This window comes from Tamandua tetradactyla, chromosome 14, assembly GCF_023851605.1.
Source record: "Tamandua tetradactyla isolate mTamTet1 chromosome 14, mTamTet1.pri, whole genome shotgun sequence".
Taxonomy (NCBI): Eukaryota; Metazoa; Chordata; class Mammalia; order Pilosa; family Myrmecophagidae; genus Tamandua; species Tamandua tetradactyla.
Genome location: NC_135340.1, coordinates 31,116,698 through 31,258,599, shown reverse-complemented (window position 1 = coordinate 31,258,599; position 141,902 = coordinate 31,116,698). Strand labels below are relative to the sequence as shown.

The 141,902-nt window shown below is 45.7% G+C and overlaps 4 protein-coding genes and 1 pseudogene across 15 annotated transcripts; 2 read left to right on the top strand and 3 right to left on the bottom strand.

Moving 5' to 3' along the window:
- Positions 1-34,247: 34,247 nt before the first annotated feature.
- ZFHX2 (zinc finger homeobox 2) lies at positions 34,248-64,680 on the bottom strand. Of its 11 annotated transcripts, none has more exons than XM_077127150.1 (11): positions 61,409-62,262; positions 52,023-52,190; positions 47,924-50,019; positions 47,195-47,712; positions 46,426-46,666; positions 44,994-45,065; positions 44,492-44,562; positions 42,663-42,863; positions 41,877-42,003; positions 38,239-41,703; positions 34,248-37,978 (listed from the first exon to the last, which is right to left on the bottom strand). In XM_077127150.1, the coding sequence occupies exons 3-11, from the start codon at positions 49,968-49,970 to the stop codon at positions 36,999-37,001; spliced, it is 7,722 nt and encodes a 2,573-aa protein (XP_076983265.1). In that variant the 5' UTR covers positions 49,971-50,019; positions 52,023-52,190; positions 61,409-62,262; the 3' UTR covers positions 34,248-36,998. The 11 variants fall into 11 exon arrangements, with proteins under 11 accessions (XP_076983265.1, XP_076983274.1, XP_076983269.1 ...); XM_077127159.1 differs by lacking the exon at positions 52,023-52,190 and having other exon boundaries at positions 47,924-48,673; positions 48,863-50,019; XM_077127154.1 differs by having other exon boundaries at positions 61,534-62,262.
- A 2,778-nt stretch (positions 64,681-67,458) lies between these two features.
- THTPA (thiamine triphosphatase) lies at positions 67,459-76,693 on the top strand. 2 transcript variants are annotated; one of them, XM_077127162.1, is made up of 3 exons: positions 67,459-67,836; positions 68,260-68,808; positions 69,907-76,693. In XM_077127162.1, the coding sequence occupies exons 2-3, from the start codon at positions 68,265-68,267 to the stop codon at positions 70,050-70,052; spliced, it is 690 nt and encodes a 229-aa protein (XP_076983277.1). In that variant the 5' UTR covers positions 67,459-67,836; positions 68,260-68,264; the 3' UTR covers positions 70,053-76,693. The 2 variants fall into 2 exon arrangements, with proteins under 2 accessions (XP_076983277.1, XP_076983278.1); XM_077127163.1 differs by having other exon boundaries at positions 67,459-67,898.
- On the bottom strand, positions 70,825-79,463 carry AP1G2 (adaptor related protein complex 1 subunit gamma 2). The gene is given in 30 exon segments (XM_077127164.1): positions 70,825-70,986; positions 71,074-71,184; positions 71,372-71,413; positions 71,416-71,515; positions 71,517-71,533; positions 73,709-73,844; positions 73,928-74,071; positions 74,236-74,298; positions 74,300-74,357; positions 74,615-74,718; positions 74,720-74,743; positions 74,835-74,924; positions 75,593-75,657; positions 75,660-75,714; positions 75,804-75,841; positions 75,844-75,857; positions 75,942-76,005; positions 76,008-76,081; positions 76,256-76,316; positions 76,319-76,362; positions 76,528-76,583; positions 76,762-76,797; positions 76,799-76,861; positions 77,179-77,259; positions 77,665-77,760; positions 77,882-78,228; positions 78,339-78,396; positions 78,494-78,637; positions 78,639-78,698; positions 79,098-79,463. Coding segments are annotated over 30 exon segments (2,541 nt in total). The 5' UTR covers positions 79,302-79,463; the 3' UTR covers positions 70,825-70,894.
- A 634-nt stretch (positions 79,464-80,097) lies between these two features.
- JPH4 (junctophilin 4) lies at positions 80,098-88,909 on the bottom strand. Its single transcript, XM_077127161.1, has 5 exons — positions 88,531-88,909; positions 86,922-87,693; positions 83,560-83,678; positions 82,698-83,230; positions 80,098-81,715 (listed from the first exon to the last, which is right to left on the bottom strand). The coding sequence occupies exons 1-5, from the start codon at positions 88,907-88,909 to the stop codon at positions 81,632-81,634; spliced, it is 1,887 nt and encodes a 628-aa protein (XP_076983276.1). The 3' UTR covers positions 80,098-81,631.
- Positions 88,910-90,421: 1,512 nt separating this feature from the next.
- LOC143655743 (COP9 signalosome complex subunit 7b pseudogene) lies at positions 90,422-98,176 on the top strand (annotated as a pseudogene).
- The last annotated feature ends 43,726 nt before the right edge of the window (positions 98,177-141,902 follow it).

The window sequence follows — 141,902 nt, the reverse complement described above, 5'->3', positions numbered from 1 at the left end:
GGGCTTGGCCAAGGCCTGTAAAGCTTTGCTTTGTTTTGAAGCCTTGGGAAATGTCTGTCAGGATTTATAACAATCTTTATGGATACCTCATAAGGTAAATATTTTTTGTTTATGAGGATGACCTGGTTCTACCAGAATTCAGCACCACGGAGAGTTCAGTTTCCCATCTCATTCCTTGCCTGGGGTTAGAAGATACTTGATTAAACCAGTCCATATTGCTGCATGGTGTAGATCTGCTCTTTTACAGAGCCCAATTTAATCTGTCCAGATCTCCAGTTCTATAGATATGGATTGAGTGAAAGTTGGCAGTAGTCCTGAGAGTCCCCTTCCTCCCTGGGATTATTAGGTCTGTAAACTAAGATTCATGTTTAGACTTACCCAGGGTGTGATGAACTTGAAGGAGGCATATGAGTGAAAAACTGCCTTCTGCTCTGTTAGTAACATCATTCATATTGCAATGCACAGGGCTTTTTTTTCTTGGGGAAAAACTGTCATCTACCATCTTTGCTTACAGACCTCTTAAGGGGACTTAAAATTGCCTTTTTGTTCCTTGGGCACAGTTTCTTTTTCTGCTTCTGCATGGAGAAAGGCATCAATTGCTCTGGCACTCTGCCCAGTCTTGCTTTTGTATTTCTTTGATCTCATTGTTCAGAGGGTCTCCAGGAAGCCCCAAGAGCCATGCCCTTGCATGTTTAAGCTATTGAGGCTTTTGAAATAACAGCGCGTCACTGTAAAAAGTGTGTTAAAGGTCTATCCTGAACAAATTTGGGTCAGTAGGTGGCAGTAGTCACCTAGTCCCAACACCCTGGCACCCCGCAACATAAGCACATTTGATGACTGTTATGTTTTGGGTAGTAAGAAAGGAGGGCACATTGAAATAAAAATAAGGAGAAAGCAATTTCTTTTGGTAGAATCTAGGAAATGCCAAAATGTTCTGGGAGTGTTGTATAGGGGGAGATTGTTGTTGTCTAGTAAAAGGCATCAGTAGGAAAAAGTGAGGTTTCAGCATTGGAGGAGCATGAGAGGACTAGATCTGAGATATGGGTACTAGAGCTTCTGTGGTCTGAAGTAAGGCTGTATTAAATGAAGACCAGAGCCTAGGTTCTGAAGAGGAGAGAGAAGTGGGGAGGGAAGGGCCGGGCTGTGTGAATGGACTGTGGAATGATGGGTTATGCAGGGGAGGACGGTGGTTAGAGAGGGAGGGATAGGCTGCTGTAATACAAGGCCTGACTAATGGGGGAGGGGATGGGGAGGTATTGGGCTGTGCTACAGCTGCATTGGCTCCCCTCCCCCCACATCCCAAGGAACCAGAGCAGTGCTGGCAAATCTGTCTTCATGTATTTATTATTATTAAAAATGTGATGGATCCTTCCTCCCTGGAAGCACAACAAATACCACTCCTGTGGTATCTCCACTCCTGTGGAGCTTTTGCATTCTCTCTTTCATTCTCTCTACTCTATTCCACCCTGCCTCTTGGTCTGTTTGACTGATGGGGGGACCCTTCCCTTCCTTTCCTTCTTGGGGGCTCCCTGGGGGTTTCTAATGATGATTGGGAGTTTTGAGGCAGTGCTGGGAGGAAGTCGATGAGGGGGCATCCACTGCCTCAGGGAGGGAGCTATGCTCTGACATCCAGTGGGGAAAGGAAATGGCATGGAAATAAAGATAAAATCCTTTCTCCAGCTAATGAGAGGAAAAACAGCTCTCACACTGTTTTCAGTACCTGGTGTTCCTCCCTTTCATACCTTCTTTTTCCTACTGTCTGAGTTCTAAGAAGAAACCCCCTTGGAATGGAAAAAACTAGTAGTTTCTCTGCCCTCTCTCCCTTACCTTGTTAAGTCCCCTTCTTCCCAGGAGAGTCATAGAATTTATTCTTCTAGCCTGCATTTTGTATTACTGTAAGGTTTGAAGGGCAGAAGCCCTACCTGTACCCCAAGACTTCAGTGCCCAGGCCCAGGGCCTTTTGTTGCTGTCTGTAACCCTTCCCTGTACCCATAGGTGGCACTGCTGTTGTTCCACATCAAGGCCCGCCTCCCCGGCACCATTCCCCCCCATCCTTGGCAACCTCCCCCTCTCCCCGGCCCTCAACTGCCTGATTGTTATTCCGCCAACGTCTCCTCTACTGTTCCCTTCCTCAAATTAATTTTGTGGTGTTCTTTTTTTCCCCCATAGTGCCATCTTCCTCCCCTCCCCCCTGCTCCAGCTTTCTTGCTTTCTCTGTCTATATTTCTCTTTTTCTTTCTCTCTGCAGGATCTCCATTTTCCCTATCCAAAATCACTTTTTCTTAGCCCTTTCCTTTACCTTCTTTTTCTTTCTCTCCTACTGTAGGCATCCCACATATGACTCTTCTAATGAAAGGGGACTGCAGATGAGAGTGGTTTAGAGCAGAACAGAGTCAGGGAATTAAAGGGTCAATGTTGAAGACTAGGTCAAGAGAAGGATAAAGCTTTGTAAGGGAAACGTGTGGCGAAGGAAAAGGAAAGATCTCCCTTGCTGTCCAAATCTATTTATTTCCTGGGTTTGGATAGTGAGCATTCAGCGATACTGTGTTACCTGAATCTGCAGTATTTGGTTCCACAAGCTGGGAAAATGTGAGATACTGCAAGTAGCAAGAATTCAGATAATAAGGGCTTCATCTAAAAACTTTTTATTTAGATTGCTGAGGATAGTTGTACTTTTGATATCTGATATTTTGAACATTCTAGAGGAAAACCATGCTATGAAACTGGTTCTGTGATCCGTCGTAAGATGTCCTGTCATTGATTTTGAGTCCTTAGAAGGTCCTTGCCAGGGCAGCTGTGATACCTGTTTGGGGGTGTCTGGTGATTGCCAAGCATGATATCAGTTCACTCTTCTAGCCTGCTTCCTCCTTCTGTCATACCATGTCTCTCCTTTATCTCAGCTGATTGTACATGGTTGCCCACCTCAGCCCACAGCTTCCTATATTGTCTAATCTTTCCAGAATACAACCTAGACTCAGACCAGCTCTTGTCTCATCTTACCTCTTTCTTTTATCTGAAGACCTCTCATTGTGTGACCAGTACCCCAGACCCTTCAGCTAATACTCATCAGAGTTGATCGTGAAATTATCCTGTTTCTAGGATGGCCAGTTTTCCTTCTACTTAATTATTCTTTGTGAATTAATAGCATCCTAGTAGTTCTCTGGGCAGTAGTACTGGTTCTTTGCATATGCCCTAAAAATTGTCCACAATGTGGTCTCTTTCCTTCTCTCCCTGGTTGTGTGTTAGGAGGGAAGTCGAGGGAAGGAGATCTTCCTTAGCTTAAGTGGCAGCCCCAGAATGGCTGGTTTCCATTTCCTTAGCATGTGTGAATTAAGGCTGACTCCTGGACTATGGAGAGAGGCAGAATTTGCCTGCCCCACAGCAGAGCCCTGGAAAGAACCACTGAAAAATGGGGCCAGGACACCATACTCTTTATTTTATATGAACACTGGAGGTAGTTATGGAAACCTGTCTCTTTTGACAACTCTGAGACGTCTCTTGTCCAATTCAGGGAATATATCCTCATGTGCTGTAGATTATAATCCCTGTTAAGGTCTTCCTCCTAAAAGCAATGCTCAATAAACATTTATTACATGAATGTAGAGACTTCAGCTCTGGAATTTTCTAGACGAAGAATAAGTTAAGTTTAACTCCTTCTTTGATATGTGCTTAAAATACTGCAACTAAAATTGGTTGATTTTTTTCTTCCATTCATGTGTTCTATATGGGAAAGTAGTTTGTCCAAGACAGTACAAATAAATCATTAGCGAAGTTGGTATTATAACCTAAATCTCCTGACATCTAAGTCTGACTTATCATTTACTATCCTTTGGAAACCAATGTTTCTATTTCATCCCCAGAGTCACTGACAGCCTCAAAGCTAGCAGCATGATCAACCAGTTATGGTTGACCTGCTGTGGAAACACAGGAGCAGTTGAGAGCTAGGGTTTGTATACCATATAAGGTGTCTGACTCCCTGGGAAGGCCCCACATTCTCTTCAGGTATTACACAGTCCAGCCTATCGTAGAGTCTTTGATAGTGCCAAGGTAGGGTATTTCCAAAGCCCTGGCTTTTGTTTCCAGAATGAATTTGACCTTACTGCTGAATAATATAGCCCTTCCCTGTACCCTCTTCCCCTTCAAAATTACCATGTAGCTGTATGGCATTTGGTGGTAAATGCTGGAACTCTGGAGTCATGTTCTTATCTCTCCTTGTGACTTATTTGCAGTAAACTGTTCAGTCCCAGGAACACTTAAATAAAAGGCTCTGTAGACCACCTCTTTTTTCCTAGTAATGCTGAAAACTTAATCTTACAGTATTTCTCTCTAGCATAAAACTCTCATTGTGGCTAAGCTAACATATTTTTAAATTTTTATTGTTAATTAAAACCTAGTACAGAAAGTTTGCTTAGAAAGCATTTACACATCTCCACTTTGACTAAACCTATAGCAACTATGAGAACTGCTTTGTTTCATCTACCAGTCTTGGGTTTAGCCCCTAGGGTGGGTTCTGGAGAAGAGAAAGCCCCTGAATTTCTACTTTGTCTCTCCTAATTTTGATTCACTTACTGCTGACTCTTGCAGTAAGTCCTAGGTGGTAACGAGATCAAATCAGAATTCCTAGCCAGGAAAACCTTGTCTATAGCTGCAGTGACCCTTCTCTGCCATTACATTCAGCTCTGTGGCAGTTAACACCAGAAAACCTTCATCTGGCTTCAAACCCTCCTTCTCAGTTTCCTTTAGTCAGTTCTTATGTATTCTTTCAATGATAGCAGAACTCCTTGTCATCTTTTATTCCCTCCCAAGATTTTAAGCCCCAAAGTTTCCTAGGTGTCTCCCACTAAAGGGGTGCTTTCTGAGACCCAGCCTTTCCTCTCTCATCCCTTGGATCGGTACCCTGACAGAATTTATTTCCCCTTAGAATATCAGATGACACCCCCAGAGAGCCAGCTGGGTGCTGCTAAAAATCCCATTCCTCACCCATCTCCCTGCTGGAGCTCCTGGAATCAGGTTCTGCAGCCTCCTGTCATCCTAGCCTCCTTTTCTGTTCATTTGGAAGCTTTTCTCCATTGCCTTTGAAACTTCCTGATTTGGCAGAAATATCCAGTATGTAGGAAGATCCTGTAGGATGGGTTCCCTGTCTCTGGCACCTTAGTTGGCTCTCTGCTCTGCTCTGGCCCTGTGCCTGCAATGCTGCCATTCTCCCTCTGCTTGATCTAAGATGGGCAGTATCAATACGTGGAGGTCCTCTGCACACACATTCCATCTCTATTCATTTTGGCAAACAAAGCATGGCTCTGCCCTGACTTCTTCCTTTTCCTTCTCTGTTACTTATTTTCCTTTGCCTCCCCGTATCCCTTTCTTCCTTTTCATGTATAACCTTCATTCTTTTTCCTTTAAATCCCCTTCCTTTCCATTTGTCACCCATCCATGCCTCCCTTTTCCCCCATCTTTCACATTCAGTAGTTCTCTTCATCATTGCATGCTCATGCTGAGTAGCATGGTATGGGAAGAATGGCAGCAGAAGGGTCCTTGGTTACCAAAGTAAGCTATCTCTTTTACTCCAGAGGATCTGTGGCTGTATTTTCCATATTGTCTTCACTGGTCCTTAAGAGATGAAAAGCCCAAGACGCTGGTTTTTTCTTGAGGTGAACAAGTGCTCTCTTGGCTTGTTCCATTACTGAAGAGTGGAGTCATCATTTAGTTTGGATGCTTCCTTTTCTTTTCTCTGCGTGCGAGTCTGTCTCCCTCCCTTTCTCTTTTCTCCCTCTGTGTGTCTCTCCCCAGCACAAAGCAGCAGCAGAACTGAATGAGTCAGTCTAGAAGCTCTGCCAGCCTATGCCCCTCACTTTTGCCCCTCCTCCCTCTCTGTGCGTGCTGTTGCAGGGGGATTGGAGGGCGGTGGCATGGTGCCAGCCAACCCCAAACCATCTGCAGTGCCTTCTGCACCGAAGTGATGTTCCTTTCTCCTGCCCTCCTTTCTCACTCTTCTTCCCCCATTTTTAATTAGCTGTTGAGTTAATTAAATCCATATGCTAATTAACATTCCTACAGGGCAAAATGCCAGGTCAGAAAAGTGGGGGATGGGGTGCTAGTAAAGCAGGTTTCTGTCCATTTAGGATAGGAAATTAGGGGATGGGAAGGTGGGGGTAAGGGAAATAAAGAGGTTGATGAGGAGAGAACAATTTTAAGAGTGGAGGGAAACCTGAGGTCTTAAGAGGCAGAAGAGAAATAATGAAAAGTAGAACTATTGAAAAGGAAAATCATTAGAATTATTAACATTGGAGAAATAAAGGTGTTTGGGAGCCTCTAAAGGTTAGGAGGTAGAGCTGTGGGTCTCAAACATTAGCATGCATGAATAACCTGAGAAATAATAACTCAAAGTTTGCTAATTTGTTGCCTTGAATGCCTTGTAAAGAAAGAAATTTCAGTTTTAATAGGAGTGTTGTAGGTTAGAAATGAAGGAGGACTTCCTCCTTGCAAGGCTGTATGATGCTCTGCTGAAGGAGTCCTTTGGTAGGTAAATTCATATCTGTCCAGAAAGGTTAAAGTTTGCTCAAAACCAAAGGAGGTAGTGAACTTGAAGGCTTTTTTCTTAGATAGATAAGTAGTAATCCTGAGGGCCAAGACAATCCAGGATGGAAAAATTTAGGTTCAATCTCAGTTCAGTTCCCTATCCTCATTGCATCCCAGGGTGAACTTTGATATGTCCCCTGTGGTCCTATCAACTTTTAGGGATGAGCCTTCTCTTCAAATCAGATAATTGCTTCTCTGAGAGGTTTAAAGCAGATTTCTGGATAGGACTTGAGAAAGATAACTAGTAGATAGCATGGATTCTACCCTTGACTGAGGGAGGGAGAATGGCTGATGTTTTATATGGCGCTAGTAGAGTAGGCTGAGATGTGGATTAACAAGGGATGGCTGGCATGGAGGATTCCACTAAGGTCACTACTCTGGCCAAACTGGAAAAAAGAAAGGACAGCTTGCTTGTCATTGCTTTTCCCTTCTGAAAAGTAAACTATGCTCAGTCCAGATCTAACCCTTCCCTACCTGTTTTTCCTTTCACTCCCTCCCAGAACTGAAATCTAGGAGAATCCAGTGGGTTGACAGGATATCCTGACAGCAGCTTCCCCAGTGTTTCCCAACCTTTTTAAAAAAATTTTTTTATATTTAGTTTTTATTTTTATAAAAATGTATTCAGATGTAGATGAAATATCTTAGATGCTTAATTGGTCAGTAAATTGCTCCAAAATTTACTATTAGAATCTTTTTTTAAATATTCATTATCATGATCATTTCTTAGAACACTTGCATCAATTCAGAAAAAGAAATAAAAAGAAAACAAAAAAATTCATACATACCATACCCCTTACCCCTCCCTTTCATTGATCACTAGCATTTCAATCTACTAAATTTATTTTAACATTTGTTCCCCCTATTATTTATTTATTTTTAATCCATATATTTTACTTGTCTGTAGATAAGGTAGACAAAAGGAGCATCAGATACAAGGTTTTCACAATCGCATAGTCATACTGTGAAAGCTGTAACATACAATCATCTTCAAGAAACATGGCTACTGAAATACAGCTCTACATTTTCAGGCAGTTCCCTCCAGCCTGTCCATTACACCTTAACTAAAAAAGTGATATCTGTATTATGCGTAAGAATAGCCTCCAGGATAACCTCTCAACTCTGTTTGTAATCTCTCAGCCATTGACACTTTATTTTGTCTCATTTTGTTCTTCCCCCTTTTGGTTGAGAAAGTTTTCTCAATCTCTTGATGCTGAGTCTCGGCTCATTCCAGGATTTCTGTCCCATGTTGCCGGGAAAGTCTACACCCTGGTAATCATGTCCCACATAGAGAGGGGGAGGGCAATGAGTTTGCTTGTCCTGTTAACTGAGAGAGAGAGGCCACATCTGAACTACAGAAGAGGTTCTCTTCGGGGTGACTCTTAGGCCTAATTTTAAGTAGGCTTAGCCTATCCTTTGCGGGGTTAAGTTTCATATAAACAAACTCCAAAACTGGGGGCTCAGCCTGTTGCTGTGGTTTTCCCCACTGCTTGTGAGAATATCAATAATTCCCTACTTGTGGAAGTTGAATTTTCTCCCTTTCTCACCATTCCCCCAAGAGGACATTGCAAATACTTTTTTATTCACTGTTCATATCACTCTGGGATTTATCAGGGCATCACTCTAGACAAACCTACAAAATCTCATGCCCTATTCAAGTTTCCTTGTACTGTGGTGTTCAGTTAAGCTGTCCATACAAGTTATATTAGGAAATGCACTAGTCAAGATATAAATTTTGTACCAAATAAACATTTTTTGCTTTATTGTCACACATGTTAAAGTTTTAATGTATTAATTACCCTCTATTTTCAACACCCTGCAGTATTGACATTCCTTTGTTCTTCCTCATGCAAAAACATGTTTCAATTTGTACATTTAGTCACTATCATTATGCACTGTAGGCATTCCTAGATTATACCATCTCAGTCTTTATTGTCTGTCTTTCCTTCTGATTTCATTTATGCCCCAAGGCTGCCCTCCTCTGTTATTCTCACATTCAGCTTCATTCAGTGTTCTAACATTATTGTACTACAGTTAGGTGGTATTATGCTATCCATTTCTGAATTTTTACAATCAGTCCTGTTGCACAGTCTGTATCCCTTCAGCTTCAATTACCCAATATCTACCCTAGTTTTATCATCTGATGGTCTCTGTTACCAACTCAAGTTTTCCAAGTTCATTCACTAATGTCAGTTCATATCAGTGAGACCATACAGTATTTGTCATCTTGTTTCTGGCTAATCTCACTCAGCATAATGTCCTCAAGGTCCATCCATGTTAACATCATAACTTTATTCTGTCTTACAGCTGCATAATATTCCATTGTATGAATATACCACAGCTTGTTTAGCCACTCCTCTGTTGATGGACACTTAGGCTGTTTTCATCTCTTGGCAATTGTAAATAATGCTGCTATAAACATTGGTGTGCAAATGGCCGTTTGTGTCCTTGCCCTCATGTCCTCTGAGTAGATACCTAGCAATGGTATTGCCGGATCATATGGCAATTCTCTACTTAGCTTCCTGAGGAACCGCCAAACTGCCTTCACAGCGGTTGTACCATTTGACATTCCCACCAACAGCGGATGAGTGTGCCTCTTTCTCCATATCCTCTCCAGCACTTGTTTTCTGTTTTATTGATAATGGCCATTCCGGTGGGTGTGAGATGATATTTCATTGTGGTTTTGATTTGCATTTCCCTAACAGCCGGGGAAGTTGAGCATCTTTTCATGTGCCTGTGGCTATTTGTATTTCTTCTGAGAAGTATCTGTTCATGTCTTTTGTCCATTTTGTAATTGGGTTGTCTGTCTTTTTGTTGTTGAGTTGAACAATCTCTTTATATATTCTGTATACTAGACCTTTATTTGATCTATCATTTCCAAATATTATCTCCTATTGTGTAGGCTGTCTTTTTATTTTCTTGAATTTCTTTGATGCACAAAAGTGTTTAATTTTGAGGAGTTTCCATTTCTTTCTTTCTTTCTTCAATGCTAGTGCTTTTGGCATAAGGTAAACCTGGATGTAGGAAACTGCCTCCTATTATAAGATTTATAGGATATTTCCCTACATTTTCTTCTAAAAGTTTTATGGTCTTAGGAGTAATGTTTAGGTCTTTGATCCATTTTGAGTTAATTTTTGTATAGGATGTGAGATATGGATCCTCTTTCATTCTTTTGCATGTGTATATCTAGTTCTCTAGGCACCATTTATGGAAGAGACTGTTCTGTCCCAGGTGTGTTGGCTTGACTGCCTTATCAAAGATCAATTGTCCATAGATGAGAGGGTCTATATCTGAACACTCTATTCGATTCCATTGGTCAGTATATCTATCTTTATGCCATGCTGTTTTGACCACTGTAGCTTCATGTCAGGTAGCGTGAGACCTCTGACTTCATTTTTCTTTCTTGGGATACTTTTAGCTATTCAGGGCACCCTGCCCTTCCAGATAAATTTGGTTATTGGTTTTTCTGTTTCTGAGAATTTTAATTGGTATTGCATTGAATCTGTAAATCAGTTTAGGTAGAATTGACATCTTAACTATAGTCTTTCAATCCATGAACACGATATGCCCTTCCATTTGTTTAGGTCTTCTGTTATTTCTTTTAACAATTTCTTGTGGTTTTCTTGTAGTATAGGTCTTTTGTATCTTTAGTTAAATTTATTCTTAAATATTTTATTCTTTTGGTTGTAATTGTAAGTGGAATTTTTTTTTTTTTAACATGGGCAGGCACTTAGAATCGAACCCGGGTCCTCTGGCATGGCAGGCAAGCATTCTTGCCTGCTGAGCCACTGTGGCCCGCCCTGGAATTTTTTTCTTGATTCCCCCCTCAGACACTACAGATTTTTGAATGTTGATCTTGTAACCTGCTACTTTGCTGTACTCGTTTATTAGTTCTGGTAGTTTTGCTGTGGATTTTTAGGGGTTTTCAGCATATAGTATCATATCATCTGCAAACAGTGATAATTTTACTTCTTCCTTTCCAATTTTGATGCCTTGTATTTCTTTTTCTTTTCTAATTGCCCTGGCTAGAACTTTCAACACAATGTTGAATAACAATTCATGCCCGAGACCTGGGTTCAATTCCCGGTGCCTGCTCATGTAAAAAAAAGAAAAAAAAAAAAGAGTTGAGAGGCTACTCTGGAGATCACTCTTATGCTAGACATTGCTACCTATCACAGCTTGCCAAACTCCAACCAAAACCATTTCTGCCAATTCTATAAAACACCTAGGGCTTTACTTCTTCCTTTCCAATTTTAATGCCGTGTATTTCTTTTTCTTGTCTAATTGCTCTGGCTAGAACTTCCAACACAGTGTTGAATAACAATGGTGGTAGTGGACATCCTTGTCTTGTTTCTGATCTTAGGGGAAAAGTTTTCAGTTTTTCCCCATTGAGGAAGATGTTAGCTATGGGTTTTTCATATATTCCCTTTATCGTGTTGAGGAAGTTCCCTTCTATTCCTATCCTTTGAAGTGTTTCAACAGGAAAAGATTTTTGAATTTTGTCTAATGCCTTTCTGCATCAATCGAGATGATCATGTGGTTTTTCTGCTTTGATTTGTTGATATGATGTATTACGTTAATTGATTTTCTTATGTTGAACCATCCTTGCATACCTGGGATGAATCCTACTTGGTCATGGTGTATAATTCTTTTAATGTGCTGCTGGATTCGATCTGCAAGAATTTTGTTGAGAATTTTTGCATCTGTATTCATTAGAGAGATTGCTGTAGTTTTCTTTTCTTGTGATGTCTTTGTGTGGCTTTGGTATGTATGAAGGTGATGTTGGCTTCATAGAATGAATTGTTTCCCAGCTTTTTAAAGTCTGAAACACACCAAGGACAAGTACTCTCCTATGCACTTCCCTAGCACCATTCACTTACTTAGATGGCCTTCCCATCATTATTCTTACTGTAATAATTTACTTACTCCAAAAATCTTGGCATATTAACTATGCAGAGCATAAAGTATCATTAGTTTAAGAAACATTTATTAAGTACCTACTATCTGCCAGACACACTAGGCAGTTAGGGGTTAGATTAAAAAAATGAGATTGGAACTACTGCATCTGAGGGCTTTATATTTTGGTTCAGGGGAAAAAAAAGATATACACAATAGAATGCAGTAATTCACTCCTATATATTTAACTCCTGTATATTTAACTCCTATAGCACGTGTTTCCTTTCCTGCTTTTGTGCCATCTTGTATCACATATTCTCTCTTATGTATATCTATGTGGTCTTTATCTATCCATGGGGACGGGTAGCTTCTTGAGAGCAGAAGCCCTTGTCTTTGGAGTGAGGTACAAATAGCACTTAGTCTAAACCTTATACGTAGCATCTATTCAATAAATCTTGATTGACATACAGCCGTATATTAAGGTGTAACAACAGTTGCTTTAGATTCTGTGATAATTCCTAGTTGTGGCAAATTGTTATCTTCTAAAGGAGGATTGTAGTTTAAAAATTACAAAGAGCAGTAAGTAACATTTTGAATGTGTTTAGTAAGGTAAGTAATTAGATGGGATAATATTGCCTTTGTTTCTAAATGGGATTTGAAGACAGTTCCTAAAGAGGGGCAGGGCTGAGGAGAAGAAGCCAAGTGTAGAGGAAAGGGCACAGGCTGTACTTATATGTACTGTATTTCCCTTCAATTTTTTTATAGACATTTCCCATCATCTTCCCACTCCAAAATTGTGATTAGATCATTTGTACACAATTATGTTTACTTAGCATTGTGCCATATTTTCTTATGTTATTAAAAAGTCAGGTTTAAAAAAATACTTAATGAACATGTAATAATCCATTGTAGATACACCATGGTTCATAAAGCCATTTCTTACTGCTAGACATTTAGAGTGTTTCCAGAGTTTTGTGTTTGTTTGTTTGTTTCTCCCTCTGATAGACACCTGCATCTTTTATACATAAATCTTCGCAATTTTCTGAAGTGAAATTTCTGAGGTAAAGGACAAGAACCCCTATTCTGATCTGTGGATTAATTACATTAGATTCACATCGGGATGTTTGTTACTGTTTAATTGTTAAAAGGGATTTATTTTTTAATAGGTAAAGGAAATACAATAAAATTGCCTTCCATCCTTGCCCCGCATTTCTCCTCCCTAGGGTGGTCTGTGCAGGTAGAAGCTCATACATAGAGAAGGCTTTTAAAAACAGGTATCATTTGATACTAGCTTATAGAAATTTGAATCCAGTCTGAAGTGGATGCAGTCTTGGAATATATTCTTTTTTTTCCTAAAGCTTTCTAACACTAGGTTTGATGAACTCTTAGGATCCCTTCCAGCTCTAAAATTTAATGACTGAAATTTACCAAATTGGCAATCTAAAAAATAATAATGATTAATACAAAGACTAGCAATCATAATCACGTATCATAAGGATTCTCTTTGAAATGATCTCAGAGGTCCAGCTTTTAATACTGAATATGTCATTGTTATTCTTACTAATACACATAATGGCTACCATTTATTGAGTGATTATCGGTGCTAGGCTCTGTAGAAAGTACTTTATACATTCTCACTTAAACCCTATAGGCCCCCATGAGCTAGGTAATTCTTAAACCAAGTGTCTAGAAAGATTATGCAGCCTACCCGCAATCATGTGACCAGTAAATGGCAGAGCAAAGATTTGAACATATCTTTTAGTCCAGGTTAATATTCATTCTACCCTCCCCGCCCACCCCTTGCCATGAGATTGTGCTATGCCTGGTGTTTAGCAACTTGCCTTTTTCATTTTAAAAATATTTTGAATAATTTCATACATAAAGGTAGCCCTTTATTTTAGTTCATTTTTCAATTTATTTGTAAATTTCTATTACACACTAATACGTTTCTAAAACAAATTTCAAAAAATACAGTTAAAATCCTAGAATGAGCTGAGACTCAGCATCAAGGGATTGAGAAAACCTTCTCTGCCAAAAGGGGGAAGAGTGAAATGAGACAAAGTGTCAATGGCTGAGAGATTCCAAACAGAGTCAAGAGGTTATCCTGGAGGTTACGCATTAAGTAGATTTCACTTTGTTATTCAAGATGTAATGGAGAGGCTGGAGGGAACTGCCTGAAAATGGAGAGCTGTGTTCCAGTAGCCATGTTTCTTGAGGATGACTGAATAATGATGTAGTTTTCACAGTGTGACTGTGTGATTGTGAAAACCTTGTGTCTGATTCTCCTTTTATCTACCTTGTCAACAGATGAGTAAAATATATGGAATAAAAATAAATAATAGGGGGAACAAATGTTAAAATAAATTTAGTTTGAAATGCTAGTGATCAGTGAAAGCAAGCGGTAAGGGTTATGGTATGTATAATCTTTTTTTTTCTGTTTTTATTTTATTTCTTTTTCTGTTGTCTTTTTATTTCTTTTTCTGAATTGATGCAAATGTTCTAAGAAATGATGAATATGCAACTATGTGATGATATTGTGAATTACTGATTATATGTGTAGAACAGAATGATCATATGTTAATGTTTTTGTTTGTTAGATTTTTTTTTAATTAATAAATAAATTAAAAAAAAAATACAGTTAAGGGAAGTCTCCCTTGATCTTTGCTCCCCAAATTTTTGCAACTGCTGTTATCGGATTGGTATGTATCTTTTTTGGATTCTTTCCCATGCATCTATATGTGCAATAATATATGGTTTTGTGAGTATTTTGTAGTTATTTTATTTTTACATAAGTGGGAGCTTCTATACATAGGTTTTATAACTTGCTTTTTTCTCTTAATAATGTATCCTGAAAATCTTCCCATATTTCTGCTTAAGACCTTCCTCAATATTTTAACTACTACTTAGTGTCTGTAGTTTATTTAACTATTTACCTAATGATGGTAATTACTATAAACGATGTTCAATTATTTCAACATCTGTTATAGTAGTATTTCAACATAATAAATGCCTACAAGTGGAGTTGCTGAATGGAAGTTTTAAATGTTGATGAGACTAAAGTTGCCCTCCAAAAAAAAGCTAAACCAGCTTAAATTTGTACTAGCAACAGTGTGTGAAAGTGCCAGTTCCCTTGCCAATGTGGGACAAACTGTGGCTCTTCACCTGAATTTGCTCTATGTTAATTGCTTCCTCTGGATGGTCTCTTGCAGAACAAGCCAAATATTGACAGATCTCTTTTGATTAAGCTCTGGGGTAACTTTTCGCCTATTATTTCTGACCCCTGTCCTGGGCCTATTCTCTGATATACATCAGCTTTTTTTAGACACTCTGCATCCAGTTCTTGTTTTATATCTGTTTTGGGACATCCTCACACCTGTCTGCATCTCCCTTTTGCCACTGCTCTGATGCCTAGGATAGTTTAGACATAACTGCTTAGAGTCAGGAGAATGACTTCTCTCATTACCTGTTGATCCAGGGAGAGGCAAGTTGGAGAATTCATAACACTTCTTTATAACAAACTGCATACATTCTAACACTTTCTTTGTTTTGTAACTGTTATTGTGGCCTATTTAGAATGCTTGAGTCAGGTTGTGTTGAAGTAGAAACAACTAAAGGGTAGAATCTGTATGTATTTGTGTATCAGCTTGTCAAGAGGCCTGTCGATTATAGGGCAGCATTTACTAGCACAATTAAAACAGGCCTGTCCCAACGATAAAGGGGTGCAGACAACTTTGAGCCCTACAGACTCGTGGATCATACACACAAAGAAAAACAAACAAATAATACTAAAAATGAATGAGAAGAAATAAACATTGTTTTCTAGGTTAGCAAGCTCAGATGCCTTAATAATTATTATTAAAAAAATAAGGGAGGTTAGTGCATTCAGGAAGCCTTCTATTCCTTAAGGCCTTGCTTCATTTTTCACCTGTGTGAGTTAGTGGAAAAGTAAGTATACGGGACCCATGTAATCCCAGGGATCTTGGGTCCTTGAGTAATTTGGATTGTTTATGTTTGTGGTCATAGAAAGTACAAGTTGGGCAATTCATTTTCCAGATCTTGAAACTATGAAGTGATCACTGAAGGAAAACTGAGTGAGGGATCGTGCAAGAAATTCCCTGACTGTTAGAGCTGAAAGGTTATTTAACAGTGGTTTATAGCTTAATGGGTTTTAGGATCCGAAAAAAGTGAACTTGAAACTTAGCCACTGCCTAGCTGCATAGCTTTTGCAAAGTCATCTATCCTCTGAGCTTCAGTTTCTTCACTTGCAAGTGTAAACAGTACCTATTCTGTAGGAATTTTAGGAGAAATAGAAATAAGTGAAAAGCTTTTCTTGTAATGTCTAGCACATGGAGGGTACTTAGTACATGGTGGCTGTCGTAACGGCTGATACTTTTGTTAGGCGGAGAAGCTGGTTCAGAGTGGGAAGGTTACAGAGCTTGTGAGGTGCAGGGCCAAGTCTGGGATCTGGATTTCTTGACTTTCAGTCCACTTTCATTTCTACTAGCCTGCAACACAGGCTTCTTTCATTTTTTTTTTTTTAAGGAAAGAAAATATGCTATACTTTCTTCCTTCTACACATGAACCACACATAAACATTCTTCTTTATATACAGGGAGATAGTTGGGGCAGGAACCCCACAGAAGGAGATATAGAGGATAAGAAGAGGTATTCATTTGGGAGACTTAATTGACCAGCTTATCAAAACGTCTTGCCAAACTGGCAGTAAACCAGTGATCCTGAATCCAGCTCTGACCATAGACAGTGAGAAATGTTTCCTGAGCTCCTTCACTCCCTCCACCTTACTTCCTACTATACTCATAAGCACTAGTTGGTCAGGACTTCCAAATGGATAAGGCTGATTTGAGCTAGTATCCTATTGGCCAACTCTTTTCACCTAACCAAGAGTTGCTAATGCTCAGACAGGAAAATGTCTGTCTGGTAGACCTTTAAGAATATTTTTGCAATTTGAAGAGTGAAAAATGGAGAGGGAGGTGAAACTGGAAGGTCCGAGGCTGAGAGGATGGCCTCAGCAAGGGGATGATAGTACCTTTGGATGTTCTTGGCCCTGTTGTTGCTTAATTCTGTGCAGAGATTGTCCTATATGGATGAAGTTAGCAACACTCATGCATTCTCCTTCCAGAGCTTCCTTCAGGGAGCATTGTGTCCTGTGCTGACCAGCACAGCTGCCAGATCCCTCTTCATAGTGGCACACTGTCCTCTGGACCTTTACCTGCCTTTATCATATTTTGTCTTTTCCTACTGTCAGTTCCAGAAGGCCTTATTTTCTTCTAGGAGACAGAGAATAAATGAATTCAGCTAATTGCTGCTGATTAGTTTGATTGCTCATGGTATCCTTCCTAGGTGACATAAAGACTTAACATACATAAGAGAAACACATCTGTCTGGAGAAAGCCCTAAGGGAGTGAGTAATGGTAGACATGGGTAATTTTGGCAGTATGGTATCTACAACAGGTAGCCTCTGCTGGGCATCACTAACCCTTTCTGAGTACTGCTTTGTATTAGTCACTGTGCTAAGTACTGGGACAAGACGTGTGTTCTCTCTTTGAGGAGTTTACAGTTTGGGAGGGAGTCAGGCATGTTCGAATAGGTCATTACATACTATAGGTATGTATGTTTTGGAGTGGATGTTTATATAAGGTCAATTCTGAGTGGATCCATTAGATATGTCAGGCAGATTTGGGGGCCTCAGGTCAGGCCTGGGCGATAGTTATAGATAGTGTCTGCAGACTCAGGGTCATGGAAACCTAGTACTATGATGGAGGCAAAAGTCTTGTAGAGAATTTATGCTGGAACAAACAATAAAATTTTAAGAGGAATTTTATTGGTGGAGCAGTAACCTTGATAACATTTTTCAGTCATACCTTGGGGATTGGGACAATCTTCATATGCTCTAATCCAGCTCTGATGTGATGAAGTGGCAAGAACCCTGACTGGGGAATGACAAGCCAAGTCTCAGTTCTCTTACCTAGATAGATTAGTTAATCAGTAACACTAATTGAATACCTACCATGTGCCAAGGTAGAATGGGCATCAGAAATACAGAACTTCTCTGACTTCAAGAGTCCATGGTCATGGTTCAGGGCAGAGCTTACAGGAGTTAAGAAAAAGGAGGAAGGATTAGTGGCATTGTAATTACTATTAAAACAATTTAATGACAGAAATTTTATTGTCTTCTTTTTTTTAATAGGTGCTCTATAGCTGCTTGCCTGGAGCTAGTTATTCAGCAAGCCCTTGATAAATATTAGTTGATTGACTAAGATTTGTCAATGAAAGGAAAGCCATTTCTCAGGGCCTTGATGAGATGATGTTTTCAGCACTTGGAAATAAAACCCTCTTAGTACTTAAAGGTGTTTATAATGCTTTAAAATTATTGGAAGGAGATGTTGGATTAAATGTAGAATGCCATCTTTAATCTCAATTTAGTTTCCATTGGGAAACCCTTGTGCTGTTATGAGATGTAAGTTGCATACGGCTTCATTCCAGGCCATGTGATATAGAGGAGAGTGCCCTAGACTGAATCAGAAGACCTAGGTTCCACTCCCACTTCCCACTTCACTCATGTCATCGAGTGAATTTGGAGGAATCATCCTGTTTGAATTGCAGTTGCCTCACCTATAAAGAAGGAATAATATCTACCGCATATTATTGATATACAGAACAAGAAATTTCCAAAGCAAAACCTAAAGAACAATATGTTCTTATCCACAAAAACACCCTCTTCTAAATCATGAGCATGTGGCCTCCTGCCCTCAGGCAGGTCCTCAAGTGTCCCTACCTTATAGGTGAAGTAATTGAGGTCTAGCAAGGCTAAATGACTTGCAGATTATGTTTTGAGCTTGTCTTCTCTTTGTTTGAGAGAAAGCTCTTTACTCAAATGTCACCTTCTCTTTGACTGCCATATTTAAAATTGCGCCTTGCTCCTCCCTCTTTGGAAATCTCTCCAACCCCATTTATCGCTATATTTCTCCAAATCTTTATCACCATCTAACAGTCTATCTGCATTTACAGATGGCTTATCTACTGAATATTGTCTTGTGGCTTATTTTAGGCTGGGATTTCAGAAGCCTTGTCTTCTGGTGGATCCTGCCAAGTAAAAGGATCTTAGAAGTTTGCTTAGCTGGGTTCAGCTTCAAAAATCAAGGAGGGTTAGTAATAATTAATGTTTAGAAGAAGAGAACTGAGAAACAGGACTCCTGGGTTCTTTTGCGGGTTTGCTTGGTTAATGGCTCTGTTACACTGGGGGAAGCTCAGTTCTGAGGGGTCAGTTACCCTAGACTGAATTTTCCTATAGGTTTGTCCGGTTGTGAGTAAGCCAACTAATAGAAATTCAGATTTACAAAAAATATAATGATTAATGAAAGAGGGGCTATTTACTTTTAAAAGGATTCAGAGCATTTATGTACCATAAAGGAAAAATCCCTGGACCAAGGCTTTGCAACCCTGGGTTCTAGTCTTGGCTTTGCAACTAATTTTCTATGTGAACTTTGGTAAGGACTTAATTTCTCTAATTCTGGATTTCTCTGTTTCTCTTTAGGTTGTAAGAATTGTGTGAGATCATGGGTTGAAAAGTCTTTAAAGGCTATATAGGAAGGAAGCAAATGGATATTTATTAGTGTTTATTGAGTGACTCCTAAGTGCCAGACACAATTCAAGATGTTTTCATCAGGAAAATTAGCTCATTTCATCTTCACAACCACTTGGACTACTTTATAACATTTTATAGATGAGGGGACTGTGGTTCGGGGGGATTTGTCAATAACTTTTCCAGGGCTTTGGATCTATTGCATGGGCTCTTTCCTAGGATATGGGTCATGTCCACAAGAGACTTCCAGGTGACCCTGCCTGCTGGTCCTCTTATAGCACCACTTCCTGTTGTGGAACAATTCTCTCTGAGCTTCAGCATGAATAAATAATTTTTCTCATTCAGTGACATTAAAATGGGGATCATCAAACACAGCAGTCCCAAGCAGTGTTCTATATCGGTAGCCTAGATGGGAGAGATTAGGGTGGTCAAGATCTTTGGCTTTGCCCAAATCCAATGGACCACAGTATTTTCTTTTAACCTCTTGTAACTCTTCTCCTCTGACTTCTGTGACATACGCTCTCTCATTTGTCTTTGTATTCTCTGTTCCTTCTTGGCTTTTTTTTTTGCTCAAGTGCCTTCTCCCACCCTTTTATTGTTAAGATACCTTAAGATTTCTGTCCTCCTCTTCATTTCTCTCTCTGCATTTTCTCTCTTAGTGATGTCATTCATTCCCAAGCTTTCAACTGTACCAATTTCCTAATAATTCCTAAATCTCTATTTTCAGCTCACATTTCTTCCTTGCACTTCTAAATCTAATGTTCATCTGCTTAATGAGTACTTCCACCTAGATGATGTAAACAGACTTTAACATTTCTAAAGCCAACTTCTTCATTTTCCCATCAAATTATTCACTTCTCCAGTAGGTGGTTCCATCATCTGTTTAATCATCCAGAAGTCCAGAACTTGAACATCATCCTGTACTTTTTTTTCCCACTCACCTCTATATACATGCCATCAATTAAGGAAAGCTGCTATTACTTCACATTCTTAAGCCACTGTTTGTCTTCAGTTCCTCATAATCTCTAAACTTAACCAGGCACAGCCTCCAAACTGTTATCCCTGCCTTTGGTTTTGCCCCTATTTTAATCCACTCTACACTTAGCCACCAAAATAATCTGTGTGAACATAAATCTCACCATCACTCATTTGCTTAAAATCCTTCCATGGCTCTCGATAGCCTTCTTAGTAACATTTAGATTCTGTAATGTACAGAATACACATAAGGCCCTTTCTGATCTGTCTCCTGTGTATCTTTGCCTCATTTTTTGCTGCAGAGCAACAATCTGCTCATAGGTCCTTCTACTCATCACTGTTCTTTTACAGGCGTAGCACAGGGATGGAGTGTACATACTTATAGTCTGTTGAAAAATAGTGAGATATATAAATGTGAAACCCACTGAACTAGATGTTTCCCAGGTTCAGAGCTTTCAGATCCAGAACAGGATACTAGGGAACCAGTTTTCCAAGAGAACCTAAAAATTCCCCTAACTGAGGGGATGTGTGGAGCCTATTGACTTCATAAAATTCTTTTTTGCTCTTGATTCTTTGGTGGGAGATTCAAGCCCAGCACCATCTTGTGATTTAGGAAACTTAGACTTACTCTTGAATCTGTCACTTTGGGCAACTCATGTCCTATCCCTAGGCCCAGAGCCAGTGGGTAAGCAGTGTAGTTAACAGAGTGGACTCTGGAGACAGGCTACCTAGTTGGAACCCCAGTTGCTCTTCTCATTAGTTATCTCAGTTTCTCCATCTATAAAATGGATATAATAGTCCCTCTCTCATACATTTGTTGAATGCAGTGTTAATATAGCATCAGATATAGAAGAAATACTGAGTAAATGTGTTAATTCTATTATCATTGCTATTGTTATTGAAAGAATATTGTTAACCTTGAGAGACCCCCAGGTGACAAACAATTGTGAGATTATGTGGTGGAGGTAGAGGGAACCCAAGGCTCCTTTACAATCCCTAGCCCTAGCTGTCTGAGCTAGTTGTATTACACCTGAGGGACTCAGTCACCCCTTTTTGAGGAATGGATGGGAATAATGTCTGCCTCTAGCAAGTTCCTGAAGAATAGAAGAGCAAGGAAGAAAAAGAAGAGAGGTGAAAGAAGACATGATAGGGTGTTCCTCATGCCTTCTGCATCTTCCTTCTTTTGGTGCCTTCCCCTTTAGGCTCCCAGAGCCCTCTTAATGCTCCTGGGACCCTAAGTCAGCCGTGATAACTCTTCATGCCTCTGGCTTGTTTCCATCCTCCCAGGCCTCTGTTTTAGGGAGTCCAGGAACTTCTCAGCTGAGGTCTGAATGATCATTATGACATCCCCTTGGAATATCTGCTTAATAGTAGCCCTTCTTAGAAAGGAAGAGTTGCCCTAAGGAACAGTGCCCTCAATGGTTGGAATGTTGGTCCCTTCAATTTTGTCCATTAGATGTGTCTGGGCAAGAGTTTGTACTGGGTCTAGCACTTGGAAGCACTCCAGTCAAGCTCAGGCCCAGGGTGTCCCCTGATTTATGCTGGATTTCCCCATATAAAAAGGACAGACACTTCCATCATTCTAGACATGCTCATTTTTATCTGCTTAATTTCCAAGATGAGATATTTAAACTTATCACCTAATTGCTAAAAGCAGGCTATTAAAAATATTACAACTGCAGAGCCAAGACACTCTGGGGGTTATGATCTTACCCATGAGCTTTTCTTCACCTTAGCTCTGTAATACAGCCTCCCTCTACTTCCTCAATTTCTTGCCATGTTTTTCAAATGCTATTTCAATGTTTTGCTTCGTGGTGGAAAAGAAAACGCAAAGCCCACTCTTCAGGTTCATTCTCCTTCTGGTACCAATCCTGGGCAGGTCCTCATACTAGAACTAGACAGATTCAGAGAAGAAACAGCAAGAAGGCTGACTTAAGGATCAATCACCAAGCTATCCATCTGCACCAAAGTTCCTCAAGGTGCAGTTGGTACAGCCACCTATGTTCTACGTCATCTGGGAATGGAGGAGGGGAGGGAGTTGTTAAAATACACATTCTTGGGCCTTTTCTCTGCCCTACTGAATCAGTTTCTGGAGGGTGCTTGAGAATAAGCATTGTAAACAGCTAATCAGGTAATTCTCATTGGAGAACCATGACTTCAGAGATTTTTTTTTTTTTTTAGACTACAAAGATCCTAGAGTAAGGGATTTCATTGAGTGCAATTGGGAAGGTGCTTGGGTTTCAGCAGAAAAATCCCCATTAAACATCAGGGTTTCTGAACTGGCATAAATTTGAGGTTGTGGAGACAGAGGAGGAAGGATATGATGGAAAACGACTGTCCAGGGCGTTTGCTAGTCATCTTGCCCAAAGGTAGAGAGCACTGAAATAATGATCCATATCTCCCTGCCTCTAGCCCCAAGTGATGAAATTAATCAAATGGGTGTGACTCAGCATGTGATGTTAAATATTAGCTTCTTTTGTTCAACAAATATTTTTGAGCACCTACTATGTATCAGGCACTCACTATCATTGATCCTTGGAATACATCACTGAAAACAACAAAGATCCCTGCGACATTCCAGGGGTAGGAAATAGAAAATAAAAAACAAAAATAAGTGAATGATACAGTAGGCTAGAAGGTGATAAATGCAATGGAAAAAAGAAAAAGAGCAGAGTAATGAGTATGGGCAGTACAGAGGTGGAGTGAGAAACAAGTTGCAGTATTAAATAGGGTAAGCAGGATAGACCTCTGGTGGGGATTGAATCATGCCGACCCACACCCAAAAAAGGCACGTTCAGGTCCCAACCCCTGGTCCTGTGGGTGTGAACCCATTTGTAAATAGGATCTTTAGAGGTGTTATTAGCTAAGGTGTACCCACCTGAATGAATATGGGCCTTAATCCAATATGGCTGAAATCCTTATAAGGAAAGGAAACTGGACATGGAAGCAGGAAGCCATGGGGAGCTGTCAGAAGCTGGACGTCAACAGAATAGAAGGAGAAAGGAGAACACATTGCCGTGTGCATTGCCATGTGATGGCCAAGGAACCTCAGATTGCTGGTCAGCCAGAAAATACCATGAGAGGAAGCGAGCCTAGTTTCTGAAACCACGAGCCAACAAATTCCTGTTGTTAAGCCTATCCATTCTATGGTATTTGTTTCAATAGCTGATAAACTAAGACAGCCTTTGAGCAAGGTGCAGGAGTGGGTGGGGAACTGCTATCAGTTTTCCGGGCAGAGAGAATAGCTGGAATACAGGCCATAAGTAGGGAGAATATTTGGCATGCCCTTCAGTCTGGGGTTGACAAACTTAAACCATTTCTCTAGAAAACTAACACCAACCCTATTTCTTTTAGTGCTCAGGACCTACAAGAAATCTGGCAGGGACCTTAGAAGATATGTACCAAGCCACATAATAGAAGATGTTAGCTCTGAGAGGGGCCCTAAACACATCACCTTCTTTTAAACAGAAATGCAGGGAAGTCAGATATCATGCTGAAGATTTCACAACTCTTAGTGGCCGAGATGAGACCAGACCATAGACCTTGTTCACTAGGGTAAGATTTGTCTGGGTACTTGTGTTTGAGATAAACCTTCCAGAGGAAGCCAGGCACAGCATAATCTGAGGTGTTGGGGGCCAGTATCTCCCCCTTCTCTGTTGCTAATGGTGGGAGGCTTGGACAGTCGCTGTCAGGCAGAGTGATGGTTCCAGAAGACTATAAAGTTTATCAATATCGAGTTTTGTAGCTTGCCTCCACTGCCACTGTTTAGGGAGCTGGCCAAGCTTGGCAGTGTTGCTACAATAATCATCATTTATATGATAGTTCTAGAGTGCCTCTGCTACTGGCAATGACTCAGTGCCTGGGTTTTGGAGAGAAAACTGGGGCACTATAAAGGAAAGTGAACCAGGTTGGAATCTAAGACCCTAGAAAGCTGTACTTGGCCTCTGTCACTGATCACTAAGAGGGGATAATTTAACAAAGATGCCATTTGCAGATAAAAGCAGCCCTGAAATATCTTCTTTAAAAAATGTGTCCTGTGAGAACTTTTTACCTCTTACTCTCTTAGGTTGAGTAACTGACTCTACTTTGTCCCCCTTTTATTATATGGTCCCTCAACTATAGGAGTAATTAGCGGGTATACATTGGGCCACTCTGAAGTGGCCCTATCAGCCCAATGACAAAGAACTCTCCTGTCAGGAGCAAGGGGTTCTATAAGAGGCTTTATAGCAGGAAGCAAAAGATGGGGTCAGACAGCTTTTAGAGACTTCAGAGCTGGAAGGGACCTCATCATTCTTGGAAATTTGGATACAGATCTCTTTTTTTTTTTTTTTTAACTTTTTTTATTGTATGGTATAACATATATATACAAAGCAAAGAAATAAAAAGCAATAGTTTTCAAAGCACTATTCAACAAGTGGTTACAAATCCCAGAGTTTGTCATGGGCTACCATATGATCCTCTCATATTTTTCCTTCTAGCTGCTCCAGAATATAGGAGGCTTAGAGGGCTTAAATATTATTTTTTATCATCACAATCGACTTTTTTTTTCCTTCATTTTTTGTGAACAATAACATATATGCAAAACTATAAATTTCAAAGCACAGCACCACAATTAGTTGTAAAACATATTTTAGACTTTGACATGGGTTACAATTTCACAATTTTAGGTTTTTACTTCTAGCTGCTCTAAAATACTGGAGACTAAAAGAGATATCAATTTAATGATTTAGTATTCATATTCATTTGTTAAGTCCTATCTTCTGTGTATAATGCCACCATCATCTTTGATCTTCCCATACTTCTCTTTGAGGTTGTTTGGGCTATGGCAATTCTAAATTTTTTATATTGGATGGGTCTGTCACTAATATGGGGTAGGGAGACAACTAGCTGATGTTCTGGAGAGGCTGGACTAGGTTTCAGGACTTCTCTGGACCAGGGACTCATCTGGAGGTTGTAGGTTTCTGGAAAGTTACTCTAGTACCACGAACTCTTGTGGAATCTTATATATTGCCCTAGGTGTTCTTTAGGATTGACTGGAATGGTCCTGATTGGAGGTTGGCAGGTTATGATAGGTAGCAGGGTCTCCCTGAAGCTTGTGTAAGAGCAACCTCCAGAGTAGCCTTTTGACTCTATTTGAACTCTCTCTGCCACTGGTACTTTATCAATTACACTTCTTTGCCCCCTTTTGGTCAGGATGTAATTGTTGATCCCATGGTGGCAGGTCTGGATTCATCCCTGGGAGTCATCTCCCATGTCACCAGGGAGACTTTCACCCCTGGATGTCATTTCCCACGTAGAGGGGAGGGCAATGATTTCACTTAAGGGTTGGGCTTATAGAGACTGAGGCCACATCTGAGCAACAACAGAGGTCCTCCAGAAGTAACTCTTAGGCATGCCTATAGGTAGTCTAAGCTTCTCTGCTACTTTCATAAGCTTCACAAGAGTAAGCCTTATGATTGAGGGCATGGCCTATTGATTTGAGTATCCCTAAAGTTTGACATGGGATCAGGGGATTCCCTAATTTTGTAAGGTGTAATATTTCCATATTCTTTCTCTCCTCCCTCAGGGGCAGATCTCTTTTTAACAAATCAAAATTGTATGTCAAAGTTATTCTCTGTTCAAATGTTGTGAATTATCTTGTAAAGAGAGTCATCATCTTTAAGTTATGGGGTGGAGGGGAGTTGTATACTGGGAGGGTGAGTGTGAAGTGGGGCAGACAAACATAAAGGATCCAGAAGACAAAAATAGTTGCTCTTTACATTTCTTGGCCTTTGAAATGATCTAGTTTCCATCTATCTCCACTGCTCACTAGCTCGACAAAGGGCCAACTGAGAAAGGTAAGATTTAAATACGGTTCAGGAGAAAAGCTGAGACCTCATGATGTTCAGAAACTCAGGGAGGCTGGGGTCCCAGGAGGTCCCCAAAGTTGGTTCTGGAGTCTTCTCACTCTAGTGAATCTGTCCTGCACATTCAAGACATGGCTGCCTATTCTCTGGAGGACTCTAATTATAAGGCTGAATGACTAGATGCCAAAGTGAGAGGGACAGGAAAGGGGAAAGTGCTAGGAATAAAGCAGGACTTTCCCAGGAGACACTGGGATTTCCTGACCAGAACGGGATTGAGATTGTATTGGGAGTAGAAGCTTTGGTTTGATACCAGTGAGTATATATGGGAGGTGGGAAGGTGTCCTGGAAGAGAGGGCTGAGATGGCTTAGAGCTGACGTTCTGAATCCAAGATATCAGAAACTACTGAGACGACTTGGTAAAACACACATTCCTGTCCCCATCCCCCATGGGGATATAGAAGACACTCTAGAGGCTACAGGATTCTAAAGGTGGGGTGAAGGCAAAGGGCATGGGTGGAAAAGACCTGGCTCAGGCCTTAGTCAGCAGAGGGAAATAGGGTCTGGGTGAGGCTCTTTAAAAGCTAGATGTGATTAATTACTCCCATGCTGCCCTTGTCCCAGAGTTTAAGGAACAGAAAATAGAGAAAATGTGTGAGGCTAGAGGTCAGGACCCCTTGGTCCTTACCTGGGACCCTATTTTTTGAGCAGCATCATCCCAAATTAGTGTTTCATTCAGCAGTTCCAGAAAGAAGTTCAGTATATTGGCAACCCTTTCTTCCTTTAAAAATAAAAATAACTCAAAGTTTAGATGGCTCTTACTCATATTTTCCCAAATACATGACCTTTGTGGTGGGTAGGAGTATCCAGTATTCCTACCTGAGAACTCTAAAGGCAGGGAATTTTTTTCATGGCTTTTCTCAGTCAACCTTGCAGGGAGCACCAGCAGTTCTCTGCTGCTGTTGAATTCCCATTGACTTGACCCCTCCTCATACTTCCCCATATCCACCCCCTATGTCTCCCTGCAGCCGATGCTCATGGAGCATCCCCTTTACCACATGAGCATTGCTTCTCTGAGCCCAAGTCCTCTGTCACTCATCTGGTCTGAGGGTCAGGGTGGCTGGGTTGGCAGATACAGCTGCTGACCCTCTGTTTTAGGGTTAGTTTTCTATAAGGCACAGGAGAAAAAGCTGCCAGAGCTGCCCACCTTAGGAACAGATACTTCTCCAAGCCATACAAGGACTCTGATCCCTGGGCAGGGCTAGGGCAGAAGGTGAGCTTGGGGAACATGGAACTGGCTGTGTCCTATCTGGGCGGGAGAGGTTGAATTGGTCTCAGTTGAACTTCAGACAGTTTTTATACCCTGTTCTCCATGCCCTTCTCTCCTCCTCAGCCCCAACCTCAGCTTGCCCATCATCACTCTTCCCTCTTTCTTCTTCTTTATTTTGGGTTCCTTCCATCTCCCTCCTGTTCTTCTGAGCAGATGGGCTCTCCTCCCTCCTCCCCATCCCAACCTCCACTTCTCTTCACACCCCTTCTACACCCCAGCCTGGCAGCCTGCCCTGTAGGAATGTTAATTAGCATTCACGATTTAATTAATTCAGTAGCTAATTAATGATTGGGGACTGGGGGTGGGGAGCTGGGGTGCAGGGGGTTGGGAGTTGGAGGTGGCAGAGAGAAATAGCGGAGGCTGCAGAAGGCACCGCAGATGGCTGTGAGGTGGCTGGCACGGTGCCCACCGCCATAGATGCAAACATACTCACACGCAAGCACACGTTCACACACAGGAAAAAGAAAAGGATGATCGAGGAATAAAATCAGAAGCAGGGAGAGAAGGGCACAGGGGCCCTGGGAACCGGGGCTGGGGGTGGGGAAGACTAGATCAATTTGAATCTGCTCCGGAAGTGGAAGAGGAGAAAAAAAAAAAAGAAACAACCACAGGCGCAGAGAGAGGAGCGCTCTCCCGATACCCCACCCTACCCCTACCCCACCCCAGTCACCCCTCCTCCCTGGCATGGGATTCCTGGGCACCAGCTGAAGACAGGGTCCCCTCCCTCTGCCTGCTGTAAACATTGGCACCGAGGACCAGATGCAGAAGGACAGAACATTCCCTCCCAAAATAGTTTGCCTTTAAGTTGCTTTAAAAAAAACAAAACATATATATATATAAATTGCACCCATTTTGGTGTGAGGGTGAAGGCGAGCGAAGGAAGGTGACTGAGCCAGGAGGAGAAAGAGCACAGATGGCTTGGTGATGGTATGGTGTGGTGAGTTGTGGGGAGGAAGAGAGGGGGGTCTGGCAGAGGTTGGGGGTGGGCAGGATGAGTACCCTGTTTTCCTCTTTTTGTTTGGCTGTGGTTGAAGGGGAGAGAAAGAAAAAGAGAATAAAAGGGGGTGGGGAGAGAGGCGAGACAGATGGCAAAGTGGAGAGGCGGCAGCCAGTGCCGGCACTGCCCAGCCTGGGCGGACCCAGCTCCCCCCCGCCTGCCAGCTCTCCAAATGCCACCCTTCCCCCATTCTCCCCTCTCCCCATCCCCCCAGCTTGGCACTGATCTCAGGGAGAGGGAGGGAAGCTGGGCAAAGAGCATCTGTTCCCTCCATTCTCCCAGCTCCATCGGCTGCCAACCTAGGGCCATCGTCTGCCTCCATCACCCTTTGGCCCGCCCGCCTGCCCGCCTGCCTGCCTACCCACCCAATCCCAAACGGGTGCTGGATCAGGTGCCGAATCTGGCTGCCTCCTCGGGTACCAGTCACCATGCATTGCTGTGTGTCTGCCACCGCTGCCTGGCACTCATGGGGCTGTGTGTGTGTGTGTGTGTGTGTGTGTGCACGCGCACACGTGCGCGTACATGTACGCGTAAGCGCGTGCCGAATGTGAGCCTCCTGGGCACGGGGTGGGGGTTGGCATTGCGGTTGTCAATCCAGTGTCCAACCAGAAGGACAGAGGGATGGAGTGGAAGAAGAAGAGAAGAGGTTTGGGACCTGGGAGGGAGAAAAGGGAGCATCAATTGTTTCATGCTGCCTGCTTACAGGCATTGGCACAGCAGCTGCCACCCTTGTGCCCGTGGAGATAGGAGGGGGCAAGTGTGGGTGGAGGTGGCGGCAAGAGTCCTGGCACTCTGGGAAGAGGGCTTGATATAAAAGACTTGTTGGCATCACATCTGTCAGACAGGTGCCCAGAGCTAGGGCAATGAGAAATGAGGGCGCCCAGAAGGCAGGGAGGAGGGGCAGGGATGTGTGGTTGATGTTGCTTTCCCTCTAGCAACTCAGTTCAGAAATTTGGGCTATGAAGTGGTCAGTTTTCTTCCAGCATGGGAAAGTAAAATGGTAGGGAGAGTAGACAAGGAAGTACCAAGAAAGAGTCTAAGAGCCAGGGAGGAAGAACTGTGCCACTGCTACCCAGGGAAAATTCATTTGGGCTGGCAATCTGGCTCTTTGTGAGACACAGAGGACAACACAGAGGTGACTGGGTTGTGAGGTGGGTGAGCACTGGCACTGCTTTTGGAGCCTGGCACAAGCTTTGGATTATAGGAGTGGGGGAGGGAAGCAATGTCTTGCCAGCCTGGTTGAGAGGGTTGTGCCAGGAGTGGGAAGGGAGGAGGCAAGATGCTGTGTGTGCATGTGCGTGCATGTATGTGTCGTTCGGAAGAAGAGACTTTTTTCTGCCAGGACCTTCTTCCTGTTCCTTCCTAGGCTTGGGAAACAGAGCAACAGACGGAGAGAGGCGTGAGGACACAAAGGAGGAAGTGCGCCATTTCTAGGACCCCAAGGAAGGAGGATGGAGAGCGGCTGGCAGCACTGCCTGGCTGCCAGCCAGTTCCCTGCTGAAGATGGCCAAATCCTCTTGCCTGGTCTGTATATGTCACTGTTGGGGGTACAGCAAGGGAGGGAAGCACTTGCTTGCTGAGTTGGGATCTAGGGGAAAGGCACCCTTCTGTGGATCCCATTTGGACTCCAACAAGTGAGGTGTCGGATTTTCTCCCTAGTGCCTTCATCTCCTCCCCCTCCATTTTCCCCCATTCCTCTTTCATCTCTCTATCACCACCTGGGTCCTACTGCTTGGCATCCAACCAACTGGATGCTGCCATGCTTGGCAGTACTGCACTGGCACGTGAACAGTGTCTCAGATCCTGGCACTGCAGCAAACCCAAAGCTGCCAAACATGCTCACGACTGCCACTTGGTGGCCGTGAGAGGGGCAGTGTACCCAGGAGTGCCAGGCATTGGGTGGGGCTCTGTTCTGGAAAGTGACCTGGAAGGAGGCCCTGAGAGCTGGGTTGAGTCAGGGCTTTCCAACCAACCCCAACTCTGCCTTCCTCTCAGCTAGGCATCCACCTCACTCCTACCCTCATTGTCACCTAGAAAGACAATTTAGATGGTACCATACTCATAGTGTTTGAGCAACTGTGCAAAGGGAAGCTGGAGCACAGATGGACAAGGGTACAGGCTATCCGCATGCCCAAAGATCCAAGACTGTCTACCCCTCTGGGCAGCAAGGACAGAGAAATCCTATGAGGGTAAAATGAGAGCCTGGAGAGAGGCCAGACAACAACACTGTCACAAAGATGATACCAGAAGAGATGGGGAAGGGAAGAAGGCCTTGCTGTTGGCTGGTGGGGTGGTTTGTACCTGTATGTATTTCATTCTGCCTTGTACCTTGTGGTTGACTGAGCTTAGTTAAGATGAACCAGTTCTTTTCTCTTTTGTTAAAAGGTCCATATTCATTAACAGTCTTAGAGAGATGAAGAGGTATTCTAGGCCTGGAGAAGTAGGCAGGTGTTAGGGAGACAAAGGCACCTGGGATCTGACTGTTCAAGGAGTTAGCATGCTTAAAAATTCCTCAATGACATCCTATTTGTAGTTGGGTAGATTTCCATATCTTGGAAGGGAGATTGACGATCAGAAATGAGCCCTGATAGACAGGAAGGACCCTAGGTGAACCCTCAGCATCTGTAGTATGACAAACATCAGCACTATACCTCCAGAGGCAGTGCCATTGGAAATGCAACAAAACTGCACCTTAGACCCCCATCTAGAAAATTTTTAGCAGGTCAGGCTTTCCCTGAATCCTGGGTAGACAAAGACTGTGGGTCAGTGGAAGACCTTAGGGTGGAAGATAAGACTGTGGGTGATGTTGGGGGAGGCTGGGTGTCTCAGATGGGAGATAGGACCTGTCCAGAGGGAAGTAAAACTATTGTGCATGATGCGCTGAGCTGCTCAGAGCCAGGAGGTTTTTTATTTCAGCATCCCTGGAAGTGGATGGAGCTTCAGAATCATCAGGATGGTTTCCATGCAGAGGAGAAAGCAATGAGGTGCTCAGCCAAGGAGGTGAGTGGACAATGTTTATATCTTTTCTCTTGCTTGAGAATGACCAACACAGTCAGATTTCCAATATGCTGTAGATAGGGGTCATGTCAGAAGGAGACAAATCTGAGGTAATGATAGGTTCCTGTGTGGTAGTAGGGGTGGGTCCTAGGTACAGGGAAGTTGGGGACAGATCACAGATATATATGGCACTGAGTTCTCTAAGCCAGAGGTTTTCATGTTCCAGAGAACATAGACTCACGTTGGGAGTTTCTGATTCAATTGCTCTGAGATGTAGTCTGGGAATGTACATTTTGAACAAGTTTTCAGGTGGTTCATGGATGAAACTTTGAGAAATCCTCATTTAAGAGGTAGTAGTCACAGTTGATCTAGTCTAGATTTCCCATGCCTTCTGCATCTTTCTTCTTATTTCCTCCCCAACTATATTCATGCCTCTATGCTGTCATGCCTGTGATATATATGTTTTGGGATATGTGAATGTATATTTTGGGTGGGGGCAACAGAGGAAAAAGAAAGATTGTGAGATCCAATAAGGCAAATATAACTGTTAGAACAGTGATTCTCTGTGGCAGCAGTAATCACAGATAATCCCTTTGAGAGTGTTTTCAAAATTTACTCTTCCCTTCACCCCCAGCTTCTGATGGCTGGTTCTCCATGTGTTTCTAAAACCTCACCATTGAGAACCAGTAGGTTTGAAGTATTGCTGTGTTGTTCTCTATGTACCAGTCAGATTTGTAAGTATTCTGTGGCTAGGTACAGGATGGGTCCCAGTCACATTTTTTCCTAGGGGCAGGTTTGGGTCCTGGTAGTGGAAGTAAGAAGGGTCAGCAGAGTACAAGGCCAACCTATTACTGATACTTAGCATATTGCAGATTATGCTGTTGGTTGAGTGCTTGGTGTGAGAAGTGCACACAGTATAGGCTATTCTTCAAGTCTAATTGAGAAGACATGGTGCAGGGTTAACATCAGGGAGGGACTATAGAGGTAGGCATTGCTGAATCCCTGCTGATTGTTTCTGTGTTTTAGCCACCGTTTGTGTAAGAAACATACAGAATATGCGTACGGTTAGGTAGGGTTATAAGTTGATCCCATGTGCTATACTCCCTTTTTCCTTCTCCTTGGACCTGGTTCACCTTTCTGGTACACATATAATCACTCAACTTCTGACCCCCTAGATTCTAGCTAGATGCCTCTCCTTGACTGTGTAGCTACAGGAAACACTGGGCTCAGACTACTGACAGGGAGGAATATTTCCCTTTGCCTATCCTTTGTGTGGAGGGCTGTCTTGGTCCTCTATATCAAGGAGAGTGACTGGGTGAGTCCTCGCCCAATTTTATGTTCTTCCTGTAAAGTATAGTTTCTCCTAAGAAAGGATTTCCTCAGAGATCACATCAAATCTGTCCCCAAACTTGATAAGCCATGGTCTAGGTCTTCTATAAATATCTTCTTTCTTTAAGCATTTTCATTCATCTGATCATTTCATAGTGTACGGAAGTTACAATCCTGTAAACCCCAAGGCTGGGTCTATAGCCTTTGTCATTGTAGCAAGAGTATGCTTAGAATCAAGATATTTCTTCCTAGAAAGAAAGACCTAGAAAATATCATGACTTAAAAATATCTAACTAGCTGCTCCCAACCAGTCAATCTGAGCTTCGCACAACAGCTCCCCAGTATCTGGCCCTTATAGTTACACAGGGTTCCAGGCCAGTCTACCTGTGTTTCAGGGTGATATGTAAGTTTCCCCATAAATTTCCTCCTGATTCCCTTCTGCCCCTCTCCCTAGCTATAGCATCACACTCTGGAAGAATTTAAAGTTCTTTGCTCATGGGTTAATTTTCAACATTTGGTCATCCTTCCTTATACTGGTTACATTTTCCTTTGGCTTTTTCTGCTTATAGTATATACTGGAGGGTGCTTCTACTTAAAGGGAGCACAGATGATGGGTCAGGGGGCATGTCCCTTGTGCCTAAACGTCTATGAGGCCCCATGCTTGCTGGCATTTGTGTGAAACCCTGTAGCTCTCTCCGCTTGGTTCTGCTGCTGTTTCTAGAGTATGCATGTTTGTTTCTTTGGTGCTGCTCTATACATGAAGAGCTCTGTATTTCAGGTGTGAATATTTACATAGGGGTGAATAATTGGGTGAAAACAAATATCTTAAAACAAAGGGAAGGACCAGGGTGGTGGATATTTGGGGAATCAGTAATCAGGTCTCTAAGCCCTAAAAATGACTAAGGAACAAATAGGATTCAAGAATATCAATGCTATTGTATCTAGAATAATTGGCTTTTTTTGTTGTTGTTCTTGTGCATGCTTCTTTAGTAGAATGTACATTCCAGGAGCTCAAGGGGCAGGGGAAGAACAGGTTTCTTTTTATGGTCTTGTTGTAAACTCTATCCTGCTTGACCACAAAAGCTTCACATTTTCCCATATTCTTCCAACAGACTTAATTTTTGTTCCTAGTTGAGGATAGGGAACACCAAGACATCCTCCCGCTGACTGGTTTGGGGCAAAGGGAGCCCAGATGATTTCTACCTTCTGTATTCACTGACCCTTCTTATAAATTGGGTGGACTAGAATTTGGGTGCTTCTTTAGGACCCACGTGTTAGAAACCCTAGGACTTTGCCCCAAACCATGGAATACCAATCTTATGAGATACTGGTACAGACACACTTTTGGGTGGTGGTGGTGGTTCTATAAGTGAGGTTGTTGATGTGCCAAGCTCTTGAGTTGGGTCTGTACACCCTGGGAGAAGCATACAATATAATTCTGGTGATTTGACATTTACCTTTAGCTTTCTCTTTCTGCACTGGGCTGGGCCAACTCAGCCTCTGCCCACCAAAGTGCATCTCTCTCTGGAGTAGGAATGCTGCCGTTAAGGATTCCTGGTATGAAAAAGGAATGCTTCCAGCCACTAAGAACATGGAGTGATGTACCCTCAAGAGCCATGTTGATTTACCTAAATCTGCAAAGTTAGCCAGGCTGTCCTTTGCCCCCCAGTTTATAGGGTTTCAGGTAAGTATAGTTGAGTAGAGTCAGTTCCTGTTTAATATTGTAAATGTTATCGGTTTCTCCAGGCCAGGACATTTTGGTATAAGTGAGAAAATGTGTTGGAGGGCAAGGAGAGGAGGGATTTCTGGCTATATTAACTCCTGGTGAAAATAAGCATAGTTCAAACTAAACCCAACCCAATACCAGGTATTTGCCAAGGTTTTCTTTAAAACGCTTCCTCTTTTTCTCTTTTTCCCTAAATTTTTTGCTTTTAACCTTTATATACAAGTCATGTTCCCAGAAAGCCCAGAGTGAAAAAGTCGCTTTCCTCATATACATGCTGCTAAGAAAATAGTTTTATACACGGAATTACAACAGGAGGGAGAAAGGGATAGGGAAGGAAGGGAACAAGAGAGAGGGTGAAAGGTGGGGAAAGATGCCAACAAGAATAAGACCACCATGGGTTAATTTCTCTCCTTTTGTAACTGGTATTTTTGGTATCATCAGAATAACTAATTCCACCCCACCCCCAAATTGCAGTTGTAGTTTTAAAATTTTAGAAGTGAATGATCTAAAAGTGAGATTCACAGAATATATGGGGACTGAGGATTAAGCAGAATTTTCTCTCCCCCTCCTTCTCCCCTCCCATCTTTCTGCACATAAGCCACTACTTCAGTATTAACATGTTCACAAAGTGGAATGACTGATTATAGACAGAAAACTTAGATCCTGGGGCTGGTTGAATTTGTATGTGACTATTAAATGGATAATGGTGGTAGAAGAAGCACAAAGGAGAGAAAGGATGGAAGGAGAATGCCTGGAAAGGGGAGGTCTTAGGGGTATGGGTAGTAGAAACTGTCTGGAGGACATGCAAACATTTTGCAGGCTTTTCTTTGCCAAAGTAAAACACCTGCTTCTCCTCTGTCATTGTACCTGGGCTTTGGTTACAGAAACCATCTAGGTTTGGGGTGGGGAACCCTCTCCTAAGTCAACTCCCATTGGTTCTCTTGGTGATATCACTCTATTAAAAAGTGCTTCATTCATCTCTGTGCTCATCCACCACGAACTCAGACCCCCCGAGACTAATGGACAGGGCTGACTCTTTGGGGGTGCCTCCAACAGCTGCTGCTTAAGGAGGAGTTGGGCTATGATAGGATGGGATGTAGAGGCAGGAGTGGGAGCAGAGGAGGAGGGGGAAGAAAAGCAGATGGGAAACAAGGAACCCAACAAAGCTAAAGAAAGTTTAAGAAGTGGCTAGAAATGTGAAGGGGTCACCAGGAGTAGGGGTCTGTGAAAGAAATGAGAGGAAACAGTAGCAGGCAAAAGGGAAGCAGGCCCAGGAATCAGAAACCAGCTACCCCATCCACATCTTTCCTCATGGGATCACCAAGGTACTTTTGGTGACAGACTTTTTAAACTCACAGCTGAGAATGAGGGGATGTTACCTGTCCTACTAAATACTCAATTCAGAGAGCAGGGATGTGTCTCCCCAGTTTCCAGGCTCTTCTCCCATTACCAGGTCCTGCCTCTGCAACTGGGCCTTGTCAGAAGGGCTCCTCTGCTTTCAGTCCCACGAGGATCACCACACCCATGGCAAGGAATTAAAGCCATTTGATCTTCCAAAGTCGAGGTGGTTTAAAGAAACCCTTAAATTGGGGCAGGGGAGGGAGGGGAGAAGTGATACAAACAGGAAAAAAACACTTGTTTGATGGGAGAGGGTTTTTTTTTTTTCTGCTTTTCCAAGTTTATGTTTTCCTTTAGTTCATTCCTCTGGTCTCTCCATCTCTCATGCGCAAGTGCGCTCGCTCTCTCTCGCTCTTATTTTTTGGTTGTGTGTGTGTTTCAGTTTTTTTAAAAGAACTTTGGATTTGCCGTTGGTGGGCATCACCCGGTCCTGGAGGCTGGACCCCCAAGTGGCAGGGCTGAGACAGGGGGCGGGCCCACGGCTGCTGAGAGGATCTCTGTGTTTAAAGCCTTTGAGAATAAGTTACTGCAGTTCCCAAGGTGCAGGGTGGGGAGTGGCAGAGGGGTTCCTGGCGGCTTCCTCTAGAGTCCAGGCCATAAGTTCCCCTGCTGTCAGCGAGGAGAGGGTTAGGAGGGAGGGTGTGGGGAGAGTGAGCTGGGAGCCCTTCTCCCCCGCCAACCTCCAGTTTGGTTAGAGTTTTGTGGGCTCCCTGCCCATCCCAGGTTCCGAACTTGGGAGTCAACTGGTATTTGGAATGAGTTTATGAGCAGTATGGTGCTCTAGACAAGGAATGGGAAGGGGGTGTGGCAAGATTTCTTTTCCTTCCCCTTTCTTTTTCTTCTTCTTTTTTTTTTTTTTGGTGTTTCTGTTAGTGGAATGGCATGGGATAACATGTATATGCATGTGTGCATGTGTTTTTAGGAGTTGGAGAAGGATAGCTGGGAATTTGGTAGGGAAAAGATTGTAGGAAGATGGAACCAAGGATAGATTATGTGTAATGGGGTGGGCAGGGCAGATACACACAAATAATTGGGATGGCAAGGTGGGTGGGTGTGTCTATGAAAACAGGGAAGGGCAAAGGGTACATCTGCAAGAATTGAGGGTTAGGATCAGAGTGTGTTTCTGTGGGGGTAGGGGGAAGAGGCAGGACTCTGCTGGAAGTGGGGTATGTGAAGCCCACTGAGGTGGGAATGTAAAGATTCCCATGAGGTGGGCAGACTCGAGGGCTGAGGTGAGGGATTTGGGCTCCCACCGGATACCCCTTGGGGTAAGAGAGGGAATCCTGAGGCCCTCCCCTGTCCTCCCCCCAACCCCATCTTGGTTTATCTGTTTATAAAGCTAGAAGTGTAGAGGTAGTAGTAGTTTTTGGGTTGGAGTCCGTGTGAGGTAATCTTGCTTCCTCTTTGGCAAAAGCCACAGCTGCTGTGGCAGCAGTGGCAGCGTTGGTGACGGTGATGGCTGGGCCCCCTGGGGGTGGGGCCGCTTTGCGCCTATGGGCTGAGGAGCGCAGGTGGGAGGCAAGGGCTTCACGTCCACTCAGCAGCACCTCACATGCCAGGCAGTGGTAGGTGCAGATGGGCACCCGCAGTGGGGGGGGCACGGAAGCCCCGGGGCCCCGCCCAAAGAAGCAGAAAGATCTCTGGTGGGTGGTGGCTGGGGCTTCCCCTTCAAATGCCATCTTGCATTGGCGGCACAGGTAGCGGTGGGTCACATCCACGGTGGAGATGCCAGTGCTGCCTGTCAGCAGCTCATCGGTTTCACCAGCCTCTCCCTCTCCTGGAGCAGGCAGTTCAGGAGGCTTTGGAGGTGCTGTGGCTGTGGGCTCAGGGGGCTGGGGTGTTGACTGGAGGAGGGCATTGGGGAGCAGCCCAATAAGGGTCTGAGGTATCACAGGGTTCATGGGAAATAGCCCCTTCTTCATACCATAGAGCTGTTGGAAATAGGCCCCCTGCAACTGGGGGCCAAAGACAGCTGGTGGTGCTGCTCCCCCTGCAGGAGGCAATGGGAAGGGCAGGAACTGGCCTCCCAACAGGGCTGGGACAGTGGCCTTCAATGCTTTGAGGTTCTTGAGGGCATCAGTGGAGGAGTTGGTGGGGGCTGCAACTGGCTTTCGCTCACCAGATCCCTTGTCCCCTGAGGGCTCAGTAGGTAGGCCCAGGACTGGGTCACTGGTGCCTGCTGTCAAGGTGTTGGTTTGGTTGGGCATGGGTCTCTGAGGGAAGGGGCGGCCTGGGCCAGCAGTCTGGACCACTGTGGTAGCAGGCAGGACCGAAGTGGCAAGGCCAAGGAGGCCTGAGGAGGCTGCAGGGCCTAGGAAAATGAAATGAAATGTGTGATGGATTAGCTACCCCCTGCCCCCATCATCCTTCCTGCTGTAGGCCACCTCCAGCCACATACTCACCCATTCCCACAACCTGGCTTCCCCTGCTTCCCCTCCTCTATCACCCAAGAGCCCGAAGCAAGAGAAAACCGTAGGAGATTGGAGATAAGAGTCAAGAAGGAAAAGGAGAGCATGTCATTAGGGGGGAGGTGCTCTGTGAAGTCCAACCCTCCATAACCTCCTCACTTACCTGAATTGAAAGGAGCTAAGCTGCCCAGCGGGGGCTGGGCCAGAGCTGGACCAGACAAGAGGACTGGGGCCAGGCGAGGCAGGGCTGGGGCAGACCCCAGGGGCATGGAGGCAGGTGTGGAGGCTGGCAGGGCCTTGGGGGCTGGGGGTGCCTCGGGTGCCGGGGCCAAGTCGTAGCACTTGCTTTCGTTCTTCAGCTGGGCTCGGACTGCCTCCTTGAGCTTTGCAAGGTGCTGGTGGGAAAAGAGATGGCCTCGGCAGGACACATAGAAATCATATTTGACATCACAGTAGGGGCAGTCTGTGCGCTGGGCTCCCAAGGGGCCCTCACTGCTGCCCCCAGCCCCCCCAACTGCTGCCCCCTGCAGTTTGGCCTTCTTTTCCTTGGCACGAGCATTCTGAAACCAGACTTGGATGACCCTCTTGGGCAGCCCAATCTCTTCCCCCAACACCTCACACTCTTGCATGGTAGGAGTGCGGTAGGCTTCGTAGCAGGCCTTCATGATCTTCAACTGCAGGCTGCTCATCTGCGTCCTGTAGCGTCGCTGTCCCATTCCATCTGGAAGCCCAGTCCCACTTCCTGGGCCCCCACTGGTTCCCCCAACCCCAGGGGACTCTGGTTCAGCCAAGCTGGAAGCAGATGAATCACTCAGATCCCCTGCAGAAGGACTGCAAGCCTCACTCTCTGGAGAAATTTTAGAAGGTTCCTCTAGGACTTCATCCTCACTGGGTGGAGGGGGAAGTGGGAGAGGTAGGGGTGACTCTGATGTTGGGGTGGGAGCCTCTTTCCCAGGTGTTAGGAAAGACAGGGGCCCAGGAGTAGGGGTAATGGTGGGGTAGGGAAATGGAGGTGCTTCCCTTTTTGGGGCCTCCCTCCCAGTCCCATCATCCACCTTGTTCAGCAAGAGATTGAATTTGGAGAAGGGTGTAGATGTGGGGTGGACAGGGGGTTTGACGGCTGGACTGGGAAGCCCCCCAGTGGTGCTGCGAAACTGGCCTTTTCTCTCCCTGGCCCTGGTATTCTGGAACCAGACTTGCACCACTCGCTTTTTGAGCCCCACCTCCTCGGAGATGCAGTCAAGCATCTTGCGTGTTGGGTTGGAGTCCTGCATGTACCAGCGGTACAGTATCTCCAGCTGCTCAGGTAGGATGGTGGTTCGCAGGCGCTTGTCTCTGGGGGGTTCACCCTCCCCTCCGCCCCCTGCCTCACTGCCTGTGGGGGACAAGCTGCCATCCTCATGCTTCCGTTTGAGGGGTAGCCCTGGCACTGGTGGAGCACCTGCCACCAGGGGATTACGCTCCCCAAATACCAGCAAGGGCATATCTAGAAGGTGGGGAGGAGCACTAGGCTGCACAGATGGCAGAAAATGGAGTCGGCGGTGGTTGGTCAGGAGCTCCTGACTGGGGAAAGATGTGGCGCACTGTTCACAGGTGTGGGCTGGGGAAGGGGAAGCAGCCTTCCCTTCAGGTTTTTTGCCTCCTGACTTTGTTGTCTCTGCTGGGCTTAGCTCCTCCCTGTCTGGAGGTTCTGGTGATGGACCCTCAGGTGCTGCTGGGGGCTCAAGGATCTGTTCCTCCTCTGCTTCTTCCTCTTCCACCTCTTCCTCCTCCTCTTCTGGCTCTGCCTCTTCCTCTTCCTCTTCGGGGGGCTGGTCATCGTAGCATTTCTTAAGGTGCCGCACCAACTCAAAAACACAGGAGAAGGTTGAGTGGCAGCGCCTACAGCCAGAGACTCCCCCAGTCCCTCCAGTTGGCACAGGCCCACCCTCACTGGCATTTTTGCGTGCTTTCTGGCGGGCATTCTGGAACCAAACTACCACCACACGGCTAGCTAGGCCCAAGAGACTGGCCAGCCGCTCCACCTCTCCATCCTTGGGGTAGGCACTAGTTTCAAAGAAAGACTGCAGGGCTTGAGTCTGGAACTCTGTGAACTTGGTTCTGGAGAACCTGCGGCCTGCAGGTACCAGGGGAGGGAGATTCCCTCTGGAGTTTTCTTCTTCCTCTGGGGGCCATCGGCCTCCTGCCCGGTTTCTTTCCTCAGGGGGATGGATCCCCATAGCCTCAGGCTCTGGGGCCAGGAAGGGTGGGCCCAGTTGGGGAACAGGTGTGTCCAGAGACCTATCGGGAGGTTTAGGGGGCTCTGTGGGGGGTGGGTATAGGCTATCATAGCTCTTTCGAAACTGAGCAGCGTAACGGCTCAGGGCCTCAAAGGGCAGAAAACGGCGGTGAACATGCTCCTCATGCGTTTTGAGGATAAGCATATTGGAGAAGAGTTTTCCACAGGCCCCACAGGCCAGCTTGTCCCCACCTCCCAGGGTCTCTGGTGGGGGTGGAGCCGGGGGAGGGGGCACAGCCTGCTTCCCTTCATTGTACTGGATCACCAGCTCAAAGCCGAAGTTTTCTAGAAGAGCTTTGGCTGCAGTGCGGGCTGCCTCACTGGGTGTTGGGTGGGGTGGTGAAGACGGCCCTGCCTCATTCCCCTCTTCAACCATAGGGGGCCGCTCCCACTCCCGCTCACCCAGCTCAGCCTTGGGGGGTGGGGGTGGGGGAGGAGGGGTAGCAGCTGGCAGGGACAGCATGGGTGCAGGCCCAGCCAGTGCCAGCTTGGGCCCCACCTTGAGGTCATGGAGGTAGAAGGGCAAGAGCAGTTGCTGCTGCTGGAGCTTAAGCAGTGAGTCAGGTACCAGAGGGAAAGGGGGCAGGACTGGTGGAGTAAAGAGAGGGGCTGGAAATCGGTGGAGGTCCAAGGGAGGAGGAGGAGGGGACAGGAAGGGCAATCCAGATATGAAGCCACTGGGGTCAGTGCCCTTCTTCTCAGTGCCCACCTCCCCTTCGGTCTCGCCTTCCTTGGGGTCTTCTTGGTTGCGCTCTGGTCCCTCAGCCTTGGCCTCAGTCTTAGCCCCCCTAGAGCGAGTCTGATGCAGAACTGATCGCATGTGGATCTCCAGGGTGGAGCTCTGGTTGTAGGAGACTCGGCAGACGGTGCATTTAAAGGGTTTGTCTGTGGCAGCAGTGGTAGTAGGTGGGCCACCAGCCTCTCCCCGGGCAGGGCCAGAAGGATCAATAGCAGCCTTCTTCATCTTATGAAGGTGAGAGACAGAATTATAATGAACCAGGAGGATATTTTTCTGGGTGAAGGACTCCTTACACACAGTGCACTTATAGGGCCGAGCAGGGTCAAGAAATTTGTCCAGGGCAAAGTTGGTGGTCTTCCGATAGGTCAGAGGGTGGCGAGAGTCAGCTGGCATGGGCTCTGCAGGGCGGGTCTCCCCAACAGTTCCCTCTTCTACCTCAGCCATGGTGGGTGGAGGAGCCACTTCAGTGTGACCATCAGGTTGAGGGGTTGGAGATGGAGCTGGAGAAAGGGGTTGGTCAGGGGTTCCTATGGGCTTTTCTGGGGCCACAGACGAGGGTGGGGGAGGCTCAGGAAGAGGATCTGGACTGGCTTCAGAGTTAGGGCCTTCTCCTAGGGGAGAGAGAATGGGTTATAATGAGAAGGGACCTTTATTTATGCTAGACCCCACCCCTTCAAAATCCAGAGAAACTGGCCCTTGCCTTAGGTATCTTCAGACCCTCTTGGTTCATGGACCCCCGTTCCTCTTTCCTATATCCTGTGAGGCTTTCTGTTCCCTTTCTTACCCGATGTCTGGTCTCTGCTGGGTGCAAGCTCTGGCCCAGGAGTCAGGGGTTCTGGGCCATCCTCCAGAGGGCTCAGAGTGGGCCCATGAAGCACTTTGGTTGGAAAGCTGATCTCCACAGTTGTGGCCTGTAATGGAAGAAATCCCAATGATTCAACCACCACTCCTTCCCCTATTGCTGACCTCTGTGCTCCATACCTGCACCTGTGCCCTGCTCATTCTCCACATATCCGGCCTCCTCTCTGGGCAAATCTGCCGCCAAATTTCTGCTTTACCCACAGATGAGTGGACCCAGCCTACTTCCTCTATCTGGCTCTCTCTTTCCCAGGCCAAAAGCTACTTTCCTCAAAGCCTCAAAGCTTTGGCCTCAAAGGTGTGCAGATGAGAAGTGACTCCCAGGCCCATGCCAGCTATTGAGCCACTCCTCTCAGGACTTAATGAAAGTGGGAGGAATGCTGTTTGCTCATCCATGAGTAGAGGCAGCTAGATAAGTTCTGAAGTTCCCTCTGAATCTTAAATTCAAATTCAAATCTGCAAAATGCTACTTTCTTTATCAACACCCTTCTCCCCAATATATACATTTGCCATGGGTGGGCCACAGTGGCTCAGCAGGCAAGAATGCTTGCCTGTGATGCCAGAGGACCCGGGTTCGATTCCCAGGTGCCTGCCCATGTTAAAAAAAAAAAAACAAAAAAAACATTTGCCTGAATACCCCTTGCCTCTTTCTCCCCTCCTGCATAGCACTGACAGGGCCTGCTGAGCGGGTCCTCACCCAGCCTGTACTCACCACAAGTAGCAGCTTCTCAACACACTCAGGTACAACATTGTGAAGGTGGCTGAGGTGGAAGTGCAAGGCAGGCCGGCCCACCAGCTGTTCCTGGCACAGTGGGCACCTGTACTTCGGCTGCACCGCATGCTGGGAGAGAGCATGAGCCCTCACCTGATTGGACTCTGGGCTCATGAAGCTGCAGAATGGACAGCAATATACCTGGGGGGGGGGGGGGGCACAAATGGGTGGTGGAGAAAGTGTTAGGGGAAGGGTGGGAGCCACTGACCCAACCCTTTGGGTTCTCAGATGCACTATCCCCCATTCCCAATTTAGGAAGAGCAAGCCTGATAGGAAGGTATCACATAGGACCCAACTGCTATATACAAGTCTGAAAGCTGGCTCCTCCCTCTTTTCCTTAGATTGGGAAAAAGGCCTAGGTTAGGCTGCTACCTTGCCTACCTTCTGTGTTTGATGCCCTTCCTTTATTCTGGCTTCTCTCTTTCCTTGATCTTTCTTTTTCCCTGTCTCAGTTTTCTGGTTGACAGCATGACCCTGTACTTCTCTCCATCTGGGTTTGGTTTTTTTCTCTTACCTACCCCCATTCCGCCTGTATCTTCTCCATGAATGGCTCTGTTCCTCTACATACGTTCTGGATCCAGAACCTCCCTCATCCCTGCTTACTCTGTCTCTCCAAGGCTCACTGGCTCCTTCTTTCTTTCTTTTTCTTAAAGCAAACAACTGCCACAGCTCCCCCAGTGGCCCGGGAAAATTCTGCCCTGGACTTCTCTCATTCACACCTAAACCTCAGAGAGGTGAGGCCTGGGTAGCTGGGGTGGGGCCATCAGAGGCCTCTCCCTTCCACCTTAGTTATGAGACTGCCTGACCTCCAGCCTGCCTTTTGCTGCTGCCTCAAATCAGTCTCCTATTTCTGGCTCCTTGCTTCCTCTCCTGTCACCTGTGCCATTGGTCCAGGCCTGGGTTCCTCCCTCATGCTGCATGTCAAGGAAGGCATGGCCAGAAAGGTAAGAAAGTTGTCCAGATACTCATTTAACCTAAACCTTGGAGCAGACATCTGGAGTAGGTCTATTGGAAGGTATAGAAGTTAGGAAGAAAGGGAACCTGAGGATATACACCATTACTGCAGAGACCCTTGAAATGTGGACTTGTCCAAATCCAATCCAATTTTGAGAGCTTCAAGGTAGAGGATGACATCTCAAGACCAGAAGCTGGGAACTCCCTCAAAACCAACACTTTCAGTCCAGAGAACTAAACTTTTCCTGGGTCCTATTTAGGTCAGGAATAGGTCTGAGACCTGGGGATCTGGAGATCTGTGGGACTTGCTGTCTGGGTAAATCATCCTAGTTGGTGCCTCTACCCCCTGGAATTCCTTCAGGAAAGGAGAGAGAAGGTGCCAAGGTTCAGGCTCACCCAGGTTCAGGGCTTCCTGTGGGAGTTGAACATCTGTGTCTAGTTAGTTGTCTTCTTGCTCTTAGCTAAGCAAAGGAAAAAAGCTGGAAGACAGTTTCCCCTCCCACCTTTCTCTTTTCAGTTTGTTGCTCCTTTCCTCCCCTTCTCCTTTCACCTACTTCTAATCTTTCCTATCCTCAACAGTTTATCTTTTCACTTTTCCTTCAAAATCCTTCCACCCCTTCCTTGTCATCTCCCCCTTGAAGCTCTACCCCTTGGGGCCAGCTCTTCTGTTTGTGTGTTGCTGACCATATGTAACTGGACCCAGGTGGAATCTAAGTGTGGTATTCTGAGTAAGTCAGTCACAGGCATGACAAGATTAAATTGGCTGTCAGTCTGAAATTTCTGTCTTTAGCATATGAGCAGCTCTTCCCAGTTACCCCAGTTCTGACCATGGTCTGGTTGGCTTTGTCTCCTGAAGGGCCAGTCTTGTTCTCTGTCTCTTCAGAAGCTGAGGATGAAATGAGAGGAGATTAAGAGACTCTGTGATAGCTCTGCCTCTTCCTTTCCCAGACCCTCAGCCCTCAAGATGACCTGATTTATAGCAGAGCACTTCCAGGGTAAATGTTTGGGCTCTAGGGAAAACAAGAAAGGGCAGGAAGTTACAGAGCTACATTCTCAGTATAGATATGTGAGGGACTGATTCCAGGTTGGCAAGATGGGAGGTTTGGGTCCTTAAAGAGGGGGAGCACCCAGCCTTCTGTGGCTCAGCCTTCCTCCCCTCTTACGAACTCCTTCTTTGATCAGAATTCTGCTCCTTCTGCAGAGGAGGCTGGGTATATGAATCACTATAAGGTCCCAGGCATATTTCAGAATGTAATGCTTGTGGGGGTGTGGGGTTGGAAAGGGATGGAGGGACAATCGACCAGATAAGCAACTCACCTGATGGTTCTGTCTTGTTCTGGGGTTTTTCAGGGTTGAATGGTTCAGCTAAAGGGGTGACAGAAGTCTTCCCTGTTTAGGGTGGAGGAAAAGTCCATTTAAAGGGATGAAACGGCAGGGCAGAGGGAGCAGGCCAAGCAGCAAGTCAATGAGATTGAGAAGGTGGATAAATCAGCAGGCAGAAAAGGGCAAAAAGAAACTAACAAGCAATATATGCAGAAAGTGAGGGAAAAATTACAGTGTTAGAAGTGCTAGGGCCTAAGAGACCATCTCATGTGAATTCAGCCCCTTAATTTTTTAAATGAGGAAATAAGTTCAGTAGTAGGCAACAGAAATAGGACCAAACTGTCTTGACCAGCCCTGGAGGCAGAAAGTCACAGAAGTTGAGTGGGAGGGGCACTAAAGAAAGAAGCAGAGGCTGAATGGATGCTGGCTCCGCTGAGCAGGAAGCAGGAGATCTAGCCCGGAGAGGAGACTACCACTCAAGGAAGAAATTGACAGATGTGTAGGAATTTATTTTCGGTGGCAGCCTAATTAAAGTGTTAAAGTTCCTTAACTCCATTCAGCCTTGCGCCAGGATCGTTAGCTATTGATCTAGGCCCCTCCGGCACTTAACTCCAGCCAGCATATTGGCAATTCAATTAGCAACAGTCAATGCTGCCTGTTCCCTGTTCCTGCTGCCAGAGCCCTCACCCTAGCCCACCCCTGGCCTCTATAAAGCCGGGATGCCCATGCCCACCTCTGACAGCCCTTCCAGATTCTTCTCTTGTGCTCTCTGGATCAACAGTCGCCTTTCTGGCTTTTCTTGGCCTCTGCCTGTATAACTTCAGCTGCCTAAGGGGGACTCTAAGCTCAGTCATAGGGCTGAAAACTCCCTAGGAGATTGGTAGAGGCTGGGAAGCTTGTTCAAAAGCCTCTTTCCATCCCTGATGCCTTTGGACCATCCCCACAGCTCTCATCTACTTCCCATAAGTTTGGCCCAGCAAGAAATGGATTCCATCCTTTCATTTTTTTTTAATCGTTTCTCTTCCTCCTGACCAGTTCTAGCCTGCTGTACTCCCCATCCCTGCCCTGCCACACCCAAGCACCCAACATTGCTAAGACAGTCATTACTCAGGATCACTGGGTGATTCCTCCTCTCCTTCCTTCCTGTTCTCTCTTCTATACTCAGCCAAGTTCCTACTCTCCTCTGCCTCCTCCATCCCAGAGCCCCTGGCTCCCCATCCTCCTTCTTCCTTGGCATCCCCAGTGCTCCTGAAACTCCCATTCCATCATTCCATCGCATCAACCCTTCACTAGTCTTTTCCCATTTGATAATGATGGCCCAAAGACCCATTCTTCTGCCCTTCTATTATACTCTTTCTGATCAGTGTCCCCAGCACTGGCTGCCCTCCCTGCCCAGCCCCTATTCTCCAGTCCCATTCTTCCTCACCAGGAGTCCGGAGCTGCCCATGGCTGAAGCTCAGGATGCTCTGAAGAGCTGAGTGTCCTTCCTCAGATGTTGGGCCATTCTGCAGCAGCTGCAGATGCCTCTGGGCCTGGGCATCGCGGTGGGTAGGTGCGCGCAGGTGTTGTAGCACAGCCAAACGGGAGGGTGTCTCCCACGCACACAATAGGCAGCGGTATAGCCCCAGCTCTGCCCCTGCCTCTGCTCCCTCCATTTCTAGCAGAAACTAAAAGGAAGGAAGAGGCTGGCTCAGGCCCAGGAGACTCCCCTCATCTCAGGAGGACTCCTTTGCCTCCCCCAAAGGATCCTAGCTAGCAATACCCTCTCCACCCATCCCTTCCACCCCCGTGAGCACCATTTTTCCCTCCAATGGTCACCTACGACTGCTTTTTTCTCTTCTTAATCTCTTCCTCCTGCCAATCCTGTCCTCGCTCCTAGTGTGAGAATGGACTCTTGTTCCATCCTTTTGAACTTCTGGTGACATGATGGACTGAACTGGTATGAACCCCTCCCTCCAGTCCCAAACACCAGAAGAGCTGAGTAAATTATGAGTTTTACTCCCTTAGCATCCACTGTCCTTTGGTCTTTTTCTCTATATAATTTATTATTTGGTGTATCTTCCATTTTCTTCATTTCTGCCACCCTAGATTTTTCTTTCATTTCCCCACTCTGCATCCCTTCCCTCAATCCGCAACCTCCCTTAGGCTCTGTGCAAGGCCCTTTAAATCCCAGCCCCTTCCCGCCCCACCCTTACCTTATAGATCTGGCTGTTTTCTTCATGGGCTGCACCCCGGGCATGCAGCTGCATCTTTTCCTTGCTGTTGGACTCAAAATCACAGATATTGCAGCGCAGGTGCAGGGGGGAGACTGGCCCATAAGCAGCCCCATCTCCCAGAGACATAGGTGAGGGGGTGCCTGTGGCCCCACCTCCCTCCCGCAAGTGAGCCGCCAGCTGATACTTCTGGGCATGTTTGTCAGTCTTGAGGTGGAGTTGGAAGTTGGCCTTGAGCTGGGTGCCATAGCAGCAGAGCTTGCAGCGGTGGGTGTCACCGGCCACTTCCTTCCATTCAGCTTCCGGGAGGCTTCTGCCCATGCTGCAGTGGTAGAGCAGCAGGTCCAGGCTGTCTGTACTGAAGGCCTGGCATACAAGGCAGCGGAACACCTTCAGGGATGGGCTGTCATCTGGGGGCGGTGAGGTGGGTAGGCCATCAGGCGAGGATCCCAGGAGCTGACTTGGAGGCAGGTGGGCATCCGGGGAGAGGCTGCCAGGGGCTAGGGGACAGAGACAGATTGGTGGCCCAAGGAAGAAATGTTGCAGGATTGGTTTGCCTGTGAGAATATGGGGATAACAAGGAGAATAGTGCTCATAGGGAGTTATGGTTACTTAAGTGGGGGACTGGCTGTTGGGAAAAAGTAAGGAAGAGAGGATGGCCGTGGGTGGGGAGGAGAAAGGGTATGAGGAACAGTGCCCAGGGAGTCTTACCAGGTGTGGGGAACTTGCTGCCAGGTGCTGCAAGGTGGTGGAAACCGTTGATAAGCAGCTGGGCTTCCAGGGGCTTGTCTGGCCTCAGCCCAGGCCCAGGCAAGGGAGCCTGAGGCTGCCCTAGGGCCTGGGGCCCGAAGTACTGGAAGAGCTCAGTGGGGTTGGTGGGGGCTGCCCCTGGTGGGGGAGGAGGGCCTGGCCCCATCAGTCCAGATGGCAGGCCCAGCGGCAGCCCCTGGTGCATCATTAGGACATTCTGCATGTGCTTTTCGGAGGTCATATGGATGCGCAGGTTGCGGGAGATGTTGGTCTCATAGCTGCACACCTTGCACTGCCAGGACGATTTGGTTTTAGACTCTTTGTCCCCTGTGGAAGGTGGGAGTGATGCCTCTGGGGGACTGCCCTGTCCCCCAGGCCCTGCCTGGAAGCCCTGAAGGTTGGCCAGGTGCTTGTCAGACTGCATGTGGATGCTGAGGTTGCCCTTAGTTGTGGTGGAGTAGTTGCAGATGTCACAGCGGTAGGGCTTGTAGCCACAGTTGTAGCTCTCTCCACGGGCAAGGCGGGGGTGAGCGCCTCCAGCACTGCAGTAGCTACAGTGACTGTTGCTTTCAGGGTGCTTCTCCCGCATGTGTACATCCAGTGTCTGCTGGTATTTGTAGTGCCAGTTGCACTTGGGACACTTGAGCGTCTTGCAGGAGTTGCGTGAATGTAACAGAGACATGTGGCTGGAAAGGCTGAGGCCCTGAAAGGCTGCAGGGGCCGGGGTGTAGTCGTCAGCCAGACGGTAAGGTTGTGGTGGGTCACTGGGGTCTTCAGGGGAGCCCACTGGGGTAGGGAGGGTGCCCCCCTCCTTGGAGGTGGGTGAGCTTTGGTTGAGTGGAGGACAGAGCCCTCCATCCTCTTCTTGCCCCTCAGGGAACCAATCTGGCCCCGCCTCACCTGCTGCCATTGGCAATTCTTTGGCTTGGGTTGGGCTGGGTTTCCAGGTGGCTGAGGTTGTGGTTGGGGAGGGGGGGATGAGAGCCATGACTTCTTCAGGGGGCAGGACAAGGACTTGGACTTCTGCCTCAGGGGGGCCATCCTCAGCCTGGGCTATATTCGCCTCCATGTTCACTGTGCTGCTATCATCAAGGGGTATTTCAAAAGGGGGGCAAGCAGGGGCTTTTGGTTCCAGAAAGCTCACGAGAGCCATGCAGCCCTTGCCTCCCTCCTGGAGCATGGCTGGGCTGCCCAGCAGGCCCTGGCATTGAGCAGGAGTTAGCTTTACCCCATGAGATTGTGTGTGACCCATAAAGGTCTGGGGCCTGCTGAAACCCAGGCGGCACAGGAGGCAGAGCCAGAAGAGTGCTCTGTGCTCGCTACTGCTGCTCTCCATGGGGCCATCTTTGGAATCTCCGGGTGGATTTGGAGCCAGCTGGTAGCTCCAGAAGGCTCCATCCCTTCCCTCACAGGTGGCCAGAGGTGGCACTGAGGTATCATGGGACAGAATTTGGTCAGAAGAGCTAAAGCCTTGGATTGGGTCAAAGCCATGTTGGATGTGAAGGGCAGTGAGGTGTGCAGGGGGTGGGTGGGCATAGAGGGGCAGGCTGGGCTCTTCCTTGATGCCTGCCTCCTCCCAGGGGAAGCCCTTTGGTAACAGAAGTTCACTGCCACCTGGCAGAGACAGCTTGGCCACTAGGTAGGCCTCGCCACCAGCTGTGAAAAATAAGTGGTTGCTTAGGTCCACAGGAGGGAGCCCTTCTCCTTCCTCCTCCAGTTTCTTGTCCTCTTCCACCCCCACATCCTTTGGTGGGAAGAAACCACAGTCAGGCTCTTCTTGGGGTTTCCCTATCTCCTTTGGTGGGACGAGGCCACAGACCGACTCCAGGGGCTGTCCCCCTGGCTCAGAGGGCCTCATGCTCTCAGAGTTGGAGGGGACAGCAGGGGAATCTTTGGTGACAGGATGAGAGGGGGTGCCAGAGGAGGAGGTGTCCGGAGGTGGGGACTGGACATTGTGCCCAGGGGAGGGGATAGTGCCAGCAGTGGAAGATGAGCTAAGGGTGGCCATGGTAGACGGAGAAGTGCTGGAGGTTCATTTCAGCTTAACAGCGGGTATCCTGCATGGGAAACATGAATGGAGCAGTGCTGTGAGGTTGCGGGGGAGAAACACAAACAGGTATTTGAATCTGGCTACTCCAACCCTGTCCTCTTCCCTGAACACCCAACTCAGACACCTTACAACTTCACTTAGTGTCCAACAGGCTTCAGAACTTAACATGTCTAAAATCAGAACTCTTTATTTCTCCCTTGAATTTACTCCTCACCATCTTTCCTGTTTCACAATTTGGCACTACCATTTACCCAGGTGCTTAGGCTACAAACTTAAAATGTTCCTTTTGCCCTCACCTCATATCCAATTCAATAGCAACCTCTAAACCATGTGTCAAATCCCTTCACTTCTCTCCATCACCGTTAGGTCCAAGCCATTATCATCTTTTTCCTTGCAAAAGACTCCAAATTGGCCTCCTGCTTCCACTACTGTTCCCTGACAATCTACTCTCCCTCCACTCAGCAGCCAGAATGATCTTTTATTTAATTCTCAATTATGAAAAATACTAAATACATAAAAATAAGCCAAGCAGTACAAAGGAATTCCTATGTACTCATCATCCAGCTTCTAGCAATCATCAATTCATAGCCCATATTGTTTCATCTGTATCTTCACCTGCTTCCTCTCTTAGCTGTGTTGTTTTGAAGCAAATTTCAGGCAAATATCTTTTAAAAATGTAAACTGTACTATATTCTGCTTGAAATCTATAATGATTTCTCGCTGCACTATGAATAAAATCCAAACTTTCTCTGCTCTACAAATGGGTCTATCAGATCGGATGCCTGCCTACCTAGAGGAATCTGAATATTCTCCACCCTACCTCCCCAGCAGGCTCCAGCCCACTAGGCTTCTTTCTGCTGGCTCAAACACACCAACTTCATTTCCACCTTACAGCCTTTGCCCAAGTTGTTCCCGGGCCTGGAATGCTCTCTTCCCCCTAGCTCTATGGGTGACTCCTATCCTTAAGGTCTTTGCTTAAATAAATATCACCTCTAACAGGACTTCCCTCTCCATGGATGTAACCCTGGGGTTACTTTCTTCATAGATTTAGCACTACGTGATATTTCCCAGTTAGCATATTTACTTATCTTCCCCTTCTAGAAGTCAGGTTCCATGAGAGCAGAGTCTCAGTCTTTCTTTATTGCTCTATCATTAGCTCTGAGAATGATGCCTGCTAAGTGTCTGAATGAATGAACTCTGAGAAAGACCCTAAGATCTCCCATGCCCTGAAGAAGTAAATTCTCTAAGTCAAAATCTTCTTGTTAGAGATAGGCCACAACTAATTTTCATTGGCATGTAGGCTCTGTGCAGCTCTCTGATGCCTTTCAGATCCATCTGTGGTTACAAGTCATATGTGGGGGCTTCCCTGTCCAGTTGAAAGACAACAGCTGGTATGCAATTAGCCTCCTCTTCCAAAAGAGATAAAAAATATATTAATAATATTACTAATAGCAATTATTGTACACATACCATGGTCACTGGCATGTTATATGCTTTACATTAATTTTCTCATTTTATCTTATAGCAACCTTATTTGACAGATGAGGAAACCAAGAAACAGAGAGGTTGAGCAAGCTACTTCTGATCACACAGCTGCAAGGTGGTGAAACTAGAAAAGGACTACTGGGTATTCCTAACACAGCCACCTCAAAGCTGTGGCTTGGGTTCCTCCATCCAGGTGAATTGCCCCTCAGACATGGCACCGGCAAAATGAGCCTCCAAAAGATTAGAGATCAGGATTCCTGGGCTGCCTCCAGATAACTAGAAGCTTCAGGGCTCCCAGGCTGCTCCCAATCTTCTTAGATTGATCCTCCCCTCAAACTCGCCAATACTCCATGCCTCACCATCCCATACTTCTCCCAGCATTCCTCCCAGGTTCTCTCTAGATGTTAATATCAATGGATCTCTAATGATCGAACGTGCAGAAATCAGATCAGAATGCTTTGGAAAAGCTGAAGAGGGTGGTGAGGGATATGACCTTCTACTTTGTTGGCCACTTCTAAGCCTCACCTCCAGATTCCTTGATTTAGGGTGGGTTCTTGATCTGCCCTGCCCAGCCTGCAGCCTCCATTCCAGCTTCCCTCCTCCTCCTGGGGTGCTAGCCAGGCGTGAAGTCAGAGCCATTAAGGAGCTCCAAGTGGGGCTTGATTAGCATGTTAACGAAATGCAAATCAGCACCTGGGAAAGGAAGGGGGCTTGTTGGGATGGAGGGGTGGGGGAAGTGGGGTGGGGGTGGGGAAAGTGGGGTGGGGGTGGGGATGGGGGAGTTGGGAGGGAGTTAAGAGAACCCAAAGGAAGTGAAGGAATTGGTTGGAGAGAAGCTTATTCTTAGATAACCAGAAAGCAGAAGTTCGAAAGTTGTGGAAGAAAGGTATTTCTGTGAAACCCTTCAAGTGGAGGAGGGGTGGATAAGTGCTGGCTATGAGGGTACCACCACTCCAACTGGAGGGAAGAACTGAGGCCTGGGTGAGACAGGCCTATCCTGGGCCCTGTTGCTGTGGGCTTACCATGGATGGATACTCTCTCCCCACTGACCCAAGCAATGGAATCCATGCTGCCTATTTTATTCCTTCTTTCTGGCTCCTGACCCTCATGAACTCTAGATTAAACTTCAGAGGGGAACTAGGTACATTTAACCCCCAAATCCTGCAGTACCTTCCAGATTCTCTCTCTAAAGCTTTCACTTCCCAGGATTAGAAATAGACACACCAGATTCCCATCTAAATACCAAAGGAGCATCGCTTTTGGCCAGTTTATGGGTGTGACCCAGATCAGGGCCAAGGGTAGGTCAGCAGCTGTTTAAAATTGCAAATCTCTTCCTCACCTCCCAACCTACCCCTCCTCCTCCTCTCCAGGAAAGAATTTCAATTGCAAATTTATCTCTGCCTCAGTGCATACCACCCCCCCCCATACACACTGCCACTGATTCTCCCTCCCCCTTCAATCTTCGTGGTGCTTTTCCCATCACCTACTATTTATTGCAAACCTTTAGCTGCAGCAATTATTTTTTCACTTTTTTTTCCTCCTTCCATTTCCCTCTAACTCATTTTTTTCTTCCTTCCCTCTCTGAATCTCTATATCCCTTTCTTTGCTCTTCTTGCTTTCAATTCCATTTTCATTTCTTTCTGGAGATGATGCAAACAGATGATAGGCCTAAAGGCCCCCCCACCCCCGGACTAAAGCCAAGATTCTTGTTCTCCCTCAGACACACTATCATTCCTCCCCTTTGTTCTGGCTTTCTTTAAGAACATCTCTCCCTTGGGGTGCACCTTAGATGTGGTTAAAGGGAGAAAGCAACCCCTCAAAGGTCCTGATGCTCCTGCCTCTAGAGGGAAGGAGGAAGGTGATCAGGTGTAGAGTGGGGGTGGGGGTAAAGTCAGATGGAAAGAACTGGGTAGAGGCAAGAGCTGGGGGCCTATGAAGAGGAGAGGGGTTAGGGGAGATAGAGAAGGCAGTGGCGGCGATGTGATTAGAGAGGAGATTGATGTGAAGGGGCGCCAAAGACGGCAGAGAGAGTCAATAAAACGAGAGGATCACATTAGAGGCGACAGAGAGAGCTTTAAATTACACGGCTGCTGCCACTGAGGAGGTTGGGAGGAGGCAGGCTTGTAGCCAAGGGAGGGTGGAGAGTTCGGAGGGTGTAGTTATCCCCTGAGATGACTCTTCCAGCTCCAAAAGGGCTCCTAGTCTCCAAAGCTCCTTTGGCTGCCCCTACATTCCAACCCCCTAACCTCACAAGGTTGAGGAGAGGAAAAACGAGAAGATGGAGAGAAAGCTATGGAGAAATAGGAGAGATTATTTCAGTACTGCCCTCTTACTCTTTATAGACCTTTATATTATTCCTAAAGATGATAAGGAAGGATGGGAGTCCTTTCCTCAGCTAGGGAGTTGTTGTTCCACAAACAAACAAGATATTGAGTCATAATCACAGAACTGCAAATATATTCCATAAGAGGTGGGCAGAAAGGCACCCCAGAAATAGCTGGATAAGAATTCATACCTCTTGATGAGCATGCCCTGCTCAGAGAGCAGAGTCTACTTAGAAACCAGGGAGCCAAGAGGCATAGACTCTAGGACCCATAAATCTACAGGGAAAGAGGTGCTATGGAGGCAAAGAGAATGGCTCAGATGTGGAGTTGCAGAAACAGGTGGAAAGCTGAAAAGATAGGCTCTGAGACCAAGTAAGACAAGGGAAACAGTGAGAATTGAAGAACTAGAAAAATGTAAGAGCCAAAGGGGCAAGGGCAAAGGAACAACCAAAAAACATGAGGCCCAAAGAAGGAGAGAATTCTGTCCCTTGCTGATGAGGGCCGGGACTTGGGTTCAGGTTGGCCGGTAGAACGGAAGGCAAAGCAGTCACCGGCAAGACCTGGGCTCAACTGGGAAAGGGTCCCCCTCCCACCTCTGGCCCACTAGCAGGAACAAAGAAACACTACTGCACCCTAGTGGTCACAGAGGGGACATCACAAAGGAGAGGGCAGACCTGGCAGGGAGGAATTGGCTCTCTTCTCCCTGCTTCCCCTCCAAAAACAAATCCCTCGTCAAGTCAAAGGATACGAGAGGTCATCAACCTGCTTGCTGCAAATTCACATACAATGACTTCCACATCACAGCCTTCTAAACATTTTTCACTTTTCTAATTGTCCCATCTTACTCCTTTCCCTTCTCTGCGATGAATTTTTTGGCTCTTTTCTGTCCTTGCTTTGAAATTCTTGCCTAAGGCACTGCTCTCCTCCCTACTCACTTTGCCTTCCATCCCTTTTGGTCTCAAGCTGTTGCTTTCAAGAGGAAGCAGCTATGCAGAGAAGGGGAAGAGAAACAGGAAAGATGGAATGTATGTGCCCCACACAAGGGACAGGGGGGTTGTTTGGTATAAACAGCAAACAAACAAATTCTAACTGATGAGTTTTTTGTTGCTTTTTAAGGCAGTGGAAGAACATGAGCTTTGGATTCATGTTGACAGTAGGCTCAAGCCTGGCTCCACCACTCTTTGCGTAACCTTGGTAAGCTACTAATTGAGTCTCAGATTCCTTACGTGTAAAAATGGAATAATAATACCTTCCTTACTCGGGTGTTGTGAAGATGACAACAGGTGAGATAACACGTAAAAAAAATGCATATACTGGGTGTTCGGTGAGGTTCTTTTCCTTCTTTTTTGACTATTTCCTCCAATAAAGTGCACAGGCTGGCAATTCCTTCTACCTTGCCCCTTGCTTGGCTGGGACTCATCCTCTAATTTCTGCTCGTTTTCAATCAAGGGCAGACTCTTAAGCAGACATAATTTAAATTTAGTCTACCAAGCAGGGAGTTCATGTCTCATGTGGCCTTCTTGAGAAAACCCCACTATCCCAGAGAAGAGACTGAACATGGTCCAGGCTCACACCCAGACAGCACAGAAGCAGCCAACACCTGAATCAAAACTATTATGTCCTCTCCATGCCTTAAATCTACTTTCTGTCTCGAAATATCACCTCCTATACTTAAAAAAAAAAAGCCAAAAACAGTGATATTCCTCCATTTTTATTCTACAAATATCCTACAAATGTTGCGGAGTGCTTACTTTGTGCAAGTTTTGATGGAGAGAAAGAGAGAGAGGCAGAGTGTATAGCAGGGAAAGAGTGTTTCTGGAGATAGACAGGGGTAGGAAAAGGAGTATCTATAGGTGGCTAAGAGATAGTCAAGGCAAAGAAGAGAATGGTAGAAAATGGGAGAGATTGGGAAGCAAGGAGAGGGTGAAGATGTTGGATCTTGATCTGCATTTGTAAATAGTTAATCTCTTCAAAGCCTCCCAGCTCTGGCACCAGACTGGGTAGGTTGCCTGTCCCCAGTAAGAGGGATGAAGCAAGCAGGCTGTCTTATGCTTTGCAAGATTCTTAAGGTGGGTATAAGGGAATTGTGTCAGGAGAAGAGACAGAAAAAGAAGGGGGTGGGTAGGGAGTAGGCAAGTGTAGAAGGAAAGTTGTGGACTAAAACCACAACCATCATGTTGAACATACATCCACATTTGCATGGATTTGTTGTGTGTGCTGTAGGGTGTCTACTGCCAGTGGAGTGGGTGTCCTGGTGAGGAGCCTCTTTGTCCATGCATCCTCCTTGAAGATTCTGTGTTAGGACAGAAGTGTGGAGCTATTCTGTTACATGAATCTGTGTGATAATGAATAGAAGTATATTGTAGGTACACTGGAGGGACTCAGTAGAGGTTCTCATGTTTTACTTATCTCAGTTTTAGATACATACATGAAGCTAGCTCTGAACCCTTCTTGTATCTGAGCATTTTGCGAGTGAGGGGAACAGCAAGTTGTTACCTTGAATTCATGTTCAAGATCATATCTGATCCAGGCATGGGGGGACCGCTGTAGAACACCTTTGACTTCCTTGACTTTGTAAAAATCTCATGCAATTCTTCTATAATTGTTTAGAAGGATACTATTATTGGTGACTGTAAATAAATCTTTCTGTTCTTTTGATTCTTCTTTGAATCCATGTGATGTAATCACTCCATTTAAATATTATTACAACATCAGCATAAATAATAGCTACCATTTTTGAATGCTTACCATGTTGCCAGACACTGTGCTGAGCACTTTGCAAGCATCACATCACCCAATCCTCCACTACAACCTCATGAGATAGATATGGCTATTCATTCCCATTTTACAAATGTGGAAGCAGACTTAGAGGGGTTAAATAATTTTTAAGATGTCCCACTTCGAAAGAGTTAGAGCCGACATTGAAATTCAGGTAGCCTGATCCCAGTGCCTCTGTTCCTGGGTTAATTTGTAAGAGTCTGAACTCTGGCTGGTTTGCATTTTGAATAAGGTCTTTGCGTTTGTGTGTGTTACTCTGCCCTTATTGGTGTTCCCTTGAGCATATGTGCTGTCATGCTCCTCCTCAAACTTGAAGGTGTTAGATGGGTGTCTCCAAGTTAGTATGTTTCCTAGTAGAAGATGGGCCAGAACAGGACCCAAGCTTTATGCAACTCCAGAGGGTGCCGTTCATATTGTCTATGCAGTGGCCTTGGCCATCGGTTCTGTGTGTTTGTGTAAGAAGAGGGCTGGGCATGGGTTAGGAGACAGAGACGACAAGTACGCATAGGCAGGGTTATATGATAATGTCTCTTAAAGATGAAAGTCTACACAAAGGTATCCAGATTAGCATATGAACTTCATCAGATAAGCAGTACGGTATTATTTTAAAACACAGCCTTTAGAGTTAGACAGACCCGGAATCAAATTCTAGTTCAATTTCCCAGTATGTAAATGACCTTAGGTGAGTTACTTAAATTCTCCAAGCCTCAGTTTCCTCATTTATTGAATGGAGAATAGTATCTCATGGAGTTGTGTCAATTGAAATGATTGCTACTGAGATTGGTACTTTGTAAGCGATCAATAAATGAAAAGGATAATTACTCCTCCATGTGCCTTATTTCCTGATTGGGGTGTATGTCTATGTGTTTATTGCTTTTTGATTGTATGTGTCTGTGGCTGAGGGTCTGGGTGTAGCCTTATCCCACCAACTCTTTTAAATTACTGAGGGTGCTCTTTCTTGGGCCTCTGGCTGGGTTTCCCTGAGTCCCTCAGGCCCTTTGTGGGCCCTGGGCTTCCCGTTCAGCAGCAGGATGTCCTATGTGGGTGCATTGCTGTGTGCCTGTTTGTGCTCAGTGGCCCGGCTGTCGGGTGTGTTTGGGGTGGTGGTAATTACTGGGATGGCCCAGCCCTAATGAGTGTGATCTCGTTACACTCTCGCAGCCTCTAATGGAGCTAACCTCATTTCACAGCCATTAGAGATGGAGATGAGCCCCGCCCACTGGCCCCGACAGCTGCAGCTTTTTCATCCTTGGCCACGTTTTTTCCCTCCAGCTCGCCATTTCCCTATTCTACCTCTCTTTCTTCCTCCTTTTTATCTGCTCCTCCTCCCAGGTTTCCTAATCCTGTTTCCATTGTTCTTTTCCTTTCTGCCTTTCTGCTTCTCTCTCCTCTTCCCTTGTCTTTTCATGTCTCCCTTCTCTCTCCCCTCCTCCATTCCTGGGCTCCTCTTCCGTTCATACTGCCCTCTCCCTTCTCCTTCCTCATATCTATTTGTCCTCTACATCTCCATTTCTCTTTCCTCTTTTCCACCTCGCCACCCCTCTCCGGCACTGCTGCGGTCCTGCCCCTCCCCCATGCATTGCCCCGTCTGGCCAAAGGACAAATCTCAAGGGGAAACCAGCAAAGACAAACAAGGAGCAGTGACTTCATTAACGTCGTTAATTTGCCACTTCAGTTCCTCCCATAAGGGTCAAAGCCAGCATGGCTTGAACTCAGTACTGACAAAGAGGCTGAGACCACAGCTTGGCTTTTCTGCCTTAAGCCTCTCTCATAACCACTCGTCTTCCCCCCTTCTCAGCTGTCTTCCATTTCCCTGCAGGGGGTCAGTCTCCTTGTTTCCTCTCCAATTTCTTTCTTAGTCCTCACTGCCTACAGTCCTCCTTCCCTTTTCATTTAATGTGTAGCTGTTTCTCTGGGCTCTCTCCCATCCCTAAGTCACATGTTTGTTTGTTTTACCTTTCACTCCCACTATCTCTGTCATACTTAGTCTGTGTCCTCTTCTCTCACCTCCTATCTGCCCAATCTATTCTGAACCTCTTTTCTTTTGCCCTTCCTGATTTTCTCTCTTCCTAATCGCAGGTGCTTCTTTCCTTTAAGCACCAGGATTTATCTCCAGGTTTTGGGAACCACATAGACTGAAGAAGCTGGAGGTTGGAGGAAGAAAGGTGTCTGTGACTCAAGCCCCAAGCAAGCCAATGATGCAGAACATAGGAGATGGCTGGGTAGAAAGGGAGACAACTGAGATGGAAGCAACAGGCCAACAAGACAAGAGAAGTCACAGAATCTAGACTCAGATACCCAAGACCCAAGGCACATTGGGTTTTTTTAGCCTCATAAAACCCAGAGAAAAAGGAAGACAGAGGCAGAGGCAGAGGGCTGTGGGCTTGAGACTGGATAAAACAAGGAATGAAAAATTTAAGGATGGAAATATTTACCCCACCAGTTCCTCAGGGAACAAATCTAACACTCTCATCCCACACTTTACTTCCCTTCACTAAGAAGTCAAATGACTGGCAATTGACTCTTGACCATTAACCTAATCCCAGCCCCAAAGGGAGAGGCTGAGGGTAGCTGGCTGTGACTGGAGAAGGCACTAGGGAAATGTCTACACATGAAGTAAAATTTTCTGGCTTATACTCATCCTGCCCCACCGACTTTACATACAGCATTCTAGACAAGAACAAACACTACAAACATACCCTTTTCCCCGCTGAGAGCTCTTGCACACCCCATGCCAACTATGTCCTTCTAATTGCACAGACCCCCCCATGCATGCATCGTTTCAGTGAACGCCCTGCTCTACCACCCTCCCAAGGCTAGAAACTTGAATGTAATCCCCTTCGACTCCCCAAACAGAGGACGGCTCTTATTTTCTCCTTTGACCCACTCCAGGCAAGTATACGCAGTCAAAAATAGACTTTGAAAACAATTTTTGAGGGGTGCTGAGCTGTCTCAGTAAGAATTAGAAAAAAGATGTTTTCCTGCAGGTGTATGCAACCCACAAGTAGTGGCACAGTTTGGTGACAGGAAAGCAAAGCCCCATCACCACTCAACTAGGCACCCTCAACAACCAGAAGCCCTGGTCTCTGACCATTCCTACATGATGGGGACACTGAGAGCCAGTGGGAATTACTTTAGAGCACTGGAAGTTATCTCTAAATCTTTCACCCTGGTCTCACCAGCCTGCACAGGAGGAGGGGATGGCAGTTCCCTGGGGCTTTCTCCCAGAGAGGCAAGGGGCTCTAGCAAAGTGGGTAGTTGGATGACTGAGCTTAGTAATGGAAGCCAGAGAAGAAAGATGGAAAAATCAATGAAATGAGTTTCTAACAGTGAGGTAAAGGACCGCTGTGTCGACAGCCTGTCGGCTGCTGCAAAATATGAGTTGCTCAAGTCCATGGCGGCCGCTGACAGTACATATAGCTGCCACTATCCTCCCTTCAGGCCCCTCCCACTAGCACCTTCTCCAGTTGCCCTGGCCTTTCTCATTATCGCCAGACTCTCCCCCAGGGCTCTCAGTTCTCTTTTCCAGGTCTTCTTTCCCAGATTTCTTAATCCATTTAGGATCTTTTTGGCTTTTCACCACAGGTTTGACTATATATGATCCTTGATTTGGTGCATCTTTCTCCTTTATGCCATTTGTGTATTTAGACCTCTCTCTTTCTTCAGATTTCACTCAGAGTTATGGTGAACTCTGCACCTCTGGTCTCTCGCTCTTTTGATAGATACTTCTTGGGTCATTCAACAATAGCCAGTCAGACATCAAGGCCTTGCCTCACAGGCAGGGTTCCTTACCTCAAGGTCTGGGCAACAGTAACCTGTCTTCCTTGGCCTTTTGGCCCTGTAGATAAAGTCCTGACTTCCTTGTAATTGTCTGGGTTTGGACAGGGTGTTTAGAATAGCCTGGTATTGACTTATGAACTCTTTTTTTTGTGATCAGTGTATATATGGTATGAACAATTCAGTTGTGGTTTCATGATTGAGAATGGGGTGGGGATGCTACTTCCAATTTAAACCTGCCAACTCTCTCTTTGGAAGCAATGCTCAACCTTTTTTGGAAACCACCTCCTTTCTCTACCCTCCTCCGCAGCTTCCCCCTTGGGCTCCATTCATGTTTTCCACCCATTATCTCTTCAAAGACTACTCCAGAGCATCCCACATATTCAGTCCTGCCTCCAAGTGTGCCCCCAGCCCACAGTCTCTCCTCACCCTGCCTCAGATCTCACTGTCACTGGGTTAACTCCCTTCCAGCCCTTCCCTCTAGTTTCCCAACATGACCATTTATACAGACTTAGACCTGGGGAATAGGAGGGAAAAAAGGTTGGCAACTCTTTTCCTATTAAGTCAATGTTTGATCAATAGATATTTATTAAGTATCTTCTGTGTGACAGACACCTGGCTAGGTGCTGCGAAATAACTGTAAACCAGATGAACTAGCTATCTGACTAGCCCTGGGTCTCTCATCCAGCTTAGTTTCCAACTCCATGTCTCTTTTTTTCCTTCCTCTACAGCCAAATGCCACTGTGTCCTCTGGCATTTCAGAACCCTTTCCTTTTCTCTACTTCTGCATTACTTCACATTCCCATACAGCTCTGATCTCCTTTCTTCTGCATCTCCAGTGTCACCTCCATTCCTAAACCCAGAGCTAGATTCATCTTACATCTTTAGTAACTCTCCTCCCTTTCACAAAGCCATTATCCTGCCACATTCTGTAACTGTGATTTCCCATTCTCTCCTTCCTTCTTCGCCTGCCTTTCAGTCCTAATGTCCCATTCTTAATGCCTCTTGTCCCATGAGGTTTGTTCCTCTTACTCTATTCAGGCTCTGGTGAACTCACAGACAGGACATCATTTGAGTTCAGAAGAGCTCCAGGGAGGCAAGGTCAAGCTACCAGAGCCAAGAATCCTATAGATTTGACTTAGACCCAGGCCCCATACGTGAGATACAGCTCCCCAGCAAAGCAGCAAGTTGTTTCTGTATAGGTCTCAATGTAACACCAGCTGTCTCTGACATCATGGAGGGAGGAACCCTGTCAGGTTGCCAAGGCAACACCAGCAATTTATGACATCAGAGGCTTGAGGTCTTTGGTTCTCAGGGGGCTAGGAAGATTCAAGTTCCTGCCAGTTAAAGTAAATGGGAGTTCTACTTCATTTTCATCTCTTTGCTCATGATCTCCTGGTTTGGGAATGAAGTGCAAAGGCCTTTGGTGGTGTAGTGAGTGATTAGACCAATTAAATGAATGCTTGTGAGGTTCTCTTTCCCTCTCTTTATCTCATGCCTCTGCGAGTGAGCTCTCTCTCTCCCCCTTGCTTGGTATCTCTCTCTTTTGGGGCCTTGCCTTGTGGTATTCCTGTTATGCCTTTTTTCCAAATCGCCCCTCCCGCAGCTCTGTCTTTGCAAACGTCACGCTGTGTCTCTCTCACACCAGAGGCATTTGTTTCCTTTGATATCTCATTCTCTCCTCTTTACCCCTACCATGCTTGGTGCCGGCTCTGATCTGCTTCAGCACTCCTCCTTTTGCCATACATTTACCTTCTTTGAATGACACTCTTTCCCTTCATTTCATACTGCTTTTTCCAGTGACCTCCTCTTTAAGAATCTTCTAGCATTTCTCTCTTTTTCCCTTTCTATAGCTATTAACTTGTGTTTTATTTCATTCTTCCATTTTTTCCATTAATCCCCCTTTGGTTCTTCCCCTGCCCTCCACTCTACCTAGATTTTTACCATGCATTTCTCTGCTCTTTATGCTTGTTGCACCCAGCCTCCTCTTTCTGTAATTCTGCTCACCTCTGATATCTTCCATCTTCTGTCCATAGCTACCTCTTTCTTTTTTTCCCTTTCAAATTCCTTAAGGTTTAGAAACAATGATGGGCTTAAAACCAAAGTAAACTCTTCAGACCCTTTATCCACCTTTACCATTCCTTAGGCTGAATAAACCTGGTCCTTGCATAATATAGCTTCTATCATACTAAACAAATCTGCCTGGTAAAGAATCATGCTGAATCCAGATATGAAAATAGCAGCCTAGGGAGAGGATGGGCCCAGGAAGGTGAACTGAAAAGCGAAGAAAAAGCAACTGAAATCTAAAATGAACCAAAGGTTGAGGGGAGACCAGGCAGGGTGGAGTTCAGAGTCCTAGAGAATGTCCCCTTACAAAATCAGAGTAGACAGTTAACTGACATAATGACGCTACGCTGACTGATGAAGAGGTTATAAACCCCTGGAAGTCTATTAAATTGATTTCTTGGCCTGTTTATGTGCCCTCACAAATCATACACCCTCAGCCTTTTGCTCTCTAGCACCTTCTGCTGTTGGGGTTAAATTACTGGGTAAGAGGATAAAGGAGAAAAGGAACTTGGGTGACCAAAGAGAACAGACAGGTAAAGGGCAGACTGTGGGAACAAAGATGGAGAATAAGGGAGAACGTGGGGGTGGGGAAAAAAGAGGTGAAGGAAAGTGGGGAAATGAAAAAAAGGCACAATAGTAAAGTGGGGGAAGGGAGAAAAATTAAGTCTGCAAGGAAGAGGTTTGTGGTGGGAAGCTCCTGGAGAGAACGATGACACAGAAGATGAGGTCCTGATGGGGGAGAAAGGCACATGGCAAAGGGACAGTCAACAATGCTAGGAAGTTCCAAAGCTTCTCTGGTGGTAGTGGAAGAGAAGGCTGTCCTGGCTGGCGGTGAAAAAACACCAGAGTCCTTGAGGGAGACACATCTGCTCCATTCCCCTACTCTTTCTGGCCCCAGACCAGTGCCTATCACAGTCATGATTCCAAACTCCAAAGTAGCCTGAAAAAGCCTGACATATTCATATAGATCCTGAAGGTGAGGGTGTGGACTCATAGATGGGCAGAACAGTCAGGCAGCCAGGGGTTGACACATAGTGACAGGGACACACAGGTTGAGGATCACTAGGACGGGAAGGGTTACACAGCAATACTGACACACAGACCCGGAGATGGATGGGTGAAGAATGGGAAAACCAATAGGCAAGGAGAAGCGTGGTCGAGTGCTCAAAAATGACAGCGCTATCCAGAGTGCCAGGGAGAGTGGCTGGAGAGTTGGGGGGCCCGGACAGATATGCTTCACCTTGAATGGGGCTGTGGCCTTCCCTCACCCACTCGCACCCTTACCAAAAAAAAAAAAAAAAAGAAAAGAAAAGCTCAAGACAAAAACGAAGATTGAGGCTATCCACGTTCTCCTCATTTCCCCAAACCCTCCCTCTCCAGCGCTCTATCTCATCTATCAGTCCGCCTTCCGCGGTTCTTCCCCCATCCCGCTGCCGACCCGGGGCCTCCGAGACCAGGCCCCTTCGGTCTGACAGCTCCAAGCCCCCGCACTCACGCGGCCTCCCCTTCCCTCCAGTGCCCCCCGCTCCCCGCACAGATCGGCGCGGTCCGTCTAAGCTTTAGTTACCCTCGGTTTGTCCGGCTGGCTCCTGGTCCAGCCTCGATGCCTTTCCCTTTCCCGTCTTACCCTCCACCCCTGCATCTGTCTTCCCTCCATCCCCGCCCGCACGCCCTCTTCCTCCCACACCCCTGCCCCTCCTTCTTCCCCGGGCTCTCGGTCTGTCCGTCTATCCGTGCCCCCTCCCCCAGCCCCTTCCCGTCCCTCTCAGCAGTGCCCTCTCCAGCGGCAGTCTCGAGCGCCTCCTCTCCCCTCCGTTTTAAGCTTCCAAAGAGCAAGGAAGGAAAGGAGAGAGAGAGGGAGAGGAGAAAAAAAAAAAAAAAAACAAACCAACCCAGTAGCATCGGAAATCGATGCACTTACACCTCAGCTGGAAGCAGGGATGGGAGTCGAACCGCGGCCGCCGAGCAGCGCGAGGCAGGGAGGGGAGGGGGCCGCTCTTTGAAGGGACTTCTCCGATGTGTTGATTCCTTTTTTTTTCCCCTCCTCCTCCCTCCCTCCAGCGCTCGCTCCGGGGCGTCGGGGACGGAGGTGGAAAAAATAAATAAATAAATTCACGGCGGTGAGAGAAGTGAAGGAAAATAATCAATGCTATTTGGCTGCGGCTGAAGTGTTTTCCCGGCTTCGTGAGGGGGTTTCCATTGATTCACCCTGGGCACTCGCTCGCTCCCTGCCTCCTCCTCCTCCTCCTCCTCCTCCTCCTCCTCGCCCTCCTCCTCCTCCTCCTCCTCCTCCTCGCCCTCCTCCTCCTCCTCTTCGCCCTCACTCCTCCGCCTCATTCACTGGCTGGAGCAGAGGCGTCCCACACAATGGAATAATCAATACCCAGGCGCCCGGGGCGGCCCCACTGAGCAGGTGCAGCGGCCCGCCCGCCGCGGCGCATGCCGGGAGCTGTAGTCCGTCCGTCCCTGCCCGCCGACCCCGAGTGCCGCGTCCGCCTGCTGTGGTGAGGCGGTGCACCGAGCTGCACCGAGCTGAGAGAAACGGCCGCATCGCGGGACGCGGGGCGGGGAGCGGGTCGTCGACTCTGACGTCAGGCCCAAGCTAGGGCCTGGAAGGACGGCACGATCTTTTAAAGTCTCTCCCTGCTCTTCTTGCCTACAAAAGCCATCCATGTGTTTTGTTTTCAAAAAGCGCTGGAGCAAACCCTGGCTTCTTCTGCCTTCCCGGAGCCGCCGGAGGCATAGCTCTCTTTTTTTTCCTGTCCTTCTTCCTACTATATTATTCCCCCTCCCTTCTGATTGGGGACTAGAACCTTCTCCACAGCAATTACTCTGAAGTCTCCCGGAGCTTCTGTCTCCTCCACGTGGTCATATAGTCCCCAGAGCATGGGAAGATTCTGGCTCCTTGTCCCCATCTTCTGTTTATCGCCTCATGTGCTCTCCTATATTCTAATATCAATAATTGTTAGGATTTTGTTGACTTTACAGGCATAGTTTCAAGTGCTTTTACATATATCAACTTATTTAATCCTCACAACCCTAAGTGGTAGCTATTAGTCCCGTTTTACAGTTGAGAAAACCGAGGCACAAGTTAACTGGCCCAAGGTCACAGACCTTTGGTGACAGCATCAAAATTTAAACCTTTATGGTCTGGCTTCAGGGTCCACCGTAGCCGCTACAGTCCACTACTCTTAGTAAGAAAAGAAATAAAAGAAATAAAAAGAAAAACCCGAAGGTTCGGAGGTAAAAAGGAAGGAGAAAGAAACTCACATTTTAAGTCTGTAATATGTGCCAAATAGTTTGTCATTTGTGTCCTTGCAAATAATTCTGTGAAGCAGTCCACATTTTACCAATGGGAAACAGGTTTTAAGAGGTAGAATAGTTTGCCCAATGCCTAACATAATGGAAGGTGGAGCAAGGAGTGAACCCCAGATCCAAAGTCTGTAGTCATTCCATTCCATTAAGCTGCTGTCTGTGCCCCACTGTATTGGCCCTTGTAATTCAGGGAAGATACCAGGTCTTCTTCCCACGGGAACAAAACTGGAAAGCAAAGGATGCATGAAAATGTAAGGCCAGGGAAGGAAGAGCTAGGGGCAGGGGCCTTTCCTTCCCTGACTGGTGGTACTTTTTATAGAGTGGAGAGGTGGGATATATCCAAAACATCCCATGTTCAGGATGATATGACAGTACACCGGTGTCCTTCTCCCCACAGTGCTTCCCACTGGCCACATGGTTCCAGAACCATACTGGAGAAAGGGCAAGTGTTCCAAGCAAGGGTGCTTGGAAGACACCACACTGAAGTCCCTAAGTGTGGACAAACTCAGCCCAGAGCTCCCCACGCTACTGGGCACCCAGTAAAGAAGCAGCAAATAGGCCTGCATTACTCAAGCCCGTACAGTACTTTTCTGACTGGACTTATCTTACCCCCATTCGGGTTAATTGTTTAAATATAAGGCTCAGCTCTTAATTGTTAACACCACTAAACTTCTGCCACTCGATGTTTATCAAAAACTTTGTAGCGAGCAACCATATGCAATTTGTCACACTGGATCAAGCCAGTCCAACAGAGTGCCAAATTTGACTCCAAGTACAATGATTCCATTTACCAAGCTGCACCTGGGGGTGCCCACGTAAAAATAAAAAATAAAAAAAAAAAAAAGAAAGGGCAAGTGTTGAGAATATGGTACTACCCACCCAAGACAGAAGGGAGCCCAAGGATTTACAAGAACCCTTGTTCCTGAGCAAGCTACCTCACATGGCCGGGGTGGGGGGTGTCAGACATGCAATTTAAGGTCTCCAGGTACTCATATTCCTCAGGAGAAAGGAGAAGATGCCTTCTCTATTTTTATTCCCAAAGCAGTCAAAAAGCCACTTCCACATCTTAACTGTATTTTAAATGAACATGAGTATCTCTCATACTCCTGACAACAGCCTCAGGGTCAGCTGGAATCTCAGTGACACACTTCTCAGTCTAGCACTCAAGGCTTCAGCCAACCTGCCCCTCAGTTGCATTTCCAGTCTCATATTTTTCTATTTACACACTGACCAGGTGCTCTCCAGCTTCTGGACCTTCGCTCATGCTATTCCTTTCTCCATCTGAATTTCCAAATGTTGAAATCCCACCATGTTTTTAATTCCCATCCAAAAATAACACTTCCTCTGTTGACAGAAGGCCTCTCCTTTCCCATGCCAGAATGTATTAAATCCCCTCTGAAACTGCAGAGTAGCCGGATTGGTCTGAGTTATCCTTTTTTTTTTTCCCAGTCCAATGCCACTGGCCAGCACTTAGTGGGTCGCTATAACTCCTCAAATAACTGCTGGACAGCGTTAGAGTGAGTGACTTTTAATCCAGGCCCATCCGCCTAAGGAGTGAAGGAATTGGAGACAGAATTGGGGCTTCGGCTTCTTCCACCCGACCCTCCCCATCGCCTTGCAACCCCACCTCGGCCTTAGGGGGAGTCCCGCGGGAACTAATTGCAGCTTTTCTGTCACCATAGAGACGAGTGGGGGCAGACTTGGAAAAGTTTCCCTTTCGAACTACATCTCCCATCATGCACCCGGGCCCTCAGGGTGCCTCAGCTCAGCCTGAGGCCTGCAACCCGGACCGACCCCCGGAGTCAGGACGGCTTGGGGATGAGGAGCAAAGTGCAGAAGTGACGAGCTGGCTCCCCTATCGACCGCGCGGGTCTCGGTCCCCATAACCTCTTGGGCTCCGGCCTGCCAGCGGCGCTGCCACATCGGGCCTAATATGGCCGCTAGCGTTGGGACCGGCCGGGTGCGTGAAGAGTCGGCCAAGGTCCGGAACCAGGGACTGCTCCCGGCATGCTTCGCGTGGCGTGGGCTCCCTTCCCCCAACGCCGAGTCCCGCAAGAGGGTGGTTCCCGGGCTTTGAGGTGAGACCCGAGGCTCCGCCAGCCGGTACTGTCAAGGGGGAAGGGCGGGGTCGTCCGGAGCGGTAAGCCACCGGCTTCCTGGGGGTAGCAAGGTTTAGAGGGGTGGCGTTGAAGGGAGGACATGGCTCCACCGCCAGCTTTCTAGAGAGCCCTTTGGATTGAGTACAGCATCAAGAACGAAAAAGGGATTCAACTAGAGTCCTGTTGTTACAGTGGAGCCTTAAAGATTAAGACTGGGACATCCATCACTGAGGCAAGGGAAAGGGCTGTAGCCCCCTCAGAGAGCCCCGGGACACGGGAGGGGGGGTACCTCCTAAATTCTTCTGGGGCTGGGGTCCATACTGCTGTCGCCTTGCAGTGCTAAGCACCAGGCTTTGCATCCTTGGGACTTTAGCAGATGTTTGTTGATTGACTGATTTGCAGGTAGCATGGCCCAAGGTTTGATTGAGGTTGAACGGAAGTTCGTCCCAGGATCTGGCACAGAGGAGCGGCTGCAGGAGTTAGGTGGCACCCTGGAGCATCGGATCATCTTCCGAGACAGCTACTATGACACCCCTGAGCTGAGCCTCATGAGGGCTGACAACTGGCTGCGACATCGAGAAGGTAGTGGATGGGAGCTTAAATGTTCTGGGGCAGCAAGCCCCTCAGGATCCCACACTGAGTACAAGGAACTCACAGTTGAACTTGCAATTGTGGCCCAGCTTTGTGAGGTCCTGGACACTGATGTCCTAGGGGCTGGAGGTGTAGCTGCTGTGCTGGGCCCACTGAGGCTGCAAGAAGTAGCTAGTTTTGTGACTACACGGAGTTCCTGGAAGCTGGTGCTCTTGGGAACTGAGGAAGAGCTGCCGCTCAGGGTGGACCTCGACACAGCTGACTTTGGCTATGCTGTGGGCGAGGTGGAGGCCCTGGTACATGAGGAGGCTGAAGTACCAACTGCCCTGGAGAAGGTCCACGGCCTCAGCAGCCTGCTTGGTGAGGAACAAAGCTCCCCTTCCCCCCACCATGCCATCCCCCTTCCCCATTTTTCTCTTATAGATGCACCCCTTAGACCATATAATGGAGGACGATCTCTGGGTTATTTCTGTTTTGCCAGAATTGTCTACATACTCTAAGAGGATCCAGTTTGCTTAGGGTTGACTATCAAATCTGGGTCCCTCTTGCTGTCCAATCTGGATTTAATCGTTTCATGTGTCTCTAATCTTTATCCCATTCATTTTGCTTCATTTAGTTCTCCATCTCATATTTCTAGACTCTACAAGTATCCTTCAGTTCCATTTTTCATGTTTCTGTGTCTCTTCCTGCTTCAGTCTTTCCTTCTCCCCAACCCCATCCTCTCATTTGTACAATTACCTGGAGCTTCATTTAATTTGTTCTGTAGGCTTTGAATAAAAGGTAAGAAGCTTGTATTTAGTGTGACAATGATGTAAGCTTTGGATTTTTCTGCTCCCAGTCTTAGCTTCCTTATAGACAGTTCATCCACACAGGTATGAGGTGGTGTGTCCCATGGGACTTCACAGACCTTGAATGTAGTTTTTGCTTACTCAGCAAGCATTCATTGAGTTCCCTGCCATATGCTGAGTGCCTGGCACTGACACCAGAAACTGGCAATGGGCAGCTTCACACCAGCTGAGGCCACCATTCTATGTGGATCCCTTCCACAGCTATTGCTGTTTTTCTTCCCTTCTTTCAACACCCCTTGGTTTCTGTCTGTGCATGCATCTCTGCATGTGCTTCATTACCACCACAGACTTTAATCTTGATGGAGGGAGAAAGGGAGACAAGAGCAATAACTAAACTGAGTTAACACTGAGACACCCTCTGTCTTTATGGAACCCTTGCTGGAGGAGAGGCTCATGCTCAGCATCCCAGTCCTGCTCCCATCTGAAGTGGCCCTTTTAGGCCCTACTTCCACAGGCCAGTAATGGAGTGGGCTGGTGGACGCTGGTTGGGTGGCCCCTCAGAATCCCAGTGTTGCCTTGCAAAGAACTTTGGGTCCTGGCTGGTGGGCAGGGAGCAGAGTCAAAATGTTCACGGCTGTCTGGCTTGCCCCTCACTATCCTCTGCCTTTAGGTGTGTCAGAGCAGGAGACAGCACCAGCCAAGCTGATCGTGTATCTACGGCGCTTCCGACCCCAGGATTATCAGCACCTGCTAGAAGTGAAGAGCTCCAAAGAGAAGCCACAGGGAAGTCAACATCCTGACAGTGGCCTGGGCTAGGGGTGACATCTTGCTGAGTTAGAAGAGAGCTCTGGGTCTAATGAGTTCATTCCTGAGCTCACTGTGCCTCCTACCCTGGCTTCCCGCTTGACAGTGACTCCTGTCTTTCTCCACCTCTGCCTGTTCCTTCACCTGTACTTCCTCGAGCCCTCTGTGACTGCCTTCTCTCCCTCACCCGTCAGATGCAATCTGTGGGCCGCCCCCTCTCCCCGAGCCGCTAAGCAGCCTCCATTGATTTCCGCTCGTGTTTATAGGATTTCCACTTAGCTGTGATCAGTAGTTAAGCACAGGAAAATCCCTTGCTGCGCCCCACCCCCCTTCCTTGGTCGATGCCATTGATTCTGCCAGCGGCTCCTAACCTGCCTTACAGCTGAGTTAGAGATGAGGGGAGGCAGCAGGGATTTCCCTGCCCTGGGGTGTGGGAGTTACAGCAGATTTGGGAAATGGGTGGGAACCTAGAAACCTAGATTGTGCCTTACTCTGTCCATAGAGGGTAGTATGTGTCTGGTGGAAGTTTAGGGGCAAATTTGTTCCCAAGGCTAGCGAGGGGGAGAAAGAAAACCCTCCTTGTTGAAACAGGGGAAGATACACACTTTCTGAGCTTCTTTCCTTGTTATTCGTATACACTTTTTACCTCAAATATCCCCAAATATGTTTCCCCCTTAGGTTTTATTGGGCTTTCATCATTTGAGGGAGAGGGTGGGAAGCCCTAACTGTTTTTTGCAGTGGGATGCAAGGGCCATCTGCTGGTAGCCCTCAGGCATAGGTGCCAAATTGCTGCAGTCCTGGTTTGGAGCACAGAGGACTTGAGGCTGTGCATTGAGGCTGAGTCCCTGAGCCCATTACTGCCCTGTCTCCACAGGCAAATTGTTCACCTCAAAGATCTCCTGCACTGACTGACCAAAGTGACTGTAGGTGAGGCGCAGCTTTAACCCGCAGCAGGGCCTAGGAATAGGAAAGCAGAGAGCAGGGTTAGCACCTGTGCCTTTTCCCTTCCTTGGATCTTATCCATGGGGGCTCCTGGAGGTCACCTTGTTAGGATTGAGGATCCTGAGGAGCTGGGTAATGGGAAGGCCACCCCGAGCTGTAACCATATCCCCACTGGGGGCCTGTAGCTGCAGTTGGAAACTCTGAACATAGGAGGTGTGGGCATAACACAGTACGCACTGGGCTCAGACAACCCCTCCACACTCAATAGTTCCAGATCCTTTTCCCATAATTGCCCAAGTCCTTGTCTCTGCACACTACACTCTTTCCATCTCTCTCTCTTGCCCACCCCCTCTACTTAGTGGCCTCTTCTCCAGGAGTGCCCAGGTCATTGGGCACAGCAGCCTGGCAGGTGAAGTGAGTGACATCATCCCTGAGGAGTTGGTGGCTGTGGCAGTGATTAAAAGCAAATTAGGGGTTCCAAAAGGTCGGACAAAAGACAGATTCAGCTGTAGTCCCTTGCGCTCACACACTTTTGAGATTTGAGATGGGAGCTAGAGTAGGGAGAGACAACTCAGGGTATTCAGGCTGCAGCTAATAAGTTCATTCATTCAACAAAAACCAGTCGAGAGTGTGTACTTTGGGTGGATTGTATGATGTGTGAATAGATCTCAATAAAACTGCTAAAGAAAAAAAAATCAGTTAAGCACCTATTAGATGACAAAGGTACTACTCAAGATACGGGTGACAGAGTGGAAAGATGAGGTCCCTGCCCTACTGGAGCTTTCAGTCTGGGAGGGGGTGGGGAGGAGGAAGGGAGACAGCAAACAAGAAAACAGTGCAGGATGGAAAAGAGAGCAGATGAGAAAATTTAGAGATCTAATACCCAGGGGTCCAGGCAAAGCAATTTTAGAAAAGCCTCCAAATTTAGCCATATAAAAGCTGACCAGAGAAAATTGCTATTCAAGGGGCTACAAACTGGGTCCTTGCAGGTTCTCAAGGACAGCTGTACTTAGTGGGGAGAGCATTCAGTAGCAGCAAACCAGTCACCAGTCTTTCCCCAGTTTGGAAGCCTTGGTTCCAGAGCATACACCCATCTCCCACATTCCCAGCTGATTTTGCCCACCTCCCCTTAAATGTTCAGTCTGGAGCCAGACTCTCAAATTGAGCCAGTTAGAGACCCAGTGACCACGATGGGCCATGCAGTTGGGACCCACTATCTTCAAACTGGAACTTTGGGGTCCAGACTCCATCAAGCAGATCTGGAGTAAGGAAGCTTCACTTATTCTAATACCAGTTATTCTCATGGTTGATGATGCTTATGGTTAATCAGTTTGCTGAGCCTGCCTCCCTGAGCTGGATTAGAAGACCAGGAGAAACACCAACTCATCCATGGGTATATACTTTCATTTTGTAGTGGCTTATAATCACACACGGCTCTTGTAAGAGTTTGTTTCAGAGAAAGAAGGGTAAGCAGAGCCACTATTCCTGAATTTACAATTTGTTGTTTGCAACAGGTTTTTATAAAATTCCAGACACAGGATGGGAAATGGGTTTCACTGCCAGTTCCCAAAAGGTCTGCAGGAAGGTAGACTCCAGAGCAAGGCAAGTATGATTGACAGGTCCCTGATACATTGAAATTTTTTGCATGGTGGGGATGTGAATTAGTGAGTGTCTCAGGCCCTAGAATTTTAGGGGATTCTTCATAGTATCCACTCAGCTCCTCACAACTCCTAGTGGGCTCTGTGGAGTCAGAATGGACCCAGAAGCTCAGGAGTCCTTCCACAGGATTAGGCCCTCTCCCTGCTCAGCAGAGAAACTGGAGAAAAGGACATCAGATTCAGTGGGGATCACTTGAGTTCTAAAAAAATACTGCAGGATCATTGGTGATGTTAAACTATCTCCTTGTTTCTAATATTTTAAATAGTTTTTTTTTTTTTTTTAATTTTCATCATAAAAATGCAGCATCCTTGGGGAAGGGACCCAGTCCCTTGGCCTGCCACTCTCTATTTGTACTTTATTACTTGGATGGTATTCTTTAGTCTGCAGAAAATGCTGTCTTGGAAAACATTTAGACTGTTAAGATTTGAGTTGTTTTGTTTTGTATTTTATTTAGTTTACAAGCATCTTATATTTTCCTGAAAACTAAATAAAGTTTTTGGTTTTTTTAATTGAAAAAAACAAGCAAAATAATCAAGATTGTATCAGGTGCTATGAAGGGAATAAACTATATGAGAGAAACTGGAAAGAATTAACCTAGATGGGGGTGCTAATGGAAGGCATTTGACATTTTAGCTGAGGCCTGAGAAGTAAGAATAAGCTGGTCATGTAATAATGTAGGGAAAGACCATTCCTTGAAAAAAGAACAAGAAATGCCAAAGGCTTGAGGTTAGAGGGTTTGAGGAGCTGAGAGGGATCAGTGGAGAGTGGACAATGGGAAGGGGTATGAGGTGAGCCTGGGGAGAAGCAGGGCCCTGTAGGCCAAGGTAAGGAGTTTGGAACAAACAGAAGACATTGAAGGGTGTCCAGGATGGAACTGGCATGGTCTAATTAGCCCTTTTACCTACTGAGATGGGGATAGGATGGGGGACACATAGGAGGGAAGAGATTATTTGAACCTTAGTCCTTCTTAGGTTATTTGAACCTAAGAAGCAGCAGCAGTAGCACATTTCCACCCTGCCTTCTCTAAGAGCAGTCTTCTCAGACATCTTCCCTTTGCTGAGGCTTACCCAGGGCTGGAGGAGTGCAGGGAAGGTCAAGGAAGTGTTTGAAGGCACCTCCTGGGTAGGGGTCCAGAGGGGGAGGGTGCTGGGCATCCCCAGAAGCACTATTCTGGAGATCTAATAGATCCAAGAGTTTCGAGGCCTAGGGGAAAAAGGCAGAACAGTCAGGGTTGGGTATGGAAGCAACCCAATTCTTGTTCACCCCAGGGCTTCCAATCTTCTCACCTAGGGCTCTGTGGGGACAGGGGCTGCTGCTTTGCTTTCTTGTGCCTCCTCAGTCTGAGGACCACCTTGGTCCATAAGAGGCATCTTTTCAAGGATAGTAGCCATGAAAGGATGGAAGGCAGGATTGTCTCCTTGGAATACCCTCTAGGTGGAGAAGTAAGAACACAGAGAGCCCTGGGCACATGATGGGTGAGAAGGGCCCCTCTGGTTTCCTAAGATGGGTACTTGCTGGTTTTCAGATGAACAAGGGGGATTGGGAGCCAGCTTAGCTTCAATGGATAAGGAAGAACACAGGTGAGAATGAGAACCTTGTACCCAGAAAGGGCATCTGGGTCCCATGCTGTGGTGGCATGGTTGTACTCCACAGCCCCATTGCTGCAGCTCCACATCTAGGCAGGTCCCATAGATGGACACCACCTGGCGGTTGCAGCTGGACCACAGAGTGGTGTCAGAGTGGTATGGGAGTTTGCCTTGCCCTTCAGCTCCAGGAGAGGACAGAGCAAGGATAGGCCCTATAGAACAGGGAGATACCCAAGATACTTGGCTCAGAAACAAAAACCTAAGGATTGGGAAGAGCAGGGATGTACGTGTCTAAGAGGAACTCAGGAACTGGTAGGCACAGGGAAGGGACATCTCTTGCTGGGGACTCTAAGCAGAGGGTCTGTGGGAAAGACTGAGACTTCTTACTTGTTGTCCCCATGGAACCGGGTACTGAGCTTCATGAGGGCTGTGAGGGCATAGCCTGTAATGGCTGGCAGGGACATATGGGACTGCAGTACCTTTTCCAGCAGTTGTCAACACCTCCTCTTTCTCTACCTTCAGGGGTGGACAAAGGCAGTGACCCCAAAGGCCAGGCCTGCCTCCCCTCACAAGACCCTCCTTAGTGTGCCCTCAGTGCAGGCTTCACCTGAAAGGGCTCAGTTTCCTCACAGCTCCCCTCCAGCAGGAGGTCCCCATACTCCTTGTTGCACCAGATGGCCACCTGCACCAGTGGTTGCTTCATGGGATAAGAAACACCACTGGGTCAGTATCTTGGTCCCTTCCCCACATCCTGATGTTGCAACATCCCTTTAAGCAGTGCAGAGATGGTGGGAATTGAAGGAGTGGGGAAAGGGAAGGGCCCTGGTGTAGGGAACAGCCTGTTTTGTTCCCAGGCTCTCTCCTGGCACCTGGGCTCCCACTGCCCTCTGGTGGCCAAGTGTCAGAACTACATGGCTTAGCCACGCAGATGCAAGCAGATTTCTCAGATTCCTCCCTTGAGGAAGAAGTGAATGGTTTCTGCCCATACTACTTACTTAGTTAATAAGGAAAAGGGGGCTAGAGATGATGGCTGGCATCTGCTAGCTCACTAGGAAGTAAATAATTAAACCTGATACATACAGAAATTTTATCTCTCATTTGATCCTCATAACAGCTCTGGGAAGGAGGGAGGGTAGATAGCTGAGTGCACAGAACATAAAGTTAAATGAATTATCAGTGGTTATGTGGCCAGTAGGTACCAGTCAGCACAGAAGCCCAGGTGTTCTAAATAAAAACAGGGTCCTATCCTAGAGTATCTCAGCTCAGTAGCACCTCAAGGGAAAAAGTTAGGGATCAGTTGTAGAGAGTAGGTGGTCCAGGAATGGTGGGGTGGGTGGGGAGTGTCTGGGCAGGTGGGAATAGTACCTGGGAGATGTCCTCTGCCAGAGCGCTGTAGAGGCGGTGCACAGAGTAGGCATGTAGCTCCTGAGCCCCCCAATCAGCTGGGTCAAGTTGGCTACTGCATCATCCCGCACATGGGCACCTGCCTGGACTGGGGGGGGAGGGTGCATGTGGACAAGATGGTGTGAACCCTTCCCATTCCCATCCAGCTCTCTCAAAACAGTCCCCATCTCACCGTTGTTAGAATGCGCAGGATGGCGTCTATGTGCCATCCTTAGTTGGGGCAGATCTGAGGGACATATGGCTCGTCAGTCCTGGCACTGACCCTCCCCAAATTCCACCCCATCTGCCTCCTGAGCACCTGTCATCTCACCTCTCTGCAGTCAACAGGATGCCTGAGGCACAGTCAGCCCATAGCTCACGAAAGCAAGACTCCAAAAGCCCTGCAGCTCCGGTGTCATGGCTTGCACATTGGAGCTATTCACCAGAGTCAGGCTCAATTCCAGGGCCTGCCTGGCAGGAGAAATACAGGGCAGCCCAGGTCACCCCACTTCACAGCCTCATGCTCTTCTCTTCCCCAGACACTTGCCCTCTTAGCCACCTTGCTCCAGCTGCTTTAAGATGCCTTCAGTCTTAGCCACCTGATTCCAGGCCCTCTGGTCTGTCCGTTCATCTAGTCCTGCTCACCGGCTAAGGGAAGCATCAGGTTCCCATAGACATTCCAGTACAGTTGGCCAGTGCCTCTGCTGTGATCAGACTGCACCAGCCGTAGCAATGACATCAGGGCTACATACCTGGTCAGGGTGGGAGAGACCCTATGACACCCATGGCCTACAGCCCCCAGCCTCGTCCAGCCCAGTGTACAGGGTAAGAGGTAGGTGAATTGGGAAACTCTAGGAGGAGGATAGAGGGCCAGGGATTCAGTGGTACAGACCCAGCCAGACCCCAGGGACTATTACCTAATGTTCTTGTCACTGTTGAGCAGGAAGCAGCCAAGAATGTTGACAGCTAAAACCTATAAAAGGCAGAGATTGGGGACAATCAAGGAAGGAGTTACCTGCTCATCCAGAAGTGGGAATCACTTGACCTAGGATGATGGGATGGGAAAGGGGAGAAACCAGAGCACAGGACCTGTAGGCCTGGCTGGGGGTGGGTGGGTGGGGCCATGATGGGAGGGGCATAGGGACTGATACCCGGAGGCCAGCTGCAGAGCGAATGTCCATGATGCTAAAGCACTGTTTCAAAGAGGACTGCACTGCTCGCATTTTGGCTGGCATCTGTGTTAGTAGCCACCTGAGTGGGTGGAGAGGAAGATGTATCCACACAGGGCTCTGTCCTTGTGTCTCAGAAGGGTCCCCACCATGTGTTCTGTCTATCCCACAACCATCCAACAAGGTTCCCTGAATCCCCATTATGTGCCAGGGTCCAGACAGAGCTCTGGGCTATAGACAGAGTGAGATAGACTGTGTCCATGCCCTCAAGGGGTTCACAGTCCAGAGGGGAATAGAGACATGATAGGGCAGCATGGCAAGTGCTCATGGGAGGGTCACCCAGCCTGGTGGAATTACAGGACTGCACACCAAACTGATGCCTCCTCTCGAATACCCCACCTGAGCCAGCAAGTCATTCATGGTCTTACTGCTCTCGTCATGGTTCTGGCCCCGAATCTGAAGCAGACGAAGTATCTGAATCTGAGGTTGGGTTAAAGGTTGAAAGGTAGAGGGGTTCATAGGGTAAGAAGTTGTGGGGCTGAGGAGAAAAATCCAGTGTTCAGGAGATCATCATTTTCAGGGGCCAGACTGGTTCCCTCTCACTTCCCTGTCCTTCCATCTCACCTCCACATGTCCACTGGGTCCTGGGAGTGGATCAGAGGTGGGAGAAGTCCAGGGAGTTTCATGTAGGCTTTATTGCTTCCAAATGTAATTTTCTAACCTTCAGCTCCCCCTTCCCACCATCCTGGGATGAACTGGGCAATCCTGGGCTTGCCATATTCCTGCCCAAACACTGGTTTATGTCAAAGTGTTCTCTGCAAGGTGACTGTGGTCTCACTCCTAAGTTCTCAGGGTTCCAGGACAACAGCAGAGGAGTCAGCCCACCTGCAAGAAGGGGTAGCTGACTCCAGATATGCTGTGTTCTGTGGAGTATCCCAACGGCACCAGAGTCCGGAGAATCTGCACCATCTGGGGCACCACCTGAAGGGGGGGGGGGGGTCACAGCCTTGTCTGGGCATTCTTCATCCTCTCAAGCTCTGGCCCCATCCCTCCCTCACTGCCCCTCTTTCCTGACCCATGGCTTGCCCTTTCACCAGCCCACCTTTCAAAAGTGCTTGAGGGCTGCAGGGCTTCACTCTCAGTGCTCTGTAATCAGTGTGAACGTGCCCAGCAGGATGCCTGGGGTCAGGGTGGGGAAAATGAATGATGGGATAGTGCAAGGGTAGGGCGAATCTTCTGCATGTGTGTGCACAGCTACCCTTCTCCTGAGCTGGTGTTCCCTTCCCAATTTTCACCTGTTCAGTCCCTACCCAGAGCTGAGGCAGGGAATGGGGAGCCCTGTGTCCTTACCGTGGTGGCGCTCATGGAGCAGTTGGGCACAAGGTGGGAGGAAGATGCTGGAGAGTTCAGGAGCCTTCCGGATCATATGCACTGCAGTCAGAACAGCCTGCAGAGGTCGCGGGGCTCAGCAGGGCAGGGGCCAACCAAGATAGACCCACACCTCTACCTCATGGCAAGTTGGGGGCAGTTTCTGAAGGGCCAAGGATCCTGCTGCCTCATCTTGTGCACGTAGGGGCTAGGCTGCAAGAGCAGTTTCTCCACCTCTGTGGCCAGGTCCTGGCTGAATCCCCTGGCTCAGGTCACTGAAGGTTTGGGAGGAGTTTAATTTGAGCCTCTGAGGATACCATTCCTTCCAGTACCTACTCTGGGCAGCCTGGTAGGATTTTCCAGTTCCCCACTCTCCCATCTCCCTGATTGCAAGTGATTCCCAGGTCCACCCCCAGCTCTCTCCCTTCTTGATGCTGTTGGTAATAAGCAGGTGGGCATCTTGCCTCTCATCTAGTAGAAGCATTGCCCCCCAGGTAGCCCACCCTCTTGTCTGTGAATCTGGGGGAGGCGATCAGTTTCAGTCACTCCATCTATAGGGAAGGGGGCAGACCAGGAAGGGTCAGGGGTGAAGCCAGAACATCCCTGTTGCATCTCCTAACACCAGATTAACTCATGGGACACCATATTCCGTCACCCTCCCTTCAACAAGAGTAGAGGCTTAGGAGATTCAGGCCTTAGTAGGTAGTTTCAGGGAACTAAAAGTCGTGAAGGATGGGAAAGGAGGAGGTACCCCGAAAGCAGCTGGCCAGAGAATGAAGGGCTCAGGCCAGCCCACTCCAATGATAGGGAAGGTTTGCAGTGCATGCTGTGAGGGCTCAGAAATTGCCTGCAGAATGAAAAAATCCGGGGCAGATAGGTGAAGGGGCCTGAGACCTAGCCCGACCAGTCTTTCTGATCAAACTCTGGAGGGAGGTGACCCTGTCCAGTACCTGTCCAAAGTGGGCGGGGTAGCCCAGCATGTGGACGTAGAACAGTTTGGCCAGCTGGCGGTGCCTCTGCAGAGGGTCCCCATCGCGGAAGGAAGCCCGGATGTGGGCACATTCCCTCTGGATCACCTCCTGCTCCTGGGCCTGGGTCTCAGCCCCGCGAATCTCCTCGATTAGGTCCTGAAGCTTCTTTGAAGACATCGCCATCCTGGGGGCAGAGCCCGGGAAGGGAGAGGGCTTTCACATCCTCTGGCGGAGCATGCCTGGTCTTTCTGACAGGCTAGCCCATGGCCAAGATTCTGAGGGTCCGGGTCTCAGCTTCGCTAGCTACCCTCGCTCGACCTTCCCAACTTGGGAAGATCCAAACGCCGCCCCCTTCCCACCCTCCGAGGGGATTCCCACTACGCATGCGTCCTCAGGGCTTGTTCCTACTGCGCGTGAGCCAAAGCACTGCCTATTCCTACCTCTCCGCATCACCCCCCCCCCCCCCGCCCACTTGGCTTCTCTTCCCTACCACAGCCTTTCATTTCCCTCCAGGAATCTGCGCTTTTTCTCCTGCGAGATCCCAACCCCCATTCCCATCTCAGGCGGACTCGACTCCCACAATCTAGGACGCCCACCCCAATGCTAGCCTCACCTTACTAGCGTCCTAACTTGGTTCCCCGCCCATTCAGCTCTCCCTGGTCTAGGGCAGGCCTGGGGGCGGGGCTTCGTATGGCCCTTCCTCGCCCCGCCCCCACCACAGGACCCCGCCCCCCACCTGATCGGAGAGTCTTGAACTCCTTGACCTCGCTGTGGCTTTGGAGTTTAGGAGAAAGATCTCTCATCCATGTAGAGACTGTATAAAAGGCCTGGGATTTCCAAAAGGGACCCTTGTGCATCTTCATCGCCCGGAGAGCCACAGAGAGCTTGGCTTCGAAGCCATCGCACCCCAAACGAGATGACAATCCCCCCCCTTTTTTGAACTTTTTTATTAATATATTTTTTTGTTAAATTTCTTTGTATTTTTTTTTTCCTGCAAGACTTGTGTTGGCGGCACTGTTGTAGTTTAATTTCAATCCCAAATTCCATGAAATAGAAATCAGAAGTAAAGGTTGAGAGGGAAGGAAGGAAGAGGGCAGGCCAAGGAGTAAACAGAGTTTGACTAGAAAAAAAGACAGGATGTGTGGTGGGCATTCCCAGGCAAGGCCATTCCTTGAGGGTGGGATTTGGCAGGCAGTTTGCCTCTGCCTCATGCAGGAGAGGGAGGAAAAGATCCCCTAGGGACCCTACAGTCCCCTCTTCCTTTCTTGCCCCCCAGGGGAAAAGCTGGTACCAGGGATCAGCTGCAGCCTCAAACAGGGCTCTCCACTCACCTCACACCTTGTGTTTGACGCCCATCTCTGCTCTGCCTGGAAAGCCTGTGAGGGGTTTGCTTTCTTTGATCCCCTCCTGTTGTTTTCCCATTTCACAAGATTCTGATGTGATGGGGGAAGGGCTATAACCCATTTGGAAACGACTAAACTTGTCACAGCTTCTACTGCGCTGTGAGCTCCGTGTAATTTTGACTGGTTCCTTCCCCGAGAATGCCCCCCCCCCCCCCGGCCAAAGTTGGGGGAGCCCTTGCTCAAGTGCCTCTAACCCTCTGCGGTAGAAATGCCATTTTCAGGCCCCTTAGGAATTTAATCAAAGGCCACAAGTGAGTCCAGACCAACCAAATAAACTTTTAGGGGGATAGAAGGGTGGGAAAGTTCAGTGGCGAAGTTTTTTGGGGGGAGGGAGTGGACTTCATTGCATTGGATATTTCTTGTTCCTTTATACACTGCTTTTGGCATGCCACCATAGGAAGCTGGACGAGGGGCTGACTGTTGAGGAAAGAAAGAGGAAGATGCTAGGGAGTCATTCCACACTTCACTTCCCATATCTCCTTCAGGGAAGGATCCAGTTAGGCAAGAACCTAGCTCAAAGCTTGGAGGTGAGATAAGGTGCTCCAAGGTAAGAGGTGGACACTGCACTTCCTCCAGGTTTTCACTAGGTCTCAGAGGGACACCAGGCCCCTCGGGCCAGGGAGTGACAGCAGCTCAGCCAGTGTCTAGCCCAGCATTCAGTCACCCCTTACCCACTTTCTTTTCTTTTCAGTTCAGCTTCCAGGAAACTCCTTAGGACACCAGACTCCCACCCTCAGCAAAGTTAAGGTCTAAAGAAAAGTGGGGAGGGCATGGGGACAATGGTCTGACTTATATTTGTGTATCTCAGAGATGAGAACAACTCTGAGAGAGAAAAGCCCTTCATATGTAAACAATCTAGAGAAAGAGAAGGGTTTGGGTGGGGAAGGGAGTGAGGAAGACAGAGACAGATCCAGAGTAAGTGAGATCATCTGAAAGAAGAGAGGGACAAAGAAAAAGCAAGAGACAAAAACAAAGGGGGGACAGAGAAGAAAGGGAAGGGAGGAGAGAAAGAAAGATAGAAAAAGTGACCAGGAAGAAGAAAAGAGAAAAAAGGCAGGTCGAAGGGGCAAAGAGGCGGCAACCAAGCCGGAACTAGGCCAGGAAGTAGCCTCAGGTGAGGAGCTGGGAGAACAGGAATGCCAGGCTCAGGTCCAGGAGGGCCACAGCTCCCACCACCAGAGGGTTGGCAGCTCCCTAGAGAGACAGAGGAAGGAAGCAGGCTCAGTCCCTGAGAACCAGGTCCAGCTCTCTAAGTCCCACCTTCCTGCGGGCAAAGCTATTCAGCCCAAGGGCCCTGGCTGAGGTGGCAAAGCTGAAGGGTCCCAGGCAACATGCCCCCTCTCCCAGGGGCCAGATCAGAGGGACCTCAGGCCTTTGTTTTGGATTGCAAAGTACCGCTTTTCTCTCAGGCCAGCCCCCAATTCCCCCTGGCATCCTCAAGGCAGAGACAGCCTTTCCTCCTTATCTCCCTTCCCATCTCCCCAACATCACATCACGTGGCCAGGCAGAAGGAGCCCAGCCTTAGTAGCAGATGTAGGCAGCAGCAGCCTTTACTGCGGTAAGGCAGAAAGGGATGAAGGGGTGAGGATCTGGTTGCTAGGAAACAGAAGGCTGAGGTCCAATCAGAGTAGAGAGTTCTGGGGAAACCCCACCCTGCCTGGTTTTCTGCCTTCTTTCCTACTTCCCTTCTTCCCAGGAGAGGGAGGGAGAGTCATGGTAGGGAGGGAACAATCTTTTCCTTTTTTATTTCTGGACGCCAAAGAGAGAAAGTGCGGAGGTGGGGATGGGGGTGGAGTAGGAAATTGGGAACTGGAAATGGTACGAAAGGAGAACAGGGAAAGACGTTCTGGCTCTACTGTTATTAGTTTGTTAACCTTGCACAAGTTACTTTAAGTGCTCTGGGCCTCAGTTTCCCCATCTGTCAAGTGAGGCAGTTGGATTTGAAGGTCTCTAGGTTTCTTCCAGCTTCAAAGTTCTCCCTCTTTCTCTTTTTTTTTTTTTGAGGTGGGCATATGATCTGAGACTAGGTGGGCATAAAGGAAGCTGAGTCGAAATCACAGCCTCTCTGGGGATCAGATAGAGGTCTGGAAAGAGTGGGAGGGAAGGCTTTGAGAAGAGAGGCTGTAAGGGAGCTGAGACTCAAGAGCACACAAAGTGGGGTCAGAGAATGTCTTACCGGCTGGACAGGCCTCTCGGTTGCAGCAGGCTCCTCGAGTTCTTCCATCAGGTGCCCGGCATCAGGACTCCTCAAGGATGAGCCTCTCAGGATTGGAGTGGCCATGGGCTCAGGCGCAAAGCCTCCTGGGGCTCTCAGCTGGGGCAAGGGCTCTTCATCTTCCCCCTCCTCTTCTCGAAGACTTCCTGAACTGTCGCTGCAGCCTCCAAGGAGTGGGGAACCGTCTCTGGGCCCTGGTCCCTGCATCCCAGCTTCATCCTCAGCCTCGTAGCCAGCTAGTTCCTCCGCCTGCTCCCCTGGCCCCCCCCACTCCTCAGGCCAAGCTTTGGGGCTGGAGAAGGGACCCAGGTCCCCTCCAGGGGTCAGTGGGTTCCGGCAGGCAGGGGGTCGCCAGGGCTGGCGGGAGGAGGCAGGGCTGCTGGGCAGTTCAGGGGAGCCCTCAGAGGGAGTCAGTCCATTCTCATACACCCCAGGGCTGTCCTCATCCAGGGGCTCTGTGTCAGAACCTTCTGAGTCCTGCCTGGGTCTACGGCCTGGAGCAGGAAGAACTGTGAATCAGAGGGGGTGTAACTGACCTAGGGCTGGAGAAGCTACAGCTTTATTCCCCTGACCTGGCACCTCCCAGGACTTTGGTATCCCCAGGCATACAGCTTTGCACTTCTAGTTCCCAGTACCTCTGGTCCTATTTTCCTTCTTTACATGTTCCCTGTCCCACTCCCCAAACCTGGCGTGATCCCCATCCTCTGTCTCCTTGGATTCTCATCCCTTGGTTTTTTCTATCCCCAGTTCCCCTAGAGGTATTCTCAACTTCTCCAGCTCCCCAGGGAGATCACTCCCCCACCCTGGACTGCCCACACCTTACCTGGGGCTTCTAACATGGGTTGCAGGTCCTGGGCTATCAGTTTTGCCATTCGAGCTGCCTCCACAGCCTTCTCGGCGACGCTGCTGGCTGCCACTGCCTTGAGGAGGGCGTCTGCTGCCCTGTCGGGTCCCAGGGATGGGGACTCAGCAGGCTTTTCCCCACTGTAACTTACCCCTGGTCAGATGCTCCAACCCCATCCTCTATGTCCCCACCATATCACATCCCCCTGATCTGAGCTCACCACCTTTTGAGTCTTCACCTTTCCTTACACTCTGCCAGCCACTTCCCTTCTCCAGCTGGTCCAGGACAGGTCTCCTTTGGTTTACTGTTCTGGACCTGTGCTGTGCTGTGCTGGTTGTCATCACACTCTCCTGCTCCTCTCACACCCCTCAGCTATTATATCCTGTAGTAACACTTCCATTCTTCCAGCTGCAGGGGCCAGCCCCTTCCCTCACCTCTGTTATTCCAATCCTGTCCTACTTCCTTTTCTGTGACAACTGAAACCTCACTCTCTTAGCATATCCTTCTGCAGTTGCATCTGCTTGGTGCTCACAAACTGTGCCTGGTGACCTCTTGGCTCTTGGTACCTCCTTTTATTATCAACTCCTCTCACAGACCCTTGGGATCACATACCTTCTTGGAGGATCCAGAGCATTTTCCTATACCTTAGGATCTGACCCCCAGCAGCTTTGCACCTCCCTCACACGCTTTGTCCAGGACCACGCTTTCTCCTCTGGTAGAAGCCTCTGCCTCCCATCCTCTTACCTCTTCATCCCTCATTAGTTGACCCTGCTTTGTCCTGTACAGATTTCCTGACATGCTAATTTCACATTTTGCTTTTCCTCGGTCTCCTCTGTTATCACATTGTTCTCCCCACTCTATCACTGCCACTTTCCTCTGCCCCTTATCATCCTTTTCTGAGCTGTGGACCTAGAAAAAGAGTGAGGCTTCCTTTTCTGCTCTCCCCTCTCCCTGCTAATATGCTTGCTTTCTCACTGTGATTACATCTCCTGGAACTCTTTAGTCTCCCCATTGTTGTTTCTCAGTTCTCCCTCTGATGTCAGATGCTTCCTTGATTTTCCTTTTTCTTTCACCCTCTGCTATTGATTATAGATGACTTGTAGTCATTAAATTAGTTCTGTTATTCTCAGTGAAGGTGAGGCACAAAGGAGCAGAGATAGAGGTAATAAGATGTACTTGCCATGAGTTTGAATGGATTAAGACCCGTGAACCCCTCTCTGGCCATGGGTCTGTTTTATCTGGCCTGGGAAGGTAGGTATGATATGGGGGGAAGGTTGGTGATATCCACTGTTGTCTTAGGTGCACTTCTTATTTATGTGTCTTGGGGAAACATGGTCAGTCTCCTCTCCCCACCTGATGCGTTAAGGAACTTCAGAACCTGCTTGGAGTGATCGAAGACCCTGCTCTGTCTTAGGGCTTTCAGACTCTACTTGACCAGCCCTGTCCTGAAACTGACTTGATGCCAGGATTTGGGGCCGGGTACGAAGATCATAGCCTTGGGTTGCATTGTGTTCCCTGCTAGCCATGAAACTGGTACACTGACTAGGGCCTGTGCTTTTGTGTAAGGAGGGTATGGATGATCAAATCCAAGGCATTAGACTCAATCTGTGCTCAGGCGTCAGGCCAGGCCCTGGCTACCTGGCAGAGGCACCTGCTGCTGAAGTTCTGCTGTTTCCATGGCAACCAGCAGCCAATCAGCGTTGCCAGGCCTGATGCTGGGAGACCAAAAAGCCTCCTCTCACTGCCTGAATCTCTAGCTACTGAAATCAGTTTTTCTTGCACATCCCTCCTCCCTTCTAGCTTAGAGTGTTCCCTGGTGCTATGCCCATCCCCACCCCGACCCCTTCCCTGGCTTAAGACCCTGCACTCTAACCACCCAGACACTCAAATAGATCTACTGATGCACATTTTCTAGCTCAGGTGCATATTCACACACACACACACACACACACATGCACAAACACACACTGCCATCCACTATACAAACTCACTGGAGCACATTTGTACGTATCTTGACAAAAGCCCTCTGAAACAGTCTCAAATTTAAACATAAATACCCTCAGCTATACCCTTCTCCTTTTAAAAGAAAGTCCAATATATAAAAATACAAATGTAAATATAAGTCAGGGGCTTGTGAATCTCATTACAAATGGAATTTTGCCTTCTTTTAGATTTGCACTATTTAATTCAGTAGTCACTAGCCATATTTGTCTTGTAAGTACTTGAAATGTGGCTATTCAGAATTGAGATACATTTTCTGTTGTCTTTTTATTTCTTTTTCTGAACTGATACAAATGTTCTAAGAAATGACCATGATGATGAATATGCAACTATGTGATGATATTGTGAATTACTGATTATATATGTAGAACAGAATGAGCATAAAAAAAAGAATTGAGATACAACAGATTTTAAAGACATACCAAAAAAATTGTAAAATATCTCATTAATAATTCTATATTGATTACATGTTGAAATGATAATATTTGGATAGAATGGTTGAAATAAAAATATAATATTAAAATTAATTTCACAATTTTACTTTTTATTTAGAAGTGGCTACTAGAAGATTTAGAATTACATAATTGGTCACATTAAATTTCTATTGGGCAGGACTGCTTTAGATAGCAAGGCTATCTAAATAGCCTAAAATTGATGCATGGAAATGTAATCTGATTTACAGACAAAAAATTTCATTTACAGACAAATTTCTAGAGATCTTATCAGTTGGGTAGAGGGAGGTAGAGGAGGCAAAGCTGGGAGAGACTATCTTTTCAGGTGGGTTGGACAGCCATACAAGCTAGACCAGCCCCAAGGCCCAAGGTCCAAATGATATCAGGCTGGGGTGTGGTTAGAAGGGACACCCCTATCTAGGCCCTGGGCTGGCTGATGTTTCATCAGGCCCCTGCTGCTCCTGCCTGAGGCCTGGAGGCTGGATCAACTGCAGGAGGAGGATGACTAGTGACATGTCCCTGTTTTAGTGACATGCCCCTATTTTAGTGACATGTCCCTATTTTAAGAGGTTTATCGACCTGCTCCAGGCAGCACTCTTGCTCTTCCCACACACACACACACACACCAAGGAATTTCACAGACACACATCCCCATAAAAGACAATGAGACGCACTTACTGTCTTAGGCCCTTTGTCTCAAAAACCCAACTACCCACAGTTACACCCACATCCACCTGTAGCCTCTGATAACAAAACCCTAAATGCCCGGGATCCCAGGCCTCTTTCTCACCAGGGCCAGGCCTTGGATCTAGGCCCTTCTGTAGCCCTCCAGGTCTTCCCTCTCCCCTTAGAGCAGCTTTTGGCCTCTGCACACTCCCTGACGCCCACCTGGAAGCGGCGATCTCCTGGCGCTGGCGGGCAGCACTCACAGCTCGACGGGCGCCCTCGACAGCCCTGTCCACCTTCTCCTTGACTTTTCCCCGCCGAAGGGCCAGAGGCAGAAGGCTGCGGACGCGCCCCCCGTGCACCAGCCGGTTGCGCTTGTACTTGCCCTCCTCGCGGGAGCCGTCGGGGCGGGTGGTGCGCCCGTAGCCGTGCCGCCGGTTGCCCAGCCACTCGCCCTCGTAGCGCAGCCCGTTGGAGCGCTGGCTCACGCCGTAGCCGCTGCGCCGGTCTGCGCGCCATTCTCCAGCGTACACCTCAGTGGCCGAGCCCTCGATGAGGGCCGGCGGCGCTGGGGCAGGGGGGCCGCTGGCCTCGGAGCCCGGGGGCCCCGTACTGCCCACCTCGCTGCTCACCTCGCTGCGCAGGGAGCCCCGCTTGCTGCCCAGGGAGCTGCGGCGCCCGCCAGCCCGGAGCCCGCTGAGCAGCAGCGAGCGGCGGAAGAATCCGCCGGCCGCTGGGGTGCGCTTGCGGGTGGACGCGCCGTCAGCGTCCCCCGGCCCCGCCAGCACGAAGCCGCCCCGGGAGCCCGAGGCCGGGCTGCCGCCCTCATCGCCCGGCAGCGGCAGGGGAGGGGGCGGCGTCGGGGGGTCGCTGTGGCCCGAGTCCAGGGAGGTGCGGCGTGGCGAGCGTAGCAGCGCTGCCTGATGGTAGGGCACACTCTGGCGCACCCCGTAGCCGTGGCGCTTCCCGGCCTGCCACTGGCCTTGGTAGGTGCCTGTGGTTGGGGTGGGGTGGGAGAAGAGTCAGGACCCGCTCCTCCCTGCACCCCAGCCCCCAAGCGTTCCTGGAAGCCAATGTGATAGGTGCGGGAGGTCAGGAGAGGGCTGGGGACGGGCCAGGTTGGGTCGAAAGGTGTTTGCGGAAGAGCTGAGTGAAGACAGGCATGCAGCAGGAGATGCGCGGATTTGGGCAGTATGGGTAGACAGGGAAGCAGTGAGATCAGGCAGGCTAGGGTGTGTGAACAGGGGGCTCGAGGGGTGTGAGGGACGGGCAGACAGGAGAACAGTGGAATAGGCAGATGTGCACACGAGGCCAGCCAACAGCGGTATGAGGGATCGAGAGAGGACGTGGGAGTGCCAGGCTGTCTGAAAAAGAGTGGCAGAAAGACAGGCCAGAGGTATGAGGGACTGGCAGGCAGTGATGTTTAAGTTAAGCAGGTGGCAAGCAAACAGGACTGATCACGAGGGGCAAGCTGACTGGAAGTGCAAGGGGACATGGAGAGCAGAGGTGTAAGGGGCAGGAAGACAAGGGAGGGGTGGGCCACGGACAGGGACACAAGGGAGATAATGGAAGGGTAGGGGACAGGTAGACGGGGAAGGGGTGGGGGCAGGCACCCTGGGGATAGATACAGGAGGCGGGCGCGCCTGTGTGTGTGTGTGTGTGTGTGTGTGTGTGTGTGTGTGTACGGGGTGGTCAGAAAGGTGGGGGGTGGGGAGCATATCGATGGGGGAGGCACATGGGGGACAGCCAGAGGGGCGATGGGGAGAGCACCCGCGGAAGGGCCGACGGGGAGGCGCAGATGGGCAGACAGACAGTGGGCCGGGCCCCGCACCTCCGTCGGAGTAGGTCTCGGTGCCGTAGCCGTCCTGGAACCCGTCCTTCCAGAGGCCGGCGTAGCGCAGGCCGGACACGCTCTCCCACACGCCGTTGCGCCCCTTCAGCCCGCCCAGCCACTCGCCGCGGTATGTCCAGCGGCTCTTGCGCTCCACGCCCAGCCCTTCGCGCTTGCCCTGCTGCCAGTGGCCCTGGTAGCTGTGTCCGCCGGGCCCCGTGAAGACGCCGAGTGACTCGAAGCCGTGCGCCCAGCAGCCGCTGTACTCTCCCTGGGCGCCGGGCCCGGTGCACACGCCGTAGCCATGTGCCCGCCCCGCCTCCCAGCCCCCCACGTAGCAGCCCCCGTCGTCAAAGTCGAACTTGCCCCCGGGGGACATGCATGTAGTTGACGCGGCCTCAGCCCCCTGGCAGCTCAACGCATCCTGGGGCTCGGGAGCTGGCTGGGGTCCGGGGAGTCGGGCGAGGCCTGGGGGCGGGGGCAGTTAGACCCGGGCCGGGCGGGGGACCCCCAGCGCGGGCAGGCAGGGTCGAACCCTCATCCTGAGTGGCTGCGGAGAAAGAGGTGTGTGTGGGGGGGGAGGTGGAAGTGGCGAGCGAGGCCCCTCCTCTTTGTCCGCCGCACCCTGGCCAGGTGGCTCGGGGCATCAGCTATCCCCCCCTTCTTCCCGGCAGCGTCTTCCAGCAGCTCCCAAGCTTTGGGGGCTCCCCCATCTTTTCCTCCTAGTAGAGGGCCCCTCCCAGGTTTGGGCCTCAACCCCGAGCTAGAGCCTCATTTCTCCAACCAGAACCCCAAAGTGCCGAGTGTGTACGGCAGTTTGGAGGGGTCCCGAGAGGCGGCTGGGTGGGGCCAGAGACCACCCCACTCCCTGGCTGCAGCCAGGGCCCCTCCGCCCCGGTTGTTTGGCTACCCGGCAAAGAGGAGGTCAGGAAATGTAGGGGAGGGGATTGGAGCAAGGTGGGTAGAGGGTTTGGTGGGGAAAGGCTGGGGAGCTCTGCAGGGGAAAGGCGAGGGTGGGGATGGGCAGACAGGCGGAAGGGAGGGAGCAGGCTACTCACCAGGTGGGCTGGGGCTCAGGCTGCCTCTCAGGCACAGCATCCATGGCTGGATACCTCCACTCCCACTTCAGCCCGGTCAAGCAAAGCCCCCTCCCCTTCCGGAGAGACCGCTCCAACCCTGAGAGCTGAGGTGGGGGAGCCGCGCTGTCCCCTCTCTCCCCAGCTGGAGCAGCAGGCGGGTTGGGGGCGGGGTGGGGTAGTGGCAGGGGTGGGGGGAGATGAGAATAGTGTACCGGGAAAAAAAATCTGCCTTGGATTGAGATAGGGAAGAGGAGCTGGGTGCTGGATGGGAAGGGGGTGGGGGCAATCAAGAGGGGGTGTTTTTATTATTTTTTTCTTCTTATGGTTGGGGAAGGAAAAAAAAAATCAAAATTCCAATTCCATCCCAGCACAAATCAATGTTTGCTCCATCCCAGCATCACGGGGGAGGCTGGGCTAGGCAGATTTAAAGGGGCAGGAGAAGAGAGGAGAGGAGAGGAGATGGATGATGAGGAGTCTAGTGGTGATGATGGGGTGGGGCGGGGGGATACCCAAGCAGAAAAAGATGGGGGTCTGCTAACCTGGTGGAGAGGGAGGAGGCAGGTAGAAGAGGAGAATGAGAGCCGCAGAGACCCCCAGGGTGGAAAGAAACCCTGGGACGGGGGCAGGGAGTGGGGTGAGGCTGAGAGGAGCGAGGGGGAGGAGACTGAGCTGAGGATGGGGAGGCAGGGGGAGGCCGGAGCCAGGCGGAGGAGGAGAGATGCTGGCGGGCCGGGAGAGGGCGTGAGGAATACAAAGAAAGAGGTGCTGGGGTTGAGAGCTGAGGAACCCGGAGATACAGCGGGGGAGGGAGGAAGGGAGGGAGATCCATTCTGAGGCTGGTGGAGGATGGCAAGAAGGAGAGGGAAAGAAATAGATATGGAGACTGAGAAAGTGATGGGAGGGAGAAAGCTCTGCGTGTAAAAGGGCAGGAGTGGGTAGAGGAATCCAGGCAGGAGGGCTGGACGTGGTGTTTGTGGGGTGCTGGGGAGAAAGGAGGAACCCAGGGCTCTAGCCCAGCCAGCTGTTTGGACTGAAGCCTAGAAGCCTTTGCGCATGGGCGCCTGACTCCAGCAGTTTGCTGTGCTCCCTATGAAAGTTGCTGGAGGTGGACCAGAAGGCTCACCCACTTACAGTTGCTGAGGAAGCTTGAAATAGTTTTCCAGCCCTTTCGGTCCATATGGCCTCTCTGCCAACTATTTCTACCTGGGTTGCCCCCTCTGGAGGGAGAGGGGTAGGATGAGGGGTGTTTTGATTTTTAATGGGTAACAGGGAACCATATTTGGTGATGCCATGAAAATCCCAGGGTTTGGGAGCCTTTTCTTCTCCTTTGCAAACCTAGGAGCAAAGACACCGAAATAGCTTTGGGTGGGCCCTTATTGTGGCAAGAAGGCCTTATCCACCCTGCCACCCCTCCATGTCTGCTCACCAGAGGGGCAGGACATCCTGGGCCGTGCTATTTACAGACAGAAGCAGGCACACACTGTCCCCCTCCCCATTCAGCTTACTGAGACTCTGTATCTAACCCCATCCCTGCCCCTATGGATTTAGGAAGGAGGGCACTGTGTCCAATTACACACACAGGGTAATGTCGGATACCCTCAGTTGCTTTTATTTTCTTTCAAGCTCTAGCCCATCTCCTTCATTTTAAAGAGATGAGAACTGAGACCCATAGATCACACAGAAGAGGAAGCAGAGCTGGGATCAGAACATCAGGCTCCAGACCTTTTAAGCCCCTCTGCTGCTCTTTTCAGGATTCCATGTACTTGGAAATCTCCCTTAGACTAAGGAGCTCCATTTTAACCATTTTGGTAAAATAAAGAATATGGAGTTTGGAATAAGCAGGGATTTCCTATGCATTGTGTTTCCCTAAAGGTTGTACAAACACATAAACTTCAAGCCTTTTGAATTTCTAGCACAGGACGGAACAGCTTATGGGGTAATAATTTGGGTTCACTTGGGGTATGATTATTAGTGCAAGTTCATCCATCCATCCATCCATCTATCCATCCATCCCTACATTCAGCAAATGTTTACATAGTTTACTGTGTGGCAGGCACATTGCAGGTGCTAGAGATACAGTGGTGAATGTCATGGGCCCTGCCCTCAGGGAGCTTACTATTTAGTAAACAAGACAGACAAGTAAACAAGCAATTCTAGCATGGTTAGTGCCTTTATGGGTTCATGGGGTTGGAAGTAGAGAGTAGGGATAGAACCTAACTCAGACTTGCTTTCCAGGGGAAGAGGAAACTAAGATGAATCCAGAAAGGAGTTCTGAGGCAGGTCCAGCCACATCACTCATTGACATCCAGTCCTTCTTTTTCTACATGGGGATCTGTCTCACACAGCACCTAAGATTCCCCTTTTCTCCGAGAAAGAGGGAAAACAAGAAAAGAAAAACAATCCCAGGCCTGGGAGGGTGCGCTCTCTCCTTTAGGGAGAAAGGGTGGCAGAGGTGAGTGGAAGGAAAGGGAGAGACAAACTTGTTGGTAGCGTAACTCCATACTCTATTCTGAGCTGTATATTAAAGTTAGGATCTGAAAAAGTCCTGAAGAAACCAGGGACACAGCTGCCCTGGAACATGTAGGGTGCATGGTTCTCCCTGTGTGAGCAACCTTCCGGCCTCTTTCTGATCCATCCTCACAGATTCCCACAGTCCATCTTTCGGGGCAGGGAACCTTTGTTTCATGGAGTGAGCTGGTTTGTTTTGCCACAATCTATCAACATTTAGGTGCCTCAGAAAAGGTAACTAAACTTAAGTGGAGCAGCTCTGTGCTGGGCACTCATCTCTGTTACCTCATTCAATTCCTCCACCCTGTAACTGTGAACCATCCACGGTGGAGGCCAAGAGTTGGGCTTTCCAAGATGAACAGACCTATGTTTGAATCCTGACTCTATCCTTACTAGCTGAATAGATCTGAATACATTGCCTAACTTTTCTGAGCCTCAGTTTGTATATCTCTAAAATGGGAATAAGAGAACCTACTCCAAAACTTATTATGAGGATTGAAATGATCATGTATGAATGATATGCTTATCATATAGGAGAAAAATACTTGACATAGTGCCCAGCACATGGTAAGTACCTAAGAAATGGTGGCTTGAAAATAGATTGGCACTATGCCAGTTTTACAGGTGAGGAATCTGAGATCTATAAATTAATGAATTTTCTCAGTCTTATACAGCTAGTATGTAGTAGTCCCTGGATTTGGCTATATATCAGACTCACAAATTAGCATGCTTTAATGAATGCATTTTTTGCTGTTATAAAAGTAAAACATGCTCATGGTAGAATTAGGAAAATACAGCATAAAATAAGAAGAAAAGTAAAAATCACCCATAGTGTCACTAGAACAAACATTTTAGTATATGTTTATAAAGTCTTTTCTGTGCACTTTTAAAAAACATAATTAGTTAAATGCCACATTTGCAATTTTTCATGCTGCTACTCACTTAGCATTACACTGTGAGCATTTTTCTATGTCATCAGAACGTCCTGGAATTTATAACGGGTGCACAATATTTCACTGTTTGGATGCACCATCACTGGTTTATCCATTTTAGCACAGCACTTTTTAAATTAATTTTTTAATTAAAAAAAATATATAACAACAAATGCAAACATTCTTAACTTTTGATCATTCTGTTCTACATATATAATCGGCAATTCACAATATCATGACATAGCTGCATATTCATCATCATGATCATTTCTTAGAACATTTGCATCAATTCAGAAAAAGAAATAAAAAGACAACAGAAAAAAAAATCATACATACCATACCCCTTACCCTTCCCTTTCATTGATCACTAGCATTTCAATCTAAATTTGTTTTAACATTTGTTCCCCCTATTATTTATTTTTATTCCATATGTTTTACTCGTCTGCTGACAAGGTAGATAAAAGGAGCATCAGACACAAGGTTTTCACAATCACACAGTCACATTGTGAAAGCTATATCATTATACAATCATCTTCAAGAAACATGGCTACTGGAACACAGCTCTACATTTTCAGGCAGTTCCCTCCAGCCTCTCTATTACATCTTGACTAACAAGGTGATACCTATTTAATGCATAAGAATGACCTCCAGGATAACCTCTCGACTCTGTTTGGAATCTCTCAGCCACTGACACTTTATTTTGTCTTATTTTTCTCTTCCCCCTTTTGGTCGAGAAGGTTTTCTCAATCCCTTGATGCTGAGTCTCAGCTCATCCTAGGATTTCTGTCCGACGTTGCCAGGAAGGTCCACACCCCTGAGTGTCCTGTCCCACATAGACAGGGGGAGGGCAGTGAGTTTGCTTGTTGTGTTGGCTGGAGAGAGAGAAGAGCACAGCACTTTTTATGTTTGTAATTTTATTTGTTGCTAAAAGTTAACATCTTTGGATACTAATCTTTTAATCTATGAAGATTTCTTTAACACGTGTTTTATTATGGAAAATTTCAAACATATTCCAAAGTTGACAAAATAAAACAAGGAACTCCCATATACCCATCACCCAGCTTCAGCAATTATCACTCTTGGCTAATCTTGTTCTTTCCTCTTCCATTATTTCAAATTCCAGGTATCATGTTATTTCAGTCTACTGATTTCTTAGTAGACTGTACTGTATTTCTTAGTACAAGTTCATCCATCCATCCATCCATCCATCTATCCATCAAAAGTTGAATTCTTTTTTTTTTAACTTATTTTATTGTATAGTATAACAGATGTACAAAGCAAAGAAATAAAAAAAGCAATAGTTCTCAAAGCACTGTTCAACAAGTAGTTACAGGACAGATCTTAGAGTTTGTAATGGGCTACTGTACGATCCTCTCATATTTTTCCTTCTAGCTGCTCCAGAATATAGGAGGCTAGAGGGCTTAAATATTTTTTATCATCACAATCGACTTTTTTTCCTTCTTTTTTGTGTAAAATAACATTTATACAAAAAATCAATAAATTTCAAAGCATAGCACCATGATTAGTTGTAGAACATATGTCAGAGTTTGACATGGGTTACAATTTCACAATTTTAGATTTTTATTTCTAGCTGCTCTAAAATACCGGAGACCAAAAGAGATGTCAATTTAATGATTCAGCATTCATATTCATTTGTTAAATCCTATCTTCTCTGATAACTCCACCATCACCTTTGATCTTTCCATCCCTCTCTTTAGGGGTGTTTGGGCTATGGCAATTCTAAATTTTTCATATTGGAAGGGTCTGTCACTAATATGGGATAGGGAGATGGAACTAACTGATGTTCTGGAGAGGCTGGGCTAGGTTTCAGGACTTACCTGGACCAGGGACCCATCTTGAGGTTGTAGGTTTCTGCAAAGTTGCTCTAGTGCATGGAACCGTTGTGGACTCATATAGTGCCCTAGGTGTTCCTCTGGATTGGCTGGAATGGTCCTGATTGGGGGTTGGCAGGTTATGACAGGTAGCAATGTCTACCTGAAGCTTGCGTAAGAGCAACCTCCAGAGTAGCCTCTCAACTCTATTTGAACTCTCTCTGCCACTGAAACTTTATTAGTTATGTTGAAGTTGAATTCTTAAAAATAGATTTACTGGGCCAGAGGATAGAAACACTTTTTTAAGACTTTGGATTTATTTTGCCAGAATCAGTTCTAAAAAGGTCATATTAATTTACACCCACACCAAGTGTGCAATTGCACCCTGACTGGCACTGACCTTTAGTGGTATCGCCTATACACACCAGGTGAAAAATGCTGTATTTACATGCATTTGTTTGATTCATTGCCATCCTTATATTGAGAAGGCAACTAGTGACTCCAATGGAGCAAATCCTCCTGCAGTTCCCCTGGAAACATGCTGGTACCTTCTGGGGACCCCAGCCAGAACCTGTGGGATGGGGATCCATTCTTCCAGACAGTGCTGGGACCAGCTAGCATTCCCCCCCTCCCCCACCGGATCCGCCTCAGGGCAGCGAGAAGCTTGGAAAGCTCTTCCTCCTCATCCCATAGTCAGCCACCAGGGGGCAGGATGTGGCTAGAGATTCTGATGGTGGGAGAGGGTAAGAATGGCCAGCAGCCATTCCTCTGTCTGGTCACTGCCGGTTAGACACTGAGCCTCCCGCTGCTACTCACATTATAATTCCAGAATGTTCTGAATGGTTGTCTTTCCTTATCTGGTTACCACTAGCCTCTCACTGCTCCTAGGTTTAGCTTGCTGGAATGGGGAAGGACCTGGCAGAAACCACCACTAAGGTGGTTCATATGAGAACTGGGTTAGTGCTTTTGCTTCCTTCTCTACCTATTTCTGTGGGACTGTGTTCACTATGGAGCAAGGATTTTTAACCCAATGTCCGTGGATTGAGGGACTCAAGGATGGGCCTTAAAAACTGTGAACCGGCCAGGCCGATCATGGGCGCTTGACAACCTACAGGCAGGCGCCGGGAGGCCGAGCCAACTACGAAGAGGACAGAGTGGCGGCGCGGACAGATCTCAAAGCCAGAGAATGGCAGGTGAACAGAAACCCTCAAGTAACCTCCTGGAACAGTTTATTTTACTTGCCAAAGATACCAGTGGCTCAGCCCTCACTGCTCTTATAAGTCAAGTTTTGGAGGCTCCAGGAATATATGTCTTTGGGGAATTGTTGGAACTAGCCAATGTGCAGGAGCTTGCAGAAGGAGCTAATGCTGCTTATTTGCAGTTGCTGAACCTCTTCGCCTATGGAACCTATCCAGATTACATAGCCAACAAGGAGAGCCTGCCAGAACTGAGCACAGCTCAGCAGAACAAGCTGAAACATCTGACCATTGTGAGTTTGGCATCAAGAATGAAGTGTATCCCCTACTCTGTGCTGGGGAAGGACCTGGAGATGTGGAATCTTCGGAAACTAGAAGATCTCATCATTGAGGCTGTCTACACTGACATCATCCAGGGCAAGTTAGACCAGCGGAACCAGCTGTTAGAAGTAGATTTCTGCATTGGCTGTGACATCCTAAAGAAGGATATCGATAATATTGTCAAGACCTTGCATGAATGGTGTGATGGCTGTGAAGCAGCAAGTTCTGAGAGCCAACCAGTACAAAGAGAACCACAATCTAACTCAGCAACAGGTAGAGACAGAGGTTACGAATATCAAGAAGACACTCAAAGCCACCGCATCTTCCTCAGCATAGGAGATGCAGCAGCAATTGGCTGAATGGGAGTGTCCCTCTCATACTGAACAGAGGCAGCCCGCCAAGAAGATGTCCGAAGTGAAAGGTCTGGTATCCAGCCACCACTAGGGCTGGCTGGGGCAGCTGGCACTCACCAGGCCTGAGTCAGTTTGGGAGGGGACACCAAGGGCCTATATCCTCCCCTCTCTACCTTCAATGAGTTCCAGACCTGCCCATCCCCTTACCAGCGCCTCCCTACACTGTTGGTACTGTTCCAGAAAAAAACATTTCTCCTTTGCCTCACCCACTCCTTCCACACCCAGTTGTTCCCTTCAGACTCAGGGGCTCCACTGATGCCATCTTAACAGGGTCAGACACTGCCCAGCTTCCCTCCAGGAGGTTCTTGTCTCTGTTTAAGGGCTTGTCTCCCTCCCAGTTCTTCTTTTGCTCCATGAAGTGGTCATGCCATTTTGTCAGGCTGGTCATAAGCCAGAGGCAGCTTTAACCACCCCCCAGGGATGACTGTGAAGGAGGCCTCTCTCTGAGTGAGGAGGAGGCAGCCCATGTGCCACAGTACCCACAATGGTGCAGGCAATCTCTTAGTCACGTATCACAATGCTTTGTTCTCCCTCTCCTGCCTTACCCTTTGTTGGCAGCTCCACTGTAGGCCATGGAGGGATGTGATGCTGGGCTATGTTTACTAAACCTGCGGGTTTTCAGCCTCTTGAGCCCAGCTCCCATCTCTCACCAGTTGGGAGCACTGGGCTGTTTGACCTCCAGTATCTGAGCACAAATGGAGGGTGCTGTGGGTCTGGAGCTGGCAGAAGTTATTTATTCCAGTTTGGTGTTCTTTGCTGACCATTCTTCCCGCTGCCTCTGACTCCTTGTGTGGACCCCAGCTGCCTACTGGGGGCAGTCTGCCAACACTCGCTCTCCCAAGATCTTTAATTCCTCCTAGCTGCATCAGTGGTGGGGCTGGTGGTGCCAAGGCCCGTGTCTGGTGAAGGACTTGTTGCTGCTTCTGTCTTTCTTTCCTCCCCCTCCTTGGCTGATGACCCAGAGCCCTTTGATAATGGCATTCTCCTGGCAAGAGAAAAGGACTTGACTAGCCTTTCTGAACTTGAACGGTTTCAGGTTATATTTTATTTTATTTTTTTTGTACATGTTCTGATTCTAATACATTTCAACATACTTTTTTTCCCCAAAAAACCAAAAACCAAAACCAAAAAACTGTGAACCCCTCAAAAAATCAGGCAAATGAGAGGCAGTAGCTTTTGTGGGATTCTAAAAGGAGGACCCATGCCTCCCAAATTTCATCGTCTTCTGGCACCCACTCCTTACCTTCCCTCCTTAGCCCGTTTGCTTCCTGAGGACTGTGAAGGAAGCAGCTTGGTATTGGAAACAGGGATGGTCTAATGCCAAGGGATTGGACTTTTTGCATCCTTCAGTGGAGAAGAAGGTAAGAGCCTGCATTTGCCCTAGGGTGGGGTGGGTGGGAAAGCAAAAGTGAACATAATTCTAACCACCTGGGAAGTCAATGGGGCAATGTTGGATTTGGAACATAAGGCACCTGCCTCACACCGAGGTGCATGTCCTTTAAATGACCGGATGTGGGTCATTGTATGCATTTGCTTGATTCATTGTCTTAATCCATGTGTATACCTGGGGTCAGGGCCCATGGGATTCTTGGAACTATGAAGGATTGTCCTAGAGCAGGAGGAGGAGCTGGGGCCGTGGAGAGGCACAGGGTCAAGGCCAGAGTTACATAGCACATCAGATAAGAAGACCGAACCTTGAGGATTCCTCCACCCCACACTAGTGCTGCATTTTATCTCATAATAGTGGTTTATATGTGTACAAGAAGATAAACCTGAGGATACAGCAAATTGTGATCATTATCTAAATCCCTGTTTGGTGGCTGCACAAAGAGAAGGAGGCACACATGTGAAAGTTCTACTTTAGAATTCCTAGTTTCTGAGGCATACTCTGGACTCCGTTGTTCAACCAACTTATTTCCCAAGGTGTAATTTTTTTCTCTTTCAGCTACAACTGCTACTTCTTGCACAATTTCCTTGTTAAAAGAGAAATTAGCAGGTGTTAAAGACAGATTAACATCTGGTTGACTCTTTCTGATGAAAATAGAAAAGTTGAAAAATACTTAAAACATGACATCTTTTTTTTTTGTTGTTTGTTTTTTGTTTTTATAAGTGAACTTTTATTACAATGGCCAGGCTTATCTCCTTTCGGAGGTTAATTCTAACCCATCACTGTCTACAAAAGTGTTCAATGTTTCAGAAGAAATCATCTGGGGCCTTGAGGACTCTTAACGCAGAAATTGTGAAATATTCTTATCCTGTGACTCAGCTCTAAATTGGTGTCCAGATCCTGTAAGATGTGAGATACCCCATTTCATCAATAATTAGGATCCTCCAAATGATTTGGAAAAAAAAAAGCAACTGGAATGCTGGGGGCCCTTAGACACAGGCTCAGCCCCTACCTCAGTTGGCTTGCTGGGGAAGGCTCATGAAATCTGCCAGAGAAAGATAGGTGAAGAGGCAGGATCCACCTGTTTGCTTCCAGTCCAAGGCAGGCATCTATCCTGTGTGGGTGTGTCACAGCTCCCGGTACTGAGCCACGCTTTACCTTCCGTGACAGCTCATAAAAAGTCTGCCCAGTCTCATGCTGGCAGGAGCTTGTGGCCAGAAGTAACCGAGACATCAAAAGGGAGAATGGCATCTTTCCAACATACACAGGTGACCACATAGTTAGTATTTCCTTAACAGCAGCCAGAGGTAGACTTGGGTTGGTTCAGGTTCTCTGGGCAGCAGGACTCCAAGATGGGAGTAAACGTGCATGAGATTCCCTGGAGGAAACACCCATGAGGGGAAAGCATGGGGAGGAGACAGAGGCCACAGGAGAGCCTTAGACTGCAGTGCAGGTCCAATGTCTATGAAAGGAGAGAGAGGGAAGGAGAGTTGAGCAGCAAGTCTCAGATGCAGCAATTCTAAGCAGGTTTCAGTTAGGCCCACAGGTTGTCCTCAAGCCAAAGTTAGCCTTCAGAGCAGTCCTGCATCTCACCGCAATGCATCTGCACTAGTCCCTGCACGCTGCTCAGCCCTTGGTGCAAACAGAGGGGCCGCAGCTGGGGCGCCAGTTAACCATCCTCCTGCCGGCGGGAGCTCTGACTGGTACATTTTCATGGTCACCACAACAATCAATTGTCCAATTACTGATCTGTCTTTCTCCTCATCTCCTCCGATTAACTCCTCTCAAGTTTTCCTCTGTGTGCGCCATCTTCTGCAGTTTCCCTACCATGTGTCTCGTTTTCCTTTACTCGGTCTTAGGCTGAATGAGCAAGTGTACACCTACAGCAAGTGTCCAAAACATGACATCTTTGAAAGAAAATGAGAACAACTGTTTGAAATATTGTGCGCCAAGAATAAATAAATAAGTGGTGATGGTGACGGTAGCACAATATTGTGAATATAATTAACATCATGGAATTATATATTTGAATATGGTTAAAAGGAGAAATTTTAGGTTGTAAATATGTTACTAGAATGAAAATTTTAAAAATCCACAAACCATAGTGTGCTGGTTTGAGGTAGTTATGTCCCCAAGAAAAGCCATGTTCTTTTTGCTAGACCAATCTTGTAGGGGCAGACTTATTGTTTGGGTGGGATCTTTTTGATTGTTTCCATGGAGATGTGACTCATCCAATTCTGGGTGGGACCCTTTACTTAGGTGGTTTCCATGGTGATATGTCTCCACCCATTCAAGGTAGGTCTTAATCTGCTGATGAAGTCCTCTAAGAGGGAACCATTTTGGAAAAAGCTTCAGAGCCAACAGACACAGAGATGTTAGGGATGCCGAAAGAAAATACCCCTGAGGAAGCCATTCGAAACCCAGTAGCCAGAGAGAAAGCCAAAAGACATCACCATGCACTTTTCCTATGTGCGGGAAAAACCCTGACCACCATTGGCCTTTTCTTCAGAGTCAAGATATCTTTCACTGGGTACCTTAGGCTGTGCATTTTTATGGCCTTAGAACTGTAAACTTGTAACTTAACAAATCCCCTTTATAAAAGCCAATCCATTTCTGGTATATTGCATTCTGGCAGCGTTAGCAAGGTAAAACACATAGGATTGTTCAACACAAATAGTGAATGCCATTGTAAATGATGGGCTATTTTAAATAGTACAGTTATAAAAATGTTTTTTCTTGAATTGTAACAAATGTACCACACTAACGCAAAGTGTTAAAAATAGGGTGTTATATGGGAACTCTAATGAAAAAAAAATGCAGGGAAATTTCTGTGTCTGTGAAATTTGTCTCCAGGTAAAGAGATTTTTCCTTCTGTCTCATGTCATCAGTAGGTGCCCCACCCCTTTCCTCCTTTTCACTCTTTGAGACGTGGCAACCACTGATCAATTCCTGCTGATTGTACTCCTGTCCTCCTTGGTGAGGCTGCCCTTGGTAACCATAGAGACCAGAATTTACCCTTGCACGGTGTTCGGTGGGAGGATAATGGTGTTCACACCATGAGGTTGGCCCCGATTCCCATATTTCCCTAAAAAAAATCTTTGTTTTGCACATTCATATGTACCCTTTCAATTTCTGCATTTGCTCATGTATCTTTCCAATAAATAGGAATAGGTGGTGTGCTGCAGCCTGTGAAGCGTGGAGGAGTCAAGGTCGATTTCACTATTCATCAAGGACTGAGCAGCCAGCATGTCCCCTGCGTTGTCTTGTAGGAAATTCAAAGGGCAGCTGTGCAATGGCGTTGTAACACCTGATAGGTCTTGCTCTAAGCAGCTGGTAGATATGGAGCTGGCAGGCCTGAGCCAGGGCACCTCCCAGCAGCTCCACTCTCTCACTACACTGTGACTGCTGCGTGGCTGGGGTGGGTGCGCCAGGTGTCTTGCAGGTCGGTGCTATGGGGCTTGATAAATGACCCAGATAAAGTGGCAGAGGAAGAGGGCACCACTAGGCCCTGGATTCTTCCTTTCGCAGACTAAGTAGGGGATAATAATAATAACTGACATTCACTGAGGGGGGCTACTATATACCGAGTCCTCTGCTAAATTCTGTACTCACAGTATCTCATTTAATCCTCACAATAACCCTATGAGGTAAGAACTGTTATTATTCAGCTTTTACAGTTGAGAAAGCTATAGATTTCAGTGGTTGGTAGCTATGTCCTAGGTCAGTGGCTCCCAAACTTTCAGCATGCAACACAATCACTGGAGGGCTTGTTAACACATGGTGTGTTGAACCTCGCCCCATGCACTATTGAATGTGATTCAGTAGTGATTGCAAATTCTGGGGTAGGGCCTGGGAATTTGCATTTTAACAAGTTCCTCGGTGTTCTAGTTTGCTAGCTGCCGGAATGCAATATACCAGAAATAGAATGGATTTTGAAAAGGGGAATTTAATAAGTTGCTAGTTTACAGTTCTAAGGCTGAGAAAATGTCCCAATTAAAACAAGTCTATAGAAGTGTCCAATCTAAGGCATTCAGGGAGAGATACCTTGGTGAACACAGACACAGTTCTCTCTCGGCTGGAAGGGCACGTGGTGAACACGGTCAGGGTTTCTCTCTCATCTGGAAAGGCATGTGGCGAACATGGCATTGTCTACTAACTTTCTCTCCTGGCATCCTTTCACGAAGCTCCCCAGGAGGCATTTTCTTTCTTCATCTCCAAAGGTCGTTGGCTGATGGACTCTCCTTCTCGTGCCTATGTCGTTCTGCTCTGCTGTCTTTGAATCTCTAATTCTCTAAAATGTTTCCTGTTTTATAGAACTTCAGAAACTTATCAAGACCCACCCAAGTGGGTGGAGACACACCTCTACCTAATCCAGTTTAACAACCACTCTTGATTAAATCACATCTCCAGGGAGATGATCTGATTATAGTTTCAAACATACATTACCGATTTGGGATCAGAAGAAACGGCTGCCCCTACAAAATGGGATTAGGACTACAACATGGCTTTTCTAGGGTGCATACATCATTCCCAACCAGCACACCTGGTGATGCTGATGCTGCTGGACTAGGGACCGTACTTCAAGAATCACTGTCTTAGGCCATTCGGCTACTAAGTATGGAGCCATGACCTTATAGAAATGTTTATTTTTTGGGGGGTGGGGAGGGGTGCATGGTCTGGGAATCGAACCCAGTCTCCCGCATGAAAGGCAAGCATTCTACCACTGAACCACCCATGTACCCTAGAGCAATGATTTTTTTCTCTTCAGTTTTTTAATCCCATACACACAGTTTCACTGCAGACTTTTCCCTTAAATCCTATAGTTGATGGGGGAATGAACTGGGTGAAGCAGGCAGCCAGCCTCACTCTATCCACCCTAGTCACCCACAGAGACTTCCCCCCTCTAAAGACCTGCACCAGCCACGGGCTCTCTCTCCTTGAAACTCTGTCACCTTGTCAAGAACATCTTCCTAATACCACCTTCTCCTCTGCCTTGGATTTTCCGGTTCATGATTCTCAGGGCCACATTAATCCTATCCAGGGGGTGGGAGGGGCCGACATTGGCAAGTTGCTAGCTTGGCTTGAAGGCATGTGGGGCTGGCCTTGGTGCGATCCTGCTGCTTGCGGAGTATGTCCCTCTAGAGTATGACCTTGTGCCTTCATGCCCCCAAGCACAGACAGCTGAGGATCCGGGCCCCGATGCTGGGCTTCAGCAGCTGGGTCCCTGACATCACTGGGCAGGCAGTCCTGTCTCGTACTGGCTTCCTGCTCACTGGTATCTTGGGGGTACCTTCTTGCTTGGGCCAACAGCCTGTCTGGTTGGGGGAGGAGCTGTCCTGAATATGTTCAGAGTGACAGTGGGCACTTGTCCCCTAGGGGTACACGTCCAAGGTCATAATCCTGTCTTTAGAGACGAGCTTGCCTTCACTTCCAACCACCGTTACTTCCCATTGATGATAAGCTACAAAGAAAGTGCAATAACTTTAATTGCACTGCAATTATTAGTGATCCCAGTCCCCCTCTCCTGCTAGAGCAAAGTCTTGGAGTGGAGGTGGGGGAGTACTGGGATCCCATTTTATAGCAGAAAGTACCGTGCAGGGATAACATGAATGTCAGGACGCAGACACCACATTCAGCAGCTCCAGTGCTTGGTGAGGCTCCCACCCCCAAAAGTCACTATTTCATCTTTAATGAATTAAGCATTAGATTAAACGCATTCGAAGGCCAAGTGACTCATTTCTATTTCTGGCCTTCAGACATCAGTGACAGTGGTGACCTCAGACTCTGGGCAGGAAGGATTGTTTAAGGGTTGGCAGCAGTGCAATGGGCCCTGAACCCTGCCCCAGAGACTTCTGAACAACTTTGGAAAGATTTCTGACTGTTTTCACCTCAAACGGGTGACATATCAGACCCTCGGAGCCTTGCCCTTGGTTCACATTTAATTTCCAGGACCTCCCTCTCCCCTATAACAACCCCATCAGGTTCTGGATCACTTTCCCCAGCTTCCAAGCTGAACTAGTATCTCTCTTCTCGAGAGCTCCCCGGGACTCTGTTCATTATTGCAGCTCTGGAGTTTCTTACACTGTATTATCTGTGGTTGTGCTGTTCACTCCAATCCCCTTTTTGGTCCAGGTCCTAAAGGGCAGGATAAGCAAAACCTGATGGAAAAGAAGCTGAAGGCTGTCACGTGACTCCGGGTCTCCACCCCCTCCCCAGGCCCCATCTGGGCTGCCGGACCCCGGGTGTGGGACACTAATTCTGACTTTCTGGATTTGTTCTGAAATTCAAAGCTCAAGCTACTCCACCAAATCACCACCCAGGGAAGGGAGGAGACAGGCAGGGAGAGAGGAGATGGGCTGTGGGGTTCTGGCGCGTGCTGAGGAATGGTCCCTGTGTGGACTCTGGGACTCTGGGTGTGGAAAACGATGCAGAACGGAGAGGAAAAATGGGAGGGAGGGTGTCCAAGAGCCCAAGCACCCAGGGGCTGATTCGAGTCCGGAACTCAGAGCTCAGGCCTCCAGCAGTTCTGGGAAAGAGGACTCTGACAGCCCCAGCTGGGTGCCTCCCTCCCACCCCCACCCCCACCCTGGAGCATTCCTGCCAATTAAATACCAACCTCAGATGGGTTTTGGATCTGATGGGTTTGGGGTGGGAATTTCAGAAGGTCTGGGATTCCTGAAGGAGGGGGAAACAAGGGTGAAAGTCAATTAACTTTCAACAAGGCCAGTAATTCATCTCTTCCTCTCTGCATTTGCCTCTCTCTGTAGTCAGGACTTTGATATTAGGACAAAGTTTTTCCACAGTCTCCTTACTGGTGGCCAGGCTCCAAAGGAATCCGCAGAGGACTCTTCCCAGACACCATGGCATGTCTGAGCTGGCTCTGGAGTCAGGCAGGTATCTGTGTGTCTTTGGGAAAATTGTGTAACCTCTCTGAGGCTCAGTTTTCTTTCCTTTTAAAATGGGCACAGTCATACTACACAAGTTGTGAGAATTAAATTGCAAACATAGGAGAGTGCCTGGTAGAGTATGTGTCACTAGGATTGGCCTGTAGTCCTTGGATCTGGACTTCCCCTGCCCTCTCCTCCAGCACCAAGAAGTTGGAGACTATGGGGCTCTGCCAAAGTGTCCAGGCCAGGAGCCTCCATTTCCAGCTACTTGCGTTCTCTCAGGTCTTCAGCTGGTTGCTTCCTGTCCCCAGGACTCTGCCTGGGCCTCTGAGCAGGAGACTGGATACAGAGCCCCAGGGTTCCTCAAAGCTGTGAAGAGGAAAGGGCCCCTGACTCTCTCCCTGAAGGAAGGGGAATTGGCCCAGCCCACTGCCCCCAGCCCCCAACTGCCCCTGACTCAGCCACTTAAAGTCTCCAGCTTCAAGGTTTCATTTTTTTCGGGACCCGAGCTGGGGATGGGGGCAGGGGAGGGGTGAACTCGGCTGCAGGTCCCTCAGGCTCTGGCCTTGGTCTAGATCTAAGTAGGTCTTCGGCTTCCCAGGAGTAAAGGACCCTGCTTGGAGGAGAGGGTGGGGAGTTCTAGAAGGCATGTTTACTCCATGCATGATTTTTCCCAACCCCGGTCCTGATGGTCTTTACCTGGGGACGGACCGAGGCTAGGACGTGGCTCTGGAGCCCAACTGAATCGAGTGGTTCTCAGCTATACAGGACGCCCTTGTGTGGCAGGGTGGACATTCCACAGAGCTTTACAAATACAGAAATTCACCCACAGCGCAGCTGTGAGAGATGGAGAAAAGCCCTCAGAGGATAAGCCAGAGGGCTTTTGTGCCAACTGCAGGCAGAGCTCTCTAGGCTCAATTAACAAAGGATTCAAGCTTCAAGCACTTATTAGAGACTCTCCCACGGCATTCTCCATTAAGTTTGACATGTGGTAGCTGATGAATGAATGACAGCATGCATGGCAAAGCCAGAAGAGAAGGAAAACCATTGAGAGAAAGGATTTATGGAGTGGGACAGGCATGTGCAGCTGGGTTTGCTTGGGCGGGTGGGAATGGCATGGCGGGGAGCCCCATAGATGCCAAACATGCCAAAAAGTCAGTGCCCTACTCTTTGTGCATCAGATGCTTATCAATATATTCCAGAATCATCTGGCTTTGGGAATTAGCCCTGAGGCATGATACTATTGATTCAAGTTTAGGTTGTGGCCTACTCTGATCCCTGGTTTATCTTCTGTTAGTCTCATACTCAGCAAGTTGAGCACCAGCCTATATTTCTGGGGTTCAGCTTTCTATCCCTATTTTTAGGAGAGCAACATTGTTCTAAGAATGGAGGAGTCATCTTGCCCCCTGCAGTCTTCTCTCCAAAATGGAAGTCAGATCATTTCACCCTGCTTAAACCCTCCATTTGGAGTGTTCTAGTTTGCTAGCTGCCGGAATGCAATGCACCAGAGACGGATTGGCTTTTAATAAAAGGGGATTTATTTTGTTAGTTCTTCAGAGGAAAGGCAGTTAGCTTTCCACTGAGGTTCTTTCTTATGTGGGAAGGCACAGGATGGTCTCTGCTAGCCTTCTCTCCAGGCCTCTGGGTTCCAACAACTTTCCCTGGGGTGACTTCTTTCTGTACCTCCAAAGGCCTGGACTGAGCTGCGAGTGCTGAGATGAGGAATTTCGAGCTGCTAGGGCTGTGCTATGCTGCGCTTTCATTTAAGCACCAGCCAATTAAGTCAAATGTCATTCATTGCAGCAGGCACGCCTCCTAACCGACTGCAGATGTAATGAGCAACACATGAGGTTCACATACCATTGGCTCAAGTCCACAGCAACAGAACTAGGTGCCTTCACCTGGCCAAGTTGACAACTGAGTCTAACTACCGCACGGAGTAACAGCTGAAGTCCACATCATGGCATCAGAACCTGGTCCTCTCTGATTTGTTTCTGATCCATCCACTTTGGTTTGCCCACTCTATTGACACTGGCGTCCTTGCTGTTCCTTATACTATTCCAAACATTCTTTTACCTTCTGGCTCCTGCCTTCTAGCTTTTCCCACTGCCTGGAACATCCTCCATTCCCTCAATTCCTTCAGGACTCTGCTCACCTAACAGAGAGGACTTTCCTGACACTGTTGGTGAAACAACCACCCCATCCCACACTCCCTACCCCCTCACCCTGCTGTGTTTTTCTTCAGAGCCCTTATCAGCACCTGATATTTTATGTTTATCACCTGTCTCCCTTCATGAAAGTGTAAGCTCTGTGAAGGTGTAGACTTTTTTTTTTCACTCAATGCTCTATATCCAGCACCTCGAACAGTGCCCAACACATAAGAGGAGCTGAATTAATTAATGTCATGAAGACTTTTCAAACACCTGCAGCCCTCTGCACTTGCACTGGCAGCTCTTCCAAGGGTGTCCCTGGCTGTGGTGCTCCGGTCAGCCCTCTGCAGGGCTGAGGAAGTGGCCAGTAGTACTTTACCTGGGCTTGCCTCTCCATGAGGGCAGAGTATAGTATGAGGATAGCTACAGGAGCAGGGACATGTGGCCAGCTGCACAAACATGTTCTGTGGTCAGAGGCAGGACCGGCAGGATGCAGTGTGGAGTGGATCACTGGGTGGAGGGAAGGTGGCTACTCCATGAAACTAAGGTTAGCCAAGGTGGTCAGCGGTCCCCATTCTTCTCTCCTGAATGGGTAACTGGCCCAAGCACTGCGTCCGACCCTGTCCTCAAAACACACACAAGAGGAGGAAGAGTTCCTGTTCCCAGCTCATGCCTAGGCCCGCCATCCCCTGAGGGTGCCTTCTGGAAGGTCTTGCACAGCTTTCTGATTCTCAGCTCATCACCTCAGCAGCAGCCTCAGATCCCGCTCACCAGGCTCTCCTTCCTGAATCTCTTATCCCTTCAATTTCAAGACCCTCTTAGTTTAACTCCTACCTCTCTGACTACGCCTTTTTTACTTCCTTCCTGTTCTTGCCTCTAAAATGGAAGGATTTCTTTACCAGTAATAATCTAGGCAGGAAAATGATTTCATGCGAGGCACTTCAAACAGAGGATTTATATAGGGAACTGGTGACTCCAGAGTTGGATGAGCAAATGGAGAAATTGAGGTAGCCCAGCTGTAGTAACCATAAGAAGCAGCTTCTGTCTCAGAGCTGGAAGAATAAAAGAGAAAAGCGGTACGTGGGAGTCTGTGACCTGCGAGGGGCTTGTGCTCAGACCTCTGGATGGGGATACACTGGACTGGGGCTTGGGCTTCTGCGGGCGGGCACTGCCTGGCTGGTACTGGGATCTCTGAGCAGGTGCAGTGTGGCTGGGCATGGCCGTGCTGGGATGGGGGCTAGGACAGTGGCTGGAAAACTACAGTCCGGGGGCGGGCCGCGGTGGCTCAGCGGGCAAAGTGCTTGCCTGCTATGCCGGAGGACCTCGGTTCGATTCCCGGCCCCAGCCCATGTAACAAAAAACGGAAAAACAAAATACAATAAAACAAGAAAATGTTTAAAGTTGTTTCCCTTTCTTCCTTCCTTCCTTCCTTCTATCCTTCCTTCCTTCTCTCTGTCTTTCCTTTAAAAAAAAAAAAAAAACTACAGTCCGTAGGCCAAATCCACCTGCCACCTGTTTTTTTTTTTTTTTTATTAATAATAAAAAAAATTACAGGAAAGAAACACAAACATTCTTAACATATGCTCATTCCATTCTACATATACAATCAGTAATTCACAATATCATCACGTAGTTGCATATTCATCATCATGATCATTTCTTAGAACATTTGCATCAATTCAGAAAAAGAAACAAAAAGACAACAGTAAAATAAAACAAAAACAGAAAAAAATCATACATACCATACCCCTTACCCCTCCCTTTCACTGCTCACTAGCATTTCAATCTAAATTTGTTTTAACATTTGCTCCCCCTATTATTTATTTTTATTCCATGTGTTTAACTCGTCTGTTGACAAGGTAGATAAAAGGAGCATCAGACACAAGGTTTTCACAATCACACAGTCACATTGTGAAAGCTATATCATCATACAATCATCATCAAGAAACACGGCTACTGGAACACAGCTTTACATTTTCAGGCAGTTCCCTCCAGCCTCTCCATTACATTTTGAACAACAAGGTGATATCTACTTAATGTGTAAGAATAACCTCCAGGATAACCTCTTGACTCTGTTTGGAATCTCTCAGCCATTGACACTTTGCCTCATTTCACTCTTCCCCATTTTGGTCCAGAAGGTTTTCTCAATCCCTTGATGCTGAGTCTCAGCTCATTCTAGGCTTTCTGTCCCATGTTGCCAGGAAGTTCCACACCCCTGGGAGTCATGTCCCACGTAGACAGGGGGAGAGTGGTGAGTTTGCTTGTTGTGTTGGCTAGAGAGAGAGGCCACATCTGAACAACAAAAGAGATTCTCTTGGGGGTGACTTAGGCCTAATTTTAAGTAGACTTGACCTATCCTTTGTGGGGTTAAGTTTCATATGAACAACCCCCAAGACTGGGGGCTCAGCCTATAGCTTTGGTTGTCCACACTGCTTGTGAGAATATCAAGAATTCAACTTGGGGAGGTTGAATTTTCCCCTGTTCTCACCATTACCCAGTGGGGACTTTGCAAATACTTTTCCACTCACTGATCAAATCACTCTGGGATTCATCGGGGCATCATTCTGTGCCACCTGTTTTTGTGCGGCCCATAAGTGAAAATGTTTTCCATATTTTTAAATGGATGGGTGTGTGTGTTGGTTTGAAACTATTATGCACCTCAGAAAAGCCATATTCTTTTAACCCTAATCCAATCTTGAGGGGGCAGACCTATTGTTTGGGTGGGACTGTTTGGTTAGGTTGCTTCCACATTTCCACAATTTCCAATTGTGGGTGTGACCTTTTGATTAGATTATTTCCATGGAGATGTACCCTGCCAATTCAAGGTGGGTCTTAATTAGTTTACTGGAGTCCTTAAAAGAGCCGATCCAGAGATCAGAAGCCTAGACATGGGCATTTTGGAGATGCAGAGGGAAAGCTTCCTCACATACTCACTACCCCAACCCCCCTGCCTCATTGCAGAATCAGACGGACCCTCAGGAGCTGAGAGTGCCATTTTGAAACCAACCCGGGAGGGCCAGCAGACATCGCCATGTGCCTTCCTGTGAGACAGAGGAACCCAGATGCTGCCTTTCCTCTAAGAAGGTATTTTCTTTTTGGTGCCTTGATTTGGACATTTTCATGGCCTTAGAATTGTAACTTGCACCTTAATAAGTCCCCTTTATAAAAACAAATCCATTTCTGGTATATTGCATTCCAGCAGCTTTGGCAAACTGAAGCAGGGGGAGAAAAGAATAATACCCAGTGACACATGTGTCCATAAATAAATTCATGTGTTAAGCGCAATGAAGAAAATAAGAGAGGATGAAGGGAGAGAGTGTGGCTGAGGGCTCACTTTGTACCAGGGGATCAGGGAAGTTCTTTCTGAGAAGGTAGGGCTCAGGAGACCTGAAGGACAAGACAGAGGCAGCCATAAAATGAATGGGAAAAGACTTTTCAGTGAACCAATGCAGAGAAATGCAAAGGCTGTGAAGGCATATGTGACTAGGCCAGTTTGGAGCATAAAGATGTCAGATGGCTGGATCATGTGGAGAAGGGGCTAACATGTGAGGTGGTCTGGGAAAGACTTGGGGTTCAGGTTTTGTGGGATTTTCAAGTGGGGGAGATAATTTAGATTTGATTCTAACTGCAGTGGGAATCATTGGAGGGTTTAAAGCAGAAGTTTATGATTTTAAATGCAGAGTAGAGGGAGAGTGGCTTATGAGGGTTTAAGAGAAGAATGAAGGAGATCAGTTAAGAGTATTTTCCATACTGCAGTGATAGTGTGGAAGAGAGAGGACAGTAGAGATGGAGAGAAGAGGAGGATTAGACACGTTTTGGAGGTAAAGTCAACAGGACTTGCTGATGGATGAGAGACAGGAAGTCAGATGAAGAGACAGGTCAAGGGCAACTCCCAAATTTTTAACTTGAGCACCGTCTTGAGCTGGAGAGATGGGTTTTAGGGTGTGTGAATCCAGAACTCCATGTTGGAAATGAAAGACAAAGATGGTCATTATATATGATAAAGGGGTCAATTCAACAAGAAGATATAACAATTATAAATATATACACGCCTTACATCAGAGCTCTAAAATATATGAAACAAATACTGACAGATATGAAGGGATAAATAGACTGTTATATATTAATAGTAGGAAACATTAATAGACTACTTTCAATAATGGATAAAACATCAATACAGAAGATCAGGAAGGAAACACAAGACTCGAACGATACTCTAAGCCAACTAGACCTAACAGACGTCTATAAACAATTCTTCTCGAGTGCACATGGATTGTTCTTCAGGATAGACCATATCTTAGGCCACAAAAGATATCCCAATAAGTAAAAAATATTGAAATTACTTAACTTATCTTTTCTGGCCACAAAGAAATGAAGTGGGAAATCAATAAGAGGGAGAAGTGGAAAATTCACAAAAATGTGGAAATTAAGCAACATACTCTTAAACAACCAATGGGCTAAAGAGGAAATCACAAGGGAAATGAGGACATATCATGAAATAAATGAAAAGAAAAAAACAGCGTACCAAAACTTACTGGCTGCAGCAAAGGCAGTGCTGAGAGGGAGACATAGCTCTAAATGCTGTCATTAGAAAGGAAGAAAGATTTCAAATTGGAAACCTAATCTCAAAACTGAAAGAACTACAAAAAGAAGAGCAAACTAATACAAAGCAAACAGAAGGAAGGAAATAATAAAGATTAGAGCTGAGTTAAATGAAACAGAGAATAAAAAAGCAGCAGAGATAATCAACAAAACCAGAAGTCAATTCTTTGAAAAGATCAATAAAGTTAACAAATCTTTAGTGAGATTAATGAAGAAAAAAAAGAGAAAGGACACAAATAAAAATCAGAAATGGAAAGGGAGACATTGCTACTGAGACCACTAAAATGCAAAGGACTATAACAGGATACTATAAACAACTGTATTCTAACAAATTAGATAATCTATATGTAATGAACAAATTCCTAGAAACACATTAGCTACCTACACTGACTCAAGAAGAAATAGATCTCGACAAACCAATTATTAGTAAAGAGATAATATCAGTAAGCACAAAAACCTCCCAAGAAAGAAAGCCCCAGGACCAGCGCATTTTCCAGGGGGAATTTTACCAAACATCCTAAGAATTAACACCAATCTTGTTCAAAATCTTTCAAAAACCTGAAGAGGCAGGAACACTCCCTAATTCATTCTGTGAGGCCAAAATCACCCTCATACCAAAGCCGGATAAAGATAATACAAGAAAAGAAAATGAAAGCCTGGGCACTGTATACTCCCTGCCAGCTGCAGCCTGATATGCTGTACAGATAGTCCCTTGTCTCCTGCGGCTGCCTCCTCAGGCATGATACAGAGCCTCACCATACTATGGCAGTAGCATGGCACAGAACCCTTGACTTCATGCTTGGTGCCAAAGCTGATGGCAGGACCATTCTAAAAGGCATCCAGTCCATTTTCCAGGCGCAGTTAATAACAGAGTCAGTGTATACCTAGCAGGACCATGGCTATTTAGCAACCTACATGAACAAAAATGGCAACTTTGCCAATTTGAGAATTTACTCACATGGATTGGTATTGGTGAACCTTCAGAGCTATGACAGTGATGTTCAAAGGCAAAGAAGAAATTGACAATCTTTTGAATAAAGGAGAAGAAAGAATGAAAGAATTGAGTCAGGACAGTACTGGGAGGGTAAGGAGATTACCACCTATGCTGGTTTGAAAATACTGTGTATCTCAGAAAAGCCATGTTTTAACCCTGATTCAATAGTTAGGTTGGAAACTTTTGATTAGATTACCGCCACTGAGATATGGCACACCCAATTGTGGATGTGACCTTTTGATTAGATGGCGATATGATTCCACCAATTCAGGTGGGTCTTGATTAGTTTACTAGAGTCTTCAAAAGGGGAAAAATTTGGAGAAACCTCAGAAATGACAGAGCTGATAGAAACTTCAGAGCAGAGCTGACACAGATGTTGACACTTGGAGAACAGAGACATGGATGTTTGGAGATGCTTGGAGCCCAGAAGACATTGCCATGAGATGTTAAGCAAGCAAGAACCTGGAGAGAGCCAAGGAAAGCCAGGAGATGAAAGCCTGCCTTGGAGAAGCAAAGTGAGGAGCCCCCACAGGAACAGAGACAATGAAGCCCAGGAGAAGGGACCAGCAGATGCCAGCCACGTTACTTCCCAGTTGTCAGAGCTGTTCTAGACCCATAGGGCTTCCTTGAATTAAGGTATTTTTCCCTGGATACCTTAGTCAGGACATTTTCATAGGCTTAAACTGTAAACTTGTAACTTATGAAATTCCTCATTTTAAGAGCTGTTCTATTTCTGGTATATTGCATTCTGACAGCTTGCAAACTAATACACCACCCATCATTTGAGGAGGTGCCATTGACAGATACCGGCCCACTGCTTGTGGGCCCCTCATTGAGCATGACTGATGAAGTGGCAAATGATGAACACTCATCTTATCAGAACATTAAAATTCTACACTCAAAGCAATTTGGAAATATTCTCATCCTCAGTGGGGATGTAAATTTGGCAGAGTGATTTGCCATATACCAAATCTGAGATATACTGATTTTTAGAGGCAGAGATGGGGCATATTATGTGAAATAATCAAACCAAAACCAAAAATGGTTACTGTCATAGAGATTGACCAAATGATGATTGATGGGTGTATGAAATATTGCAAAACTCTTGTGCTAACATCTTATACAATCTTTTTTTTCCACTTTATATTCTTCCGATCATTTTTATTAGTTAAGATTTAATATTTATACGATCAATTGAATACTCACGCTTTTTGAAAGGTAAATATTGGCAAATAATAAGAACTAAAATTTCAGAAATGGGTATCCTTTCAACAAATATTTACTGAAAGCCTAAATAGAAAAAATGAAAGGGCTAGTTATCACTTTATGGTACCCCGTTTAGATGGGCTTTTTTTTTTTTTGCATGGAAAGAAGGATTTTGGATACAGGAGATAAGAGACTGCTTTGATTTCCCTGTTATTAGAACAGGTATTTGATAGAAAAATATGCCTATCGTCTTATACAGTCTTAAAGGAGAATGCCATCAGGTTCTAATATTTGTACCCCAGTATTGAAGAAGTACATCAAAGAAGGGAGAAAATTTGATTATGTGATTAATGATTCGACAGCTGTTTCAATCTTCAGATCTCCAGAAGATTCCACTTGGGAGTTTCTCGGATTGATTCTTAACTTTCAATGAAAGCATTGAAACAGGATGGGAAATATTTTGCACAGGGGAACTGTGTCAGTTTGAAGGAAACCCTGTTGCTCTATGAAGCCCTGTTCCTGTATTGTCTTGTGGAATTCTCGAAAGAGGTCACCCGTGTCCCTTCATACTTGGAGTTGTATTACACTGTTTGGAAGAAAACTAAACCTTGAAGATTAATATCAGCTAATCCTGTTGTGCCGGTTTGAAACTGTTACGTACTGCAGAAAAGCCATGTTGTTTAATCCTGATTCAATATTATTGGGTGGGATCATTTCGATTAGGTTGTTTTCATGGAGATATGACCCACCCATTCAAGATGGGTCACTTATTAGAGTCCTTCAAGAGGGAACTATTTTGGAAAAAGCAAAGCCAACATGAGACCTAGACATTTGGAGATGAATAAAGGAAATGCTGCTGGAGAAGCTGTTTGAAACCAGAAGCCAAAGGACTAGCAGGCACCAGCCTCATGCCTTCCCAGGTGACAAGGGTGTTCTGAACCCATTGCCCTTTCTTGAATCAAGGTATCTTTCCCTGGATGCCTTAGTTTGGACATTTTTAGGGCCTTAGAATTGTAAATGTATAATGTAATAAATTCCCTTTATAAAGGCCATTCAATTTCTGGTATATTGCATTCTGACAGCTTTAGCAAACCAAAAAAAAAAAACACATGTTCTGCAAATATCCATCCTGACCTTTATATGCTGCAGGTGAAACTGAAATGAGTCAGGCAATTGATTGTGAATTCTTTTAAAGTTCTTTTTTAAAATTATTATTATTATTATTTTTTTACATTTTTTAAAACTTTATTAATTGAAAAAATTAACAAACAAAACATTAAGATATCATCCATTCTACATATATAATCAGTAATTATTAATATCATCACATAGTTGCATAGTCATCATTTCTTAGAACATTTGCATCGATTTAGAAAAAGTAATAAAAAGACAACAGAAAAAGAAATAAAACGATAATAGAGAAAAAAAATTATACATACCATATCCCTTACCCCTCGCTTTCATTTATCACTAGCATTTCAAACTAAATTTATTTTAACATTTGTTCCCCCTATTATTTATTTTTATTCCATATGTTCTACTCTTCTGTTGATATAGTAGCTAAAAGGAGCATCAGACACAGGGTTTTCACATTCACAGAGTCTAATTGTGAAAGCTATATCATTGTTCAATCATCATCAAGAAACATGGCTACTGGAACACAGCTCCACATTTTCAGGCAGTTCCCTCCAGCCTCTCCTAATTATTATTTTTAATTAAGAAAAGCAAATGGAAAAATGAATATTTTGATGAGGTAGGGCGTTATTTTTTGAAAGTCAGCTAAAGGGTGATTAGGCAGCCCAGTGAAGGCTGCTGAATGCACTGAACCCCTAGATGTGATTTTTGTTACTTTTTATTTCTGTGTGGGCTTTTTTGTTTTGGTAGACCTTCAATTTGTATGTTAGGAAGAATGAACATCATTCTTTTGTTTCTGAAGGAAGTTCTTGATAGTGTTTCTTGTAAAAAATTGACTGATATTAAAACTTGGTGCTTATGAAAGAGTTAAAAAATGAATAGCATTGCTTCCACTAAAATTAAGAGAAAAAAAGAGAAGAAAATTACAGACCAACATGTCTTATGAATATAGATGCAAAAATCTTCATAAAATACTAGCAAATAGACTCCAACAACACCTTAAAAGAATTATAAACCATGATCAAGTGTGATTTATCCCATGTATGCCAGGGTGGTTCAGCATAAGAAAATCAATTAATGTAATACACCTCATTAATGTAATGAAGGAAAAAAATCCCTCATGATCATTTCAATTGACACAGAAAAGGCATTCAACAAAATTCAACATCCTTATTTTTTATTTATTTATTTTTATTTTCTTTAATTTTTTTTAGCACCGCTTCCTAATAAAAGCACTTAGAAAACTAGGAATAGAAGGAAACTTCTTCAACATGAGAAAAAGAATATGTTAAAATTCCACAACTAACATCATATTTAATAGTGATAGAACAAAAGTCAAGGATGTCCACCGTCACCATGATTATTCAACATTGTATTGGAAGTTCTAGTAAGAGCAATTAGGCAAGAAAATGAAATAAAAGGCATCCAAATTGAAAAGGAAGAAGTAAAATTTTGTCTATTTGCAGATGACATGATCTTATATACAGAATATCCTGAAAAATCCACAACAAAGCTCCTAGAGTTAACAAATTAATTCGGCAAACTGGCGGGGTACAAGATCAAGATCAAGACCCCTAAATCAGTTAGTGATTCTATACTCTTTACTAGTAAAGAGCAATCAGAATAAATCAAGAAAAAAGTTCCATTTATGATAGCAACCAAAGAAACCAAATATCTAGAAATAAATAGTACCAAGTATGTAAAGGAGTTGTAGATGGAAAACTACTAAAAGAATGCTAAAAGAAATCAAAGATCTAAATAAATGGAAGGACATTCCATGTTTGTGGATTGAAAGGTTAAATATTGCTAAAATGTCAATTCTACCCAAAGCTATTACAGACTCAACATAATTCCAATAAAAACTACAACAGCATTCTTTGTAGATATGAAAAAGCCAATTATCAAATTTATATGGAAGAGCAAGGGGCCACAAATAGCCAAGACTATCTAGAAAAAGAAGAATGTTGGAGGATTCACTCTTCTTCATCTCAAAACATTACAAAGCCATAGTAGTCAAATAGCATGGTACTGGTACGAAGACAGACATATAGAGCAATAGAATTGATTTGAGAGCTCAGGAATCAAACCTCACATTTATGGCCAACTGATTTTTTAAAGCATTTTTTATTGAGATGTATTTATATACCATACAATCCATCTAAGGTGTACAATCAATAGCTTTTAGTATAATCACAGAGTTGTGAATTCATCAACACAATCAATTTTAGAACATTTTCATTACTCCAAAAAGATATGGCGGAGGACTTCCGGGAAGGTGGTGGAGAAGGGTAGACTGGGTTCTCCCTACTCTGCAGAATAGAAAGAGAGGGGACAGAAAAAATGGCCAGGGGGTGAGTGATTGAAAAACATCTTCAACATTCCATAGGGAGGTCATGGATGAGAGAGGTGGGGAGATTGGGATGGGGAAAGCAGGGTGTATCTGTTAGGCTGCGACCCCACCAAGAGTGGGCAATAGCGTGTGGGGAAGTGCAGTTCCGAGGGGGTGGACTGACCCTCTGCTCCAGCCTGCCCCAGCAGCTTGCTGGGGAGAACTCCTCATGTGGCTCCACAGCTGGTGGCACGTGTGGGGAGCCCAGAAGTGTGCCTAGCCTCCTGTCTGAGAAGCTGCACCTGCCGGGTGCTGGGATGGGTAGTCCCACCAGGCTCTGAGAATAGCTGTCCCCTTGGGTGCTGTAAATGGTGGACCCACCGGGCACTGTGATCAGCTGCTCCACTGGGTGGTCAGCTGTCCCATCTTGTGCTAGAACTGGTCATCCTGCCACCGTGCACCAGTTGCTGCTCCCCTGCGGTGCACACCATCTTGCCCAGCCAGCCACCACTGTCAGGAAGGGGCAGGCTTGGTGGTAGAGGTGGCTCAAGGGCGCCATCTGTGGGAAGAAGCAGTAAGTGCAGCCTGGCAAACTCCCTGTCTGTAAAGTTAAAAACATTTTTTTTTTCAAATTTGAAATTAAAAAAAAATTTAATTGTATTTATTTTTTTCTTTCTCTTCTCTGGGCCCCAGTCTGAGTTCATTCCTAATATATCTTGGGGTGTCTTCTGGCTTTGGGGCCTACCGTTGCTGATTTTTTTTTTCTTTTTTTGGGGTGCTTAGGCTGGGATTTGAGCCCAGGTCTCCTGCGTGGTGGGTGGGCATCCTGCCACCAAATTATCTGTGCACTCTGCCTAGATTTTAATAGACCTTCAAGTAGAATTGCACCCCCTACATGAGATCTAGGCTTTGGTTTGGCAGAGAATTACTGACAGATCAAGTGCAGAAGTGGACTTTCAATGCAAACCCAAGTAAACACCGAACTTTAGATGAGTGAAGGAAACCAACTTGCAAAACAACCTTATTAAGATAAACAAATGCCCTGAACACAACAGAACATCACAAAGCACGTGAAGACCCAGCCAGAAATAACTCTGAGGGAACACAGAATATGGAACAACTACTCAAAGATATTTATAAAGAAAGAAAGGATATCAAGAAGGCATTAGAAGAGCAACAAGAAGAATTCAAAAGATTAGATGGAAAAGTAGCAGCTCTCACAGAGATGAAAGATACTGTAGACCAAATTAGAAATGTACTAGAAATAAATGATAGCAGATTTGAAGAATCAGAAGGAAGAATAAGTGAGCTAGAAGACAGAACAATGGAACTAGAGCAAACAAGAGAATAAATAGGTAAAATGGAACTGGATCCCCATACAAGAAAGATGGGTAAAATGGAACTGGATCTCAGGGAAATGATGAACAGCAAAAGGCACACAAATATAAGAATCATTGGTGTCCTAGAAGGAGAAGAGAAGAGTAAAGGGCTGGGAAGATTAGTTGAAGAGATAATCAGAGAAAACTTTCCAACTTTTATAAAAGACAAGACTGAGTTCAAAGACTACTCATCAGGTGCCAGAAGGTGAGAAGACAATGGTTTGCTATATTTAAGACTCTGAACAAGAAAGGCTTCCAGCCAAGAATTCTTTATCCAGCCAAGTTGTCCTTCAAGATTGAGGGAGAGATTAAAATCTTCAAAGACAAACAAAGACTGAGAGAACTAGTCAAGAAGAGACCCACCCTACAAGAAATACTAAGGGGAGTCCTGTCAGCTGGGAAAAACAAAACAATAGAGGGAGGTCTCAAGGCGGGCACAGAATCAAAGAGTACCAGTGTGTTGGTTTGAAACTGTCATGTCCCCTAGAAAAGCCATGCTCTTTAATCCTCATTCAATGTTGTTGAGTGGGAGCTTTTTGATTGTTTCTATGGAGATGCGACCCACCCCACTGTGGGTGATAACTTTTGATTAGATGGTTTGTATGGAGATGTATCTCCACCCATTCAAGGTGGGGTTTCTTACTGGAGCCCTTTAAGAGGGAAACATTTGGAAGAAGCTCAGAGCCAACACAGGCAGAGAACTTCTGAGATGCAGAAAGGAAATGCCCCTGGGGTAGCCTTATGAAATGAAGAGAAAAAGTTAGCAAATGTCACCATGTGCCATCCCAGCTAAGAGAGAAACTCCAAACTTTATTGGCCCTTTCTTTGGAGTTAAGATATCTTTCTCTGGATGCCTTAGTTTGGACATTTCTATGGCCTTAGAACTGTAAACCTGCAACTTAATAAATTCTCCTTTTAAAAGCCATTCCATTTCTGGTATATTGCATTCTGGCAGCTTCAGCAAACTAAAACAATCAATAAGGGTAATTTATAGGATAAAAGAGAGAGAGAGGGAAAGGAATAGGTAAATCTGACAACTAAAAACTAAAGGATAAGATGGTAGGTTCAAGAATTGCTTTTACACTAGTAATTTTGAACATTAATAGATTAAACTCATCAAGTAAAAGATACAGATTGGCAGGATGGATTGAAAAATATAATCCATCTATATACTGTTTACAAGAGATGTTTCTTAGACCAAAGGACCCAAACAGATTGAAGCTGAAAGGATGGAAAAAATGTCCTATGAAAGCTGTAGCCAAAAGAAAGCAGGAGTAGCTATACCAACATCAGATAAAAGAGACTTTAAATTTAAATAGATCAAAAGAGATAAAGAAGAACATTACATATTCTTAAACTTTTTTTTATTGTATAGCATAACATATATACAAAGCAAAGAAAGAAAAAAGCAATAACTTTCAAAGTGCCCTTCAAGAAGAAGTTATAGGACAGATCCTAGAGTTTGTCATGGACTACCATTCCATTATCTAAGATTTTTCCTTCTAGCTGCTCCAGAACATTGGAGGCTAGAAGGGATATATATATTTTTCTATCATCACAATCAACTTTTTTCTTTGGTGAAAAATAACATATATACAAAAAAACAATAAATTTCAAAGCACAGCACAACAATTATTTATAGCAGAAATTTCAGAGTTTGGTATGGGTTACAATTCTTCAGAGTTTGGGATGGGTTACAATTCTACAATTTTAGGCTTTTATTTCTAGCTGTTCTAAGATACTGGAGACTATAGAAATATCAATATGATTCAGCAATCATATGTGTTTGTTAAACCCTATCTTCTCTGTAAAACTCCACCATCACCTTTGATCTTTCTCCCACTCTAGGGGTATTTGGACTATGCCCATTCTAACTTTTTCATGTTGCAAGGGGCTGTCAATAATAAGGGATAAGGGAATGGAGCGAATTGATGTTCTGGAGAGGCTGGACCCTCTAGGTTTCAGAACTTATCTGGTCCAGGAACCCATTTGGAGGTTTTGGGTTTCTGGAAAATTACCCTAGTGCATGGAACCTTTGTAAAATCTTATGTATTGCCCTAGGTATTCTTTAGGGTTGGCTGGGATGGTTTTGGTTGGGGTTTGGCAAGTTATGATAGGTAGAAATATCTAGCTGAAGCTTGCATAAGAGTGACCTCCAGAGTAGCCTCTTAACTCTATTTGAACTCTCTCAGCTGCTGATACCTTATTTGTTACACTTCTTTTTCCCCTTTTGGTCAGGATGGCATTGTTGATCCCATGGTGCCAGGGTCAGACTCATCCCTGGGAGTTATAGAAGGATGTTACATATTAATAAAATATAGAATTCACTAAGAAGAAATAACTATCATAAATGTTTGTCCAATCAAGGAGCTCTAAAGTACATGAGGAAAACATTGGCAAAGCTGAAGGGAGCTATAGATGTTTTACCAATAATAGTGGGAGACTTCAATACACCACTCCCCACTGTTGATAGAACCCCAAACAGAAGACCAATAAGGAATTAGAGAACTTAAGCAATGTGATAAATGAATTAGACCTATTAGAAATATGTAGATTGCTACACCCTAAAACACCAGGATATATATCGTTCTCTAGTGCTAATAGAACATTCTCGAGGATAGATCATATGCTGGTCTTTATAAATTTAATAAGATTGAAATTATCCAAAGCACATTCTCTGACCAGAACGGAATGAAGTTGGAAACCGATAATCATCAAAACTCCAGAATTTTCACAAATATATGGAGATTAAACAACACATTCTCATATAATCAGTGGCAAAGAAGAAATTGCTAAAGAAATCCGTAAATATCTGGAGATGAATGAGAATAAAAATACAACATTTCAGACTTATGGGATGTGGCAAAGGCAGTGCTGAGAGGGAAATTTATTGCCCTAAATGTCTATATTAAAAAAGAAGAATGAGCAAAAATGGAAGACTTAAATATTAACTCCTGGGGAAATTAGAGAAAGAAAAGAAAACTAACCCCAAAGCAAATAAATGAAGAGAAATGGCAAAAATTAAAGCAGAAATAAACAAACTGAAGAATTTTAAAAAAGCAAAGAAACCAATAAAAAGAATCAACAAAATCAAAGGTTGGTTCTTTGAGAAAATCAGTAACATTGATGAACCCTTAGCTAAGCTGACAGAGGAAAAAAGAGAGAGAATGCAAATAAAGAAAATGAGAAATGAAGGGGGAGGTGTTTACCATGGACCCTGAAGAAATAAAAAAAAAATCATAAGAGGATAGTCTGAAAAACTATATACCAACAGAGTAGACAACTTAGATGAAATGGACAAATTCCTAGAAACACACGAACAATTACACTGACTTAAGATGGAATAGAAGATCTCAACAAACCAATTACAAGTAAGGGGTGGGGTTGGGGTATGGGGGCCTGGAGCCCGGCATGGTGGCATGGGGCTGTGTTGCAGGGTGGGATGGGGTACAACGTGGCTGGCTTCTTCATCCCTGTCTTTCCATCCATGCACTCCTGAGGGCTCATGGCCTCGGTATGGAAAGAGAAGTACTATTCCCTGTGCACTAGCTGGATGGTTTTTGTGTGCAGGGAAAGCAAATCTGTTGGCTTCCAAGTTCCCCAAGGGAAATTCCAGCTATGTTGCTGAGGGAGCTGATCTCCCAAGCTAGCAGTGGAGGCACACACTTTCCTGCATGCTGTCTCTTGTCCCCTGTGGAGTCATGGCCAAGCACACCCACCCCATTCTCTGCATCCCAATTCCTCCATTTTTTCATCCTGGACCTCCCTATATAGTGTAAGAAGCTCTCTCTGGTCACTCACATCCTGGAATTGCTGTCCTGGTTGTTTTTCTGTCACTTCTCTGAAATCTGTTTTTTTTTTTTTTTTGTAATTACATCTTTTTAAAAAATTTTTTATTAATTAAAAAAAATTACAAAGAAGAAACACAAACATTCCCAACACATACTCAGCAATTCACAATATCATCACATAATTGCATATTCATCATCTTAATCATTTCCCAGAACATTTGCATCAATTCAGAAAAAGAAGTAAAAAGACAACAGAAAAATAAAACAAAAACAGAAAAAAAAATTTTACATACCATACCCTTTACCCCTCCCTTTCATTGATTACTAGCATTTCAAATTCAATTTATTTTAATATTTGTTCCCCCATTATTTATTTTCTGAAATCTGTTTTGTAACTACTTGTGAAGTGTACCTTGAAAAATATTGCTTTTCCTTTCTTTTCTTTGTATATGTTAAATTTCAGAATAAGAAACATTTAAAAATCATATGGCTAACTGATTTTTAAAAATATTTTTACTGATAAATCTTAACATACAAACATCCCATACATGGTGTACAATCAACTGGCCGACTGATTTTTGACAAGGGCAAAGACCACTAAAATGGGAAAGAATAGTCCCTTCAACAAATGGTGCTGGGAAAACTGGATGTGCATATGCAAAATAATGTAGGTGACCCCTACCTCACACCATATAAAAAATCAACTCACAATAGACCAAAGACCTAAATATAACATCCAGAACTATTAAACTCCTAGAAGAAATATAGGGAAATATCTTCAGGACCTTGTATTAGGCACTAGTTTCTTAAACTTTAATACAAAGCACAAGTAATAAAGGAAAAAAAAAAGGGGACCTCATCAAAATTAAAAAACTTCTGAGCTTCAAAGAACCTTATCATGAAAGTAAAATAATAACATACACAACTGGAGAAAATACTTGGAAATCACATATCTGATTAGGGTTTAATATCCAGAGTATATGAAAAATCTTTCAAGTGAACAACAAAAAGGCAAACAACCCAATCAAAAAATGGCCAAAAGACTTGAAAAGACATCTCTCCAAATATATACCAACGGCTAAAAAAGCACATGTGGGGGTGTGAGGGTAGTTCAGTGGTAGAATTCTTGCCTGCCATACGGGAGATCCAGGTTTGATTCCTGGCCCATTGCACTTCCTAAACAAACAAACAAGCCAATAAAACAAATAAAAATTCAACAAATGGTGCTGCAATAAGGGGATACTCATATGGAAAAAAAGAATTAAATGTGACCACTGCCATACAGCATGCAAAAAAAAAAAAAAAAAGCACATGTAAGGATGTTCAATATCATTAACCATTAGGGAAATGCAAATCAAAACCACAATGAGATACCATTTCACACCCACTAGAATGGCTACTATTAGAAAAAAGGAAAATTGCAACAATTGGAGGGGATGTGGAGAAATAAGAGCACTCATTTATCATTGGTGGGAATGTAAAATGTTCAGCCATTAATTGGAAGATAGTTTGGCAGTTCCTCAGAGAGTTAAGTATAGTTAAGATGCAACCCTACAATTTCACTTCTAGGTATATATCAATAAGAAATGTGGTTTTCTTTTTCTTGTGGTATCTTTATCTGGCTTTGGTATAAAGGTGATGTTGGTGGTCTCATAGAATGAATTAGGGTGTGTTACTTCTTTTTCAATTGTTTTTGGAAAGTTTGAGAAGAATTGGAGTTAAGTCTTGGTATGCTTGGTACACTACCCCTGTGAAGCTATCTGGTTCTGGGCTTTCTTTGTTGGAATATTTTGCTTACTAATTCAATCCCCTTACAAGTAATTGGCTTGTTGAGGTCTTCTATTTCTTCTCGAATCTATGCGAGTAGTTTATGCATTTCTAATAATTTGTACATTTTCATCTAGGTTATCTAAGTTATTGCCTTCCAGTTGTTTACCCATGTGCTGGTTTGAATCTGTGGTGGACCCCAGAAAAGCCATGCCCTTTAATCCTCATTCAATGTTGCTGGGTGGGAGCATTTTGATTGTTTCCATGAAGATGTGACCCACCCAATTGTGGGTGGTAACTTTTGATTAGATGATTTCCATGGAGGTGTGTCTCCACCCACTGAAGGTGGGGTTGCTTACTGGAATCCTTTAAAAGAGGAAACATTTTGGGAGAGAGTCCCTTTTTTGTAGAGCCACATGAAAGCCAGCAGATACCGCCATGTTCACCATGTGCCCTTCCAGCTGAGAGAGAAACATTGGATGTCATCGGCCTTCCTGAACCAAGGTATCTTTCCCTGGATGCCTTTGATTGGACATTTCTATAGACGTGTTTTAATTGGGATATTTTCTTGGCCTTGGAACTGTAAATGAGCAACTTATTAAATTCCCCTTGTTAAAAGCCATTCTATTTCTGGTATATTGCATTCTGGAAGCTAGCAAACTAGAGCAACCCATAAGAAGTGAAAGTGGGGACTCAAAGCAATTTTTGCACACTGATGGTCATAGCAGCATTATTCACAATTACTGAAAGAAGGAAGCAACCTAAGTGTCCATCAGTCGACGAAAGGATAAACAAAATGTTGTATATACACACAGTGAAATATTATTCAGCCTTAAAAAGGAATGAAGTCCTGATGACTGTGACAATATGGATGACTCTTGAAGACATCATGTTGAGTGAAATAAGTCAGATACAAAAGGATAAATATGTATGATCTCATTGATATGAAAACATTAGAATAAGCAAACTCATAAAGTCAGAATCTAGAATATAGGTGTGCCAGTTTGAAACCATTTTGTGCCCCAGAAAAGCCATGTTTTAATCCTGATCCAATCTTGCAGGGCCAGACCAATTGTTTAGGATGGGAAATTTGATTGGATTGTTTCTGTGGAGCTGTTACACACCTAATTGTAGATGTGTCCTTTTGATTAGATGGAGATGTGACTTCTCTCATTCAAGGTGGGTCTTGATTTGTTTACTACAGTCCTTTAAAAAAGGAAGCACTTTGGAAAAACCTTTGGAAAAACTGCTTAAAAAACAGTTATTTCAGAGCTGACAAAGCCAAAATGAGACCCTGATGTTTGGAAGTGCAGAGTCCAGCAGACATCACTATATGCCTTCCCATGAGATGCTAAGCAAACCAGAACCTAGACCCAGCCCAGGAGAAGCCAAGTGAAGACCCCCCTGTCCTAGTTTGCTAGCTGCCAGAATGCAACATACCAGAGATAGATTGGTTTTTGATAAAAGGGGATTTATTTTGCTAGTTCTTCAGAGGAAAGGCAGCTAATTTTCCGCTGAGGTTCTTTCTTATGTGGAAGGCATAGTATGGTCTCTGCTGGCCTTCTCTCCAGGCCTCTAGATTCCAACAACTTTCCCTGGGGTGATTCCTTTCTGCATCTCCAAAGGCCTAGGCTGAGCTGCGAGTGCTGAGATGAGGAATGCCTAGCTGCTTCGGCTGTGCTATGTTGAGCTCTCTCACATAAGCACCGGTCAGTTAAGTCAACCGTCATTCATTGCAGCAGGCATGCCTCCTAGCTGACTGCAGATGTAATCAGCAACAGATGAGGTTCACGTACCATTGGCTCATGTCCACAGCAACAGAACTAGGCATGTTCACCTGGCTAAGTTGACAACTGAATCTAACTACCACACCCCCATAGGAAACAAAGGCTGAAAGCAACAGACCCCAGGAGTAAGGGACCAGCAGATGCCAGCCACATGCCTTCCCAGCTGACAGAGGTGTTCCAAATGGCATCAGCCTTTCTTGAGTGAAGTTATCCTCTTGCTGGTGCCTTAATTTGGACATTTTCATGGCCTTGGAGCTGTAAACTTGCAACTTAATAAATTCCTTTTTGAAATGCTGTTCCATTTCTGGTAAGTTGCATTCTGGCAGGACTTCAAAAACTAATAATATAGGTTACCAGGGGACTGGGGTGGGGGCAGGGATGTTGGAAAGATTTTGGTAACAGATTGTGATAGTGGTAGGACAACATTTTGAATGTAACTAAACAGCAGTGAATTACATATTTGCATGTGGTTAATAAGGAGACATTTTGGGTTTTATATATGTTACCAGAATACAAATTAAAAGAATCCATGGGATTGTACACACAAATAGTGAACACTAAGTTAAACCATGGACTACAGTTAATAGTATAATGATAAAAATGTGCTTTCATTACCAACGTAAAATGTTAATAATGGGGTGGTATACGGGTACCCTGTATTTGATGCACGATTTTTCTGTAAATCCACTTCTGTAATAGAAAACAAACCATATATAATGTATAAAACAATCAAAAAAGAGTTCTACTTGAGCCTGTTTTTTGGTACCATAACTTCAGCTTTCTGAGCCTTGGTTTCTTGATCCAGAGTATGAGAATAACAATAACATCCCCACAGGCAGAAGAACATTTGTTTGAGAGAAAAGATGACTGGGTTTAAATCCCAACTGCCACCTTTGAGCTTTATGACTTGCAAGAGAGTTAGATGATTTAATATTTACAGAAAACTTAGGAGAGTGTCTGGCCCATAGTAAATGTTACACTAGTGTGAGAGGAAAACAAATAGCATAGAATTGAACCTTACATTAGATGATTGCCTAGTCTCTCCAAGATAATCATTAACGACTGTTAAACACCTATCCCGCCTGATTATCCTAGATGGATTTGCCCTATTATATACAATATCTTCCAGAAAGTGAAAGAGAAGAGAACACCTCTAAATTCATTTTATGAAGTCAATATTACCCTGATAATAAAAACAGAAAAAGACAGTAAAAGAAAACCACAGACCAATATCTTTCATAAATACAGATGCAAAATTCCTTAACAAATGCTAGCAAACAGAATTCAGTAATAAATAAAAATAATCATGCATCGTCACCCAGCGGGTTTATCCCAGGGATGCAAGGCTCATTCAGTATATGAAAATTAATCAATATAATTATGTTATTAATCAGTTAAAGAAGATTCTCTCAAGTTTTCTTCTAAATGTTTTAGAGCTTTATGTTTTATTTTTAAGTCTGTGATGCATTTTGAGATAATTTTTGTGTAAGTTGTGAAGTTCAGGTCAAGGTTGACTTAATCAGCACACCTGGAGCTGGAAACCACAGAGGGAGCAGCGGAGAGTGTGAAGGTGTGAGGGGGCATAGAGGCTGGGCTGACTCCTGGGGACTTTATGTACATTAGATTGTGACATGAAGACCTACTGATTCTTAGCTAAATAATTTATTGAGTCAACAGCTTGAACTGACAGGGAGAATTTATCAGCGGGGGATAGGGTAAAAGTTTCCTGAAGGTACTTGTTATGCCAGCCTTGGAGAACATGCCATCAATCTTTCCACTGACTGACTTGTGAGTTCCAGGAGCCTGACCTATACTCACCTTGGGGCTAGATAGAGCTTGATAGATCATCAGTTAAGGCAGCGTCTCCTAGAGGTTCAGCTTTTTCCTGTAGGAAACTGGGGACGTGGATGGCTGCATGGGGAGCCGTCTCTCTGGATAATTTCCCCTGAGTCAGGAACTGGCTGATGGGAATCTAAGGGAGGTCTGCCAAGGGACCAGGTGACTGGTCCTTTCCTGCAAGGGGACGTCCAGCCCCTGCTGCTCCCTGGAGGAACCTCCAGCCTCCTGCTCTGCCCCTGTGGTTGCAGAGTGGGCTGTTGAGATTTTGGAGGCTAGCAGCAGGAAGGCTGGTACGGAGTGGGTTCTGGAAGTCCCAGGCAGATACAGGCTGAGAAATAGGTTAAATCCTTAGTGAAAATGGAAGCCCTTTGAAATAGTTCCCAGGGCGATGGCGATGATGCCAGCAGATTCCCTTTTCTGGTCTTTTGTGGGACTGAAAGGCTGCATCACCCGAGTCATTCCTTGCAGCTTAGGGTGTGAAGGCCAGGGTGGGGCCTGCAAGTGAATCTGAGACTGGCCTTGTGGCTCTGGCATGAGGTGGTGCAGAAGTACTGGGGCCGGTCCTGTGATGTAGGGGAAAAGGACAGGGAAAGGGAATTGCCGTCTGACAACTGCCAGGTGTTCCAGGCATGCTGCCAGGTGCATCACACGTTATTGCCTGTTAAACCATTGTAGTGGTCCTTGTTGGTATCGCCACCTCCATTTTACAGATGAGGAGACTGAGGTCCTGAGAGTTTTCATGTGCTCATGAGCTTGCCTGTGCCGTGTTACTGTGTCTGATCCTGCAGGCCTTGTCAGGACGGGTTCTGGCATGGTATGGTCATCCTGACAAGGCCCTCCTGACAACGACAAACCCAGGACAATTACCCTGCCTGTCCCCCTCATCCACGCATCAGTGATAGCCACTAATTCCCTTTACTTGGAATGCTTTTTCTTTTTTTTTAGAAAGAGGGTCTGATATTTTTTATATTTAACTGAGAAATATTTGTACACATGCATAAAGGGCCATGTACAAAGGGGCTTATTTCAACATTGTTTATAGTTGAATAAGGGGTGGGGACAATCTAAATGCCTGTTGATATGGGAATAGTTAAATAAACCAGGGCAGTGTTTTTTTTCTATCTCAGGGCCACTTTAATTTCTTAAAAGTTATTGAAGCTTCCAAAGAGCTTTTGCTATCTGGGCTATCTCTCTCTCTCTTTTTTTTTTTCATGAACAGGCACTGGGATCGAACGTGAGTCTGTGGCATGGCAGGCGAAAACTCTGCCACTGAGCCACCATGGCCCACCCTGAACTCTATCTTTTGATATTTGCTGTAATAGAAATTAAAACTGAGAAATCAAAAACAATTTACTCATTAAAATAAGAAACATTATATGCTAACACAATATTTTAATGAAAATCAAACTATTTTCTAAAACAAAAAAATTTGTGGCAAGTGTGGCATTATTTTGCATTTTTACAAATCCTTTTTAATGTCTGACTTATTAGAAGACAGCTGGATATTCTTACCTGCTTCTGCCTCTAATCCATTAAAATTTGTTGTTTCATTAAAATTTGTTGTTTTAGTTGAAGTAGACGAAGAAAATGTGGCCTCACACCGATGTGTAGTTGGAAAAAAAAGGAATAGTCTAATAGCTTTTTCTGATAATTGGGTATATTTTTCTTTGGGTATTGCTTCCAAATTTGACAAATGGTAGTTTCTTAAGTGTTAGTTGCCATGTAAAATCTGACACCTACCAATTAATTTTTTAATATTCTGTTACATTAAATCCACTGGTCTATCTTTCACTTTGAGTCGATCTTTTATCCATGCATAATTATGTAATACAGTGCAAAGGTCATCTGGAATATTTGGGTTCACTGAGAAACGCAAATGTTCTGAATATTGACACATTCCATTATTTCAATGTAAAAAATCACCTTTATTAATATCAGCATTGATCTCATTAGAAAAATCTTATGGTGTCAGAAAATTGTCACGTTCATGTTGGCAGATAAGAAAATTTCACAATTCTAATTTTCATGGGAAAGCTCAAAATTTATCATTGGCAGCAAATATGGTCAATTATTTTCCTTGAGGTGACAGTCTTCTTCACTGATTTTTGAGAAAATGTCTGCCGAATACCTAAATCTGAATCATCAGTTGTCTGTCATTCTTACAAGTAAAAAATGGTGTTATGCAAAGAAGGCAGAGCTCAGTTTTCATCTCAATTGCACAAGTGCTTTTTGCCTTGAGATAACCGTCATCCTTCAGTATATGGTAGAATCGCTTCATATGTATTGCCCTTTTCTTCACAAAGAATGTTAAAAAGATGTGTTCTCCAAGGAATACATTTTAATAAAATAATCTCGAGTGAAACTGACTTTTTATTTATTTATATGTTTTTAAAGCTGCAAGTGTGTAGCAGTGGGGGATACAATGAGTTGTGTGGTACTGCTGCCTTGTTTTGTGCTAAGGCACCAGCAGTTTCATCCACCACTGCTTTCATGTCATCAGTGGAAATATCAAAACAATGGTTCCGGGAGAAACCAGGAGGTTCAAAAAGAGTTATTCAACACTTAGAAATTTTCACCATCATTCACGTTTGTCGCCAAGCACTCACATAAAAGAAAATCTTTAACAATTACTTAGAGCTGATATTGAATGAATACCAGACAGCAATAAGTGCAGTCATGTGTGTACATTTGTCCATTTATGAGGCAAAAGAACAATGGTTCAGAAAATATTAACCCAGGCTTCATGTTTTTGGATAAATCTTTGATTTGACTGCCACTAAGGTGGCAGTGCCTGGGGTTGCTTTTACTGGCTTTTAATCCAGTGGGCATTCCTCAGTGGCAATACACAGGCTTTATTTGTCCCCCAGCTATAGCGTGCACTTCCCTAGCCAGTGCAATACAATAAGTTTCCTTGTAAGATCCTTCAGCAACTTCTTCATCTCTGGTTTGAAAAGCTATGAGAATTTTTAGCATTTACAGAGCTCATCATACCTATGTTTACAATATTCAGTTTAGTCTTTAAATTTTGGATGATTGGTCTCAAGATGATGCTACAACTTAGCTAACTCTCTATTACTATTCAAAATGATCTGTTGCATAAGACATCAGATAAGCTATTGATATCTACACAGCAGAACAAAATATACTTTCATCATATTTTTATTTGTTTAGTTTTGCCTAGACTCTCTGGAGTAGATTCCTCTCTTCCACAGGCCAAAGAACTCTGATATGTCAATTTCATCTTCTTCAGTATTTTCAGATGAAGATGGTGCAGCTGCACTTTGAGAAAGCAAGTCTTATAATCTCTTTCTTAAACCAATGGTAAATCTTAAATATAAGAAAATATCCTGGAAAGAAATAATCTTATCTGTTGGAATAAAATATTACTAAATTTCTCAATAATAACAACTCTAGATACAATTAAAACATCTGGAAACATTTTTTGAAAACATTTAAAAGTATTGTAAAACAAGATAAAGTATACTTCTTGTGTTTCTGCACAGGTGTAAGTAAAATTTCAGAACTTCAAAATAATGGTTTATTGGATAATAAGGAGGTTATGGAGATTATGGAAGGTATAATTGAAGCTAGCTAGTAAAAGCATAGAAGTTCAAGAGCAAAACCAAGTTAATCTATGAAAATCTATGTTTATACTTAAGTCTACTTCCTTAGAAACTTTTAGAAAACATAAGAATACACAAGTTCATGTTCCATTAGCTTTCAGAGTTTTCACATATCATGTAGCCTCTAGAAAATGCTACTGTATACTAGTGAGAAAAGTGAGGCTGAAAAAGTAAATAATACCTTATTAGTATTATTATGAAAATAATTTTGACTTGGTGGAGTCTTTGAAGGTGTCCTCCAGGGCCCCAAAGCACACTTTGAGAACTCCCAAACTGGGATAGTATTCATTATGTAAATACTATGCAGCTTTAAAAAACAATGAGATAGGTTTATAAATACTGAAATGTAACAGTTGCAGAACAATGGAATAATGTTTACAGTGTGACCTGCACACAAAAAAGCATACATATTCTATGCTCACATATATAGATGCAAATGCATAGAAATTTCCAGGAGAACTTACCTGTGCAGTTATTTTCAAGAAGGATATAAGGATTTGATGACTTGGTGATGGAGAACTTTTGCTAAATCTGTATTTTTAAAATGGTTTTAAAGAGAATGTATCCATACATTACTGGTGTCATTTAAATTTAAATATACTTGTCATGGTCAGGTTCAGGTGTCAACTTGGCTAAGTGGTGGTACCTGTTTGTCTAGTTGGGCAAGTGCTGGCCTGTCTGTTGCGATGAGGACATTTCATAGAATTACATCATGATCATGTCAGCTGCACCCACAACTGATTCCATTTGTAACCAGCCAAGGTGAGTGTCTTCTGCAATGAGTGATGCTCAGTCTAATCACTGAAAGCCTTGGATTCAAAAGATACAGGTTCTCTTCCTTCCTGCTTCAGCCGGCGAGCCTCTCCTGTGGAGTTCGTCCAGACCCTCCATTGGAATCATCGGCTTCACAGCCTGCCCTGCAGATTTTGGACTCTGCATTCCCACGGTCATGTGAGACACTTTTATGGATTTTATATTTGCGAGCATTCCCTGTTGATTCTTTCTCTAGAGAACCCTAACTAATACATCTTGGTACCAGGAGTGGTTCTTAAGAAACAGAATCTTAAAAATGGGTTTTTACGAAGGGTTTTCTACTTTGACTGGACTCAAAGGCACCAAGGACTCTGATTCCCATAATCAGAATGACACTCCCAATCCATGGAGTGAGTTGGCAAAAGAGATAGTCAAAATATCACCATTCGATTCTCCTAATGCTTCGCTTGTACGAAGCCAGGCTCCGGGGGATAATGTTTTTGACACCTTTACAGAGTTTTGTGGAAATAAGAGGTATAGAGATGTTGGCTGGTTGTTGTTATAAACACTGGCTACAATAAGGAGTGAAAGGGATGGGTTTAAGGCTTTAAGCGAGAAGCTTAAGTGCCGTCTGACAGATGTAGACGCTTCTATGTGTATCCTTAAGGAAAATCTTATTTCCTATAGCCACAGACTTGAGATCTCTGAAAATCAGACTCAGAATCTTATTGTTAGAGTAGCAACTTTACAACATAAACTGAAATCTCAATGTTGCATGGTGTCTGCCGTTAAATTGAGGGCATTGATTGGAAAGGAGTAGGACCCTGAAAAATGGGATGGTGACATATGGATTGATAATGATGTCGGGGTGAGGTTGAAACTCTAGGTCATGCTGAGTCTTCTCTAGATAACCCTGTAATAGTCTGCCCTGAGGACATAACTGCCCCACCTCCAGCCTGCTGTGAGGAGTTGGCCAGCCAACCTCCTCCTGAAGGGATTAGCCCTAGAGTGATTAATCCTGTTTTGCCAGATGAAACTGCAAATGAATGCCCTGAAGCAAATGGCTTGGAAGATATTTCTAATTCTCTTCATGACCCACCCCCACCACCCCTCATTTCTTCCAGACCTATAACTAGACTAAAGTCCCAACAGGCCCCTAAAGGTGAGGTACAAAGTATCACACATGAGGAGGTACGTTATACTCCAAAAGAACTGTGTGAGTTTTCCAATTTATATAGACAGAAATCAGGGGAATATGTGTGGCAATGGATTTTAAGGGTTTGGATAATGGTGGGAGAAATATAAGGCTGGATCAGGTTGAATTTATTGATATGGGCCTACTAAGCAGAGAATCTGCACTCAATGTTATAGCTCGAGGGGTTAGAAGAGGTATTAACAGTTTGTTTGGATGGTTGATTGAAACATGGATCAAAAGGTGACCGACATTACCTGAGGTTGAAATGACAGAACTGCCCTGGTATAATGTAGATAAGGGGATCCAGAGGCTTAGAGAGATTGGAATGTTAGAGTGGATTTATCATACAAAGCCTGCTCTTACACCCCAGGAATGTCCAGAGGATGCACCTTTTACCAGAACAGTGAGAAATAAATTTGTGAGACTAACACCATCATCCCTGAAGAGTTCTATAGTTGCACTTCTCTGTGGGTCAGATATTACTGTAGGAACTGCTGTCACTGAGCTGGAATCCTTAAACACAATGGGGATGACAGGATCCTGAGTTGGCAGAAGCCAGGTGGCAACACTTAATCACCAAAGACTGGGTAGATGTGGCTATTATAATAGACAGTAGACTTCAAAGCAGGAGTCAAAATTATATGACTTGCAGAGATTTGTGGCATTGGCTAGTAAATCATTGGGTACATAGAAATACAATAGAAGGGCAGTCTACTAAATTCTTGTTCGAGCTGTATAAACAAAAGAGTTCTAGGTCAAGTGAACAGAAGTCTAACCTGAATTACAAAAACACAGAGATACAGCCCCTTAATCAATTTCCGGACTTGAGACAGTTTACAGACCCAGAGCCCCTTGAATGAAGTGGAGGCCAGGTGCCTTTGGGGGAGAACCTTGTTACACTGCCACAAATATATATTGTTAATCTTCCTCCAAGCCTTCCTCAAGGAGACCGACAGCCTTTTACCAGGATGACTGTGCATTGGGGAAAAGGAAATGATCAGATATTTAGGGGATTATTAGACACTGGTTCAGAAGTGACATTAATTCCAGGGGACCCAAAACGCCACTCTGGTCCACCAGTTAGAGTGGGGGCTTATGGAGGCCAGGCTATCAATGGAGTTTTAGCTCAGGTCCTTCTCACAGTGGGTCCAGTGGGGCCCCGGACCCATTCTGTAGTTATTTCCCCAGTTCCAGAATATATAATTGGTATAGGCATACTGAGCAACTGGCATAATCTCCACATTGACTCTCTAACTCATGCAATGAGGACTGTTATGGTGGGAAAGGCCAAGTGGAAGCCACTAGAACTGCCCCTACTGAGCAAAATAGTAAATCAGAAGCAATACCAAATTCCTGGAGGGATTGCAGAGATTACTGCCACTCTTAAGGACTTGAAGGATGCAGGGGTGGTGATTCCCACCACATCCCCATTCAACTCTCCTATTTGGCCTATGCAGAAAATAGATGGGTCTTGGAGGATGACAATGGATTATTGTACGCTCAGGTGGTAACTCCAATTGCAGCTGCTGTTCCAGATATGGTATCATTGCTTGAGCAAATCAATACATCCCTTGGTACCTGGTATGAGCTATTGATCTGGAAAATGCTTTTTTCTCAACAGCTATTAGTAAGGACCACCAGAAACAGTTTGCTTTTAGCTGGCAAGGTCAGCAATAAACGTTCACTGTCCTACCTCAGGGGTATATCAGCTCTCCAGCCCTATGTCATAATCTTGTCTGCAGGGACCTTGATCATTTCTCCCTCCCACAAGACATCACACTGGTCCATTATATTGATGATATCATGTTGATTGGACCTAGTGAGCAAGAAGTAGCAACTACTCTAGACTTACTGATAAGGCATTTGCGTGTCAGAGGATGGGAGATAAATCCAACAAAAATACAGGGGCCTTCTACCTCAGTGAAATTTCTAGGTGTCCAGTGGTGTGGGGCATGTTGAGATATCCCTTCTAAGGTGAAGCATAAGTTGCTGCATCTGGTCCCTCCTACAACCAAAAAAGAGGCACAGCGCCTAGTTGGTCTCTTTGGATTTTGGCGACAACATATTCCTCATTTGGGTGTGCTGCTCCAGCCCATTTATCGAGTGATCAGAAAAGCTGCTAATTTTGAGTGGGGACCTGAACAAGAGGAGGCTCTGTGACAGGTCCAGGCTGCTGTACAAGCTGCTCTGCCACTTGGGCCGTATGATCCAGCAGATCCAATGGTGCTGGAAGTGTCAGTGGCAAATAGAGATGCTGTCTGGAGCCTTTGGCAGGCCCCTATAGGAGAATCACAACGCAGACCCTTAGGGTTTTGGAGCAAAGCCTTGCCATCTGCTGCAAATAACTACTCTCCTTTTGAGAAACAGCTTTTGGCCTGCTACTGGGCCTTATTAGAGACTGAATGCTTAACCATGGGCCACCAAATTACCATGAGACCTGAGTTGGCTATCATGAGCTGGGTGTTGTCTGACCCACCAAGCCATAAAGTTGGGTGTGTGCAGCTGCACTCTGTTGTAAAATGGAAATGGTATATGTGACATAGAGCCAGAGCAGGTCCTGAAGGCACAAGTAAGTTACATGAGGAAGTGGCCCAAACGCCCATGGTTTCCACTCCTGCCACATTACCTTCTCTTTTCCAGACCAGAGCTATGGCCTCTTGGAGAGTTCCTTACAGTGAATTGACTGAGAAAGAGAAAACTCGGGCCTGGTTTACAGATAGCTCAGCATGATATGCAGGTACCACCCGAAAGTGGACAGCTGCAGCATTACAACCCCTTTCTGGGGTGTCCTTGAAGAACAGTGGTGAGGGGAAATCCTCCCAGTGGGCAGAACTTCGAGCAGTGCATCTGGTTGTTCATTTTGCTTGGAAGGAGAACTGGCCAGAGGTGCATTTGTATACTGACTCATGGGCTATTGCTAATGGTTTGGCTGGATGGTCAGGGGCTTAGAAAGACAATAATTGGAAAATTGGTGACAAAGAGGTCTGGGGAAGAAGTATGTGGATAGACCTTTCTGAGTGGGCTAAAAACATGAACATATTTGTGTTCCATGTGAATGTCACCAGTAGGTGACTTCAGCAGAGGAAGGTTTTAATAATCAAGTGGATAAGATGACCAGTTCTGTGGGTACCAGTCAGCCTCTTTCCCCCGCAACTCCTGTCATTTCCCAATGGGCTCATGAACAAAGTGGTCATGGTGGTAGGGACAGAGGTTATGCATGGGCTCAGCAACATGGACTTCCACTCACCAAGGCTGACTTAGCTACAGCCACTGCTGAGTGCCCAATCTGCCAGCAGCAGAGACCCACACTCAGCCCCCAATGTGGCACCATTCCCTGAGGTGACCAGTCAGCTATATGGTGCCAGGTTGATTACACTAACCATTCCCTTCATGGAAGGGGCAGCGATTTGTTCTAACTGGAATAGACACATACTCTGGATATGGGTTTGCTTTCCCTGCTCACAATGCTTCTGCCAAAACTACCATCTGTGAACTTATAGGGTGCCTTATTCATTGTCATGGTATCCCACATAGCACTACCTCTGATCAAGGAACACACTTCACAGCAAATGAAGTGCGGGTATGGGCACATGCTCATGGAATTCTCTGGTCTTACCATGTTCCTCATCATCCAGAAGCAGCTGGATTGATAGAACGGTGGAATGGCCTTTGGAAAACTCAATTACGGTGCCAACTAGGTGGCAATACCTTGAAAGGCTGGGGTAATGTTCTCCAGGAAGCTGTATATGCTCTGAATCAGCATCTGCTGTATGGTGCTGTTTCTCTCATAGCCAGGATCCATGGGTCCAGGAACCAAGGGGTGGAAATGGGAGTGGCACATTCACTATTACCTCTAGTGATCCACTAGGAAAATTTTTGCTTCTTGTCCCTGCGACCCTGAGCTCTGCTGGTCTACAGGTTTTAGTTCCAAAAGGGGGAGTACTTCCACCAGGAAAAACAACAATGATTCCATTGAACTGGAATCTAAGACTGCCACCTGGTCACTTTGGGCTACTCATGCCCCTGGATCAACAAGCCAAGATAGGGATTGCGTTACTGTCTGTGGTGATTGACCCTGATTATCAGGGAGAAATAGGGCTGCAACTACACAATGGAGGTAAAGAAGAGTTTTCTTGGAATATAGGGGATCCCCTAGGGCATCTTTTAGTACTATCATGCCCTGTGATTAAGATCAATGGAAAACTGCAACAGCCCAATCCAGGCAGGACTACCAATGGGTCTGAAACTTCAGGAATGAAGGTTTGGGTCACCCCACCAGGCAAAGAACCATGGCCATGAAGTGCTTGCTGAGGGTAAAGGGAACATGGAATAGGTAGTGGAAGAAGGTAGTGGTAAATATGAACTATGACCATCTGATCAGTTACAGAAATGAGGACGGTGATGCCGTTTTTTTCCTGTTATATTATTTAAATTGTAAGATGTCAAGTTTAAGAATGAATATTACCCAAGGACTCGCACCCTATTCTGGAGAGAGTTAATGTGTTTCCAGTTATATGCAGGATAGTTGAGTATTGTTAGGTGAAAGAAAAAATGTGTAGTTTTAATGTTTTTTATTTAGAAATCAGGTATGGTTTAAGGTGATATATATAACTAACAAGTTGACAAGGGGTGGACTGTCATGGTCAGGTTCATGTGTCAGCTTGGCCAAGTGGTGGTACCTGTTTGTCTGGTTGGGCAAGTGCTGGTCTGTCTGTTGCAATGAGGACATTTCATAGAATTAGATCATGATCATGTCAGCTGCATCCACAGCTGATTCCATTTGTAATTAGCCAAGGTGAGTGTCTTCTGCAATGATTGATAGTCAATCTAATCACTGGAAGCCTTGGATTCAGAAGAGACAGGCTCTCTTCCTTCCTGCTTCAGCTGGCGAGACTCTCCTGTGGTTCGTCCAGACCCTCCATCGGAATCGTTGGCTTCACAGCCTGCCCTGCAAATTTTGGACTCTGTGTTTCCGTGGTCAAGTGTGACACTTTTATGAATTTTATATTTGCGAGTGTTCCCTGTTGAATGTTTCTCTAGAGAACCCTAACTAATACAATACTCTTTTTTTTGTCTGGAATTTATTTATTTTTATTTTTTATCAGAGAAGTTATAGGTGTACAGAAAAGTTATGCAGAAAATACAGAGTCCGCATATGCCCTGCCATTATTAATACCTTGTATTATTACTGCACATTTGAAAGAACATTATTGTTGTTGGGCATGGAGTCGTTAAGGAATCCAAGCACAACAGCGAGTCAAAGCAAAACAGGTTTATTGAGAGAAAAAATGACATGGTGAGAACCAATGCACAGGAAGAAGAAGGCTCTGACCCTTGTTCTGGGGCCAGTTTTTTTTAAAGGGCATGAGGAGAGTGTGGAAAGACTGCAGGCATCGCCGGGAGATATCAGGCTGGTGCAGATCGCGACTTCATGCTCATGTTATCTGGTCTGGCCTCTGGTGGGTGGGGCATTGGCGGGTCCTTGCTGGTCTGTCTTGCACATATATCACTTCCTGTCAGAGGAGCTGCTCAGGGAGAGAAACTGAAGGGGCCGCCATGCACAGAATCCATTTTGTATGTCAAATTTTATTTTCTGAGACCTGACAATTCTAATTATACTATTAAGTATATTCCGTGTTCACTGTTTATGTTGTACAGTCCTATGATGTTTCTTTAAAAAATTTATTCTAGCAACATATATAACCTAAAATTTTTCATTTTAATCACATTCATATGTAAAATTCAGTGTTGTTAATTGCTACCATCACCATTATCCATGACTAAAACTTTTTGATCAATCTAAATAGAAACTCTGTACAATTTAAGCATTCTCTGCCCCCACCCTGCCCCTGGTAATCTATAGTCTAGTTTCTCACTTTGATTTTGCTTATTCTGCTCATTTTATACCAGTGAGATAATACAATATTTGTCCTTTCGTGTCTGGCTTATTCCTCTTAACATGATGTTTTAAAGCTTCATTCATGATGCTGCATATATCAGAACTTCACCCTTTCTTAAGGCTGAGTAATATTTCATTGAATGTAATTATCACATTTTGTTTATCCATTCATCAGTTGGTAGACATTTGGGCTATGTCTGTCTTTTGACAATGTGAAATACCACTATGAACAATGGCGTACAAATATTTGTTCAAGTCCCTGCTTTCGATTCTTTTGAGTGTATATCTAGAAGTGGGATTTCCAGGTTATAAGGTAATTTTATGCTTAACTTTCTGAGGAACTGCCAAATTGTCTTCCATAGCAACTGCACCCTTTCACAATTCCACCACCAATGGATGAGGGGTCCCATTTCTCCATATCCTCTCGAACACTTGCGATTTTCTTTCTTTTTAAAATAGTAGCTGTTCTAGTGAGTATGACATGGCATCTCAGTATGGTTTTGACTTGCATTTTCCTGATGGCTAATGTTATTGAGCATCTTTTTATATGATTTTCAGCCATTTGTACATCTTTGGAGAAATGTCTATTCAAGTCTTTTGCCCATTTTTTAATTGAATAGTTTGTCTTTTTGCTGTTAAGTTGTAGGATTTCTTAATACCTTATAGGATATGTGGTCTCCAAATATCATCTCCTATTCTGTGGGTTGTCTTGTTACTTTGATAATAAAGACTTTTAGTGCACAAAAGTTTTTTAATTGTGATGAGCTCCCATTTGTCTAGTTTTTCTTTCACTTCTTGTGCTTTGGGTGTAAAGTCTAAGAAACTATTGCCTAACACAAGGTCCTGAAGATACTTCCCTATGTTTCTTCTAAGAGTTTTATATTCTTGTTCTTTTATTAGGTCTCTGTGATTTTTATATATGGTGTGAAACAGGAGTCCACCTTCATTCTTCTGCATATAGCCATCCAGTTTTCATAGTAATATTTGTTGAGGAGACTATTCTTTCCCAATTGACTTGAAATGAGTTGGCACCTGTGCTAGTTTGGAAGGATTATGTACCGAGAAAAGCCATGTTTTAACCCTGATCCAATCTGGGGATGCAACTGTTTCTTTTAATCAGTCAACCACCTGTTCAACCTACCAAACCAACCCATCCTGGAGACACAAGCATAGAAAATGCTTCAATCCAATATAGAGTACTAAGCAAAGTTCGTATAAACTGCAACACTGCGAAGACAGTCCCTCATGCTTTCAGGAAGGTACGTTACACATGGGAGTCAGCGAGGCTTCAGAAAGCATGAGAGGCTGGGGAACTGTCACCACTGAAGAAGAGAGGGCTCAGGTGCAGGTCAGGACTGGCGCTGTCAGTCGGTAAGCAGAGATACTCCTCTTTCAAAATATCAGCTCTGCCGTGTAAGTCCTCAGTTGGTCTTTTCTGTCCTTTCTTTTTTCCTCCCTCCCTCCTTTCTTTCCTCCTTCCTTCCTTCCTCTCTCTCCCCCCTCCCTCTTTCTTTCTTTCCCTCTCACTTTCTTTCATGAACTTTATTGGGCTATAATGTAGATATAATAAAATGCACACAATTTAAATGTGAAGTTTGTTGAGTTTTAACAAATGTGTACACCTGCCTATCCACTGTCCCCATCAAGATGTAGAACATTTTCATCACCCTGGAAGGTCCCCTTGTGCTCCTCTTGTCTAGGCAATCACTGATCTCACTTCTATTACTATAGATTAGTTTCATTTATTCTAGAACTTTATATAAATTGCCATTTTCTTTTGACTTTGCTTAAGTAGTTTCTTTTGCATGCAGAAGTAAGAAGAAAGATTGTAGCTGTTCTATGGTTTCATTTTTTGCATTTAAATCTTTGGTCCATCTGAAATTTATTTTGGTGCACAGATCTAATTTCATTTCTTTTTCCCCAGAGAGTTTTGCAGTTGTCTCAACATCATCTATTGATAAATCTTTTTTTCTCACTGCTTAGATGCCACCTTGATCATATATTAAATTTCTAAATGTGTTTGGGTCTATTTCTGGGCCTTCCCTTCTGTTCCTTTGATTTTTTTCTTCATTCATGTACCAATACAATGCTATTTTTGTTATGGCTGCCTTATTTTAACAAATCTAATTGTTTTAGGATTTTCTTCTTCATCTTTTAAATGCACTAGTTCCTTCTAAGTTTCGTTATTCGTTACCTACCTGCATAACAAAATACTACAGAATTTAGCATCTTTTAATTTTTATTTTATTTGAAGGTTTTATCTCACAGTCTGCGAGGATTAGGAACCGAGGAGCAGCTTAGCTGTGTGGTTCCGGCTTAGGATCCCATGTGTGGTTGCAGTCAGGGGCTTGTGTGGTTGACTGGGGCTG

Excerpts from the sequence above, each read along its gene's own strand:
- THTPA (XM_077127162.1), top strand. The coding sequence starts at position 68,265 with ATGGCCCAAGGTTTGATTGAGGTTGAACGGAAGTTCGTCCCAGGATCT. Across the intron at positions 68,809-69,906 it reads CGGCCTCAGCAGCCTGCTTG|GTGTGTCAGAGCAGGAGACA; the intron begins GTGAGGAACAAA and ends CTCTGCCTTTAG.
- ZFHX2 (XM_077127156.1), bottom strand. The coding sequence starts at position 49,970 with ATGGCCACCCTTAGCTCATCTTCCACTGCTGGCACTATCCCCTCCCCT. Across the intron at positions 45,066-46,425 it reads TGGGCAGCTCCGGACTCCTG|GGAAGACTTCTGTCACCCCT; the intron begins GTGAGGAAGAAT and ends CACCCTAAACAG. Across the intron at positions 44,563-44,993 it reads GAACAAGACAGAACCATCAG|CTTCTGAAGAGACAGAGAAC; the intron begins GTGAGTTGCTTA and ends TTTCATCCTCAG.
- JPH4 (XM_077127161.1), bottom strand. The coding sequence starts at position 88,909 with ATGTCCCCCGGGGGCAAGTTCGACTTTGACGACGGGGGCTGCTACGTG. Across the intron at positions 87,694-88,530 it reads CGAGACCTACTCCGACGGAG|GCACCTACCAAGGCCAGTGG; the intron begins GTGCGGGGCCCG and ends CCCCAACCACAG. Across the intron at positions 83,679-86,921 it reads CAGGAGATCGCCGCTTCCAG|GGCAGCAGACGCCCTCCTCA; the intron begins GTGGGCGTCAGG and ends GGGACCCGACAG.